Here is a 143173-nt window from a genome sequence, read left to right on the forward strand (position 1 = left end):
GACCATGTACCCCAAATATCTCCACATCTTAACTGATGCAGTTCAGTGCTGGATTTTTATTTCCTAACCTTTCTGGCAAACACTATGTCTTATTGAACCAATTTATCTTCTCTTATAGCTTCTCCTTTTATCTTCTCCCTCTTTTCCTCTCTTTATTCTATTCACTCCCTTTTATTTTTCTGGTTTATTTTACTTACAATCCCATCCCTCACTGTGGCTTTATATCAGTTTTTTGACTCAGTAAACAATAATTACTAAGTTAATTACATTATTACAGTCATATATATTTGGTCTCTGAATGAGAATTTTTCTGAATCTTTCCTGTTCTCTGTTCTCCTGATTAGTCTCTAACTCCCTAATCTTGTTCCTTTCATTTCCAGTTTCATCAACTTCTGGTTGAATCTCTAAACCTTTCACCTTGACAGACACTGTCACCGGCCCTGACATGGTTTTACTTCAAGGCAGAAAAGTTTAGGATTTGTATAGTTTTTAAATTATATGTTTAAAAATATGCAATTAAAAAATAAGATCCATGTAAACAAGGAGAGCACATCCACTCCTTTAGAAACAAATGAGGTGAGGACCTAGTAAGTAAGAGGAATTAGTTAAAATAGAACTAATCAGAGAATTGCTAGTAATGTTTGTGGACAACATCATGGATTACAAAATTGATTTATGGTTATATTCCATGCTATAGGCTAGCAAGCTATTCCTCTAGAATAGAGACACTTTAACAGAGTCAAGGAGATCCAGTATATAAGAGCTGAAGAACTACTAAAAATGATAATGAATTTTGTTCTATACCCTTAAATCCAATGTGCAATGAAGAGTCAATTATAATAATTAGTGAAACTTTTTTGACAGCAATTTTGTTAGACTTAATTTAGTATTAGACAATTATTCAGTCTTCAAAAGAGCTTTTTCATCCTGCAAGTAACACTCTATTAGAAAAGGCTCTCAAGAATACATGGTACCTCTGCTGAATCTAGATGAGAGTAAACAAATGTTTTGGCATTGCCTTTTTCTGAACAGGACTACTGGGAGCACCCATTTTTCATTGTAGGGACTGATTCTAGCTTGAGAAAGTGTGAAGTGTCTCTGCTCACTGTGAGAAATTAGTTATTTTTGCGCTCCGATTTCTTGAATTGAAAATTCATTATTATTCTATTAATATGTAAAGCGTATTTTAAGTGCCCTTTCCACCATTTCATCAAGCCCTTCTAGATTAGAAATTGTCACATTTTGGTCTTTTAAGTTATTGTTGATTTCAGCTTTATTTTATTATTGTTGTTGTTTTTAAGCTACTTGGGACAAAGAAAATGTAGATTATTGGATTGTCATGTTATATATAAACATACCAGAAATTAATTGAATGTAGAATAATTCTTGAAACAAATACAATTTTTTAGGGTATTATTATCATTTATGTTTTGTAATAGTAACTTTATTATAAGTTTACCATTCAATAATACCACATAAAGTCAGAAAGTTCAAGAAGACTTAAAGAAGAAGCTATTTCACAACTTACTTTTATGTTTTGAACAATACTTCATTGAGGACAGAGCGTTGTTTAATCCAAGCTAGTTTGTTGCTTGTGGTTTAAAATCCAGTCATATTAGATAATATACCGAAGGACAGTAAAGTTACAACCTTGACACATTTTATACACATATTTTTTTTCTGAATACTATGGACATATGTTGAGAATCAGTCTTTTTCTCAAAGGAATATTATTATTTCCCTGAATGATATACATTCTAGACTCAGAAGAAAAAAAACCTCAACAGTGATATTTCTAGGTGAATGAATGACTAACACCTGTTTTAAAAGAAAATAAAGTTAGCTCTATGTGTCTCAAACACATGGAGAATCTTAATTAGAAAAGTATTGTTATAACTTATGAGTTGTGTCAATTAAAAGATACATTTTATGAAAATTCATCATTAGGCTTTCAAGCAAATCATGATTTTATTTAATGACAAGTATGTATTTTAATTTATAAAATAGTCCTTTGGCTTTAAGTTTAGAAAACTTTCAAAGCTATACAATGATGAAAGGGCATTGACAGTTGGCACACTTTAAAATTATCTTTAAATATTTATAAATCAACACTTAAAAGCTTGATAAATTATAGATTTACAAATATGTAACTCTTCACTTATCAAACAGAGGTATAATTTTTTGTCAATTAAACAGGAGTTGTATTCTACCCTATATGCTTTATTAAAAGACTGATTTACTTTCTTTCTATTTCACTGCTAAGGGTTTTTTTTCTCCTTCTATAGACTTTTTAGTGCTATTGTCCAAAAAGGCAACAAGTAATGGAGGAAGACTTTTGTTGGGAGGCAACAGTGGGCAAGTCTGCCAGTTTCAACAAGAAATTCTGCCAATTTCAGCCATTGTTTGGCCATTTGGGGAAATGCTTCAACACTTTGTGTTAAAACACTGACCAGCCTTCTCATTTACCCCAGTTTGAAAGGTCATGCTTTGGAATTCAGTGAAACCTGAACACTAAATACATTACCGAAAGCATCTTTATTAATTTATTTTCCTTTACAAAGACAGTGAAGGGGTAAATATTAGGTTGACCTAAGAATAATGAAATGCTAATTAGCTTCTGAATATTTTCTCTTTGGCAATGTGTAGTGATTCTAACACCTTCAAAATTTCAGCTCTGACATCTACTGTGTACTGCATACAAAATCACAGTTACTAGTTTTCTGTGGAGACTGGTAGAAAGAAACATATTCATTCATTTAATCATTTATTAAGCAATCTTTAGCACCTACTAGTGCAGGCACTTATTTAGGTGCTTAGGATATATTAGTGAAAAAAAAAATAGAAATGCTTGTACTTGTAGAGCTTACATGTTAGTTGCATGGACAGAAAATAAATAAAAACAGAAAATATGTAAATTATAGTGGATGGTTTGTTGCAAGGTGATTGGTGTTAAGGAAAAAGCAAGAACATGCTAAAATAGCTAAAGATGAACAATAGGGTTGTGGTGGTATAGGTGTAGGTTTATCTTAAATAGTGATTAGTTTAGACCCCATAGAAAACTTTTTACTTGAGCAAAGACTACAGGGAGGAGAGGGACCTAGGCATATGGATATCTGGGAGAAAAACATTCTATGCTCATTAAAAGAGACTCAGATAAGTTTTAATCCCTTCTTAGATAATGTGTTGACCTTCCCTTAAATTTATGCCAATTGATATCAGAAGTACTAGCAAGAAGTAAACTTGTCTGGAGGTGAAGGACTCAACAAAAGAAAGAAGAGCTACTAAAATCTGGAATCCAGGAACTACACACCCACAAATAAGAACGATTAGCATTTTTTTTCATATTCAGATGCTATAATGATGCATATGTGATTAAGAGTAAAGAAGACATAATAAACTTAGAAAGTTACTCAATTCATTCAAGTAAGTATTCCTTCACTAATTTCTATTATAATTTTGTATTAGTAAAGTAATATGATACACAATGATCTTTGTTTTATTTATATATTTATCATTTATTGGCCACGCCATGCAGTTTGCAGGATCTTAGTTCCCTGACCAGGGATTGAATCTGGGCCCACGGCAGTGAAAGCGCGAGTCCTAACCACTGGACCGCCAGGGAATTCCCTGATCTTTGTTTACTACAAATTTAATTCCAAGGAGTTAGTCAAATTGGAATTGATATACTGTGATAGCTCTCCAGATAGAAAAGCTTACACATTGTATTTACAGACTGCTTCCCTTTCGTGATAATAAAATTATGCAGTTATGTGTGGAAGAAAAACATAGACCAAGATGTAGGACAATCCTTGAAGTCTAAATGATTTTGAGTAATTAGGAGCAGAGTGTTATCTCAGTGTAAAAATCTAACTTTTTTTTTAGAGCACACGCTATGTCAAGACCTACATCATAGTTACACGTAACGAAACCCTCTGAAGACACACTGAGCTGGAGTCTCCTATTTCTAAGTTAGGATCCCATTGACTAGATTTATTTAGCTTATTCTAGCTTCTAGCTTCAGAAACTACATGTAACATTAAAAGTTTTTAACATGTAGTCTTTTATGGTATGTATGGTACTATAACTGAGAAAGTTGAGAATATGTAGCCTTAAATATGTAGTGTCTTATGGTACTAGGGTTGTGACAGTTACGAACTCAGTGAACTGTGAGCTTTCAGAGTTAATCTGAAACACACAATTAGTGGATTTTTGAAGGATTTTTTCTTTTTTAAAGATTCCTTTTTTGTTTTTTAAATGGTACAGTTACTTTTGTATTTTATTTATTTACTTTTGGCTGTTTTGGGTCTTCATTTCTGTGCGAGGGCTTTCTCTAGTTGTGGCAAGCGGGGGCCACTCTTCATCGTGGTGCGCAGGCCTCTCACTATCGTGGCGTCTCTTGTTGCGGAGCACAGGCTCCAGACACGCAGGCTCAGTAGTTGTGGCTCACGGGCCTAGTTGCTCCGCGGCACGTGGGATCTTCCCAGACCAGGGCTCGAACCCGTGTCCCCTGCATTAGCAGGCAGATTCTCAACCACTGTGCCACCAGGGTAGCCCTGAAAATGTTTGAGTTATACAAAAACTCTAACATAAATTCTTTGATTTTGGTATATTTATTTTGAAGGAAGTAGGCTGGAATCTGGTTCATTAAATATGGACATATATTAATTTTATGATCAAAAGACTTGGTAAGTCTTCTAATAATTTTTGAACTGATAACATGGAGCACAGTACAGGAAATCCTTTTGGAAAGTGTATAATTAAGGAAGTTAATTCATGTGAAGAATTCAATTAATTAAAATATTAAACAATATTTAGGAAAATCATTTATGGATTACATCCCTCTCAGTTTGCTCTAGACCTTAAAACTTGCTCATATCTCATTTGAAGACCTTCCTGTTCAAATTAATGAAACCAAACATTCTTCAAACTTTATTCTTAATGATATCACTTTCTTTAACCACATTCTTTTTGTCTAAAAAATGAACAATTTCTGCTACATGACCATGACATTTGTGGTGGATTTAGATGCAAGGAAATCTTTCTGTTAAAATTTAAAATGTCAAAGTTATATCAGAAGCAGTTGAAAAGAAGATATTTCAGAATATCAAAGCACATACAATTGTGAGCTAAGTAGAATCCATTATATTATTCTTTATTTCAGTTTTTTTTCTACTTTTAATCTATAATCCAAGGTTTCTTAAATATAATAAATATATGCAGAAAGTATCTGATTTATCAGGTTTTGTCATTTTAGAAACACCCTAGTTAAGGCATTCAGTCCTGATCTTGCAACAAAATGAAAAATAGAGTGGCAGCCAGCAGTATAGCTTAAGAGTTAATCAGCACTGTCTTACACTGCACTGAGGTGGAGCTGATGTTGTCCAGACCCGGGGTCTTACCTTTAACATCTAACATAGAGGCTGGCACATTGTGAGTGCTTTCTAAACTGAAGATCAGGCTGTTTAACCGTAGCACCCCTAATATCAACGATGACATAGTCACTGGGTTAAACTACAACTGTTCTCTGACAAGATTAAATTCTGGTGTGAACAGAAATTTCCCCATATAAAATATATTGCAATGAGAACATATTTTAACTTGATAAGAGGAAGAGTGAATCTGGAAGATCCTGTGTGTATGTTATCTTTTTTAAAAAAAGTGGAAACCTTATATCATTTCTCTTTACCCTCCCCCATTCATAATGTATTTTTATGTTATAACATATATTATATTTCTTTTAAATATACCTTTAACATACATTTAAGCCCATATCAGACTGCCCTACCAATCCCCTAAAAAAAGTCCTGAGTAACTAGAGAATATGAACCATGCTCATGGTTGGATGACAACATTAAGGTCTCAGTTCTTGTCAATTTAACTAGTGAATTCACTACAGTTCCAGTTATCATTCCAGAAGGAATTTTTGAAGAATTTCCCAAATCTAAAAATCTAAATAATTTTGGAGAAAAAAGAGTAAATATGGATGAATTCCCCAAACTAGTATGATGGTTAATTTATGTTCTAACTTGGCTAGGCTATGGTGCCCAGTTGTTTGATCAAACAGTAGTCTAGATGCTGCTGTGAAGATATTTTGTAGATGTGACTGACATCTACCATCAGACACTTTAAATAAAGGAGATGACCCTTGATAATGTGTGTGGGCCTCTTCCAATCGGTGGAAAGCTTTAAGATTAAACACTGAGGTTTCCCAATAAAGAAAGAATTTTTCTTCAAGATTTTTTTCCATGCTACTCTTGACTATCTGAGGCCAGAACGAAGCTGCTGAGTATTTGGTTTGGAGGAGAGTCCAAAGGTGTAGGTGTAGGTATAGAAACATCGTGAATGGAGAAGGGTACAGAGAGGAGATAGAAAATTACCAATTGCGGATTCTACCTACTGTGTAGTTTTTTCCTAGAGCCCTGCAGTATTGCCCTCTAGTTGATGGAGATAATCTTAAAAACCATTTGTTTCTGATGTTCATGTCTATTTTTTGAGTTCATAGGTACTTATAAAAGTATCTGAAGTAACTGAAAAATATATACGTATAATTTACTTCATTCAGAAGAAAAATTGTCGTTTGAATTAATTAGCAAGTTTCATAAATGAGATCCAAAAACTCTTAATGGATCCATCAAAAAGGGAGATCCCATGAAACTCATGCAACTGTATGCAAAATGTGAGTCCCTATGAATATAGTTGGTTTTGTACTGGAGAAAGAATTTGTAGTTTTCATTATATTCTCAATATGGACCGTAATTCATAAAATATTCAAAAACAGATTTTTTAAATAAATTATCTTAAACCAAAACTTAAATGAATGTTCACTGTCCTATTGCACAAGTACTCTTTCATCCTATTTCTGAAATATAATACATAAGAAAATATAAGTGTCTACCATTAGGCAGTAGTAAGAAGGCCCTGTAATAAAGACATTTTTACAAAAAGAAAATAACCACCAAAAACTTGGAGCCCTACAAATGAAGTTTAATTTGATCATTCTAAATGTCCTTTAAATTTTCAGTTTCTACAGCTGCTATAAGTAGTAAAAACTAAAAATTTCTTGACAAACATCTAAATTTATCTCTAATGTACCATATTCCACAAAATCCACATAACATAAATAAACTTACTTTTATTATCTTATGTTAGAAGAAATTGAGTTTAAATCTGGTGGATCATTATGCTTATTCAACTTTGTGCAATGTTAGCAATAAGAGATCTAATAATAGATAATATATAATAGTGCAACAAAATAGTTAGGATTCAGAGTCATGGTAGATGTACGTTAAAATCAGAGCTTTATCAATGATATCATTTGACTTCGGGAACACCATGTACTTCATTGGGCATCATGTGTAAAAGAAAGAAAGAAACAATAATTTCTGTATAATATACCTTTACAATTCTTAGCTTGAAGATACTTTTTAGGTGCTCAAGCTCTGTAGAAATGGTGATTAACAATGTCAGTTTTATTAGGTCTGGCACATATTATATGATGATGGCAAAGTGTGATCAGTCTAAAAACTGATTACAAATCACACTTGTTCACTCTCCCTGTCCTGTGAAGAAGTTGTATTCTAATTGTCTGTGTGTTTATTGTTTGGAATGAGCTTTTGCATAGAGACAAGTTATGTCCTCAGTCTTGTTCACAAAAGATTTATGATGAGCACTAAAATGTGTTGAATACCTACTACGTGCCAAGTGCTGTGCTAAACATTTTCAATGTATTGTTTCTTGGATTCCTCACAAAACCTTATAAAGCAATGTGATTAATCACTTCCATTTTACAGAAGAGAAAGGGGAACTAAGAAGTGGTGAAGTTTGGGTTCATATGTGAATGACCTGAAGCCAAAGTCCATTAAGCTGCACTTCTCATATTTCATATGCACAGCTCATATTTCAGCTGTGGTATTGTAATTTTTTTCTTTTCATTTTATTTGCAATTGATAAGAAAGCAGTGGGAAATAAAAATCTACTTAAAAATTAAACTTATGGACTAACCAGGAAACCCAAGATTATTTATTCTATCACTGTTTCAAAAGAATTTCAGTTCATTCTAGACTTAACTTAAGGTTCCAGGAACAGCATCCCTTTGCAATAGGAATGATGAGATACCAGCCACCAATTGGAAAGGGAAGAAGAGTGGTTCAGAGCATGAGTCAGAATTTAAGTTCTGGTTTTGCCACTTGATAACCATATGAACTTTGGCACATTACTTAGGAGTTCTGTGCCTTGGTTTTGGAGTTTCTTACCTGCAAACAAAGATAATAATATTTGCTAGGGCTTTGGGGAAGATTAAATGGGTTTATACATGAGTAATTAATAATGTCCATAGCACATGGCAAACCGTTAAAGAAATTAGCTAAATCAGGAGCAGCAAGCCACCCTTTAAAAGGGGGTTCTCTTGTATGAGTGCAGTGTGGACAAATTCACCCATGCTGACTTCTGGTGGGAATGCTGCAGCAGGGAAGGCAGACTCTACTGTTTGAGGCAGAAAAAAAAAAAAAAAAGTTTCTGTCCCTCAGGGATATTAAGATAGATGCATCCAATAATGCATCCTTCATCCAATAATTCATCCTTATCTAATAATGTCAAGGACCAAAAAGCAAAGCTGACAATAAATATATTTACCCAAGTAAACCTGACAATTCCAATATATTTTAGTTAGTTAACTGGGAGTTTAACGAAATTGTGTTTAACACATTTAAAATGTAGCAATATCCTTACTAAATGTGATATGATTGATGTCTAAAATGTACTCCATTCCAGGGAATTGCTTCAAACAACAACTATATCTAAATTTCTAAAACACAAATCCATAAGTTATATTTTTTGCCTTAGCTAATAAAGTATAGGGGCATATCCTAAAAAAAAGGATTTAAAACCAAAAAAATTTCATTGAAAATAGATTTTTAAAGAAGACATATGTAAATTGATTAATAAAATATTTAAGCATGTTACCCTGATATTAGATCTGCATTATTTAAGGAAAAACAAGTCTCCTATTTTGCCTCACATTTGAAAATAACAGAATTACGAAAAAAACCCAACAGTTTTGTATTGATGACATTCTTTTCCCATAGTTTTAATCCTCCTTATTTTCTGCTATAACATTACTTATTCTTCTCTAGTACTTACTGAAGTTCCAATTTTCCCTTCACGTTATCCTTGGAAGGGAAGCAAAATTGAGGTTCATGCACAAATATCTGCATAATAATTGGTGTCAGGTTAACTAATGGTTATGGGTTCAAAATAATGCTCGTTTGTAAAATGTATGAAATCAGTGCTTGGATATAAGACAAATTTATCTTAGTTTTGATTGATAAAACCAAGCTTATGTGTTCATGAATATGCTAATGACCTCCCAGCTGACTAAGCTGGAAGGAGAGGGGCACCTTGTAAACCAGCTAGCCGCTATTTCACTATATCACTGCTATTTAATATACCAAATGACATGCTCACAAGTCACTATGGTTTTATGAGAAGCACAATTGAGTTCAGGTTAACCTAAACCTAAATAGAGAAATAATGACAGATTTATACAAAAGTTTATGCCATATTAACATTTTTTATCTAAAAAATATGTTCCATGTTAAAAGGAATAAGATTTCACTAAAAATTGGGCTCCATCCAACAACTTCAATAAAGTATAAAGCAATAGCCTCAATACCACAGGGTTGGTTTGGTTAATTGTTTATTTAGATTTATATTGGGTCGAGCTGAGTTTTTGATCTTTTAATTGGTAGTAAGGTAGGAAGCATATGATGCATTTAATTAAACCAGGAAGGAAGAAAAAGATTAAAACTTGTTTTATGTTTAAAAGTAAATAAACTCTTTTGACCATTTTTGCAAACGACAATATGTTGTGTTTGTTTTGTATGATACTGTTTCTTTTAAGTAAACTAATTTAAAGGAAAAAGAGGAAGAAACATGTTCTAGGAAAGTATTTGCAACTTATCATCTGATAATAATTCTGGTAACCTAATAAACATAGACTCTAACTCAGTTCACAGCCAGTGATTCCATTTTATTTTTTAACATTAAGAAGCCTTTTATTGGATCTTTAAAATCCATTTCTTCATTTTTTTGTAAATAACATTAAATTAAAAAACTAATTTGATTTTAAGTTTACTCAAATATGGAAAAATACAGATTATTTGATCTAATCTGATTTAATGAACAATATTATAATCCAAATTAGACATGAGAAAATAATAATCTGGATTTATTGAGGACAAAAAGTTTAAATTATTTAAATGGGAATGGCAATAGGCTGTATAAAATATATTTCCTATTATTTAAATGGGTTTTGGTGATTTAATTATCATATATCTAATCATATGCTCTTTTTTCTTAAATCACACTAGTTCAATATTTATATTCCAAAGTTTACAATTAAATGTATTCTATATTATTTTTTCAATTTTACACTAATTAAGGCTGTATACCTTCAAAATTATAAACCAACTTATAAGTAGGTAAACTAAAATTAAGGTGTGAAAACTATCCAGTTACTTTGAGTTGCATAACTACTATTGATGAAAGAATTTGGGCAGGTATGATTGTCCATGTGAATAAATGGGAAAATGATCGAGATATCTGGTTAGCATATAGACCTTGTGTTTCTGGTTAAGTATTTGTTTTCCACCTAATTGCATCAGAACATTTTCTGATATTAAATGAGAGAATTTCTTAAATTTAATAGTGCAGCATGGTAATAGTACTTTGGTAGAAAAAGAGAGATTTCCTAAGAAATTATAAACATTTATATAGTGCATCCATGAACTTCAAAACCAGACACAGACAAATCTTTTAAATAGGTGTGTACTGATTTTCCATCTTACGTATATTCTCTGATAGTCTAAGTCAAGAACTAAGAGACACTACAAGTCAAGAACTAAGAGATACTACACTCTTTGAGTGTCGTCTTTAACACTGTTGCAATGATGTATCTTATGTTTATGGTTTAAGAGCTTCTCTGAATCCTAAATAAAGATAAGGAATAAAACCAAAGACTCAAATAATGTCCTTTAAATATATTTGTTTTCTGAAATGTTGACACCATTATCATGGTATCCCTAAAAACAATTATTTTTTCAAGCTGTGTTCAAAGTCATACATAGAGTATGAAATAAGTTTTGTTTAGTGAATGCATATTTAGATCTTTAAAAAGTTTATTTTAATTGTTCTATAGCAGTCTCTAAGGCAATTCTTAAAAATTAAGTAACTATCAAATTTTAACCATGGAACTAAAGGTTGAAAACAAAATATTGTTATAATGGTTACAAACATCTAAATTAGAAATATGTAATAATACTATAAACTGAATTCTGATTAGTTTTTTTGTATTTATCAAAGAATTTTTCCACATTAACATAAAGCTTATAAGGTAAACTTTTGTCTTAATATTATTTTGAATTTTTTACTGAAGTAAATATCTGTTATGCATAAAATAATGATAAAATATGTACAGGTTAATGTGAAAGTTCTCACAGTATACTAGGGTGTTGACTCCATTTAAACTTCAGTATGTCCTAGGCATCACCAATGAGTAAAGTACATATACCTTGGCCATTCATTTAACATAGTTTTTAAAATTACAGACCCAGTTCTAATTTCTATTTAAGTTTTTGTTATTCATTTTTTTCAAAGTGAATGAATACTCTTATATATTCTAAAAATTTACATATTTTAACTAACAAAATAATATTTTGGCATATGCCAAGATATACTGGGGAAAAAAGAACTTGTAGCAATAACCAAAAGCATATTCTTAAAGGTATCTAAATATTGCAGGTAGAACATAGTTTTGCTCACATTACCCATGTGATTTCTCAATTCTGTATTTTTATCTTACATATTTAGAACTGTAATTAGATTCTGTGTATTGATTTTATGATCCTACAGGGTAATATCATCCAGAAAAGTAAATTAATTCTTAATGGCTGAAAGCATGCATTGATGCTCTGATATTCTCTTACCATTAAAGAAAGCAAACTGTAGAATTTAATAATATGAATTCTTATTTCCAACTTTCAATTATTTTCTCAAATAATAAACCTTTGCCAAATGACCCTCAATATTCGTTGCCTAGTGTTTTTCCACAGTATTTTTTGAAAATAAAGATTATAAACCATACTATAAGAATAGTTACAAAAAATAAATTAAATTATTTTAATAATTTAAAGAAAATTATGGGGTTTTGGCTAGCAATTAAATAAAGATTAGAGAATTTGAGGAGTTCCTTATTATAAAATATAATATTAATGTAATACCTCCTTGTAAGAAAATAATCTAAATTAAAAACAGTGTTATTTTAATTTTTGTTACTAACCCATGGCATTGGGTTAGGCATTTAGTGTGTTCTTTCCATTTCTTCCCCTAATTATCTAATGGCTATTTACAAAGTCACATTCTAAAAACACTATCCATTTCCACAAATGTGTCAGGGAACTCAGTACAATTAATGAATGACAGGAGATAGGAAACCAGCCATAATATTTTTAAAGAATCACAAAAATAAGACTTAATTGAACTTTCCATTATTTGGAGAAATTTGTGGGAAAACTGAGTAGAAAATTATGAAGGAATTACTCAGAATGTGTTGGTAGTCCACCGTTAATGTGCCAGATTATGGGTGATTAAGTACAGGATTTCTCCACTGAAGGATATTTTGCAGATTATAATTTCACTTAGGTAAGAAAATATATTAAAATTATGTCAATTAATATAATTTGAACCCAAATCTGACATCTAATTTTTCTTAGCAACAAATTTGTCATGTCTCTATACCAACAACTTATTAAGTAGATACTAGTTTCTTAAATTGTCCAGGACGGTCTGTACTGTTGAAAGAAGCATTAACAGATGATTCATCTCAACATTTCAGTAAGTTTTATCCTGGAAGTTCTTTTTTTAATACACACTTTAATTTCCCTGTTTAATTATCTGATATATCTATTTGGGAAATATTTTGTTACTTTTCTTTACCCACGGTTATCTCAGTATCACACCCTCCCCGAAAAAGTTTGCAGAGGGATACCAGACAAATGGAAGTAACACATTCTATTAGCTTAAGAGCTTTGAAATTAGAGTTAATATAGAAATATCAACATTTTCTCAACCCTAGTTGTTTTTTTCCTTTGTTGCCCACCCCATGATCCAATACAGCGGAAACAGTTCAGAGTTAGTAAAAGAGAGACTTAGACACATCTGGCAACAGCGAACAATGAAAATTCCATTAGTTCAATAGTTAGAGATGTATGTGTAAATAGGCGTGAGTGGCAAATAGAAGACAAATATAATAAATCCAAAGTGATTCCTTTTCTTTTAATTCTCCATCGTGTTCAACTACAGAGTGAGACTCCGAGACCCCCATAAGTAGTTATTCTTTCACCCCCTTTTTAGAATACTGATTATATGGAAAGTTTAAAGACTCTTCCTGGGGGAAAAATGTTTTCCAGCTGTCAAAATTTAAGCTTAGCTAATAGTAGAGCTAATTTTAAAAAGCATTGTTCCCTGATTAAGATATTTGTTCAAAAGTATGCCTTTTAATCCATTTAGATGTTTTATCACTTCCCAAATTTATTTTTCTAGAATATCACTGTACATAATATTATCTAGTAGTAATAGGTATTGTGTACATCTTGGGGAGATATACTCTCATTTTTCTAACATGTGAAATAAATGAGAATTGTTTCAACATAATTTCAATGTCACTAACTAAATTCTATAGTAGAAACATTGTCAAACTACATGAGAATACGACTCCGAATAAATATATTTATTTTGAATAATGCACTTACCCAGCACAGCTCCTAAGGAAATTCTTGGTGAAATATTCTTAGGATGGAATTTGATTTTCTGAGATTCCGCAGAAGAAATGTACCCCCAGACAAGGTGCGGAAGGGTGAAAGCTTTGCAGTGTAACCCTGCAGGCAGGGTGAGGTCCAGTTAGCAGAGCTTGATGATCTAAAGCAGGAGGTGACACTCTCTGCTGGAGAGAGAGGGTTGTTCTGAGTAGATTGGAAGGGTTGTCACATTGTATGTGCTCAGCAGCAGAAGGGAAACATCAGAGCTTCCTGTTACATCACTCTGACCCCGCCTGCAGTTAGTGTTAGGTTACTTTCTTTCTCAAATGGCATACCCCAGGAAAGCAGCACTCCTTTTTTATTCTGAGACAAGAGCAAGAAGCAGCCTGAACAGACAGAGATCATATGCTGTATGAATACATTGTTAGCAGCAAAAGCTGGCTGTATTTCACCTTGACTGAGTTCTGTTAGAACTTGTCAAACAGAGATGCCTATCATTTGAAGGAAATCTGAACATAGTATTCTGCTCAAAGAATTAAAGGAATTAGGAAGTGTGCGTGTGTGTGTGTGTGTGTGTGTGTGTGTGTGTGTGTGTGTTGAATTACACTTTACAAAGCATCAAGGGAATTTTTTAATCTAACATGTCTTTCTTCATAAAGGAACACAGAAAACTAATAACTATTTTTCCCTCATAATTAGTTCTGTGATCTAACTCTTGTTAATTTGGATCTCTGATAATCAGAGCTATTCCCTGATCAGTTTTCCACAATTAAATGATGAAACTCTATCCTGTAGGTTTTTGAACATTTTTTTTATTTTGTTCATGACATAGATATGTGTGTATGTGTCATAACCAAAACCATTGTGTGTGTATGTGTTGTGTGTGTATACATATACATACATAATTATTTTTCATTATATATAAATATATATCTTAGAGAAAATAACCTTTTGAGAACGTGTTTATACATTTAAAATAATTGCACATATTTAAAAATATTTGACTTGTTATCACCTATGAAATAAAAGAGTAATTAATACCACTACACTTATACCTCAAAATAGCCTTAACAAAAATGCCAATAATTTGTAGACTTAAATTATGAAACAAGGTAAAATATGTAACATACTTTAATGTTTTAGAAAAAGTTTTGCCTCAAAACATAAGTTTATTCTAAATGTGTTTAATAAATCATTGGAAGTTATCAGGGGAGAAAGTTTTAAATTTGAAATGAACTTTTTTTTGACAATATGGTATATGTGTGAGATACAACAACAATAATAATTTCCGAAATCTAAACAGCACTAAAAGTCACTTATCTGGGCATCAATTTTCTATCTGTAAACTAGAAGAGATGCATCAAAGAATATCTAAAATCCATATATTTTTAACACTTTCAGTCAACAAATTAGGTAACATTTAGAAATACATATGATATGATGATGATTACTCAATTCTTAGTAAATCTGAAATCAGAGGCAATGAGATATTGGTGTGTTACTGCAATTCCAGAACAAAATGAGATTCTCATATTCCTTGTAGAATAACAAAGGAGGACCAGGCAACATAAATTAAAGAGAATTCACGTATTTTAAACAGTATGTTCCTGCTGACACTTTTATTACTTGGAAGAAACTTATAACACAATTATTGATCTTAAGATCAAGAGGATCAAGGTTGATAAAAATAAATACATATAAAAATTGGATACATACTAATCTCTATCAAATTATAGTTATAAAGCTTGTAAGAAACTAACTTATACCTATTTGGTTATTGAGAAATAGAAAATAACCATAGGTTGCAAGTTTACAGAATATTGTCATTTCCAGTTAGGACTAGGTTTTGCTTTGCTTTGGGAGGCTGCTGAGATGTACTTCATTTGGAGTTATTTCTTTCAGCCCATGAGAAGAAAAGTCAATGTTGCAGATTATGACCAACTCCACAAACAGTGGCTCTTTAATCAGAATACTGACATGGATATTGCCAGGTGAAAACTTTACTGAATTCTGCTGCAGAGTGAATACACTAAGGGAACCACTAATACAAAGCACTGGGATTGGACCAAGAGACATGAGATTCCAGTCCTGGTTCTGATACTTTCTAGTGTGACCTTTGACAAAACATTTTACGTGTTGCTGTTCCCATCTTAAAATTCAGAGCAGAATCAAATACTAGACTTTAATATGTGCCTGAATGTTTACTGTCCATGTCTTCTGATCTCTCATGCTTGGTATATCATCTGACTCCTAGTAAGAGATCAAAATATAGCTTTTGAATTTAAGTTATAAAAAACTAAAACTTTTGCCAATAAGTTTGCAAAAGTACTAATATTTTTTCTTCAAGAGTCATTGATTTCATTTGCCCAACACTAGTAAAGTCTAGGGAATAAAAAAATCTATGCTTTGGACTTATGTCCTAAGAATCTGAAACCAACCCTGTTTCTCCTCTACTATACATCCTCTTTCTCCTTTACTAATACTACACTAAATGGGAAGGCTAATAGAGGCTATAGTATTTATATTTAAATTATTGTTCAGGCACATGTTTATACTCCATGAAGTCCCTTGGAGAATTTTTATTACTTATCATTTAAAAGCCTTATTTAGAAATAACAGGCAAACTGCATCCCACTAATCAGATTCTAAATTGCCATTTTATAAACTCCAGATGAAATAAATGGCATGAGGACTTTCAGGGAGCCACTCTGGTTATGAAGGGACAGGTGAAAAGATGGATCTCAACACTGAAACATGACAACAGATATTTGGAAAAAATGCAGTAGAACAAAGTGAAAGCATTTCAATAATCATTGAGGTGATTCTTAACCAGTGAGGCATTAATCAATATATTAATTTAGCCTTATGTATTTTATTTATAAAATAATTTTTTTCCAGAACAGATGATTAAAGACACTTGCAATCATTTAATAAGTGATCAAACCTATATTTTGAGCTAGACACTGTACTAGCTGTGTTGGGGAATTAAGAAAAAAATAGGATGTATTCTGTTATCTAGTTTATACAGCATAGATTGACGAGCACATGAGGAATCAAGTGCCAAATTCTCTGCAATTAACAACTAATGTTGCAAACGCAGAGTCTAGATGTAACCATGCAGGACGCTGTCAATAAGGTTTTCTATAGAACTCAGGAATGATGTACAATGCAGAATGAAATATATGATAATAATTAGTCATGCTTGCCCATTTCAGGATCCTAGACACAGATTTGTGCCTACATTTGTGGTCCCATGTAAGGCACATGAGAGCCGTAGTCTACCAGTAATGAGTACCAATTACCATGTGAAATGCACTTTGACTAACACTCAGGAGGAGATTATCTCAAAATATCTGGATTACTGTTTATATTATTTGACTAACTTAGTCAAATTAGACCAAAAATGTGGTTTGGGTTGAACTGACCACTTATTTTGAATTCGTGTGGCTACTGCCTTGGAGCATAGTTCTGCCACAAACAAAACAAAACAAAACAAAACAAAACAAAACACTTTTAAATGAAACATATTATGAACAGACTGTCCTTCGTGAGAGTGCAAGAAGGAACTTTAAAAATTATTTCTATGAAGTTTTTCAGGTATTATTGTGAATTAATAATTCCTCTGTGTTCTCAACTGTTGGAAAGTCATACTCAGAAAATGTAGGCGTCAACAAAATTATGTATACCATGCATTGTTTAAAATGAACCAATAATTTGGGGAGAAACACAATTTTTATAATCTTTAAATCAAAAAAATCCTAGTAAGGAAGTCGACCTGACCTTCTATTATTTTACTTAAATTGCTTAACATATTTAAAGTTATTTTATTACTAAATGAATTGCATTTAGTAGAAGGACCCAGATCTGATGGCTGAGCCATTGAAAGTGAATATGCTATTTTCCATTATTAAAACCAAAGGGCTGATTTCTCTCTAATTATACACATAATTTATCATTTCAAGGAGATCTTGATGTTGTTTTTAAAATATTTACTATAAATACAAATTTGAAAAGAACAGAAAACTTTAAATTTGAAGTGAGTACCATGACATCAGGTCCCTATATGGATAAATAAAACTATTTTACTAGTTTATATAGAGTATTTCTTTCAGTATTTTATAATGTGTTTCCCCAAGAAAGTCAAACAACATATCAGTAACAATTGGCTACAAACCTGCCTATTCTTTTCATTGATTCTTATGAAGTTCTGATGGATTTGGATCTTCTAAGGAACTCAATATTTTCTTATAGATATTAATGAGTGTTTGAGCCTCTCCTCCTCCAAAAGGGCTAACTGTTGCTAGAATTAAAAGCTAAGACTGGCAAATGAGATATGTCATGGACTAATTAAAGATTAATTTTAAAATACAATAAAATTATAAATGCTCACAAAATGAACTTTCTGAGGATGAAGTCCCCTAAGCAGGGTGATCATGTGCCCCAGTTTGCTAGGGCAGTTCCAGTTTATATATTTATATTCAAAAGTGTCCTGGTTTGGATGAAAAATTATATATGGTCACCCTAGCTATACTTATCCATATTGCACTGACCAGTGGTACATAATACTGAGAGTGAGTAATTCATCTGGGAAACTAGAATCGCTTTTCCCAGAAGAGTTTAAAATAGTTCTTATTTCTAGGATAGTATTAGTTGGCATTGAAAAAGATGCCCTTTTCATCGCTGGATATGTATTGTGAACTTATTCTGAAATGCTTCTTATTTGCTGAATATCCATCTTCATTGTGAAAATAAATGGTTTATTTAATTTTGTGTTTATGCATGCTGACCTAAGCAACATTTGATTAAGTGACCACATCTTACATTTTGCTTAAAAAATTAATTATTAAGTTCTAAGAATGCCAAATAGTATGAATGTTTTCCCAGTACAGACTATTTTATTCAGCTATTGTCATATTTATATAACTTGTAAAATTATTAGCAATTTATATTTTCTTTTCAATAATTTATTTGTGTTTAACATCACTCTATCATACACAGTGAAAGCTTTTAAATATAAAGTAGTGTGGAACTATATATAATGCATATATTAAAGAATAATGCAATGTATTTGCCTAAGAATTCTTAACACCTTTGAGAAAGTATCATTTTTTTTTAATACTTAGCTTTGAGGAGTTGCGTATCTACAGTCTCATCCTGCCATCTAGTGTTAAACATTCTCAAATTGCCAAAGTTGCTCTCTTAAGTGAAATAATAATGGAATTCTGTCCTTTTTTCTTTAAATAAAAATCCCAATAACTAGGGAAGATTTCTAAGAAAACAATCTGATGCACATGATGACTAGAGTTATAGTGGGCATGTACTTATGGTAGCTATACAATTAAAATATCCTTTTATATACAGCAAAAAGAATATGTACTTCATACAGTATTTAGATGCAAAGGCAAACAATCATTAAATAAATATTAAAACATGAGTGAAACATTACAAATTAAAATGACATACCACCTTTTTTCTTCCAATGAATGTACATATCACATATATGTAACATACATACATTTAAATATTTGAAATGATCTAAAGCAGGACAACTCTGAAGCCTATGGCTACGTTAAAGTGGATTAACTCCTACATATCTGATCAGGAATACAAATCAGATTTTCAAAAGCTCACAACAGAGTGAAAAGTGTCTTTTACATTTGATAAACAAGGACCTCACTGTATTCAAGCATGAAAGATATTTGTTTTACCACTCTGTGTTAGGGAAAAAAATCAATGATTAATTGGTTATAATCCTGCCAGTCTGGCTTAATACAGCTGATATTTGAGAGACAGTATTTGGGGGCATATTAATTCCCCCTGAAATCTACCTTTCTAAACAGTTGTATCATCAGAAAGCAAGGTTTCTGAACTAGAGCCATCCATTGGATGTTAACTGATCATCATATTAATTGATCATCTGCCATGTACCAAGCATTTGGATGGTTACTGGGAGTACAAAGTTGGATAATAGGGACATGGTCCCTGCTCTCAAGGAATTTAGTTTCTATCCTCAGGTAGACATTTAGGGAAATACACTTATTTTTACTCATATTGCTCAAATACTCCAATTGCTTAAAAGCAATATGTTCAATGACTGAAACACATCAGGACTGAGGGGATAGGAAGGTAGGATGGAGGGAGGACATACTTCTTGCAGAAGAGCATTTTCTCTGAAGGTAATAATTACTCTGGAACCTAAAAGTCAAGAAATATGAGGTATTCCATGGATTAGAAAGGAGTCTGTTCTCCGTAGGGCCCAGAAGCAGAGATTGAGAGAAGGATTTAGGTTCCCACAATTTACTGAAGGAGTGCTCTTTAGACTTTAGGAAAAAGCATTAAGGGAGGGAATGAAGCAGGACTGGAAGAAGAATGAGGTGAGCAAGCATGTGGTCTCAGGTAAATCTGGATTTGGCCTAATGCATAAGGCTAGGGCTCTGGAGTATAAATTGCCTGTCAGATTTGTCCTCCCCTGCTGCACAGGAGTCTGTCTTTTCATAGCTTCTTCTTAGTCAGTCCTTGTGTGAAGCGCTTTGGGAGAGGGAAACAACTTCTAGGGAAAGTAACTACTATCAGCTGAGGACAATTTGCAGAAGGACGCAGCTGGGAACTATTAGCAGCCAGTTCTCCCAGCAACAGGGAGGTGAGTGCACCAGCTCAGTACGGGTGGTAAACCAAAACAAAGCTGACTCGGAATACTACTGCAAGTAAGCAAAACCTGTCCAAGTGCTGCACCTCGATTGTTCCTAGAGTCTGGAGATCAGTGAGCAAGAAGAGAGTTTCAGGTGAGTATATCAGGACATAGTAAGTAGGGCCATGTAGGTTGTGATAAGGAATTTGTATTTTAATCTATTTGCAATGGTCATGCACTCCAAATCAAGTTTTATGCTTTATTCTGTGAGGCTGGGTGGGACTGGGGTGGTGGGGGTGGCGTGAGTAGGCAAGTACAAAACCTTTCCCTGAGAAATGTTTCTATGTCTTTCTGCAAAGTTATTAGGAAGTTAATGTCTGCAGTGTCAACCATGGTCCCTTATATATGGTATCCTTAAAATGCATTTTTCATGGTATTTGTGACTATTCAGAAAAAAAATACTATGGTTGGAGGACCCTCTTTTTTTGGATTAATTGTAAGGAAGCATAAAAAATAGATTCAACTTTGAGTTGTATTAATTAGTGTATCTTTAAGTACTTAATATCTAGCAGTGCTTCTGTGGTCTCTGCTCTGTTTTAGGGGAAGTTGAGGAAGAAGAGTAGCATTGTTGATGACTGGCGTTTTTCCAAAAATATGCTGTATGCTTTAGACATTTTCTTTAACTCTGAATAAGATTTTATTTTCACTTTTCAGGTGAGGAAATAGAATCTTAGTAAGTTTACACAACTGGATAAATTGGTAGAACTGGAACTTGAAACTTAAGTTGTTTAATTTTCAAACCAGTCCTCCTTCTTCGTGACATTATGAGTAAAGTATTTAATCTGGCAAACTACTTCAGATATTTCTGGGAGAAAACTGTATGGAATATAATTCAAATGATATTAGCTACTGGAGTTTCAGTTAGATGATTCTGCACTGAGAAAAAGAAAATAATGAGTAGTAGCAATATAGGAAAACACAGAACAGCGTTCAGAAAGTTTGCATTAAAGCATCACCAGACGCAGATGTAGAGAATGGAATTGAGGACACGGGGAGGGGGAAGGGTAAGCTGGGATGAAGTGAGAGAGTGGCATGGGCATATATACACTACCAAATATAAAATAGATAGCTAGTGGGAAGCAGCTGCATAGCACAGGGATATCAGCTCGGTGCTTTGTGACCACCTAGAGGGGTGGGATAAGGAGGGTGAGAGGAAAATGCAAGAGGGAGGAGATATGGGGATGTATGTATACGTATAGCTGATTCACTTTGTGATACAGCAGAAACTAACACACCATTGTAAAGCAATTATACTCCAATAAAGATGTTTAAAAAAAAAAAAGCATCACCACTAGCTTGGCTATTTTTCTATTCAAATATATTTATAATCTGGTTTCTATCCAAAGCACACATTTCCAATATTACTCATATATGAATAATAGCATAAGTTTCTGAATATTTGGAAGGATGACACAAGGAATAATGGTGATCATTTTTTAAACTTAAAATTTCTTAGAAACATAAGATATAGTTAAATACTTTAATATGAGTTTTACATAGGTTCATTATAAAAATAAAAACATTCACTGCTTTTTACCCCTTTTACCCATGTTCCATATTAAAAATTTTATAGCACCTCTTAGGCAATTATCTCAAAAACAAATTATTAAAAATTTCTAAAATTCTAAATATAAAATTTTTACATTTTTCTTCATTAATCTTGTTAACAGTAAAACTACTTAATCTCATTTCTCATTTTAAGAAATTGTTACTTTAGCAAACAAAATTTACCTAAAATTTCCTACTCTAACTTTTAATTGCCTAATTTATTTGAATAATTCTTACAGCTCAAACTATTTTTTAAAACTTTGGGAAATAATAAATATTCAACACATTTTAATATCAATAGCTATCATCTTATGGATACTTACGGTGCAGCAAACACTATGCTAAATACTTTCCATGTGTGCTCCCATTTACCCTCATAATCATTTCACAGGCAAAGAAGAGAGAGTCAGGCTTATTGAGTACAAATCCAAATTGGTTTGAATCCAGATCCTATGCTGTTTATTATTGCATTTGATTTGGTGTTTTATGTTTTTCTTCTACAATACTTAAAATATTCTTCATTTGTGTCTGACAGTTTACTGGCAGCCAGTAGATAAAGAGAAACTGTGGGATTTACTGGATTTTAAAGATTTTCTTCCCAATTAAATGATGGTATGTATGTGTGTGTAGCTTGTGAAGGAGAAAAATAAAGAGAATATGCAAAAGGTTGAATAAAATTTTTCCTAACGTATACTTAGCTTTATAATTCCACAAACTTTCTCATCGAACAGTGGCAGATATTTTGAGTTAAAAAAAAATGGTAATTGTTTATTTCTTCATCTCTGGAGTAGAAACTTCTTGGCAAGATGGATCATTTAGGTAGCTCACAGCTGTTTGCATTTTGAAACTCTCTGGAAATCTCCCTAGAGTGATTTACAAATTTTGTAGAACATTCTGTTGAGAATAGGGAATACGTTAAAAAAAAATTGACTTTTGAAGGTCAAAATTCTTGCTTTCTGATTCCAAAAATTGACTAAGAAGGAAGTATTGAAAGTTTCCTCTGACTTCTAACTTGAGAGCACCTGCAGCTTAAGAAAAGAGGTCAGTAAATTGGAATTACACTCTTTATGAAAATACAGATTAAATATGGATTAAAACCCCAAAGACACTCAGGTTCATAACTGACTTAGCTGATATTATCTCATGATAAATGAAGAAGAGCAAATTATCAGTAGTGTTGACAGAAATGGCTTAATTTTGGTTCAATTGAATTTGCTTAAAACTTATTAGTTAGAATAAATTGTAGATTGAAATAAAATATTTTGGTACTTGAAATAATTTACGCTTCACTAAATTTTGCTAGCTCTTTCAAGAATTATTACAAAAAGAGATTAAATACTTTATCATAAGCAAAAGCCAAATGTTAAGGCATTCAGAATCTTCCAAAGTGAGTGGGCCCCCTGTAAAGTAGTAACTTGGAAGCTTGTCATAAAAAACTTCTGTTGTTTATGGACTAATCAGGCACTGAAAAAGAAAATCTGTTGCAGGTGTAGTCAGTTTAGTTAAGGCAAGCTGCATCCACATAGGCTAGTTTTGGAGGAATATAGCAGACCACTGAAAATGACTTCCTTAATCTACATGGAATGCGGTTATTACCAACAGAAGAGCCTGGCCAGTGTTGACTTTTGTTTTTTAGTCACAGAACATCTTCACATTTGTTTTGGCTTACCATGTATCGGTGTTGGAGGCTTTAAAATAGAGAACATTTTTATAAAATTCTAAAATGCCAAACTGGAAGAATTTTTATAAGCAGTCAAGTCCAAAACACTATTTCTAAATATGAGTAAATGTGGGGTAAACAAATTAGATGACAAACAAATTCATCCACCAGGTAGTGTCAGTATTTGTATAATAAACAATATCTCTTAGTTCACAATTCAGAACTTTTCCCCACAGCCTCTGATGGAAAGTGAAAGCCTTAAACAACTTTACATTTATTTTAGTTAACATCTATTTTTCAGCTAAGCACTCCAGGCACATAATTGAAAGATCAATTAGTACTAAATGTGTATAACAAGTAAAGAGCTATTCCTCATCCCTCAGACTTCCACATCCAACTTTTTTCTGGCTTCCGTCAATTCTTGCCATTGAGAGGCACAATTCCTTTTTTTATTTCTGCTTCTCTGTATGTGACCTATTCCTCCATATTTTCCCCTGTTCTTTAGAATTTTCTCATCTGTAGTGTTTGAAATTTCGTGTGTGCATGTGTGTGTGTGTGTGTGTGTGTGTATGTGTAGGGAGTGTGCTGGGTAGGTTTCCCTTTGTTGAATACAATATCCCATTTCAATAAAGGAAACATGTTAGTTCTATAAAATTTCCCTCCCCTCAATTTTATCTCTTCTATTTTTGTAGAACTTCTATTACAACAAGTTTGGGCTCTTGAATTGAATTCCGAATTTTCTTACTCTTTTTTTCCTCTCCCATTTTCCTTTTCTATGGCTTTTTCCTTCTATAGCTTAGATATTTTCATCACTTTTCTCTCCAATTTCTTAATTTTAAAAATGTTTATTGTATTTTAGTGTTTTTTCTTCATAATCTAGTGTTCTTTCTCTGCAAATACTAATTATAAGGGTTACAATAAATAGAAAGGTATTTAGCTTTTTTTACATCCCTCAATAACATATTGAATTTTTCTGTGGGGTTTTTCTGTAAAGGTCATTTACACATCTTTTCTGGGATTTACTGTTAAGTAGATTAGGGTTTTTGTTCTATTGTCACTAGTATGTATTTTCTGTTTTTCTTTTTTTAAATTTATTTTTAATTTTATTGCTATTTTCCTATTTAGCCTACAGAAATACTATCGATTTCATATGTTAAAATTGCATAAAGTAATCTTGCTGAACGCCAGTGTTCTGTTGTTTTAGATTCTTTTGGATTTTCAATTATGACAAGCATATTATATGCAAATAACTAATATCATGGTAATATTTATACCTAATTTCTGTTTCTTGTCTTTTTGCTTTGACTGTAAAACTAAGCCTGGATATGTTAATAGCAATGGTAATAGAGAGCATCTTGCTCCTGTTCCTGAGTTTAATGAATATGTTTCTAAAAGTTTACTCCGAAGTATTATATAATTTTTGGTAGATATCCTTTACCAGATTAAGGACGGTCTCTTCTCCTAAATTTGCTAAATTTTTAAATCATAAAACAAGTATCAAATTTAATCAAATGATTTTTCTTTATATATTGAAAATGATAATTTGGCTTATACTTTTTATTAATATTTTTTCATTACATTAAACAACAATCGCATTTGAACCATCTTTATATTTCTTGTAAATCATCAGTATTATTGGTTTTTCCTTTTGCCTCAAATAACAATATGGCTCAGTTACGGACCCTGTCTTTAAAAAAATTTTATATTTTCATCATGGATATTTGCTTTATTTTTGATTTATGAAAATACTACATTACAGTATATTTATCTTACTGAGTTTGTTTATGTCCCTTCAAACTTTGTGCCTGAGGCAAGTGTCTCACTTGTCTCACTCTACTCCCAGCCCTGCCAGTCAGATCACATATTTCAGATAGTGCTGATACCAACCAGATATTTGGGACTAAATTTGTGAATCAAATCTGGTCAGTCAGAAAGTTACATTTCTCTAAACATGGCATTTGGCTCAAGGCTGGCCATAAGACATTTGGGTCAAAGAGAGGGAGGCCAGGATTTGTTTTTGTTTTTAAGTTAAGATTTTTATTATTATTATTACTGCTACTACTACTATTGTTATTATTAAAGCAGTTTTAGATTCACAGCAAAATTGAAGGAAAGGTAGAGTTTTCCCATGTCTCCTCTACCATAACACATGCATAGCCTCTCCCATTATCATTATCCCTGACCAGAATGTTACATTAGTTACAGTTGATGAACCTACATTGACACATGATCACCCAAGGTCCATAGTTTACAGTATGGTTCACTCTTGCTGTTGTACATTCTATGTTTGGACAATATATAATGACATGTATCCATCATTATGGTATCATACAGAGTATTTTCACTGCCCCCCAAATCCTCTGTGTTCTGTCTATTCATCTCTTCCTCCCCCATGCCCCCAACCCCTGGTAACCACTGATATTTTTACTGTCTCCATAGTTTTGCCTGTTCTAGGCAAATGCCATATATTTGGAATCATACAATATGTAGCTTTTTCAGATTGGCTGTTTTCACTTAGTAATATGCATTAAGGTTCCTCCATGTCTTTCCATGGCTTAGTAGTTCATTTCTTTTTCGTGCTGAATAATATCACATTGCCTAGATGTAACAGAGTTTATCCATTCATCTACTGAAGCACATCTTAGTTGCTGCCAAGTTTTGGCAATCATGAATAAAATTGCTATAAGTATCTGTGTGCAAGTTCTTACATGAACATACATTTTCAACTCCTTTGGGAACACCAAGGAGCATGATTACTGGATGGTATAGTAAGAGTATGTTTAGTTTTGTAAGAAATTGCCATGCTGTCTTTCAAAGTAGCTATACTGTTCTGCATTCCTACCAGCAATGAATGAGTTGCTCTTGCTTTACCACATCTTTTCCAGCTGTTGGTGGTGTAAGTGTACCTTATTCAACCATCCTATTACGTGTGTAGCTCACTGTTGTTTTAATTTGCATTTCCATGGTGACATATGATGTGGAGCATCTTTTCATAAGCTTGTTTGCTGTCTGTATATCTTCTTTGAGGTGTCCGTTAAGGTCTTTGACCCATTTTTAATAGGGTTATTTGTTTCCTTATTGGTGAGATTTAAGAGTTCTTTGTATATTTTGGATAACAGTCCTTTATCCAATGTATGTTTTGTAAATATTTTCTCCCAGTCTGTAGCTTGCCTTCTAAGCTCTTGATATTTTGCAGAGCAGAAGCTTTTAATTTTAATGAAATCTAGCTTATCAATTATTTCTTTCATGGATCATGCCTGAGGTCAGGACTTTATTTCAATTCTTTGAGGTAAGAGAGTACAAACTTTTCTAGAAAACTTTACTCTGAGAGGATGTGGGACTTAAATTCTGGAAGTCATCTTGAAATCCTGTGAGATTAGAAAATAAAGGCAAAAAATGTTGGGCAGCAGAATCAGAGGTGAAGATAGATTGAATTCTGATGACAATATGAGGCCCTGAATCCAACCATAATGCAGTCAGATACCTTTGGCTTTTTCAATTTTTGTGATAAAAAATATCCCTGTTTTGTTTCAGACTGTGTGCGCCAGAATTTTTCTCATTTGTAAGCAAATTGATGAGGAGATCATACCTGTTGTCCTAAAGCTCTGTTTTATTTATTGTTACGTTATATGATTAAATGCCTGTGCACCTCTCTCTCTTTGGTAAGATGAATTATCATGTATTATTACTCCCTTTAAAAGTGGTCTGAATAATCCTAGCCAAGACTTCAGCTATGTGGTTAGAATAGTTCAGAGGTTGGGCCTGAGCGGCTGACAAGATCAAGGTTTCCGGTTCTGCAAAGCAGAATGCAGGGAAGGCAACTAAGATGTGTCCATGTTCAAGTCCTTGAGAAAGAACTAAAAGTCAAAAATTGGAGAGAGTAAATACAAACGCTAACTTCATGAAAACGAGACAAGAGCAGGAAGAGCTGGTGAAAAAATCAGAAAGTCCCCTAAATAATTGGTTACTTTAATGTCATATTCTTCCTTCTTCTGGTATAAAAATTGGACAGGCCTCCTTCAATAGTCAGGATCGGAAGTCATTTATATAATATATTGTCATATGATATATATTTAAATATATTTGTACAAATATGAGATGATTGGTAGAAATATATATGGAATAAATTAAATGTAGAATATATGGATTATAAGGCATAGCACACTAATTTGCTGAGTAAGAAATCATAACACATGGATGCCCATTTATAACTGAAAGGATTATTAGCAAATTCCAATTAAAGGAGGTAAGTAGAGTGGAGCTTGTGGAATAATTTTTTTCTTTGTCTTAGAACTCTTTATCTTTGGAATAACTGAAGAGCATTAATTTTTATTTTTTGAAGTATAAAAAACTCATGAGTATAACAGTCATACTTTACTATTCAGGATAATATATTTTATTTCTTATACTGTAAAAAATAAAATCATTTGAGCAATTTTCAGCATACATGGTTAATTTTGAACAGAGAATAAACAAAGTCGGTAAATAAGCATTTATGCTGTATAATGTAATTCTATATAAAATTCACAGTTAGATGCATTTGATTATGCAAAATAAGGGAAAACAATACCACCAGCGACAATCTTACTTAAAAACACAGTAAACATAATATTCACATGCATTAAACATTGCAAACCATCTCTCAGTGTGTGTCTTTCTTGACTAAGTAATGAAGCCATGAATAGTTGTTGGCGAAAATAGTCAACTCACCAATGTGCTGTTTATATGTCCTTGGTAGCAACTTGCAACTTGACCTAGGGAGACTTTACCCTTTATTTAAAGCTATCGCTATCCATGTATAAAAGATAACAGGAATATTTCACAAGAGATTTTGATTTCCAAAAGTTCCAAATTCCACAGCAGAGACTCAATTTAAGGCAGTTACTTATGTATGAATATTTGAAATCAAGATATAGAAATTTTCTTAAGTGAACAAATTGACACTATTTTTCAATGATATAATTTTTACGCCATAGGGTGTATATTAGAACTTTTCATATTATGCCTCAAAATACAGTGATTTTATAGTTCACATCAGCTGTACCCTGACTTCACATGAATGGTCTGGAGGGGATCATATTTTTAAATAAAAAATCAGCATGAATAAACTAAGTAATTAAACATATATTCAGTGATCAGTGAATACCACTTTAAATTGAAATAGTCATGAAAGAGTAGTGTAGGTAAGTGCAAAAATATATATAAATATATCAAAATTGAGGGATGGGGTGGGGTTAAGTACCAATTACTGAGTCATCGAAGGTTTGAGTGGTGGAGAAATATATGAATTAATTCTTAAGTGGTTTCCAAGGTTTGGGGAAGGAAAAGGAGTGAATAGGTAGAGCAAAGAGGATTTTGAGGACAGTGAAAATACTTCGTTTGATACTGTAAATGGTGGAATCATGTCATTACACATTTGTCCAAACCCATAGAATGTACACCAAGAGTGAACTATAATGTAAACTGTGGACTTAGAATGATTATGTTTTGTCAATGTAGTTTCATCAGTTGTAATAAATGTCCCACTCTGTTGCAGGATGTTGATAACGGTGGAGGCCATGCATGTGTAGGGTCAAGAGTTATTTGGGAAATCTTGAAATGTCCTCTCAATTTTGCTGTGAACCTAAAAGTGCTCTAAAAAAATAAAGCTTAAGGAAAAATTTAAAAAAGAAAAGAATTAATAATGATATGAAGAATGAAGTAGATGTAAAAAGCCTGGGAGTTAGATGAACTTTATGAAAAAGGAAGCGTTAGTGTTTAGAAACTGATTGGAAGTAGTATATGAGGGAAAATAAGAAATCAAAATGGGTTCAAACTTTCAAGCCTGAGGAGCAGGCAGAATTATGATACTATTGCTAGAGAGAAGTAATTAAGCTAAACTAAATGGATAAAGTGGTTAGTTGTTTCTAGATGACAAGTTCAAATTTTAATGTGAAATTTGAAGTGAACATCACAGAATCTGAAATATCTAGAAGGCTGTTGAGATGTCAGGCTGTACATGACTCAGCAGCGAAGGAAAGGTATAGATCTGGATAAAGTGAATTAACTCCAGAGAAATGTTAGTTAAAAGCCTGAGAGTGAATAACACATATGTTTTCTAGTAGAATCTTCCTTGCTGATAATTTTCTCTTCCTTTTCTACAGAAATAACATGATTTTGTTTTAAAAGCATGAATTACTGGTTGCTTTGTGTGCAAAGCCTAATTATAAATGAATAGGTTTCAGGAGTTTTAAATATACTTGCTATTTTTGGTAAGAGAAAAGTTTGTCAAGCAATAAAATTAGGAAGTACATAAACAATTTCCTTTTGATTGCCACTAAGAAATTCCCTTTCCCACCAAGTCTTTTCTTATCATGATCTGTATTTAACACACAGCTATTCAGCCGTCTTTACTGATATGATGAGCCATAAGCAAATAAAAGTTACATCAATCAAAATCAGGCAGGCACATGACGTAGAGTTGACTTTCTTTGTTCAGATACGGTTTGGCTCAAGATTGTTCGAGGTACTGGTTAATGCAAAAGGAGAAAAAGTATGTCTAGGGAGGGAATCACATGACAGAATTCTGTTATTACCAGCTCTTTCCAAATGAGTGATCTTTCCAAATTGAGTGATCTTTATCAGAAGAAGATGCTTGCCACTATTTTAGATGTGAAACCCCAAAACCACTTGATCTTTAATAGTTGTATTTCTTAATCTGGACATAGGCTGTAAAAAATATAATTGTATACATGATCAAAACAAATAAGTGACAACACATTCTCAAATAGGATGATCACCAAATGGTAAAATGGACTGATTTGATGTCAGTTGTATGATAAATTGTAGTTATGGCAGATAGTTAGAAAGGGATTGAGAGAATAATAAGTTCAGAGTAGACAGTTAATAAGTTATAGCCATAGAATAAGCAATTTGACCAGATAAGTAAAGGAACTCTGATGCAAATGCATTAATAGCAGGTAATATATGCATAGAAAATTCATGAAAAATTCATTAAAAAGATTTCAGGTGAGAAAAAATAGGAATCATAATGAAAAGTTTTATCCAAAATATTTAGTAGAAATAATGTTGTAATGTAACAAATTTATATCTTTTTAACAAAAATTTCTTCATATGCTATTTTCACTGGCTGCTTCTTTCTTTTTCTTTTGGTTTTAATTAATCCCCCTTTTGATATTCTTTGTATAAAACCTAAAAAGGAAGATAAATAAATTTATGCATGATAAAGTAACAACATAATAAAACATTTAATCTAAAATTTCTTCAAATTATCTTTTAATGTTTAAAACCAAAAAACATGTAATTGGTTTAAAAGTCTTTAATTTGTCTATATCTTTGTGTAAACAACCTCTTTCTAAGGATGTCACTTTGCATAAATGGGTAAACGTTATTGATTTTTATTATTCACCTTGAGCTACAAAATAATACTCATTTTATTAAAGTGGACATGTGGCTATGTAGAGTTATAGATGATTTTTATTTACATATTAATACTCTATAAATATGCAACATTTTTATTGTCAGAAGAAAATAAATACATTAAAGTTTTGTGCATTAGAAAGCTTAAAGATATTTTGGTATAATCCTTTAAAATGAAAGCTTAGTATTTAAATATTAAAAGAATAAAATATTTTGTTTAAAATTGATTTTTTTCTATGAAGACACATTAAAAGGAATTACAGTTAACATATCTGGCAATATTATCAAAATGTAGTTGAAAAGGGGACACTTAGTTAAATAATAATACTGTTTCTTATCATAAATAGAACTCATTTCATACTTTCATAGATTAAAATTCATTCATAATTTCAATATAATTATTATCTTAAACACTAGTGAATTAATAGGAAGAATGTCCTCTATACCTTTTTTACAAGTCTTAAGACATGCTTTTTTAGAGGTAAAATTGTTTTCATTCCCTCCACATCCACTGTACTTAAATGGGCGGCATTTCCCAATGATTGAATTGTAGTAGAATCTACTCTCATTGGCTTGACATAATCCTCTGTCTGCTGGGCTCAGACACCAGGAGGGGCCATAAAATTCTAGAAACATCAAGAAAACATGGTAAGCCATATATGATAGTTAATCTGAAACTTTCATATTTATTGTTTATAGATTAGTCTTGTGGCATGTTTATGTAAAACAGTAATCTGAATGAATTAAAGTAACAAAATTCATGTATTTCAATTCTAGGAAAATGTTAAACCAATCTCCAAGTGTCCACTATACTGACACCTTTCTCCAATAAATGTAAAAGTAGGTACATTTGTTAAAGGAAAGTGCCGAGATTACTCTTTATGTGACAAAACTAGTTGTACATAATACAAACAACCACTATTCAACAATTTAATTTGTGAAAATTTATTAACCATATCAATTTTAAAAAAAATTATCATTGTTTACATATCATTTGTTCATGAGTATTCAACTTTGCAAAACAAGTCCTGATGAGCAAAATCCTTACTCATTGTATGATACAAACTGAAGCTGAGAAAGAGTTCTTTCCCTGACTAAAGTTCTGAATGATATAACATATCACAATTTAAAGCGCAGGGAATCAGGTATAGCAAATTCTAACCTTAAGCTTTGGAAAAGGAGCTCAGAAGAGATGATCTGGCTTAGTAATAAAGTTTTCTTGTGAATTGAACCATCAGTTCTAGATGAGTTAGATATTTTTGCAAAGGAAGGAATATTGCTAAAGGCAGGAAAGATCAGACATTTACAGGTTTAAACCAGACAGACAGGCTGGTCTGTCAATGGGACCAACCACTTTCAAAAACAGAAGGAAAAAAACCATGCAATTAGGGTAATGAAAGGATAACTCATTTCCTTAAGGCGAAGCAGAAAAATGGTTTCAGCCCAATGATAATTTTTAGCTCCTTCTGGAATTCCTGTCAGTGAGGGGAAGCTGGTACTCTTCAGTAGCAGAGCTAAACTGCTTGATATTATTATTGGTAAATCAGTACCGCAGGTAAATTGGTGGATGGTCAGGAATCAGTAAAAGAGAGCTTTAGTGGCTTTGCCAAATAGTGAGATGTGGTACAGCAAATGCAGATGAAGAGGATTTGCTAAATGTACATCACTGGCAGAAAACAGAACTTTGAGGAATCCAGTAGCAATGAAGGCAAATAGGTTGTGCAAAAAAGCAAGAAGTGGTTTGATGGCAAGTGAACCCCAGGTGAATAGACTAAAAGAGAAATAAAACAATTTGAGAAAAAAATGAAAAAGATCTTAAATTGATAAACACAATTTTATAACCTTCTGCCTTCTATGTATTTAAATATTAGAGTGTCTTGATATAACGTCTCATGTAAAGAGAAATTCTGGAACATATAAGAGAAGCAGTGGGAATACTATGGGAATAATTTATGATAAAACATTTTAGAAAGGTGACATTTTCTGTCAATTCAAGAACTGAAATCACATTTAAAATTTTTGTATTATTTAGTCTTTGACTAGGTGTGTAGACACTGATTTTTTTTTTTTTTGCGGTACGCGGGCCTCTCACTGTTGTGGCCTCTCCCGTTGCGGAGCACAGGCTCCGGACGCGCAGGCTCAGCGGCCATGGCTTACGGGCCCAGCCGCTCCGCGGCATGTGGGATCTTCCCGGACCGGGGCACGAATCCATGTCCCCTGCATCGGCAGGCGGACTCTTAACCACTGTGCCACCAGGGAAGCCCTAGACACTGATTTTAAAAGAAACTCGTAGGATCTATAAAACATCATTCAAAATCACGTAGTCTAATTTGTTTGGCCTCACCCCATTTGGGGGTTACAGTGCATGATTATTGCCATCATAAATCAAATTTAAACTGTACTTGGTGAGAATGTGTGCTTAATTTTTTAGAAAATGTCAAGGTCTTTTTGCCCCAACAATGGCTCAACTAAGAGGAAATTTCTAAGAACCTAGGAGAGATATGTTCTAATTGAGTCCAATATTGTGCAAGCTTATCCAATAGGTATGTTGTGGATTCTCATTAATCCACAGCCAAGAATATGAGATGATGAGACGGTTATCAGTTGCCACCACTTCTAATTCCATGAGTCATCAAAAGTCATCACCTATGTTCAGAAACAAATGAAATACCCCACAAGCAATTAGCCTGATTTGAGAAACAGAGAAAACAGAGGAAATTGCTATTCTTTGAAAAATTATCCTCAGAAAGTACCCACAGATGCTTCATAGTATATGTGTAAGTATGATGATATGATTTATACATCAATTTCACTTTAGCATTTTGTACACAAGATGTCATTAGCCCACAGTAAGTTGAAAATAATAATATGGATGTACTTGTAAGTTGTACACTTCTTTTCAAATGTTAGTTATTATGTCTTAATAGCAATGCCCTACCTAAAGTTCCTTATTCCGGGACAGAGAGAGTTTTCTGATGACAGGGAGCAAAATCATCCTTCTTTTTGCTTACAATCTAGAGTAAAACTGGCCCCATAACAAAATCAATGCCATTTCAACTTGAGCAAAAGTTGGCTTGGATATCTGGGGCTACAGTCCCTAGATTAAAGGTAACAAGGGATGTGTCTCTGTTATCACAGGCCAGGAGCCTCAAACATCTTGTGAAAGCTAGAACCAAAATGATCTCTCCAGTGGGATCTGAAACCATGGAGCATACACCACACAGTTTTGGTGGAGAGAGGTACTGCAGCGTCTGTATTCCTTTGGTGACCCAGTCTTCCAACAGTTTGCCACTGAAAAGAGCATGTTTTGCCAAACTGTTTTGCCAACGGTTTGCCAAAGAAAGAGCATGAAGAAGGCAGGGGATTAGTTTGAAAGCAAACAGACAGTTGACAGCACAGATCCATCAAAAAGAGTTTTTCTACCTGTTAAATTGTCCCAGGCATCAGATTGCCTCTACCCGAAGCTCTTTGTGACTTCTGAATCAGAGGATGTGTGGAATGCTGCTTTCTGACAGCCTGGCATCTGGTGTGCAGACTTGAATTGTCCCTCTTAACAGATAGCAGCTCCTACTCAGAAAGTGTCTGTCCATGACTGACCCGATGACAGCTGTTTGTCTATCTCATTTATTTGTCCTGTTTTAATCACTACCCAGACAGATCATCAAACACAACTCACATTTGACCCAGGTCAATATAGAGAAGTAAGAATATTTTGATTAGGGTGTTAAAGCTTGAAATTAATCACTAAGAATGTATTTTAAATTTTAAAAATTATGTATTTAATAATGCAATAAATTATCATCAGTTGGGGAGTCTTCATAATGTCATTACTCTTCAGAAACATGAGTTATACCCACTACATAAACTAATCTATTTCTCCTAAAATCATTTAAACTCTAAGCAGTTAAGACTCTCATTGGATTATTTTAGCATAAACAACAGAATTAAAATAATGAAGCAGATGGTTTCTCAAGGACATTTTAGCTCCAAGGATGTTTTGGGTCCTTGATTATCATTTGATTCAATCTCCAAAGGTGAGGAAATAGAAATATTTTTGCCCGCTGTGAGGAGATAAGCTTGACTGTTTTAAATTAACATATTTATTCTAGATAAACACAGGCACTCACCTATTCAAAATCCAGACTTTGATATCTACAGTGAAAGAAAATATAAAGATTTTGAAGTAGTTGCACAATGTGATATTTTGGTCTAGATTATAATTATTCACAGAAATTTAAGATCGAATAAAAAGACGCTAACCTGACTTCTGTTCTTTTCCAAAGTAATTTAATAACCAAATGCATTCTGTCTTGATCTTGCCATTAATAACAATTTGGATAGCTTCCATTTAGAGGGTCTATGATAGATTTCAGAATTCAGGATCCACTTATATTCTGCCAGGAGCTGCCATGATGTAGTATGACTGGTAAACTATAAGGTGATGCTCCAGAGCCAGTTTTATATGTAAAGTGCCTTATGCAATTGCTTTGAAACTTATACACTAAACTTTGAATTTTGTACTCACTTGAATCTTTACTATGGTGTCTCTCTTACTGTCTCATTTTACATGCCTATATTTAGGCTTTTATTTTACCAACGAACTTAGGTTTTAGGAACTACCTCATCACTTGTTGAATAAATTATTTTTTGTCTTCTGAGATTGTTTTAGGGAATTGAATAACAAATCTTTCCTTTGAACAACAAATTCTTTTTTCCCATAATTTTATTGTGAAGAAAAACATAAAGATTTTTATTTTCTAATTATATTTTATCATTGTAAAATGTTGAAATAATATAAAAGTATGACAAATATAAAACAAAAGTTCTCCATAATTTGACCCTTGCCCTTTAAACCACCACCAGTGGTTTGGGAATATCTTCCCCCAAATCGTTTGCATATGCAAACATATTAGTATACTGTTCTGTCTCATTATTATATTTGATAATATTTTCTGGCTTGTTTCCACATTTCTTCATCTGTATACCTCATTCTTTTTTTTTTTTTTTTTTTTTGCGGTACGCGGGCCTCTCACTGTTGTGGCCTCTCCCGTTGCGGAGCACAGGCTCCGGACGCGCAGGCTCAGTGGTCATGGCTCACGGGCCTAGCTGCTCTGCGGCATGTGGGATCTTCCCGGACCGGGGCACGAACCCGTGTCCCCTGCATCGGCAGGCGGACTCTCAACCACTGGGCCACCAGGGAAGCCCTACTACCTCATTCTTTTTAATGTATGCACAGTATTTAATTTTTTGAATTGACTACAGTATACTTAATCCATTATTGTGTATACATAGGTAATCTATTTTTTTCAGTTCCAGACAGTGGCTCATGAACATCCTTATATACTGGTTCAGATATTTCTAGGAGATATTTCTAAAATTAGAATAGTGCAAAAGCTATATTCAATTTATAATTTGGTAGATGCTGTTGCCTTTTCCACTAAAAGTTTATATAAATTTATACATTTACAACAGTGTTTAAAAGTGCCTAAACAATTTAACAAAAAGAAAAGTGCTTAAAAATTTTAACAAACTTGGACCTTACTGCATTGTATTTATTTATCATTTGTTGCTTTTATTTTCTCTTCATATCCACAAAAGTGGAAGTAATTGCTCATTACTCAAATGTTCTGCAAATTTACAGAACCTAAGGTGCCATTGATTTTAAGATGCACCATTATTTTATGCACTGCTTATAAAGAAAAAAATACAATTACACTGTTACATACCATAAGTTACAAGTTTCATCATGATCTGAACCATGTTAAAACATGGAAAAATATGTACCTCACAATCAATAAAATATGATAGTTTATCTTTTTGTGTCAACACCCCAAAATTAAGCACATACATATACATATATAAACACACACAAAAAGCTGAGAGGGTATGTAATCAGTGGGAAAGGTGATCACTGTAGAGATGTTTTTATGACGTAGGGAGCTTAGACTTTACAACTCTGCAAAATAGATTCTTTTGTGCTAAGCCTATTCTATATTGCTGGGGATCCTCCAGAAGCTACTTTTACGGTATTTTATTTACTTCATGATGAGCTGGAAACAAAAATAGCAAAGAAATAGTTAAAGGAAATATGTTAGAATATTAATGGTGAGTGTCTCCGCGTAATGCAAATATGGCTAATTTTTTCTTCTACTTTTGTATTTTTTGCAAGTTGTCTTCAATTATAATGCTCAAATTATGTAATAAAATATATTATATAATAAATATTAGAGATATTATATAATAAAAATATTTTTAGGGGGATCCCAGTGTTATGGGGTCATAAAGAAAGGCTAGAGATTAGAATCTATTTCAGATTAGGAATGAAGAATAAACCTGTCACTTGTAAATTTACTATTTACAGATAGTAAATTTGTACTACAGGGAAAGCATGTATCTCCATTCACTAGGTAGAACTGGTGTTAAATGGGTAGAAACTGACATGCCATATAGAAAAGAGGGCAGGGAATGGGAAAACAAGCACTATGGAACTTTCTTTTTTCTGTGTGTACTGGGCCACTTAGCTGAGGTTGAAATGTAAAAGGTAAACTGCCGGGGCACTTGAAACTGAAAGGTCATGGGGAAATTGACTGTCAGAAACCTTGCCCAGACAATGAAGCCCCACAGATTAAACAGGAGGAAGGGAAATTAGGTAGATATTTATTCAGTTGGATTTCCTTGCCTAGATATTGCCTAATCCATGGACAAAGTTCACAAAACTATTTTCATCAAGGGATTTTTCTAAATAAAGCCACAAAGGAAGAAAGCCATAGTAAAATCACAAATTATGAGACTCTTATGAGTAAACTTACACTAAGATAATTATACCTTATAATACATTAGAAAAACTTTTCTTCATATCTGCAACACTGAAAACCCTATAAGATTTTAGTAAAAGGTGAAAAGTAATGCTTATTTAGTCCCTTGATCAGCTTTCAAGAAATTTTAATAAGCAAAGGAGGTAGAGGGAATATAGGTGAAGGAAAGCACAGGTCTGAATATTCCTGGTTTGTTGAGGTACTTCACAAACTCCAAGCTATCTGAAGAGCAGAGTGCATGGAGCATATAGTGGGACACAAGGCTGGAAAAGCAGATTTAGACAAAATTAAGAAGGTCCTTGAATATTAATATATTTGGTTTTTATGATGTAGACATTAATAAATGACTGAACATATAAAAGGATGAAAGAGACAAATTCTGATCTATATGCGTGAAACAAACACAACCAGGCATGTGTCAGCTGAATCCAGTAGGGGACTTGCAATAGAGGAGAATATAAGATAACCCTAACTAAAGCAGTTACAGTGGGAATGGCTAAAATTAAGCACCAGAGTGAATGTGGGTAGTGAGACAGCTAGAGAGTAGGTAATTCTAATATGTCTAGACTGGTTGACTTAGAAGATGGAATATTTCTAATGTATTATGAAATATAATTAGAGTATAAAATACAGTCAGTAGTTTCAAAATTTGTCATTTTATCATGGCTTTCTTTCAATGTGGCTTTACTTAGAAAATTCCCTGAATGAAGATGGAATTGTGAACTATGCCTATGGATTAGCCAGCACCTAGGCAAACAAGTCCAAGACGTTAGATAGAAGATGGAACTCAGGTTTTGAGAAGACAGAAAATTTTAATTTTGACAATCCTTCAGTGCAAGTACAACATCATGACTATGTCCTCCCTTCATCTATGTATGCCCCTATTTCTCAGGCATGCCTGTAAAAGACAAAACCACCCTCTTATTTATTATTATTAAACTCCCAGTCTGCATGACAAATCCTGTCATATAGAAGGCACTCAATTATTATTGAACTGAATCGAAATTTAGAAACATAACAGATCTGTACCTAAAGTCATAAGATAAAGTTGGAAACACAGGTTTGCAAGTCCTCTGATTAGAAATAAGACCCAAAGACACGAAACAGGTATTGGTATTTTATAATTATGTTTGAATTTTACAAGTGCTTTATGTTATTTCAGGTAATCATAGTATTAAGTATATTAAATACAGACACTTCAAATCAAGGTTACATACTTTAGTTGTATTAAAAATTATTACTGATAAAGTGCATACAAATGATACCCCTGATTATTTTATTTTTTCCTGCTTTAAACCTCTGTTGATACTGGATAATCATTGATACCACCATCGTGAAAAATTCAAATATTAATAACTTTGAGCTCTTATTTGTGCTAAACACTGGGTTAAGATAAGTCATTACAATCTTCCCCAAAAGTTTATGAGCTATCACTCTTCACATATAACAAATGAGGCACCTGAGGCTGAAAGTTGTGTAATTTTTTTCAAGGCCACAGAGAGAGTCTGCAATAGCAGAACTGGAATTTAAACCACATCTTTCTGCCCATAAAGCCAATGTTCTTAACCACTATGATATGTCTTCTGAAAACAAACTAGAAAATAAAAATAACTGAGCAAATATATTTTAGTAATTATCAGGTAAAATGAAAGTTGTCACAACTTATCCTTTATGTTTCATTCTCAAAGGCTCTCTTCTTTGAAGCTCAGATTCAGTATGTCTTAGAAGCTTCTTACCCTCAGTTATGTGAGTGGAGTTGGAATTTATCAAGTTTGTACAGGAGAAATATACCTAATCAAAACAGGTCATCAAACAAGGAGGCTGAAGACAAGTTTTGGGAGTAACAGTGCTGAGCCAAACGGTATTCAGAGAGCTCAAACATTTGAAGGCGAGAATTATTGAGTTGGCATGTTCAGCCTGGGCAGATTCTAGAAATAGACCAAAGTTCCAGGATTTTATGCCCTCTCTGATCATATTTGCACTGGCCAGTTGGATCCATTTAATAGCATTAAGATGTGATAGAAGACTAGAACCCTCATTCTGCTGTGTCCCTAGGAAAGATAAAGTTGGAATTTTCCTAAAATATACATTTTATATCAATGCATCTCAAATTCATTCCTGCAAAGATTGTCCAGCATTCAAATAGAAAAAGGGCAAAGGCTTACACGCAACACAGAGTAGCACAGGGTTTTCTAACCTATTCCTATCTCATTCCTAACATGTCCTATAGCAGTCCATACCAAAATCATAATATAGGGATTTTTCCTTTTTAGCCGAAAACATGTGCCATCAAATGAATCAATGAATTAGTATTATTAATTTGTTAGTTTGTATTGTATTCATTTGTGAATAAGTTTTGATTTATAGTTGTGTAATGGTCACATGCCAAAGAAGTTTATTCCTACCATTTTACTTGTTCATATAAAATTAATGTCATTCAAAGTAATTTGGTTTTCAAAATGGAGGTCTGTGAATTTTCTCTTTTAAAGCTATCCATATATTTAGAAACACTTCTCTGGAGGAATCTTATGACTGGGGCAAAAAATTTATCCTTGTTAAAACCAGAGATGGTCCAGGAAGAAAAGGATTAGCAAAAGTAGTCAGTGGTCACCTAGAGTGACTATAGTCAGACGGCAGCACTCTTGGCAGAGATGAAGTGCTACATTTTTGTTTCTCACCAGATCTCCTGCCAAGAAATAGTAGGTCTGATGAATCCTTACCACAAGTTGTTATCAAGTTTTGTAAAGCCAGCTTGAAGGCACCTGATTCACCACGCAGGAATATTTAGATTATGAGGGAAGTTTCTGTGCTTCTTGGTTTGAGAACACAGTATGAAAAACAGGATACTTCTTTGGGACTATGGAAGCGGGTTGTTGATGAGTGGGGTTTTCCAGAATTGTTGACACTGCTTAGTGATTAACTGTGGTATATAGCTAAGTGTGTAACTCTTCAGTTGATGGAGGTTATTTTCTTTCCAAAAAATTTCCATGGTTGTAATAGTCTCCTTTATGTAACCACATCTTCAACAAGAGGCCAAATAGGTGACAACATTCTCTTGCAAATCTGTAAATTGACCATCTCAGTAATGGTGTTTGTTTGGTGTCAATCAGGCAATTTCTGAGCATAACACCTCTTCCAGATGAGCATAACACCTCTTCCAGAAGGCTGATAACCAAAATTTTTAAAAAGATGTGTGTGTGTGTGTGTGTGTGTGTGTGTGTGTGTGTGTGTGTGTGTGTGTGTCTTTTCTACCCATTTTTTTCACATATATATGGAATCTGGCCACTAGGTCATACAATGAATACAGTCAGGAGAGACACAGAGTTCCAAGTACCCAAATGGCCTTCAGAATACCATCCAATCATTCTCCCTTGACCTGGAGGCTGCCAGGAAGCAACATGGGACTAGGTCAGGTATATAGATGTTCATTTTCTTAAATAGTAAGTACCAGACTGGGTTGGCAATAGACTTTTGAAGTCTACTCAAAGTTTTTCTTTCCGAAATATCATATAGCTGGTGTAGTTCCAAGACAGCTATTAAGAGTTGATATACAGGGGCTTCCCTGGTGGCGCAGTGGTTGAGAGTCCGCCTGCCGATACAGGGGACATGTGTTCATGCTCCGGTCCGGGAGGATCCCACATGCCACAGAGCAGCTGGGCCCGTGAGCTATGGCCGCTGAGCCTGCGCGTCCGGAGCCCGTGCTCCGCAACGGGAGAGGCCGCAGCAGTGAGAGGCCCACGTAGAAAAAAAACCAAAAAAACAGTTGATATACAGAAGCAAAGGAAGCTATGAGCAGCAGAAGGATAATCCACTTTTTTCATGAATGAGTCAAGTCCACTCAAAAGGCCCAGTACCAATATGAACACTTGAAAACATTAGTTTTTCTTTGCTAGTTAGATGTTTATCAAAGAGATATATTGAGAGGAATATATTAACTCTATGCATATAAATATTAAAACTTTATTAATAGTATCCTATGAAAGGCAGCACATATACCATATAAATATTAAAGAAATACCAAAAAACAATTATTAACATATGCATAAAATGCTATGTAATCTTAAAATGAATATGGATGCATGAATGCAGATGTTCAGAAAGACTTGGTAAGTGTGATCAGCATTCTTCCAACCGTCATTTGTTCTTTCTGTTGTAACTGTGGATTACAAAATTAATAAATAAAAAAATATTAATCTTCTATCCTGTGCCTAACAATGGGATAAACACTAGGGGAGGGAGGTCTACAAAATATATAATCCATGGTCTCTTCCTTCAAAAAACTTGTAATCTAGTCAGTGAGGCAGAGCTGACACATCAAGCAATATAAATATTAAATGAATCAAAATAAAAAGCCAGGGGAAAGAGAGAGGAAGAAGTCTTCCTTATGGTGGTAAAAAAGCAGCTTAGATACGATGAGGAAGGCCAGTGAGTTTTAGGTGGGAGAAAGCAGTGGATAACTTGTGTTTAATAATAATGAAGATAGTGGATAATTTGTGTTTAATGACAATATCTATTCTGAATGGACAAAAAACTTTTTTATTTACAGGATAGTGAGACAAAATCTGGAATAGGTAGACAGCTAACAGATAACAGACAAATTTAAGCCAAGTGGATGAGGCTAAATTAACATGGGGAAAAAATGTATCCATTAAGTTAAAAATCTTTTCTATAAAGCAAGAGAAATATGTAAATTTGCTTGACTCTAATATAATGAATGTATCTAAGTAGGCCAGTCATGTCAAAAAAGGTCATATCTTATACATGTTATATGTAGCTCTGATTCTCCATCTCCGTCTTTTATGTCTATACATATACACACATATACATAAAATGTTTTACTTGACTTATGCCTGGTATATGACCATATTAATAATATATGTAGTATATCTGAGTTATAGCTGAACTCTGCGATATCTATTTATTTATCCTCCTTATCTACCTATCTAATGTCTATAACATCTGGTCTGCCAGAGCTAGTATTAGTTCATGCTTATTTTTTGGTATATCATGTTCCAACATATTGTGCTTTTTAAAAATTGAAATGTTTTAAAATAAAACTATAATATTTATCCACCAAAATGACAAACCCAATTTTCTGTCTATATGTATATATTTTAAATAAATAAAAATTTTTTTAGCATTCTCCTTTCATTTCTTTTAGCATCCCAGTTTGGTTGACATATGATTGTTGTAATCTAAACATGAAGGATTGATAGTCTGAAGGAAACAGGCTAGACGGAAAATGGAGACGATGAGAATGGACATTTCATCAGAAAAAGCAATAGAATTTAATGACTGACTAGAACAGAAGTGATCAAAAGAGATTACCAAATGCTCAAGCTGAAATAAATGGAAAAATGGTGGCAGAATTCTGAAAATTTGGAAAGCTGGAAATACTGAAAACTATAAAGAAAAATTTTACAAATAAAATTCTTTTGGTTTCAAAGCCCCATGATACTTCTGCATGCCTATATTCTCAATTTGTTTCTAGGAAACACATTTGAACTGTTTAAGTTCCCACATATGTATTTAGTTCTATTGTGAATTCTCTTTTAAAGGTTAATTGTAATTTTTTTTACTGAAGCACTTATTTGAATAATTAGAGATTTTATAAGTGGCTGAAATACCACCTTTTCCTGCAAATGGGAATTTACAAAGAGTTGTTTTACAGATGAGAAACTAAGACCTGGGAACTAAGGCTTGTATTGCTCTGAATTACATGGGTAATAATGACAAATCATACTTATGTAGCACTCAATAGGTTATCAGGTACTGTCCTAAGCAAGTTATGTATATTGACTGATTTCACCTCACAATAAAACCTATGAGGTAAGTACTATATTATTAACATCCTCATTTTGCGGTGGGAAAAAATAAGGTTCTGAGAGGTTAAGAATTATCTTAAGGTTGCACAGCTAGTAAGTGAAAGAAATGGGATCTGAGACCAAGTCTTCAGGCTCAGAGTCATTTCTCTTATCCACTATATTTTAGTGCCAATCCCAGCAGGAAAGTCAAGAAGAACCAGTTGTGACAGTCTTTCATTCTGAAGATCTTACACAGAACTGCATACATTTAGAGATACTGTGTTAGAATTACTTCTCTCCCACATGTACTGAGCACATATTTATTGTAACTATGCAGAGATCCTCACAATTCAGGACAAAGAATTAAAATCAAATAATTTGCTCTCACTTTTGCACAGGGCCATGCTTACAAAACATTTATAAAAAATCTCTTTAGGGCTTCCCTGGTGGCGCAGTGGTTGAGAGTCCGCCTGCCAATGCAGGGGACACGGGTTCGTGCCCCGGTCTGGGAGGATCCCACGTGCCGCGGAGCGGCTGGGCCCATGAGCCATGGCTGCTGGGCCTGCGTGTCCGGAGCCTGTGCTCCACAACGGGAGAGGCCACAACAGTGAGAGGCCCGCGTACCGCAAAAACAAAACAAAACAAAACAAAACAAAAACCTCTTTAAGGAAGAGCAAGTTTCAATATTTGAGGTCACCTATGTAGCCTATTAATATTGAAATATGGAAATGAAAGAAAATTAAACCTCAGTTGTTCTTAATAAGCATTCAAATATCTTGAGTCAAGAGGGTTCACTGGAAAATATATATTCTCATGCTAATTTGCAATATTATGGTTGAGAATAAATAGCAATTAAAAAAAATTACTAAACCATTTTCCAGTAACATTGAACAAAATTTCTAAAATGTTTTTCTATTATCATCAGAAAGAGAAACATTAAAATTATATTTATAAATATTTCACTTAATAACAATAACACAATCTAGCTATATTTTTGGAATATTCAAATACCTAAGGATTGTTTTTAATGAAAAGAATTTTAAATGAATGCTATTCTATTTGTATTGTGGGGCACATTCTTATTCCTGTACACTGAATCAAAACCTTAAAGGATTTACATCTTTTCAAAAGAACCTAATACCCACGGAGAACCTTACACATTTGCTAAAACGTTGAACAAGTTTTTACATAAACATAGAACTGTATTTTCTTAAGTTATTATAAAATGTATTTATATAATTGCAAGCAGTGACAGATGTAATACTTCACTGCTCTAATTATAAAATCTAAAGACCTGAAGGCATTTTGAATATACTAACTCCCTCTGAAATTTTGCATGCCCTTTATGACACTGCAAGTACTATTGGAACACTATTTGAATGCCTGCAATTTGGGGAATTTAGTCACTGAAGCACTCATTCATTTTTGAAGACCTCACATTAAAAATAAACACTTTACAGAAAGAAATTTGTACTTTAGATTTCATTCATTAATTCTGATTCTTAGGCTGGGTTGAGGGAGATAAGGAACCGGGGGGATATGGACAGGGAAGACTGAAATGGAGAAGATTGAGTGAGGCATGTACAGAATTTAATTTTCCTTTCACATGACAGTGTTTCAAGTACTGAGAGTATATATAATGTTCTCTCTTAGATCTCACATCTCCTTACACTTTCCAGTCCTAAGTCTCAGTCCAGTGACTTCTAAGGTATGGCATTCAGGGCTGAAGCAAGTCCACAGACATCATCAGGTCAATGTAGGACTATATTCCTCATTCTAGATAAATCACAGACAACATTTGCAGTCCTTTAAATCCATCTGGGCAGAAGTTTTGCTTGTTTGTTTGTTTTTTGTAAAGAAAGATGCTCAAAGACATTCTGAACCCCATCCAATTCTGACACATGGCTGGGGTAGAGAACCTGTGCCCCAGACACTATGTCTCTTTTTACCCTAAGGCTGAAATTTTAATAGCCACAGAACTCTCAACACATGCCACCTTTACGTTTAACACTTATACGGACTGCTTCTAAGCAAAATCTCCAATTTCTGAATAAGCACTTGTGATTTTTTAAATTTAGAAAGAATTACATTCATCCCATTAACTTTCAACTTTTTAGGTTGTTTGTCTAGATATTTGTAGTGTCTGGTTATGTTTTCCAGTATTTCCATTATTTTCCCAGCTCTGCATTTTTGTGAGCATATTTCCTGTATGTTTGTTTAAATTTGACAAATATGTTGACAGGACAGAGCCCAGAAAAGTGTTCTGCATACATCCAAAAGAAAATTCTCTCAGAGTGACATAGCCTCACGGATGGTTAGTCACCGAATTCCTAATCTGTCCTGTGACTAACACCAGAGAACTTCTCCAATGCTATGCTCAATTTAAGAACACTTTAGGATGCTTTTGACACACTGCTGCCATTACAATGATGAAGTTGATAATTCCTAGCATTATTTTATAAGATAAATTTGGTGCAGAGTTAAATATCATGTAAAAGTTTTCATGGGATATGTAATCAAAAGCCTACTACAAAGCATACTTTAAAATAGACTAGGAAAATTATCACTTTTCTGGGACAAAAGGTCTTAAGCAATTTTGAATCTCAGTATTTCAACACACGTATTATTAAGTAACAAAAGAAGTATAATTTTCTAAAAAGCATAGTTCTCATATACATTCTATTTCTATTGTTACCATGATAATATTTTTCTGGCAGCAATTAAAAGAGAGTCTTACCGAAGAAGCTGGGTACCTTGGTAGGCTGGGGAGTCAAGGAGGCATTATTCACAGCATCAAGCTGGGTTCTATAATCATCCACCTGGAAATCATTCACTGGAAAAAAATACAGCCAATTAAAATAGAAGACATTTTCACAAGCTCATAATTGTACACATAAAGCACAGAAGTTGTGTTAAGAAAAGTAGATGTCTAGAAATTTTATTCACATTGGTATGTTAAATTAGTGAATCTTTATATATCTTTATATCCCATATATATAAGATATATATATCTTTATATATGTATCTTATACTATAATATTTCCATGAGTAACTTTGTGGTTCTTTGTCAAAACAAAAAAGGTAACAATTAATGTTTAAGTCACTCCTTTAATTAATTTTAGGCTCAGATAAAACTGACTGATTTTAGGTGGTAGTTTCTAAAGAACCACGTGCTCTCAAATTTTTATAAGCCTAAGGGATTTCAGCAGTCCTACTCTTGTGCCTAAATTGCACTACAGTATTCTCAGAAAGGAAGATTAAATAACGTAACCTAAAAGCAATTTCTATGGAAATAATTTCCACTATAAATTTCTTAATTCTCTGTTTCTTAAATAAACTAACATGGTGACTAATTTCTATCAGATTAAGAGTGACTACAGTGGATCTTCATTTGCATGGCTGCAACAAAATCTGGGTAAGCCTGAACATCCTCTAGGATGCCTTATTTTAAAAAGAATGCTATAAAATGAAGTAAAAGGAGATGAGAAATGAACGTACATGAGTCCTCACAGGTGTCCTTGCATTCTTCCAGTGATTCAAAGTTGTTGAGATTGCCAAGGCACCCACCATACTTGAAGCGTTCACACTGCTTTGATTGATTGTTATAAAAATACCTAGTAATATAACCTCGACAGATTCCAGCATCTTCTTCCAAAAAGCAGAAATCTGGCTTTTCTAGAAATTATAAAAATGTCAGAAAGCAATATTCCTTTTTGTTAATAATTTAATTACGTTAATTAAAAATATAAATGGTTAAGTTGAAATTATTTAAGGAGTAAATATGAAAAGATAAAGATAAAAGGTAAAATATAACTTTATCCACAACTATACTATACCTACTGTGACATTTAGAATAAGGGAGTTACAACTGTTGTCATACATTGTGTCTATTGGAATTTCAAATTCTAAATTTCTCATAGTAAATTAATAGGGCATTAACTATCAGCTCTTTCATGAACTGAGAGAATAAAAGATATTTGGTTTTTTTACCCTTGGTTTGGAAGTCCAAAATATTATGGCAAAAATTTGGTTTAATTATTTTTACCAAGCTTATGTGCATCAACATTTAGGAAAGATCTACAAATATTTCTTATTTTTCAGGTGTGCAGTCTCATTTAAGTATACTTTGTTGCTTCATTAGAATGGTTTCAATTTTTTAAAAAGGGAGAAGCTTTGAGGGGTATGGAAGCTTTCATGGCTATACTTAGAATTTCCTGAATTCTTATGCTGAAATTAATATCTGTATTAGGTATGACATCCTCCTCCACTGTGTCTCTTATTTTTCTTCCAGGCATTGGAATGACTCCAATAGTGCAGAGGCAGACAGGAAATACATGTTCAAGGATTGGAGAGGCTTTTGAAAAAGTCTGATACCCATTCTTTGATAGTGCTCCAAACCAGGCTAAACATAGCTGTCACAAAGGTTGTACCACTGTGATCTACATTACAAGCCTTGTTTACATGCATACTCTGTAAAGAAAAGCAATAAATTATTTTCAAAATTATGATGATTGCAAGATATATTGGGCTTGAATTTTTTAGGGCAAAGTTCCAATTTCCCCATTTCTTTCCCCCTGCAACTATATATTACCATAGCTGCAAAAATGAAGAGTAGCATCTTTTCACATCTTAAAGCATCTTGCATTTATCTCAGGGAAGCAATATTCATGAGTGCTTTATTGTAAAAACAGTATGTATTTAATAATGTTAATGATTTCTGCAACAGTAGAAAAACCAATCCCCTATGAAAAAATTGTTTTATTAATTAAAACATCCTATTTTAATATAGAGTAAAATATCTATTTTCTATGACTTCTCAAAGTACCAATTTGAAAGTTATTTTGTTCATTGTTTACTGCCTCTTGTTTCTTAAGGTGAATGTAACTATTATTCCCATGGTTAAGTTTAATATATGGGACAAGGAAAAATCCTACTTCTTTAAATTTTTATAATACACCTTATCTTTGATAAAAGAGGCAAGAATATACAATGGAGAAAAGACAGCCTCTTCAATAAGTGGTGCAGGGAAAACTGGACAGCTACATGTAAAAGAATGAAATTAGAACACTCCCTAACACCATACACAAACTCAAAATGGACTAAAGACCTAAATGTAAGGCCAGACACTATAAGACTCTTAGAGGAAAACATAGGCAGAACACTCTATGACATAAATCACAGCAAGATCCTTTTTGACCCACCTCCTAGAGAAGTGGAAATAAAACCAAAAATAAACAAATGGGATCTAATGAAACTTAAAAGCTTTTGCACAGCAAAGGAAACCATCAACAAGACCAAAAGACAACCCTCAGAATGGGAGAAAATATTTGCAAATGAAGCAACTGACAAAGGATTAATCTCCAAAATATACCAGCAGCTTATGCAGCTCAATATCAAACAACCCAATCCAAACAAACAACCCAATCCAAAAATGGGCAGAAGACCTAAACAGACATTTCTCCAAAAAAGATATACAGATTGCCAACAAACACATGAAAGGAAGCTCAACATCACTAATCATTAGAGAAATGCAAATCAAAACTACAATGAGGTATCACCTCACACTGGTCAGAATGGCCATCATCAAAAAATCTACAAACAATAAATGCTGGAGAGGGTGTGGAGAGAAGGGAACCCTCCTGCACTGTTGGTGAGAATGTAAATTGATACAGCCACTATGGAGAACAGTATGGAGCTTCCTTAAAAAACTAAGAATAGAATTACCATATGACCCAGCAATCCCACTACTGGACATATACCCTGAGAAACCATAATTCAAAAAGAGTCATGTACAGCAATGTTCACTGCAGCACTATTTACAATAGGCAGGACATGGAAGCAACCTAAGTGTCCATCAACAGATGAATGGATAAAGAAGATATGGCACATATATACGATGGAATATTACTCAGCCATAAAAAGGAAAGAGATTGAGTTATTTGTAGTGAGGTGGATGGACCTATAGTCTGTCATACAGAGTGAAGTAAGTCAGAAAGCAAATACTGTATGCTAACACATATATATGGAATCTATTTAAAAAAATGGTTCTGAAGAACCTAGGGGCAGGACAAGAATAAAGACACAATCATAGAGAATGGACTTGAGGACACAGGGAGGGGGAAGGGTAAGCTGGGATGAAGTGAGAGAGTGGCATGGACTTATATACACTACCAAATGTAAAATAGATAGCTAGTGGGAAGCAGCCGCATAGCACAGGGAGATCAGCTTGGTGCTTTATGTCCACCTAGACGGGTGGGATAGGGAGGGTGAGAGGAAAATGCAAGAGGGAGGAGATATGGGGATGTATGTATACGTATAGCTGATTCACTTTGTGATACAGCAGAAACTAACACAACATTGTAAAGCAATTATACTCCAATAAAGATGTTAAAAAAGTTCAGGTGCACCCCGCCCCCCCCGCCCCCCGGGCTTCTGACCAACAAGGCTGTAAATCTGAGGTTCCACACCCCCCTCTTTGGGTTTGATTAATTTGGCTCACGGAACTCCAGAAAAGTTTTCTTACTAGATCACCAGTTTATTACAAAAGGATATAATTCAGGAACAGCAAGGTGGAGGAGATGCACAGGGCAAGGTATGTGGGAAGGGGCAGAGCTTCCCTCTCCAGGTATCCACTCTTCCCGAATCTCCCCAAGTTCAACAACCCGGAAGTTCCCTGACCTCCGTCCTTTTGTGTTTTTATGGAGGCTTCATTACACAGGCATGAATAATTAAATCATTGGCCATTGGTGATTGAACTCAACCTCCAGCCCCTCTCCCCTCTCCGGAGGTGGTGGAGGGGGGATGGGATTGAAAGTTTCAACCCTCTAATCAAGGGGTTGGCTCCCCCAGCAACCAGCAGTCCCCCCAACTGAGGAGCTGTCCCGGAAGTCACATCATTAACATAACAAAAGATACCTTTAAGACTCAAGTCAGGAAATTCCAAGGGTTTTTTGAGCTCTGTGCCAGGGACAACAGGAGGAAGACCAACTATATCTTTATTATAAATCACAATATCACAAATAAGAAACATTCAAACAACCCAACAGTAAAATAAGCAATGGATTTAAACAGGTAATTCATGAAGATGTTCAACTTCACTCAGAATTCTAAAAGGAATGCCTATTAGAACCACACCGAGGCCTAGGTGTCTAGGCCAAGAGAAATGAAATCACATGTGCACACAAAAACTTGAACCCTAATGTACCTAGCAACATTATTCCCAAATTCCAAAAGGTGGAAACAACCCAGATGTCTATCATCTGATAAATGGATAAACAAAATGTGGTCTATCCATATAATGGAATATTATCCTGTCATAATAAGGAATGAAGTACTGAGATCTGCTACGACATGGAGGACCTTGACAACATTATGCTGAGTGAAATGAGTCAGACACAGAAATCCATATATTATCCATATATATCTATATATCCATATATTATATGATTTCATTTTTATGGAACATCCAGAATAGGCCAATCTATAGATGTAGAAAGTGGATTAATGGTTGCCTGGGGCTGGGGGAGCCGGAAGAAATGGGGCAGTGTCTGTTAGTGATTACAGAGGTTTTTTTGGGGGTGTGTGTGATAAAAATGTTCTAAAATTGATTATGCTGATGGTTGCGCTATACTAAATATACTAAAATTATTAAATTGTGCACTTTAAATGGCTGAATTGTTTAGCATGTGAATTATATCTCAATAAAGCTGTTTAAAAAAGTTTTATAATATACTGTATTACAAGAGAAAGAAAAATACATTTGATCACTAATTTGATTTGTTTAGGTCTTAGTATGTATTTATGAAATTTTAAATCATATTAACAAATAATATAAGAATTCTATGTTTAACAAAAGGGAGTAGGTAAAAAATATTGCATACAAAGAAGAGAAAACAGTAACAAATTATTCTGAAAATATGATTAAGGAATTATACAACTGAAAGTTGCCATATTTATATGAGGCCCCATTCTAGGACATACATTTATTTTAGGAGTTGAAATTGCATACTTGTAAAATAATTCTGCTTAGACCTAGAATTTAATATATCTACGGTCACAAATTAAGAAATTCATTCCCAATATTCCTCAGATAAATAAAGTTCTAACGTTTGTATTGAATCTGCATACACAATCCTCGCTCTAAATTGATGCTCAGTTAAAACCCAGAAGGCAGGCTTTAAGATATATGCCAACTTCCACAAACCACATGATTTTCACTACTAACTTTTGTTTGAGGCTGCATACTTGGCAATTGTCTTAAACAAAACTTTCTCCCAAAAGGGTTGTAAAGAATCCCCATTGTCTTTATAACTGTTCTGATGTGATGTTAGGAAGCATATCACAAAGTTGACTTCAAATCAATATGCTTAAAGGTCTTCATCATGGATTGGTTTTAGCATCTGAACATTTTTTACACATGTGAATAATATCCATAGCTTTACTCTCTAACTTTCATATATAATATCAAATAAGAATGCTTCAATTCTAAATCATTAAATATAAATTAAGTAGCATAATTTTCCAGTAAATTTCCCCTGCATATAATTTTTTCCTAAATCTACATTTTTTTTTTTTTTTTTTTTTTGCGGTACGCGGGCCTCTCACTGTTGTGGCCTCTCTCGTTGCAGAGCACAGGCTCCGGACGCACAGGCTCAGCGGCCATGGCTCACGGGCCTAGCCGCTCCGTGGCATGTGCGATCTTCCCAGACCGGGTCACGAACCCGTGTCCCCTGCATCGGCAGGCGGACACTCAACCACTGCGCCACCAGGGAAGCCCCTAAATCTACATTTCTGAAAAAAAATATACTAATGTTTAAATGTTGAAGATATCATCTTTTACTTGATGGACAAAAAAACCCTATTTATAAATATGCTGTATTCTTTGATATTACAGATAAGAATTTCATTTAATTGAAGTATTGAACACTTTTGTAAAAATTAATTCAATATTTATAGAAAGTTATTTTAAAACTTATAAATAAATACATTTACTTATGTTGTTTGTACAAACTTTGCTGAATTTATTTTATAACTTTTGATTGAAATTCTGGACAGTAGTTTGTCTTAAGCTTATCAGTGAGTTATAGAATTTTTCAGCTCTTTCCCACATAATTAAATCAAAGTTAGTAAAACTAAAATTCACTTTGAATTATGTAGCTTTTTAATGTACTGAATTAAATAATTTGATCTTTTTGTTCAATATTTTCTCATTTAAATGTAAATGCTGTGAATGGTAATTGAGCAAAGTCAGCTTCTAGACCTTTATTAAAAGGAGCATGTCTTTCTTCATCTCTTGTAACATTTTTCTTGTACTGATATAATATATTCACCAAAAAGTAATTCTTTTTAGTTAAAAACTATAAATAATTTAAATCAAAAATATGCAAATGCTAAATAATGTTGACAAAAGCAATTATTTATTGTTAAATATCTCCACTTATTTTTGCATACAGGCTGTTGACAACTCAAAGGCATATATATATTCAGAGTAATACTGGATGAAACTTACTAAAGCCACACAATGCTGAGATTATGAAAGGATTAGAGATCTGAGAAATAAAGTAAGAACAGCAACATCTAAATCACTATTTTGGGGATGTTAAAATAGCATGTGCAAAAAAAAAAAAAAAATAGCATGTGCATGGCTCTGGATTGTTACTCATCTAATACCAGATATCACACTGAATTAGAATGAGTAAACACAGTGTTTGAAGTCTTCCCTTACCAAATATCATGTATGTTATTTCTACATTTTCATTATATGCACTGAAACAAAACACCATGTCAAAGATCACATGGATTTATGATGAATCTCATAGCAGAGAAAGCTAAGAATTGAATTGCCAAGTGCCTTATGTAAATGCTACTAATGAGCATACAAATGAATATTCACCTTTTTGCAATGTTGTCTTTGTCCTTCTAGTTTTCTTTGGATAATCTGCAAGTAAAACAGTATATATGTATCAATTACCACAATTTATAATATAATGTTATGACTTTCAATTTAACAAACTAGGGTGATATGTTTATTACTATTAAAATTATTCTTATACAGAATGTCAATAAATTTCTTATTTGCTCTAAAGATTAAATTAAATTATTACAGTATAACCATAAAGTCACCTACATTTTAATATAATAATGTCTCAAAAACTATTTTAAAACTTTCTAACACATTTACAAAAATAATAATTCATGGTGAACTAAGTTTGCTATTCAAAATATCTATGATTAAAATAGTTACTTATTAAAATAATGTGAAATGTGAAAGTAATTCAAACAGATCATTTCTATAGAGGAATGGAAGTAGGGGTGAAAGGAACCAGAATTACCTCCTTCCCCGATTCCTTCTTCTGCTTCATTATCTTAATCCAATTACAAGCTTCATTATTATTTCCAATTACAGAGGAGAAATGAAGCAAATGGTATTTGTGATGTATTTTTTAGTTTAATCTCATAGAATTATTGGAATTACTCCACTTGAGAACTAGAATGCTACTTGTCTTTGACCCATTGTATTTCAAGTATGGATTCTAAATTCTAATTTAAAGGATAATGAAATTCAAATTGATATATTATGTAAAATTTTGATTTGTTCACATAAACATTAGGAAAACTAAGTGATATTTGATTTGTTGTATAATCAATTGTTTTACAGAGAAAAGCTTTGTTCAAGGCAGCTTATTATTAGTTGTATGGCCAGAGAGACATAAAAGGGAGGGAGAGAGAGGCAAGAGAGAGAGAATATGAGTATGAGTTGGCTTAAATGCCCCTTTCAGCCAGTGATCAATCAGGTTATTCTTTGGAGAGTAAAATGTCTACAAATGATAAGGTGATGTGGTTCATCTCCCTTTTGAGCTTTACTATGTTTTATTCAACAGTCTTAAAAAAGATGTGCGTGTGTGTGTGTGTGTGTGTAATTCTAATTGTATTTTAAATGTTAAGAAAACCTGATTTTTTTTTATTGTAAATAACCAACCCCCAGTTAATGTTTTTAGATGGTGGATTGTCATAATAAGCTTACATTAAAATATTTTAATGTACAATTATTATGTTACATTTTTAATTTATGAAGGCAGGGAAAGAATATATACATATAAACAGTATATAAGACTAGAGAGCTGAGTAATCATTTTTGCTCTGTTTTACCTACTGACAATAGCCACGGAACAGGAACATAGAGATGCTTGATTTCAATATTCATGCAATATTAAAAGAGAGAACTTGTTCCTTTCTGGTAACAACCATGGATACCCTATTTAATTTATTTTTATGCCAATTACAGTCTGAAAAGATAGATAAGGTTTACAGCAAATTATCCAAGTTATCATATTTTCCTAGATTTATGCAGAACATAACATTTATTAATGATGTCTTAAGGAATAATGAGAGTATGTTTTACTAATTCTTATTTTAGTAATTCCTTGAACTCCAATGTACATGAATTCACATTTTAATATTTCATCATGAATATTAAAATTAATTAATATCAAAATTAATTCATAATTACCTGATACATTTAAACAATTGTAAAAAAATTTTTTTTTGCCCTATTCTTTCTTCATCTTTTTGTTTTCTGTTGGGAAAGGGGAGGGTAAAATCTGAATGCTAACTTTTATATTTCATATTTGTTGAAGTCAGCCTAGAAAATTTTCCAAGTAGATGGGAAAAGACTCTATGGACAGAATATTCTTGTTACTGGGTAAGTCTTCACTATTCCAAACAAATAAAACACAAAATAAACTTAAAAATAAAGAGAATGGAAAAAGTATTTACATGCTCTTTAATTCCCAGTGGAGAAAATTCCCATGTAAATCCCCATGAAAACCTGCAAGTCACAGTTAGTTCAACTAATAAAATAGTAATTAATATAAACAGAATACCTATTGGAACCTTTAAAAGTTGCTGTAGAGGCTGACTAGCTAAAAAGTTAAGTGGGAATTTGATCTCTTTCATCTAATTCTTTAATTCCCACACTACATACACCTATTTTTCAAAAAATAATAATCAAATACAATGTTGTTCTTGTATAGGCTATGGGAAAAAAGCAACTAAACCAAAAGACAAACATTTTGAAAGCCATGTGTTTAGAAACCATTTTACAAACTATATTTTATTTTTTTCTACCTTATTAACTTTGTTACCATGTCTCTATTATTACATAGGTAAATACATCATGCAAGATTATATATATTTGGAAACAACTGATAAAACAGCTTTACATGCAAAAGGACAGCTGAGCATACATATCAAACTAAACACATGCCTAGTTCCTATTCTCTGAAATATTTGGCTTGACTTTATTCTCAGGCATGGTAATTTACAAGCCATAGTTCTCGAAGGTCTCCAAAATAAAACAAAAATTCAGCTTCCAAGTCTTAATATATAAGATATACATCATATTTCTCCTTTCACTTCTGTCAGTTTTTTCTCTGAAAATTTTCCAGTTCTGTAATGGAGGCATACACATAGACATTGAGGATTTTTATGGTTTTTTGATTAATTGGCCCTCATTCTTATAATGTGTCTTCCCTTTCTCCTGCCAATATTGCTTGTCCTATAGTCTACTTTTACTAATCATTCTTCTGATCTGTGCTTGCATGGTATATCTTTTTTCATCTTTTCACTTTTAACCTCTCTGTGTCTGTATTTTTAAAACGTCTTTCCTGCAGACAACACGTACTTAGTTCGTGATTTTTTTATATTGTCTACTATATACCTTTTAACTGGAGTGATTATACCATTAAAATTTAATGTAATTTTAATATGCATCTTTAATTCATGACAATTTGGCTTCAAGTAATTAATACCACTTTCATCTGTAGTATCAGAACCTTACAACAGTAATCTCGTATGTTCCCCCTCCTTTCCTGTGTGCTTTAGTTTTAAATCTTTTACTATTACTCACAGTACAAGTCTGCTAGCAATAAAATTTCTCAGACATTGTTAATCTGAAAAAGTGTTTATCTCCATTATGAGGGTATTTTTAATAGATCTAGATTACTAATTGGCAGTTTATTTTTTCCTTTAGCTCTTCAAATAAGATGTTCCATTTTCTTCTCTTGTGAATTGTTTCTTGATGGGAACTTGGGGATTCTTTCGATCTTCATTCCCTCATGTATCATTTTCCTCATTTTTTTATGATTTACTTTTTATCCACAATTTTCAGCAATTTGATTATTATATTCATTTGTGTAGACTTCTTTTTCTTTTTTTTTTTTTTTTGATTTTGTCAGTGTTCTTGGTTCTACATGTTACAGTTTTCATCAAATGTGGATAATTCTTTGCCATTTTTTTGTTTACATATCTCCTGCCCCAACTGCCAGGACTCCAATTACCCATTTTGATAGACTTCTTGATTTCCTGTCATGGGTTATTGGGCTATATTCTTTTTTGTTTGCTTGTTTAGCCTTTTTTTAATCCCCACTGTCCTTCATCTTGAACAGTTACTATTGCTCTGTCTTTAAGTTTACTGACCTTTTCTTCTGTAATGTCTAATCTGCTTTAAGTACATCTGGAAAATTTCTTATTTTATATACTGAATTTTTCAGGTTTAGAATTTCCATTTAGTTCTCTTTTATATATTCCATTTTCTCCTTATTATGTTCATGTTTTCTTTAAATCCTTTACCATATTTATAATAGCTATTTTAAAGTCCTTGTCTACTAATTTTGTCACCTCTGTCATTTCTCTGTCTGTTTGAATTGAGCACTTTTTTCCTAATTATGGATCACAGTTTGCTTCTTCTTCAAATGTTTAGTATTCTGGGCAGGGGGGATTATAGATATTTTTGAATATTATGCTGTTTGCTGCTGGATTTTATTGTCTTCTGTTAAAGAATGTTTTACCATCTTCCATTAAAGAAGTGCCTTCTGGCAAGTAGTTAAGTTACTTGTGGATCATCTGGAACTTTTAAGGCTTGGTTTAAGCTTCACTATGGCAAGGTTAAAGTAGCTTTTACTCTAGGTCTAATTTAGTCCTAGTACTAAATTAAATGTAAAATTCTCCTAGTCATGTGGGAGCTCTGGGAATTGTTCCACTTACAAATCCCTGTAATTACTTTCTCAAATTCATGGAATTTCACCAAGTGCATGCAGTTTTATTATTCAGTAACAAACTCAAAGGGACCCTTATCCAGATTTTTTAGCTTTTTCTCTACATATGTCCATTCTCTCTCACATATTGTCCCTCAAAACCCAGCCACATCAGTCTACCAGTCTCCAATCTCCACATCCTCCACCATGGAGACCACCATGCTGTGCTGGTATTTCCCTCCTTTAACTGTGGTCTGAAGTGCCTTCATGCAGATTGCTGGGGAGACCGGAGCGTTCACCTCATGTGTTTCCCGTCTCTCAGAGATCACAATCCTGCACTGCCTTTTGATCAATGTCTGTAAACAGCTGATTCATATATTTTGCCCAGTTTTCTAGTTATTTACATTAGGAGAGAAAGTTCAGCTCCAGTTACTCCATCACAGCTGAAGATGGAATTTTCTCCTTAGGTGATTTTTTAAAAGTTTAGTAATTCTTCTATGTCAGCTATATCCTTAACAGTAGCTTACTATATAAAACACTCAGATATTCAAACAGTAATATCAATGACTTTTGAAGAGATAATGAGGAGATGGGGGCAAAAGACATATAGTTATGGTAGGCAATAATGATGTTTGAGAAAACATTATAGCAGGACATTCACTGAAGAACAAAATCATATTTGATTAATTTCTAAAGAAAAGGGTAACTTTTCACAATGGTGAAATAAAAGATTTGTAAATTATAAAAACTAAATAGGTATGTATTTCAGGAAAGAGGCCAGTTGATGAAATTAAGTAGGCTGCTACATGAAAAAGTGAGGATTACAAAGAATGAGGCAACCAGGCCTCTAGCCAAGGTGCTGAACCTGAGTGATACTCAGTATGAAAGGATACTTGGCCCAGTATGGAAAAGAACAGGGTATAGAAATCTGTGATGAATGGAAAATGACCAGGCAATCACAAAAACCAAAGGTACTACAGAGAACCACTGAATTGCCTAATCTGTGTTAGTAACATTTCTAGCACATCTATGGAGAGGAAAGAGGGAAATAAGTGCTCTGAGATAAAGAAATTCATTCACATCAATTCTTTTCTGCCAGGTCTGGAGCATACAACAGTCACAGAGGAGAAAAGCTCTCTGTTTTTACCACACTGAGATTTTCCCATAGGCCGAGAGCATCATGATGCCAGGGCTGTTTTGTAAAAGCTGTTTAGGAAAGCATTATCAGAGTGAAAATGCAGACCTGCCTGCTTTGCAAAAAACAAGACACCAGTGTTAACTAAAGATACCATTGCTATGGCCCTACAGTTTAATTCAACTGTCTCTAAGAACATGCAGTGGGGAAATTTGGGACTAGAAACTGCAGAAATAAAGACAACTCAGGATTTTCTATCTCTCAAGTAGCTCTCAATTCAGAAGAATAAAACTGAGATAAAAACATTCAAAATTTTGACCAGTAATTGTTTGGAATTTATCTCAGTCTAAAGAGAGAAAACCACATGAAACATTGTAATTTGTAGAATTTGAAAAAAAAAGTTGTTTTAACATGATTAAAAGAATAAAAGTGTTCAATAAAGTTTAATAGTAGAATGTGATATGCTTTTAAACCTTATAACTCAGTAAAACTATGAAAAGTTGGGTTCAGTAAGGTCTTCATAGGTCATCAGGGATGATATTTTCTACATTATTCCAAGGCTCCAAAGAGAAGGATTTTACTTTCATATATATATTTCTATAATTTTCTAATTAGTAGCTGTTGAGAACCTCAAATTGGATTAATTCATTATCTTGACAGGGAAACAACTATGAGATCATTGTATTGGTAAAGGAAAGTCTAAGTCACTGTGAATAACAATTTATTTCCTGTGAACTCATAGCTACCCAAGGAGGCTGAATTACACTTAATTTGTTGCAGATATAAAATCTGTTCTGCAAACTTAAGGGTTTTCTTCCCTCTTTATTATGGGGAAGAGTATAGGACAATAAGCTTACTGTATTTTATAATGACTGATACAAAAAAATGAAAAACAGTAGTTGAACATTAAAGCTAAAAAAGTGAAAAAGATTCCTTGGAATGTTAAAATAGTTTTAACATTTTTTCTAAAATGATCAAATCTATGATTAGATCTAATAACTCTAAAGGTTTCTGGGTAATAAGTATCTCCAGAAACCTACCTCTTGTACATTTTTCTTTGCACTCTTCCAGACTTTCAAATCGATTCTGATTTCCTTCACATCCCCCATATATAAATTCTTCACATTGCTGAGTGTGAATATTGAAAAAAAATCTCTTTATCATTGCTTTGCATGGGCCATCATCTGCTTTAAATGCACAGAATGAATGTACAAGTTTCAACGGTGGCAACTCAGCATCTACAAGGTAAAAATAAAAGAATAACATTCATTTTTAATACATCTTAATTTTAAGGAGAAGTGCAACAATAATAAAATAGGCTGATATAAGAAACTATGAAAAGTTATCAAAAAGTTAGATAAAATATATAAACTCATCAAATGAGACAGGTCTTACCAACTTTATTAAACTTTAATAGTTGATTATTAACCAACTTTTAAGGAAAAATATCAAATATTTTTTCTAGACTCTTGTTATAGATGTTGCTTAAACTTGTACCAGTTGACCAATATGGAATTGAGTAGTAGTTATAAGGTAACTGATGTGTTGACATTACAGATAAGTAGAGATGTCTCCCTAATCCACAGCTGTATCATTTTTTACATACAAAACAACTCTTTAAAAGCAACAATATCAGGGCTGGTACATGACTCCAATCCTCATGAAAGAAAAAGCAACAGAATATTTATATTCATACATGTATGTATATATCATACTACATTAAACCATTCTCTATTTATGAAAATTTAGGTGTTAAATACTATAAATTACAAATAATTAATTTTCTTAAATTATACACACAAGTACTTCTTTTCTCTAGAAATTAATAATATATAATAACATTTTAGAGTATTGTATATATCTGTATATAAACAAAAAATGACATGAAAAATATATATTTTCCCTGCATCACTGAAGTTACAACTGTCAATTTGAATTCAAAAATAAGCGAAAGCATTTTCTGAGTAGTACATTTATGCATGATTGTGAATGCTATTTATATTCCTTTCTTTACTTAAAGATTGATAATTCTACACATGACATTCTGAGTTGTTAAAAAATTGTGAGAAGTTAGAAAGCTTCAAGGACCCTAAGTGGTGCATCTGACTGAGAGATGACGCACAATGTGTCACTGAATTAGCACTTTATGTTTTATCTGCTCTATATACATTTTTGTAGGGCTGACAAAAATTTGACCTATCAGTTCTATAAATATCCTTAGGAGCAGATCTTAGAATCTCAGAAGTCACATAAATAATTTTGAGAAATGAGCTAGAATAAAAACTCTGACATTTTCATAACTTATGGCTATATACCATTATTTCAGAAATTCCTATAGCACTTCTCATACAATATGATGGTCTTGATTCCCAAGTTAATGTTACTTTAGAACTCTACAGACACCAAATCATTGAAGCAGTGCTTCAGACAGGCACCTTTAATATAGGCCACTTGTAGAACACAGCTTTACCTGAGTTGCCAAATACTGTATACTTAGGGAAACTATGTCTTATAAATCAATAACTTATATCAAATTATTTCTCATTGATTATTCCCGCATTTTTGACTTTTCATATATTTGATATTCTTTATTATCATGCCAAATCTTTTATTTTACATTTTCTGTATTAAGGATATACCATCTTATTTTCAACCTGCTATTTAGTAATGGTGCCACCAGGTGGTGGCAGCGTACCACAAACAAAGGATATTACACCATAGTTGTAGCAGTTGTCCTGGTAGTAAGAGCTAACGTTTACTGAGTAATTACTGTGCTCCAGACATTTTGCAATTATATTATTTAACGATCACAACAAACTTCTGAATTAGGCATTATTATCTCCACTTTACAGATTATAAAAGAGCACTGCAAAAATTAATTGTTCAGTTCACACCATAAGTGACGGCTTCAGAATTGACCCTCAGATAGTTTTATACCAGATACTGCTCACCTTCTTAATAACTGAGTGATACTGTCACAGATCTGTGTGACTGAGATTCCTTAATTGGCATTTAAGTCAAGCACATAGATTTAATTGTACAATTTCCACTCAATAAATTTTTCTAAACTTCACTTTATAAAAATTAAAAATGGTTTCAGTGATGAAAGCAGGTAATGATTTTATAGCAATTTCCTAAAGAAAACACTAAGAATTAACTTTGAGTAATGTATTTTACTAATTATTATCTAGTTACTCATTTTTACCATTCATATTTTATTGTATTTCTTACACGAATCCTATATTAGAATATTCTTTTGTGCAGTGACCTTGCAACCTCGCACTTGGGCACAGCATTCTTGATTTGGGGGAGTGATCAGGTGGCCCCTCTGGACACACAGCCATGCTGTGCCACTAAAAAGGGATGAAAGTTTGTCTTGTTTTGATTTTTTAATTTAGATAAACCTTTTCAAAAGTTAACAATCGTGTGTTGGTCATTTGTCAGGCACTGTGCTGTCATGGCAGATATGATAGTAAATTAGGTGGCAGTGACCACACCCCCCTTCATGAAGCATGCGGACACTAAAGACTTAGTTATATAAATATTCAAGAAGTTCAGGATGCTGTGTAAGTGTATAATAAGATACTTAAGCTTTTCTGAGGGGATCAAGGGTAACTTTCCCAAGACTTGAAGAAAGCGTTGACTGTGACAAGGATCTACCTAAGGCCGTAAAACTGGAAAAAACATACAAGACAATGTAACAGGACTTTAATCTGATGTAGTAAGATAAACAGAATTATGGTTTATATGTAATTATTTTCATAATTAATTTCTTATATTGGGTTGGCCAAAAAGTTAGGGGTTTTCCATCACATCTTACGGAACTTTCTGGCCAACCCAATATTTTATGTCTCACAGTCTGAGAATTAAAATTTCAGTCTTCCCTCCCCCTGTCCTGGGATGTTGAATGGAAGGCTCGTGATATATTTGGGGATGTGTCATATCCTTGACTATTAGAATCCTCATTCTCCTGGAATTTGTTTGGGAACCTAGAGCTTTATGGTTAACCTACTATCTATATATATGCTACTTGACTCTCTAACTAAAATATTTGATTTCTCTGGAAAGGAAGAACACAGACGTGTACTCTGCCTCCTCTGTGCTAGGAAATATGCCAGATGCTTTTATGCAGTTTATATAACAACCATTTAAATGTAGTTATTTAGATCACTTACTTATAGATTAGGATACTGGGAGTCAGAGAGTTTACATAAACTCATCTAATTTTGCAAAGCTGCTATGTGGCAAACTACACATGCATACTTAGGTCTGTCTGATTCTAAATGTTATGAAACATACTTGCCTTTCTCTAAATGCTCCCTGCTAATCTTGTCTCTACCAGTCTAAAGGAATTTAAAAAAAAAAAAAAAAGTTTATCACCACTATTTTTTAATCATTTTTATCTTATCAAAAATTTCTCTATTTCATCCTCCCTGCTGGTTGAACTAATTTTAAAAGGTCTACTATTGACTTGTGAGAGAAGCCGTAAAATCTTGTAATGTTTTTCAATAAAATGCTAGTACAGTATTTCAATGAACTGCAATACATCTATAAAATGATGGCATGACCTTGGCATAATGTGATAGATGGTATCTCCAAAATTGAATCGATACAGACACAGGATCATGCTATCACAAGATTAATTAAAAACAAAACAAAAGAAAACCAAAACTGCATAAGACTGTGCAGCCAGTCAGCTAAGTGGTCTTCAAATCTAGCTTTAAGATCAAAATTTTTCCTTATCCAGGTGGGTTTGGTCTGGATTTATCCAGAGATTTTAAACTTGGGTTTAATTATTGATGGGTTAATTCTGGTTTCTTGGCTGACTGTGGCAGTAGCAACAGTTTCAGGAACATCCTGGTTAACTGGCATGCATTTTCTCAGCCTAATTGAGGGAGCTTGGAGGAGGTGAATATTAGGAACACTTGGATTCTTTCTCCTCCCACTTTCTAAGACGGGATTGCCTGCTTTGCCCTGTTGGGACTTACTGTAACCTCCACATTCCTTCTCTACCCAACCTCCAGAATATTAGAACTTTAGCCATCCCTTTTGAAAAATGAGTGGAAGGAAGAATTAGAGTCCATTTTATAGTGCCCACATTCCTACTCTCATAAGGCACATAATGGTTTTTACTTTATCAAATAATGTTCCATCTTTAGGAAATTTTCCCAATAATATATATGTATTTTTTGGTGGCATATAATAATAAGCCTTTATTTTTCATTCATGGGTAGGATGTGAATGGCCCTTCTGATCCCAGCTGGGTTTGCTTCTTATCGACCGGTCAGCTGGGGGCTGATGTAGGCTGGGCCTGCCTGGGCAGATGGACTTCAAGCTGTGGGTCCAGTTGGTCTAGACCTTCAGATCTGCTCCCAGTGTCTCATTTTTGGGTGCAGGCTGAAGTGATGTAGCATGTACCATTTGGCCACTTCCCTGTGCCAAGCTCTCAGATAGCCAAGCTTAGATGAGTCCCCCTTTTCTTTGTATCAACAGCAGCACCCTTATGCATGCCTCTTACCATTTCACTTACCACATTACACTGAAATAATCTGTCTACATTAAAGTCTCCCTTGTGAAACCATGAAATTTTGGAGAACCTGGTCTCAGTCATCACTTCTTCCCTAGCACCTACCAGAGTCTCAGGCACATAAGATATATTTATTCAATCTTTATCAAAGGTTAGTACAAGGAACAAAATCACATTAAAGAGCTGTTGGAGATATGAAATCAAAATGTAGTTATGGATATGTTTTGTACATCATAAACATATATACAAATGAATAGAAGCTATCACTTTGTTCAGTCTCTCATTATTAACAATGATGAGATTTTTATCACTAATTTACTAATTTGCCACAAAATATTACTTTTAAGAAAGAAATAAATCTATAATAACGATCACTACACAGTCTCCTCCTTGTTCTATTGTTTTATTGTTAAAACAGTTGATGCTTGAACAACACAGGTTTGAGATGCATGGGTTCACTTATACAAAATGTTTTTTTCAGTAATAAATACTATAGTACTACATGATCTGTGGTTGGCTGAATCTGTATGCAGAACGCAGGACCTAGAGGAATCATGGATACAGAGGGCTGACTATAAGTTATATGCGGATTTTTGACTTCACTGATGGTTGGTACCCCGACTCCTGCATTGCTCAAGGGTCAACTGTATTTTATTTTTAGACACAGAACTTCATGGGATTAGAACTATCTTCTATTACCCAGATCTTCTGGTATCCTGCTTGACTAGATTCTTACTTTGGACTCATCTGAGAAGTTTTTATTTGAGGAATAAAGGCAAGAAGGAGAGAATGACTGAAACTTCAGATGTTTGTACTTTCCTTTTCCTTCTCATACTTTTCCCAGACAAAGGGTGACATCAAGGTTCATAGAGAGTTGTATCTATACCATTTTGCTCCTTGCAATTTTTCAGAGGTACTTCAGTATTTAATATATAGTCTGAGAAAAAAGAGATCTTCCTTGCTAAAGTGACTTTATTTTTTGGACTAAGATTTTGGAAAAATGTCACTTCAATAAAAACTGATTTTTCTACAAGATGGAGAAAAATGTATTAAATTTTTGTATTAAAATTGAGAGCATTGACTAGCTTAAAAGATGAATGCTTTTAACATTTTACCTGTAATGTTTGTATGTTCTTCACCTTCCTCAGGAACAGCATTAAGAGGGGCAGAAGCACAACTAAGCAGCAGACATACAGAAACCCAAAAAATCTGTTCTTTCTTCATTGCGTCAATCATCTCTGAAATACAGAACACAGATATATCTAATAAATAAAATGTTAATGTGGATTTATATACAGACTAGTAGGAACTTTATGCATACCTCCACATGTAAATTTCTATGACATTTAATGTGTATTCTCATACATTTCTGTCCACAAATTCCATGAGTCATATTTAAAACATGTGTATTAGCATTCAATATTGTAGATACACATACTTTCAGTGCATATAGCTAATAATGTTCAAGTACAGAGGTCATATTTCAATCTTGAAAATATACATTAAAATGGCAATAACTGAGAGACATGGGTAATCCTGATCAACATGACTAAGTATGTATTAAGAACCATTTACATTCGCAATTCTATTTGCCACATCTTTCTCATAACTATTCTTTTTTGAGTCAGAACTAATTTTACTTTAATTTTTCTTGCATTTTTCTATTATTTCTTTTTTTGTTGTTTTTTTTTGTTTGTTTGTTTGTTTTTTGCGGTATGCGGGCCTCTCACTGCTGTGGCCTCTCCCGTTGTGGAGCACAGGCTCTGGACACGCAGGCCCAGCGGCCAGGGCTCACGGGCCCAGCCGCTCTGCAGCACGTGGGTTCTTCCTGGACCGGGGCACGAACCCGTGTCCCCTGCATCGGCAGGCGGACTCCCAACCACTGCACCACTAGGGAAGCCCTCTATTATTTCTTTAACGCAGCTTTCAATTTCTGATTCCTCTTTCCCTTTACTCCCATTTCAAAAAAGAAACACATTTCCAAATTTTCATCTTTGTTTCCTTTAAAGTATGTTTCTGTTTTTATAACCAATTTCCTAACCAGGTTTTCTATGAGATTGCAAACAGAACTGTTGAAAAAGAAATTGTCTAACATTCTAGCAGTCCTTTGTCCCAGTTCTTCTCCCTCAACTTAGGGAGTTATCTGATTCAAAAGAGTTTCATAGAAAAGTGACTTTAAGTGATAAATCAACACATTTACTCTCTATAGGAAACAGATTTCAGCAGGAGAGTGAGACTTCCTGTTTCAAAATTATTTAAAGATCAATAGCAAAAAATAATGGAAAAGCACATACAAATTTTTTTCTTTAAGGCTATTTTTCCTTTGGATTCAAAAGTGGAAGGAAATGTGTAATGTTTACACAGCACGGGAAGAGAAAAAGAAGAGAATACATGCACGTGTTCAGCCACTGATGCAATTGGAATCAGGAAGGAAAGAGCAATGTTATCAGTAAACATTCAGAAATGCAGGAACAGATATTCCATCAAAAACAATTTAGAGAATATTCTGTTTATGTCTATAGTGGATCACAGCTGCAATATACATCATTAAAGTGTAGTCATAATAAATAATAAAGTAATAAATGGCATTTGCTTTAAACTTCATTAAAATCACTAGTGAAATGTATAACCCATTTTCTCACACTTTGGAAATGATAACACATTTTTGAATTTTAGTCAGTAGCAGTGTTACAAAACTCCTAAATCATATCATAAAGTATTTGAATTCACAAATATATATGTATTTAAATGTATGTACAAATATACATATACACTGTTGACCTTTGACCAGCATGGATTTGAACTGCATGGGTTCACTTATACATGGGTTTTTTTCAATAGTAAATGCTATAGTACTACACGATCCACGGTTGCTTGAATCCTTGGATGTGGAACTGCTGATATAGAGGAATTGTGGATATGAAGGAATTGTGCATATGGAAGGCCTAATCAGAATAGTGTGACTACTTTTCTTCATGGACTAGATTCACATAGCTTCAGTATGGCATTGATAGTTTTAGTTTGGAAGTGTCCCACCACTGGACCAATATGTTTGAGGTGGAGAGCTACAGGAGACTAGCACAGATTTGGTGGACCCTAAAAAAAGTCAGGGGTCAGGGAATAGGAAAATGTCAAAACACTGCAAATCTTAATGTAAGTATATGAGTTTAAGGGTGGAGTGGACAGGTGTAGCTCCCAGGAGGAGTAGATTATTGCTTCCAGAAGAAATCAAGGCTGTTGGACAGAAAACACTATGAGTATGCTCTATAGAAAGCCATAGCTAATTAATGACTGACACAGAACTTGAATTCAAGTGAGCAGATTGCTAGTTCAGTACTTTTTCTTCTCCACAGTGTTGCCTCTGAAAAGTGACCGAAACCACTAAATATTTCAATTTCTAAGAGCAGTGTGGAAGACTGATTTGGGTGTGCGTGCCACTGAAAAAATAGTACTTGTTATAACATTCATAAAACTGTAATTTGTGGAGATCAACTAGAGTGAACTGATGTAATTATATATTATTGTAATGAACTTATTTTTAAATTTCAAAACGCATAATTACATTGTAAAATGACAAACAAGATAACAAACCTGACCTGAAGCTATCCAGTGATTAACACACTTCTTACACATCCTTGTATCTTTCTGTACTCGATTGTCTTAAATAGCTGGCCCCATTAAAAATATGTATTACCCAACCTGGTATCATACACAAAAATTGATTCAAGAGAATTCAACCATCTAAATGTGAAAGATAAAACATTAAATTTTAGGAGAAAAAACATATGAGAATATATTCATGATGAGGTTGGCAAGCATTTTTGAATCAAGATATAGACAGCACCAATTAAAAATAAAATACTGATAATTGGATTTCATTAAAATCAAGAACTGTTCAACAAAGGAAGCACCCTTAAGATACTGAAAAGGCAAGTTGTGAGGAAGTATTTGAAATTCATATATCTTAAGATTATATATTGAAAATGTATAAAGAACTACAAATAAATATGCAATTAAAAATGAATCAGGGCTTCCCTGGTGGCGCAGTGGTTGGGAGTCCGCCTGCCGATGCCGGGGACACGGGTTTGTGCCCCGTTCAGGGAAGATCCCAAATGCCGCCGAGCGGCTGGGCCCGTGAGCCATGGCCGCTGAGCCTGCGCATCTGGAGCCTGTGGTCCGCAAAGGGAGAGGCCACAACAGTGAGAGGCCCGCGTACCGCAAAAAAAAAAAAAAAAAAAGGATTAAAGATTGTACAGGCACTTTTCAATAGATTATATATATACAGCCAATAAGCATATTAAAAGATGCTCAACATCATTACTCATCAAAAAATACAAATCAGCACTGTTATGAGACACCACAACTAAAATTAGTAAAAACTGACAATACGAAATGTTGGTGAGGATGTGGACCTTTAACACTGTTGGTGGGATTATGCTATGATCTGAATGTTTGTGTTCCCCCAAGTCCTTATATAGAATTCTAACTCCCAAAGGTGATGGTATTAGGAAGCAGGACCTTTCAGAAGGGATTAGATCATGAGGGATGGGATGTGTTCTTATAAAAGAGATCCCACAGAGGTCCCTTGTACCTTCCATCATGTAACACAGCGAGAAGGCACCAGCTATGAACCAGGAAGAGGGCTTCACTCTTGCTAAATCCTCTTTAATTTATGATCTGTCATCAGAAGTTATTTAAGCAAGAATATATTACATGAATGTGTTGAGTCAGTGACTAGTTGTGCATAATAATATGTTAGTCACAAAGGGAGATTTAAAAATCTAGAGAAAGCCTTGACCCTTAAGGAATTTATGCTCAACCAATTGAATTAAATACAAATGCAATGTTAAGTGCCAAGATGAATTGTGAGAATATCTTTGCATATACCAGGCACATAGTAGTGGACAATAAATACATGTTAAATTATTTACCTTGAATAAAAATAGTATTTATACATTAGGGCAATAAACTAGAAATTCTAATCTCAGCTCTGCCAGCAACCTAAGTAACCTTCGGAAATTTACGTTTCTGAACCTGATTCATAAAATGCTTGACTTGGGCTAGATTGTCCTTAAATTACATTTCAGTTCTAAAAATTTATGCATTTGAACTAACACATTTTCCTCACTTTGCGGAATAACATAGTTATGTCATATAACTTACATTTTATAGTCACTTTAATGGTAATTTGCAGCATCAATTTTAACCTTTTTAGTCAAGGTATGTTCCTCGAATACTAGTTCAGCAAGATGTTATTAGTTATTATATTTAAAAAGTGTTCATAGATTAATATATATTTATATCTAAGTTTAAAAATTTATATAGGTTTCTTAACTCTAGGACTTTTAAAGAATGCTTAATGTGGTAATGTGTAATAGTATCTTCTATGGGAGATATAGTAACTGCATTTTGAAATTTATATGTCAAGGGCTATTTTCCCATAAAATATTTTTGGAAAATATCTTGAGAGATAATATTACAGATAAGAAAAAGTCAAGAAAAAGTCAGTAGGTTTTCTGAGCTAGAAAAATATTAAAAAGTATGATATGCTTTGTGCATTAATAAAATCCAGCATGTATGGAAAGATGTTGAGAGGGAAAAATTATAAGTGGAATTAACAGCTAGAATGTTGCAGATCAGATTGAAATTATGAAAAGGGAGTTATCAGTGGAACTACAGAGAAAGGGGCAGGTATTTTGAGTTAGTATTGATAAAACTGAGTCATTGAATAGATACAGAATATGAAGGTTAGAGGATTCAAGTATATCCTGAGTGAACTGTTGTGTGCTAGTCACACAACTTGGTAAATTAATGTAAATATTGATTGGTGTACATATTAGGGACAAATTCGGTCAGGACAGATTACATTTGAGGTTATGTTTTCTAAGTGGAACAGTATAAGGGCAGTTAAAGACACAAGGCAGGAGATAGGAAATATCTTGCTGTAGCCCCATCATCATCATCATCATTAGGGAGGATCATTTTGACAAGGGAAAAGGTGTCCAATATGTCATTCCCAGCTCCCCTTTCAACTTTATTTTCTGTCAGTCTTTTCTGTAATTACTCAGCTTTATGGATACTGCCTACTAATCCCTTGGCTCCACTGAAGCTGTTGATTCTTGAACATAGCATATTCATTCTAGGTTTAGTACTTTAAATTTGTTATTTCCTGTCATGGGGGCACTCTTCTACAAGATCCTGGAATGACAGACTCCCTTCTTTTAGTTAGGACACTTGTCAGGTATCCTCTCTCCAAAAGACCTTCTTTGAGCACCATATTTAAAAAGTAACAACCACCAGTTCCTCTATTACTCTCTATCTCAATAACTTGAGGGTTTTTTTTAAAGATTTTTTTGTCTTTTCATTATTGAATTGTAGGAGCTCTTCATATATTATGGATATAAGTTCTTTGCCAAATACATATAAATATTCTATCTTGGTCTATCTTATCTCTTCAATTTTATATGTATCTTTTGATAAGCACAAACTTTTAATTTTGATAATTTCAATTTAAAAAAATGTTTTAATAGCTATAACTATATCCACAGAGTTGTATAAACATCACCACAATCAATTTTAGAATATTTTCATTACCCTATAAGGAAATTCCCCACCCTTTAGCCATCACCCCCAGCAATTTTCCCATCCTCACGTTCCTAGGAAACCATTAATATAATTTGTTTCTATATATCACCTAATTCTAGACATTTCATATAAATGGCTTTGAGTCTGGCTTCTTTCATGTTTACAAGGTTAACCCATACCGTAGCTTATATCAGTACTTAATTTCTTTTTTTAAAACTTTATTTACTTTATTTATTTTCGGCTGTGTTGGGTCTTCGTTGCTGCGTGCAGGCTTTCTCTAGTTGCAGTGAGTGGGGGTTACTCTTTGTTGTGATGCACGGGCTTATTGTGGTGGCTTCTCTTGTTGCTGAGCATGGGCTCTAGGCGTGTGGGCTTCAGTAATTGCAGCACACGGGCTCATTAGTTGTGGCTTGTGGGCTCTAGAGCGCAGGCTCAGTAGTTGTGGCACATGGGCTTAGTTGCTCAGCGGCATGTGGAATCTTCCCAAACCAGGGCTCGAACCCGTGTCCCCTGCATTGGCAGGCAGATTCTTAATCACTGTGCCACCAGGGAAGTCCCAGTACTTAATTTCTTTTTATTGCTAAAAGTATTCTATAAATATACCACAATTTATTTATCCATTCATCATTTAATGAACATTTGTGCTGTTACTACTTTTTGGATATTATGAATAATGCTGCTATTAACATCTGTGCACGAGTTTTTGTGAGGATATATGTTTTTATTCCTTTTAGGTATATACCTAGGAATGAAATTATTGGATCATATGATAGTTCTGTTTAGTCATTTGAGGAACTGCCAAACTGTTTTCCAAAGCAGCTGCACCATTTTACATTCCTAAAAGTAATGACTTGCTTTGTTTTTGGAATAGCACTTATCACCACTTACATATTTATTTGCATACATAGTCACTGTCTCTCCATCACTAAAGCATTTTCCATTCTTAGCATAACATTCACAATTCTATGTTCAATACCCAAAATAATGACTGACATAAGGATAAATAAATGAATTAATATGGATAAACTTTGTAAATTAAAATTAGGTTACAATATGGATCATTAGATATATCCATACAGTTTTATTTATTTCTACCAATCCCACCAAAAAATAAAGACATTAGAATCAATGTGATGGAATGTCCATTTATCCACATTTATTTTTCTAATTGTGTCTTTTGTATTGCTTATTCCACTTTTCTGGAAGTATAAAATATTTTAATTGAAAAATTTGTTTAAAAAGAAAATTTTCAAAGAAAATGTAAAATGAATAGAGTAGATTTCTATTTGTAAAATTTTGCTTAAGTGATAGGTAATTTGCAACTCAAAGAAAGAAGACAGGGTGATTACTTAAATCCAATCAAAAGAGATGGTGAGTGTGTAGGAGAGATGACTAAAGAAAGGTGTGCTTAGAAAAGAGGTAATTAGGTGAAAGAAATGTATTATTTATTACTTCACTATTTATTTATGATATTAATATTCTTGAGAGGGTATGTGAAAGAAAGGCAAGTGGTCTGTGTGAATCTAGTAAGTGAGGAGCAAAAATGGAAAGGAAAAATGAAGAACTTTGAGGTTTTCACTTGTTGAGGATATGAGCTCATCTATGAACTTCACATCAACTATAATACTCTTAAAAATCCTATCCTATATGAAATATTACACCCATGTTAAGAAAACTGAAGCTCAGAAAGGGAATATAATTTTTCCAAGTAGAATGAAACTGAGCTAATATTTGCACCTATATCTGTGTAACTTCAGAGCTCAAGGTCACATCACCATACCAAGCTGCTGTCCCAAGAATTGGTCAATCTGTCTCAGCATTGTCTAGAAAGCACCCTACCTCCAGCTGCCTTCAAGGTTATTCTGGTTTGCTTGACAAGTATATTACTGTGGTAGAGGTGGCTATATCCCATATGGAAACCAAGAGCCATCAAATCAATCCAAGTAATGCCCTAAGTAACATCTCTCTCCCTCCCTCCCTCCCTCGCCCCTTCCTCCCTTCCTTTTCTCCTCCATCCCTCCCTTCCTTTTCTCCTCCATCCCTCCCTTCCTTTTGCATGTTTAGTGGTTAAGAGGAGGGATCTGGATTAACACTGTGATATGAGCTGAACTGTGTCCTCTCCAAATTCATATGTTAACGTCTTAACCCCCAGTACGTGGGAATGTGACTGTATTTGGAGACAAGGCCTTTGAATAGATAATTAAGGATAAATGAAGTCATTGGGGTGGGTCTATATGACTGGTGTCTTTATTAAAAAAAAGAGAAAGCAGACACAGAGAAAGACTGACTACCTATAAACCCAGGAGAGAGGCCTTAGAAGAAATAAATCCTGTTGACACCTTGATCTCAAACTCTAGCCTCCAGAACTGAAAGGAAATACATTTCTGTTGTTTAAGCTACCCAGTCTGTCATACTTTGTTTATGGCAGTTCTAGTAACCTAGTACAGACTGTAAAACTTCAAATACCAGTTCTGTACCTTACTACTTACATGAATTTGACAATATATTTATCCTCTCTTTGCCTCTATTTACTCATTTATAGACTGGGTATTTTACTAAAACCTATTTCAGAGGGTGTGAGGATTAAATGGAAAGGTCATTAGATTGATGACTAATACAATAAATTTTAGCTATTATAATCATTTTAAGTAATCCTTGACATCATTTTGGGTGTACTGTACAAACGGAAGCAAAATATTTTGCTTATTCTTTGTTGAGCTATATTGAGCTTATTCTTTGTTGAGAATGTCATCTCAGACCCTGAAAATCTAAACAATTGAAAATATAGCACTGATTTGTAAAGACCTTAGGCCCAAACTGAGAGACATTTTTGTGATAATTTGGTTAGGTTTGGGAGGTTTCTTGGGCTACAAGTTGTAAGATGAGGCAGTACAGATCTTAATGTAAAATGAATGTTTTTCTAAGAATCCAAGTCCATTGGAACTAGAAATATGTTGGCAATTTGGCTTTGGTGAGAACAACTCAAAGGAAATGGCAATGGATGTTGATGTGGATGAGAACTTGTGGCAGGATTCAGAGCAAAAAGCTCATAGGTAATGGAAGAGACCAATAGTAGGCTGGAAGGATAGCATTAAATTTCTTTTTTTTTTTTTAATTTTGGCTGTGTTGGGTCTTCATTGCTGCGTGCGGGCTTTCTCTAGTTGCTGCAAGCGGGGGCTACTCTTCGTTGCAGTGCGCAGGCTTTCTCATTGAGGCAGCTTCTCTTGTTGCGGAGCACGGGCTCTAGGCGTGCAGGCTTCAGTAATCGCAGCACATGGGCTCAGTAGTTGTGGCACGCGGGCCCTAGAGCGCATGAGCTTTAGTAGTTGTGGCTCATGGGCTCTAGAGTGCAGGCTCAGTAGTTGTGGAGCATGGGCTTAGTTGCTCCGCTGCACTTGGGATCTTCCTGGACCAGGGATCAAACCCGTGTCCCCTGCATTGGCAGGCAGATTCTTAACCACTGCACCACCAGGGAAGTCCCCAGCATTAAATTTCTAATACATCATTTTGGGAAAGGCATATAACAACATGTAGGCAGTTATTACTCTATTTTATCATTAGTTTTGGGGTACATGCTTGTTATTTTATCATCTTATAAATTTATCTGGAAAAATCACATGTTGTGTTTACGTGTATATTATCATCATGGTGCTTATATAATTTAAACTTCCTAGTTCAGATTTTCCTTATCACATATCACTAAACTTTTTCTTTTTTAAAATTTTACTATTAATCTCTAAGTTCAATGAGTACTTTGCCACGTCTAAAAGAAATTTCATGTTGGCTGCTTATTTATTTGCAGTGTAGCAATGAAAGACAGGAGAGACAAAACCTGACAACTTGAAAAATAATTCCAATTTTCTGCTCAGCAGTGGCAATGTTGTTATCCTCTTGGTGTTTAATACTTCCCTTCACTCAGTTTGGCTGAACCCCAGGGGGGCTGCCCACTAAAACCTAGTGCCTGTCTTTATCTCTAACCTTTGTGCTTTCTTGGCTGTTTCTCATTTTGGGTGAGTTTGCAGTGCCCTAACAACAAGGATAATGAATGAAGAAAGGTAACATGAGAATAAATCTACAGTAAGGGGAGGAAGACAAAAAGCCCTATCGGTATTCTTACAGTTTTCTATTTTTTTTTTTAAATGTTTTGAAGTTCATTTTTTATAAGTAGTATTTTCAACTGAAAATTCCCAAATATTCACAACAATTAGAGTCTGGAAATGGATTTTTGTTAAATATATTTCTCACTAGACTTCCAACACTTGTTCCTGAATAGAGTTACTGAAATTGCATAATCTCAGTGAGAGATTTGAGAGCCAGATTTTTCTCAGGAAAAGAGTATTTTTCTAAATAAATACATTGTGGAAATACAAATGTTTGGGCAGTTTCCCAAGAGAGATCTAAGGCTGTGTAACTGCACGTTTGCCACATAGCAAATTCTAACAAGTCAGTACAGAGCCTTATCTCTTTATTAACTCCCCCCGGGATCTCACATTACTGAGGCATTGAGTCATCACTATAAGCATTATTTTGGTATCAGGATTATTTATCTATGACCTACAATTAAAATTAAGATCAAATTTCCTGAGGCTCTGGCTGTATGGTATATTCACCACATTTATTTTAAGAATGATAATAGAAGTACAAAGATATATCATTATAAAACATTTGTATTTTGTAATGATTCATTATTTTTTGAAGTGGTTTCTTACCTATTAGGTTACTGTATCTTTTTTTTTTAATTTATTTAAATTTTTGGCTGTGTTGGGTCTTTGTTGCTGGGTGCGGGCTTTCTCAAGTTGCGGCGAGAGGGGGCTGCTCTTCGTTGCGGTGCACAGGCTTCTCATTGTGGTGGGTTCTCTTGTTGCAGAGCACGGGCTCTAGGTACGTGGGCTTCAGTAGTTGTGGCACATGGGCTCAGTAATTGTGGCTCACGGGCTCTAGAGCTCAGTAGTTGTGGTGCATGGTCTTATTTGCTCCGCAGCATGTGGGATCTTCCCGGTCCAGGGCTCGAACACGTGACCCCTGCATTGGCAGGCCGATTCTTAACCACTGCGCCACCAGAGAAGCCCCAGGTTACTGAATCTTGATAATAATGCTGTGTAGCCAGTGGGGCAGGTATACTGAATTTATATTAGAGATGCATGGTTTGTTTTCCAACCTCATATGCCCAGGTGGCTAGTAAGTGACAGAGGCAGGATAGGATCTCAAAGCACCGTTAAAATAAACAAGATTTGTGGAATAGAGACCAAATCCAATGCAGGAAACTATAATTAAATGTATTAATCACTTATCTCTTAGTCTCTCTTATCACTTAGTCTCTCTCTGTTTCTTTCTTTTTGCGATATACCTTTATTGTGACTTGAAGACGATGATTAGGCAATATCACCGTGGGAACTACGGGATAAAAATTGATTTCTCAAAATAATTGATTTCTCTGGTTTGCTAATCCTACAAGTACAATTAACTGACCAATATAAGTTTTTACTGTGATCATTACTGTAATTTTTGATTCAGTAAGTTGCCGAAATGTTTTCTATTCCTAGCTTTAGCTCTACACTTCATTAGTAATTATATTTATTACTGTGTAAATATTTCCACATCACTCTATCCATATATATGGGTAGCTGGTTTTTGGCCCAAGCCTTAGAGAACCATATTAGAGAAGGTAATAGGTCATAAACCTTAGAAAACTTAGGTGTTTGCCTCTCATACCTGGGAAGAGGATACAGAAGTTCACCCATCAGTCAAAGCCTGAATGAACAGATTAGAAGAAGTCTACACAAGGGAACATCTAAAAGAGGTACTTGAAAAATCTGTTAAGTAACATATTTTCTCTTTTTTTCCCAAACTTTAGAAGAAATAGAAACCACATATACACGCATTTAAAAAAATCTTGGCTAAAGACTAGAGTTGAAAAGAGCAAATTCCTATTTTATTTAAGCCCCATTTCAAACATGTAATTATAGTCAGCTCTTGAAATATCTGGGATTAATTTTCATATTGTAGATTAAGTCTTTGTTTAGATTTTCTCTCTAGATGCCTGCTTTTAAGCCACCTTATTTTTTGTTTTTCCCGTGGGGTGGTGAAATTACAGTTTGTCACTTTAATGATAATAAATCATAATGTGAAAAGCAGTTTCCAATAATGAGCCTTAATTATTATTTCTTTCTCATTTATATTTCACACTCTGTCTAAGATAATGTTGTTAACTTATCCTCATTTGATAGAGAAAACAAATAGTGGTTCAAAATGATAAAATAACTTTTCTAAGAAAACAGCTTGCAAGTGGTTGTGCAGATGTACTAATTCTAAAGCAAATGCCTTAGTTATTGCTTTATACTGTCAAATTAAAAAGAAGTTTTGGTAAAAGAAAATTTAAATATTATTTAAAATTATATTTACACATTCCTCTGTGGACTGATTAGTGTGATTTGTTGTAATAAAAATGGTTAAGTCAAAATTTGAAAAAGACACTACAGATTTGATTAAGGCAGTCATCATAGAATGGAACCATGCTCCAAATCATGTTGGCAGCATAAGTTTTTTGGAACTCTGAGCGTGCAATATTATAAAGGCAGTTTATGTTGATAGGCCAGCTAGTAAAAAATGAGTGAAAGAGCCTCAATGCTTAAGGTAGGCAATCATCAATGACCTAGTCCAGGTTTGAGGTCTGGCAAGAATGCTGAATTAGACCTCGTTCAAGGTAGTTTTTCTTTCCTATCACTTCCAACCAGCCAACACGGCTTGAAATGGATCTTTGTCAGGTAAGGATACAAGTGATTTTGTGGATAAAGCTCACAGGAGCTATCTTAGTCTACTATGGCTGCCATAAGATGATACCATGAACTAGATGGCTTAAACAACAGAAACAAATTTCTCACAGTTCTGGAGGGAAGTCCAAGACCAAGGCATTGGCAGAATCAGGCTCCTGGAGAGAGCTTTCTTCTTGGCTTGCAGAAACCACCTTCTCTCTATGTCCTCAAGTGGCCCTTCTTCTGTGTGTGCATACATAGAGAGAAGGATCTCTCTCCCTTCCTCTTCTATAAGGTCACCAATCCTGTCAGATTAGGACACCACTCTTATGACCTCATTTTAACATTAATTATCTCCTAAAAGTCTTATGTCCAAATACAATCATATGGGGGATTATGGTTTCAACATATGAATTTGGGGTGGGAGGGACACAATTCAGTTCATAGCAGGAGCCCTCCTAGTTTCTTAAGAAAGTATCTCTAAACTTGGTGAGTAGATTTGTTTCAGAAGCAAGGGTCACTTCCCTTTTGTCATTAGGCTGTGGGAAGAGATACATCAGCCCTAGAGTTTGCTTTTTAATGTGTAAGCCGATTCTTTTCTTTCTGCACAATTACAGACTACCATGTTCTATTTCTTGTTGCTTAAAAATTAAGCCTGAGGCAGGACTGGCCATGGCCTGCCACATTCCTATAGGAAATGTAGAATCACCTATACTACAAGGATGCTTAGTATCCAGTTCTCTCAATTTATGTGCTTTTGTTGGGTTTTTGTTGTTATTTACTAAGAGGGGATGTGTTCTGAGAAAATTGTTCTGTATAATCTCTTCTAGGAAGGTGTCTTTTAAAGTTCACAACAAGAAGGAAAGACTTGGCAGGTAAAACAGACCCTCACTGCCTAATCCCTTCTCTGCTTCATTCCTTAACTGTAATCACAAATCATATGTTCCAGAGCAGAAAGCACTGCACTGTATGTCAGTCCTTATAACTTGAAATTAGAGAATAATTTTTACTCAGCCAGTTAGTTTTCTGGGCTATGAAAAGTTTTATTTTAAGATTGGATTTTTTTCATAATTTTGCATAATAAAGTTTATTAAATTATCCTAAGGGCCTGAAAACTAAGTATGTACCATTTGCCGCAAGATATTAGGAAAATGAGAAGTTATGATTACTCTTATGGAAAAGGATGTAGAGACACTCCCAGCTGCAGCAGAGAGGAAATTCTGTGGTAAATTCCTACTCACAGGGTCTTCCTTACCTCTCCACCTCTGGAATCATGCTCTGATTCAATCTCATAAATGCTATGGATATATTGGTTCTGTATCAAATCTCTGCACAAATGGAGTCTTTTCAGAATCCTGCCTTGAACACTGAGACAAAATAGCTCCATGATTATGTTCCATTCCCTTTCATGTTTTTTTTAAATCACTGCACTTATCCCTATATAACACATTTGCTTACTATCTGTTTTCTCTGTCCTTAAAAGCGGCAATTATATCTGTTCTTTCTGGTATCTAATAGGAGCTCAATAAATGTTTATAGAACAAATCAATGAATTAAGAGTTCTGCAAAAAAGAAAGTAAAAAGTCACTGGAGAAATTTAAAACAAATGTATAAACTAAAATTATTTAAAACTAAAAAAAAATTATTTAAAACTGTATGAATGAGAGGGAACATAATGGACTTCAATTATAACTTAATCCTCTACTAGAGATGACAATAAGTATTCAACTAATTATTTCTTCCTTTTCTCCACCCTTACTTCTGAGAAAACCTGCCCATATTCTCTACTCATAAAGTCAGCTCTCCAAACTCCTACTGAATGGATAATAATGAAGTCACATTAGCATCTGGCCACTGCTGACTTGCCAAGGGGTAGACATATACACAGAGTCAGATGATTTGCTGGTCTATAGAGAGAGGTATGGTGTAGACTTCCAGAGAGGGCCAAATAACAAGAGCTCACTAGAGAGGCTGCGATGGTGATCTTAGTTGTTCTTTTTTTAAAAAAATTTATTTATTTATTTTTTATACAGCAGGTTCTTATTAGTTATCTATTTTATACATATTAGTGTATACATGTCAATCCCAATCTCCCAATTCATCCCACCACCAACAGCCCCCCGCAACCCGGTGATCTTAGTTGTTTACATTCTAGTCTCTGCCTTAGCTCATGACTGTATGTTCTCTATAATACTCCATAGTCTATCAAGGAATTCCAATTGTGCCCTTGAGGTCTTATTATATGTGTTGTTTATTTCATCTAAATGAATCTTGTTTTATGACACATAATTAAAATGTGATATATTTTATTATCACCATATTTGACATAATGGTCAATATCTTTTTATTTAAAAAAGTCAATAACAGAAAAGTAAATGTATTTAAGGAATTTTTTCTATGTGTATTTTGCAACAATTTAGTTATAATTTTATGATACAAATTTAATTTTTCATTCAAAAATATCTATAGTATATTCTTTTAATATAACTTTAAGACTATAATAAGCTTATAAGTTCTAGGTACCTAGAAATTTTATTTTTCCCATCTTTACAATGAGAAAAATACAAAAAATGTTAACAATAAAACCATCCAGAAATTGTCTATTTAATTTGTGTTTGATGCCATTTAGAAAAAAATGTAGTTTGGTTTTCATCTAAGTGATATATCTGTATAAATCTAAAGTAAGCATTCTATGGTGGTTACTAGAGCCTGAGGGATGGGGAAATTGGGGAGATGTTGTTTAAGGGCACAAACTTATAGCCAGTAGATAAATAAGTCGTGGAGATCTAATGCACAGCATAGTGATTATAGACAACAGTACTGTATTATAAACATCAAAGTTGCTAGGAGACTAGATCTTAATTGTTCCTACCACAAAAAAGAAATGATAATTATGTGATGTGATAAAGGTATTAGCCAATGCTATGGTGATAATCATATTGTTATGTATAAATATATCAAATCTACACATCATGCACTTTAAATTCACACAATGTTATATGTCAAATATATCTCAATAAAAAAGTAAGCATTCTATTTGGTATTATTGAGATAGTATGAATCATAGGTAAAATTTTACTATGATTATGTATTACTAACTGTAATAGATTTAAATAAATATTTTCATCCAAAGCAGGAGAGTTTTAAGTATTTGTAAGATACTCATTGGAGCCACGAAATAAGAAGCTCAATATGTAGACATGGAGCTCAGGGTAGACATCTCTGTAGAGACAGAAATGTGAGAATCAAGATAAAAATGAAAATTACTCTGTGGAGTGCTGAGGTTGATTTGATTAACAAGTACTTAGATAGCATGTGATATGAAGCAGGTGTTTTTCTGAATGATTGTGCAAATATTAATTCACATAATCCTGACAGTGACTCTATAAGGTGAGTGTGAAGATGGGGAAGGAACACCCTATAAGTGAACTGTGGAGAACAAGGATGAGGGAAATAGGTCTAAGAAGAAGATTAAGAAATAGACAGGGAAACAAAAGGAAACCTGGGAGGCTGTAGTGACATAGATGCTAAGGAAGTGAATACTTCATAACATTGGCACAAGTTGACAATATCTAGAGCACAGAGGGTTCAAGTACAAGAGTTAAAAAACATGCATGGGGTTTAGTGACAGTGGCATTGTCAGTACCCTTGCACACTGCAAAATAAAATTTGGTACAGTGGTGGAGGGCAGCAACTGGTGACCTGAGGAAGGAATTGGAACAAAGGCTGTGAAAACAGCAATTGAGGATATCATTTTATAAATCTATGCTGGAAAGTAAGAGAGGGTGTTTGAGGGATACTTTTGTGGAGGGCTTAGTTTAATATAATTCTGCCACTAGAGAGGAAGAGACAAAAGCTAAAAATAAAATAAATAGAGACTGAGATCCTGGACACAAGTAAAGAGGGTCTAACCTTGGCCTGAAGAAAAGAGTAACTTCCATTGAAATGAGGTTTTCTCTGTGGGGAGAGAAATAGGACACATTTTTCAGGTGTGTGTGTGTGTGTGTGTGTGTGTGTGTGTGTGTGTGTGTGTGTGTGTGTGTGTGTGTGTGTGTGTGTGTGTGTGTGTCTTATGATGGAGCTGTTGAAGAGTAGACAGAAGGTTGAAGATTTTTGGACTTCCCTGGTGTGCAGTGGTGAAGAATCTGCCTGCCAATGCAGAGGACACGGGTTCAAGCCCTGGTCCAGGAAGATCCCACATACCATGGAGCAACTAAGCCCGTGTGCTGCAACTACTGAGTCCATGTGCTGCAACTACGGAAGCCCACACACCTAGAGCCCATGCTCTGTGACAAGAGAAGCCACCGTAATGAGAAGCCCATGCCCCGCAATGAAGAGTAGCCCCTGCTTGCCACAACTAGAGAAAGCCCATGCGCAGCGATGAAGATCCAATGCAGCCATAAATAAATAAATAAATAAATAAAAGAAAATTGAAGATTTTCTTGCTGTGATTCAATTTTCTATGTGAAGAAGAGGCTGAGATTTTCTGTTCAAAATGTCAAGAAATAATGGATTTTTTAAAATGTGAGAGTTTGCCATTTTCTCCAGGTAAAATAAAATGGCGTATCGAAAATCTTAAAGGATTATGGGCTGCTGGAATCCCAAACTATAAATTCATAGTAATTTGTGCCTTCAAAATTCATTGCTTTTTCCCTCCAGATTCAAGAATTAAACTTTTGAAGGATTTAGAGTTGGATTTTATCAATTGGACAGAGATAAAAGACAAAAAAGGCAGGACTTTGAGTAGTGTTGGCAAGGGGAAGTATATAAGTGGCTTATTATTTAATCGTCGACTAAAAAATTTTCCTAAATGTGTACTTTCTTTGTTAAAAAACGTAGATGATACTTTAAGGTACTGATATGACACTTGGGAATTTAAAAATATGAAAATGACTAAATGCACAATCTTTTTAAGAATAGAAATATTACATATTTAAACAATGTAGGTAAGCAACATTGACAATTATTAGACATGGCAGCACATCCATCCACCAGGTGTAATATTATACAAAGTTAAATTGGTAATGATAACGACTAGAAGATTAAGAGGGGATTAATCATGGTAATATGAATTTTAAAAGCTGTATACAAAAATATATGTATACTTTAAGATAAACTAAGCAAAAATTGGTGTTTATACAGAAAAATATGCTTTAATAAGGGAAATTAGGTCAGTGAGATTATGGATATATTATTGTCTTTTTTTTTTTAAACTTTGTAAGGTGTTGTTTCAGTCATCTCATTTGCTTATGCAACAACAATTCTGTCACTTTTCATTGATAGATGAACTGAATATGTTCATATGTCCAGTTCTCAGGGAAGGATAGCCTATGCCCACCTAAGGAATAAATTCATAAATAATAAACTCTTCATTAATCTACATTAATCATGGTGATTCCATTTCCCTTACAGACATTGGTTTAGATATTTCTATTTCATAAATCTCTGACCAATGAGATGAGAAAGGAAGTATGCTATCTTCCAGGGCTGGGGAACTTTTGAAAAAGGTCCTTATTCTAAATGGAGCCACATGGGAGGGCACATAATATTTCCTTCCACTTGTTTTGTCTGTATGTGATGCCTATGACTGAAGCAATCATCTTGTAATGTTGAGAACTATCCCTAGATAAGGATGACCTGCTGTTAGTGATGGAAATAAAAAGATGGAAAGCACTTAGATCTGTGTTGAATTAACAAATCTTGAAGCATCCTCTGTACTTTGTATGTGAACTAGTAAATGGCCTCATATTTAAGCTACTCATGCTATGGATTTTGCCTTCTAGCAGCCAAATGTAACCTGACAGTTATTCTGCTGTTTTTATTTCACAAACTGGCTATTAACCAACTTTTTCAGCATTTTTGATTGGAGAATGCTTGGAGGATGGGAAAATAATATCATTACTATAAAGCTCAGGTCAGAATCCCCTTTTCTTATCATTAAAATTATTTTGGGGGCTTCCCTGGTGGTGCAGTGGTTGAGAGTCCGCCTGCTGATGCAGGGGGCACAGGTTCGTGCCCCGGTCCGGGAAGATCCCACATGCCGCGGAGCGGCTGGGCCCGTGAGCCATGGCCGCTGAGCCTGCGCGTCCGGAGCCTGTGCTCCGCAACAGGAGAGGCCACAACAGTGAGAGGCCCGCGTACCGCAAAAAAAAAAAAAAAAAAAAAATTATTTTGGGACTTCCCTGGTACCACAGTGGATAAGTCTCCACGCTCCCAGTGCAGGGGGCCTGGATTCGAACGCTGGTCAGGGAACTAAATCCCACATGCATGCTGCAATTAAGAGTTCACATGCCACAACTAAGGAGCCTGGGAGCTACAACTAAGGAGCCTGCCTGCCGCAACTAAGAAGCCCAGCTGCCGCAACTAAGACCCGGTGCAACCAAATAAATAAACAAATAAATAAATATCAAAAAAATTATTTTGCCCTTAAAATAATGCCTGATGTTTTGCTTTATAAAAGTCAGATTATCAGATTATATTCTAAAACTACACCCAGACTAATGATAAAATATGGGAAACAATGAAGCAAAACACTCTGAACCTGGTAAGTAAATTAATATTGGAACACAGTAAAATACAACCAAAACAACAACAAAAACAAGCCTCCCCAAATAGTTGCAGACTATTCACTCTAATCATGTTTACTAAAAGATTGGCCAATCCTTCAGGAAACATCTATTGGATTTGGCTCTTGTTACAGGAAGTCATATTTCTGGAGAACTGCTTAATGTGGAATTCTTTAATGTTAGCAAATATGTCAAATCACAACATTTATCTGTATTTTAGATTGTGACAATTGCACTGATAAAAAAGTTTGTTACTCTCTCTCTCTTTTGGATATGAAGTGGTTGTTAGGTATGATTTTATAAAGCAGGGAAGTTTCCTCTAGTAATGAAATGTTAAAAGCTGTTTACTGTGTAGGTCTAATTTCTTGTCATTTGTAATACTATGAGAAAGAAAACTTAAAAAAAAAAAAAATCCCAGAGAAAAGAAATAGCTATGCCAGGAGAAAAAAGCGAATATCTTCATGTTACACCAAATAGCACACAACATATGTAAACTAAGTTTATTTAAAAAATTTTAAAAAGCTGAAGTGAAGGGCAATGTCATAGAATTATATACTGCTAGAGATATAAAAGACTACAGGGAGGGCTTCCCTGGTGGCGCAGTGGTTGAGAGTCCGCCTGCCGATGCAGGGGATACAGGTTCGTGCCCCGGTCCGGGAAGATCCCACATGCTGCGGAGCGGCTGGGCCCGTGAGCCATGGCCGCTGAGCCTGCGCGTCTGGAGCCTGTGCTCCGCAACAGGAGAGGCCACAACAGTGAGAGGCCCGCGTACCACAAAAAAACAAAAAACAAAAAACCCTAAAAACTACAGGGATAAGTATCTAGAATATCCTGCGTTTTTTAATGAGGACACTGAAGCCCTGAAACTAATTTTTTCTCTCCGAAGTCTTACATTTGCACATTGACAGAGCTTCAACTCAAACACAGGAATTGTGCCCAAAAAAGGGCAACTGCAAGCTTAAGAAAGACCCACTATTTTCATAAATATCTTCTTCTTTCTTTTTTCCCCTAAAGTGAATTTCAGATTATTTACATTCTCTAGAAATTAGCAATTCATCAAAACATAAGTAGGGGATTTTTATTCTCTGTTTTGGACTAAAGTTCTATAAGTAAAGTAAGTCAAGAAACTCACCAATTATTTTTTTAAACTTTTGTGTTTATATTTTTAAGAGGAAAAATAATCTCCCTCTAAATAATAATAGGGAATATTAATTCTTATTACTAGCCAAGAGAGAAGAGTGAGAGAACTGGATGTGGAGAAGGAAAATCGAGAAGCAATAAGAGAGAGCGAGAGAGTAAAAAGATAATTATAAAGTTTAGTGGAAATGTAGGGAGTTCCCTGGTGGTACAGTGGTTAAGAATCTGCCTGCCAATGCAGGGGACACAGGTTCAAGTCCTTGTCCAGGAAGATCTCCCATGCCATGGAGCAACTAAGCCTGTGCACCACAACTACTGAGCCTGCACTCTAGAGCCCGTGTGCCACAACTGCTGAAGCCCACATGCCCTAGAGCCCACGCGCCACAACTACTGAGCCCATGTGCTGCAACTGCTGAAGCCCACGCTAGGGCCCATATGCCACAACTACTGAGCCCACGTGCTGCAACTACTGAAGCTCACATGCCTAGAGCCCGTGCTCCGCAACAAGAGAAGCCACTGCAGTGAGAAGCCCGTGCACCACAATGAAGAGTAGCCCCTGCTTGCTGCAACTAGAGAAAGCCCACATGCAGCAATGAAGACCCAAAGCAGCCAAAATAAATAAATTAATTAATTAATTTTAAAAAGAATAGTGAAAATGTAAATATGTAAAGATATTTCTGAAATTTGTAAGAAAGGTCCAAAGAGAGTGTATATATTTTACTAAGAAAAATACAATGAACAAAGGAAAACAAGATAGAAATACATAATAAAAGAAATAATACCAAAGATTCTTCCTTACATCGTTGCCCATAGCTAACAAAACTCTTAGAAAAAAGGTAGGGAATTATTTTGTCTAGATATTACAGTTAAATTTGTAAGACATTTTGTCAAAAGAAGGTGGCATTCATTTCTTTGAATGAATTCACCTTTCCTCATCACAGGGACTCTTCTTAATCTAATACAGTTTAACAGCAAAGATCTTCATAGTATGCTGTTTTCATTTCTTTCCTTTAAGCAGGAAAATAAATAAATAGATAAATAAATAAATAAAACTTGGTATTATATATCTAAACCAAAATGGAGATTTCTGAGGATATAATTCTGGTCAACTACTAATGCCAGTAGCCCCAAATGGAAGGAAATAAAAAAGAAAAACAAAGGAATACAATGAATTTTGGTGTGAGAAAAGAATTGAATATATTAACTATGTCTTTATTATCATTACTGTCCATATTAGAAAGAAAATTACATAGAAAGACCTATGGCTGCTTCTGTTTTTTCTCCTGTTTGTATCTGCTCTTCTAGGCATCCATTATTTAGTAAGATAAGAAAATGGTATTTCAGGACCATTGCTTCTCTGATTATATGTCTATCAATCAATCTCCTGATTACATAATTAATTTATTAATTCTAATTAATCTATTAATTAATATTGAGTATGACATCTTAGGCAGGAGGTATATGTATTTTGGAAAGACAGTTGAGACCTTCCTAACGGGTTTCTAATTAGAACCTTGATTCATAGCTTATGTAATTCAGGTTATTTTACCTTTTTTAATTTTAAAGATCAATAGATAAAGTCAAGTCTGCTTCCTCATTTCCCCTCAAAGTCTGTTGCCATCTTAGATTTTGTCTCTGCTTAGACAAATATATTGGAAACTTCTCAACTTCCTGCTTTTGATAGTATCTGTTGTAGTATGAGAAAAGGAGAGCAAAATGTTAGTCCATGTATGGGAAGTTCCCACAAATATTCCTATACTGTCATTTCCTTGAGGGAAAGAGAAGCAAAATTTATACTCAATATACCTGAGGCTAGATATTTATAACATTCTGGTGTCAGATAAATAATCAGGTAACTTTGTTTCTATGAAAGTGTTATGATTCCAAATATTAGCTAAAGTTTTTATACTTAAGTACAATAAACATGTTGAACCAGTAATGATCAATTTTCTCCCTCCTCAGTGAGGGTAATTCTGTGGGTAAAGTAAGTCCGAAAGTAAAAAACCCAGGAATTTCTGATTGTGCTCTAATGAAAAGCAACTGAGCTTAGTTCAAGATTGGAACCGCAGCTGTTGGTGACTACACCCATGACATCCTGAGTTCAACTTTCTGAGTCATCATTGTAAAGGAACAGGGGCCCCAGGCAGCTAAGTCATGGTCCTCCAGGAACCATTAACATGTTAATCTTCAGCCACTTCCATTCAGACTGTAAAATGTCAGACCCATGAAACAATGAACTATGGACTCAGAGAATGAAAGGAAACTAGTGCTACTTCCTTTTTTACTCATAGCATCCAATAAATAGTTCTTTTTTCTCTTGGTTCCTCACATTGAATGCTCATTATTTTACATTTTTATAAATATCTGCTAGTTTCTCTAAATTGTCATTCCTTTTTCTCCTATCCATATTCTACCTAACACATAATCTCAGGAATCAGATAGCATGTTCTTGTTAAAGGCCCTACTTAATTCCCCTGATTGTAATTTTTTGAGAATGAAGACCAGAGATTTTATTTGTGTTAAGTTACTTCAAATCCTAATAGGTTAATTTATAAATGATTAAAATTTATCATATTGGGCTTGCCTGGTGGTGCAGAGGTTGGGAATCTGCCTGCCAACGCGGGGAACACGGGTTCGAGCCCTGGTCTGGGAAGATCTCACATGCCATGGAGCAACTAAGCCCGTGTGCCACAACTACTGAGCCTGCACTCTAGAGCCCGTGAGCCACAACTACTGAGCCTGCGCACCACAACTACTGAAGGCCACACGCCTAGAGCCTGTGCTCCACAACAGGAGAAGCCACCTCAATGAGAAGCCCGTGCACCGCAACAAAGAGTAGCCCCCACTCGCCTCAACTAGAGAAAGCCCACGTGCAGCAATGAAGACCCAACATAGCCAAAAATAAATAAAAAAATAAATTTATAAAAAAATTATCACATTGTATACTTTTTGTACCCTGAATAAGTTCTAATATATAAAAAGCACATAGTTAATGCTCAGCTTCAAAGATATTAAAAATTGAATCTGCTTATTCAAGTGTAATGATTGAACTGAAGATCTTAAAATAATTTAATCTCTTCCAAGCCTTCTCAGAAAAGATCTTTTCTCCAAGATTTCTTATACATAGGATAACTTATCCATCTCTACCCCACCCTTATCCCTCCTATGTCGAGTTTATCTGCCTTTGAAATCTTTATCTTGCCTTCTTCAAGATATATTATTACTTGACACTCTTTTTTGATCCCAGTGCTATATATTGTTTTCCTTGGATATTTATTCATGTCTCAGATATATTTTCATGGTGATATGTAAGCTCCTGAGAGATCTGAGGAAAACTATACCTTCCCTTCTAAAGAGCAAATGCATGGCTCAGATATTTTTTCACACGTTTTTGAGGACCATCCATGAATGCCCATTTACTCATATCCTTTCAGAAGAGGCTTCCAGTACCTGTTAGGAAGGATAGATGGTCACTTGTATCTCTTTGGCCTCTGAATAAGGAGATGGTAACGTGGAATGCAGGTGGTGGCTGGGAGAGCAATGTTGACATAGTAATGATAGGGCAAACACTGGTACCTAAGAAACCTTTTCCTTTCTTTTGGGATATAACTAATAAATGCAAATGGCTTTAAAGGAGTTTCATCCAGAGTTTACCACAAATAGAAAAACAAAAAAAAACAACAACTCTCTTTTGCCATGTTAATTGAGGCTAATCTAAATTCTCCCTAGTTAAACACTCTTCTTCCCCTGGAACATTCTCCAGCAATTCCTTAAGAAAAAAACATACAAAAAGAGGTTAATCCTGGGAAATCTGAAACTTGAAAAAAATTATTGGCACTGAAAGGAGGGCCTGAGTGTTTTTAAGGTAAATTGCTTATCTCATAATTATTTTATAAACCTGCATTAGTGCCAAGATGTAGATGCCATAATGATTTCTTTACTGTGTACCTGTTTTCCTTTCCTCATAGACTGAATAACTATGCTAAAGGAGACTAAAACCACAGAACTCAAATAAGATGCATAGAAACTTCAATAATGTACACACTCTTACATAATTATAAAAACAAATTCTAATGCTAAATATAATTTTTGTTTACAATATTTGTCATTTGGGATTATCTGTTTATATCAATTGGTATATATAATTAAGCAGGAAACACCTGAAACATCTTTCATAAAAAGAGAAAGTTTTAATTTGTGCTGTCAATGAACTTTCACAGCTTCCAATATGTAGAAGTATCCAGGAATCAGGGGAGGAAAGATAATTATGAGAAATTGTGATAGGAAACTATCAGTAAAGGCAATCTTTAATTCATTGCAAAACTCTGGAGGCTTTAGGTAAATAACAGTCAGCACTCAGAGTTTTGGAAATGCCTGTTGAACAAGTGACAACTTGATTGGTTTTAAGCTTGTAGAATGAATTTGTCATCTAAAATAGAAGAGAGTAAAATATTAGCCACCCAAACAACTACCGTTATCAGAAAATCATAATGAAACAAACTGCTTATCTGAAATGAAATAATTATTTTTTAGAAATAGTGAATTTAAGTTTTTCATTGTACAATCATGTAAATATATTTACTCATGAAACATAGTTTCTGAGATATAGCAGGCAAAAAATATATTTATCTTACCCAGGCCAATGAACGAATTACAGTTTATATGCCCTTAAAATTTCTCATTCTATTTATGTTTATTATTTTTTAGGATATCATTAAAATATGATTTAAAAAAGTAGCCCTTCCACTGCACAGCAAAGGAAACCATAAACAAAACAAAAAGATAACCCACAGAATGGGAGAAAATATTTGCAAACGATATGACTGAGAAGGGATTAATCTCCAAAATATACAAACAGCTCATACAGCTCAATATCAAAAAAACACAAATAACCCAATCAAAAAATGGGCGGAAAATCTAAATAGGCATTTCTCCAAAGAAGACATGCAGATGGCCAAAAAGCACATGAAAAAATGCTCAACATTGCTAATTATTACAGAAATAAAAATCAAAGCTACAATGAGGTATCACGTCATACCAGTCAGAATGGCCATCAAAAAATCTACAAACAATAAATGCTGGAGGGGGTGTGGAGAAAAGGAAACCTACACTGTTGGTGAGAATGTAAATTGGTACAGCCACTATGGAGAACAGTATGGAGGTTCCTTAGCAAAGTAAAAATAGAGCTACCATATGATCCAGCAGTCCCACTCCTGGGCATATATTCAGAGAAAACCATAATTCGAAAAGTTGCATGCACCCTAATGATCATTGCAGTACTATTTACAATAGCCAAGACATGGAAGCAACCTAAATGTCCATTGACAGATGAATGGATAAAGAAGATGTGTTACACATATATAATGGAATATTACTCAGCATTAAAAAAGAATGAAATAATGCCATTTGCAGCAACATGGATGGGCCTAGAGATTAACATACAAAGTGAAATAAGTCAGACAAAGAAAGACAAATATCATATGATATCACTTATATGTGGAATCTAAAAAAGAGATACAAATGAACTTATTTACAAAACAGAAACAGACTTACAGACTTAGAAAACAAATTTATGGTTACCAAAGGGGAAAGGTTGTAGGGAGGGATAAATTAGGAGTTTGGGATTACATATACACACTACTGTATATAAAATAGATAATTAACAAGGACCTACTGTATAGCACAAGGAACTCTACTCAGTCTTCTGTAATAACCTATATGAGAAAAGAAACTGAAAAAGAATAGATATATGTATATGTGTAACTGATTCACTTTGCTGTACACCTGATATTAACACAACACTGTGAATCAACTATACGCCAATACAAAATAAAAATTTAAAGAAAAATAGCCCTTCTACTTCCAGCCACAATGGATTAACATTGGATTTATCCTCCCACCTGAAACAACTTAAAAAAATAAAATAGTCAAAATGTATTAAATGATGGTTTTCCGCTAACTAAATACTGGTCAGTGAAGAGCAGTGATCCCATAAGGATGGGAAACAAGAGTTCAGCCCTACATTCTGATTTGCTCCAGCACACTGACTGAAGGGAATTTCCACATTCAAATTCAGGAAGAGGACGTTCTGGAATTGCCCAGTGGTCTCCCTGAGTTTAGGAGAAAGCACATTGTCTGCAGAGGCCAGGGTAGCTAGAGTATGCACGGTTAAGTAACAGAGTAGAGAGCTATAGAGAAAGAGAGATCCAGAAATCTTCAGATGGCCCTCAAGTCTTCAACCTAATACTGATCAGTACATATACAAGAGAAAAGTACCCAAGTTTGGGTAAAGAACCACCTTAAAGGGCTAGAGGGGAATAACACTTAGAACGCATGTAAAGCTGTGAATATTTTCTTGTCCCTAAATTGCAAAAACCTCCATGCATGGTGCATTAAGCAGAGTAGTCAGAAAGTTTTTTTCTCAGTACTGGGAAAAAAATTAACCATAGAATAAACATTTCTCTGATTCTGTCTAACAAAGCTTGACAGTGAGATAACAAAATACAAAATTGTTTCCAAGTAATTAAACTGCAACTCAGAACAGAGCTCAATATTATTTACAGGAATACAACATATTCAGCACTTAAGAAGGTAAGATTCATAATATCAGGCATTCAGATAAAAATTATAAGGTCTGCAAAAAACAGTAAAATATAACATAATGAGAAGAATCCAAATGACACAGAAATGACACAGAAAATAGAATTAACAAACTAAACTAAAATTTTAACTGCATTCATAAACTAAACTAAAATTTAACTAAATTTTAAACTAAATTTTAAACTAAAGTTTAAACTGCACTCATATGTTCAAGAATCTAGAGAAAATATTGAGTGTGTTAAATAGAGAAAGAAGATAGAGACTCAAACTGAGTTTCTAGAGATGAAAACATTATTTGAGATGAAAAATACACTAGATGGGATTATAAACACATTGGACATAGAAGAAAAGATACGTAAATTTGAAGATATAATGATAGAAACTACGTAAATTGAAACAGAAAAAAACTAAAAATATTAATATTTTTCTTTTACTATTTTTGTGGTAAAATAGATATACCATGAAATTTGCAATTTTAACTATTTTTAAGTGTACAGCTCAGTGGCATTAATTACATTTATATTTTTGTGCAATCATCACCACCATCTATTTCCAAAATTTTTCATTAACCCAAACAGAAACTTTGTATCCATTAAGCAATAACTCACCATTCATCCCTTCCTCCAGACTCTGGTAACCTCTATTCTACTTTCTTTTTCTATGAATTTGCCTATTGTAGATATCCCATGTAAGTGAAATTATATACTATTTGTTTTTTTGTGTGTATCTGGCTTATTTCACTTAGAATAATGTTTTCAAAATCATTCATGTAGCATGAATCAGAAGTTCATTCATTTTATTGTCACATATATTTGAAATTGGTTGCACATAGAAGAGTGAGGAGGCGTTTGATATTTTGATATAATCATTTTGATTCATTTCCTGGGATACTTTGAAGTTTATTCCTAAAAGAACTTTAAGAATATTACCAATATTTTGCAACAAACACTACTATTCTGGAGACTCACCCAATTTATGAGATTTACTCCATTTCTAAGCCTTGTGAAGTAAGGAATGAGGTGATGTTTAGATTACAGGATTATTACAGGATTCAAGGATGGGATAGATGTTGGTAAGAAACATGAATTGGAGAGACAGAATGAGGTTGGCAGCAGGGTGGTGGTGGCATTGAGGGTGTGGTACAGTTGAAGGGGGTCAATGGCACTCTATGCTTGGTAATAAAAACACCACAGTATATCAGTGCTGTATTGATGGATACTTTTACATTCCTGATGTTGAAATAGCCTAATCAACAACATGTAATATTTATTCAGTCTAGAGAGAATGCTACCATCACATTTTGATTGAGGAATTTCTTGCAGTAAGTCTGTGTCTCCCCAGGCACCTGTGGTCTATCAGGTGGAGCAGGTGAGACAGAAATATTGCAGCACTGGGACTCCTAGTATGGATCATGGACCTCTTGTTTTTAAAATAATTAAAAAATATGGTTGTTCCAACTAAGAAAGAGCATAGAATCACAAAGGAAGGCCTGAAGAGAGATGAACATAGCAGATTTGACATGCATCCAGTGCTTTTGTTATTGCTTTTGAAAAGAAGTGGAAATGACTAGGGTGCCCTCATCCTATTGGTAGCTGAATCCTAGGCTCTGGTTCTACACAGCACCTGCCACTTGAAGTGAAGACAGGGAGAGAAGGGTAATGGGAAGACTGGGCTCCTAGAGATAATACATCACACCAAGAAAGCAGTCACTGAGGATCTCAGAGACCCAAGAGAGGAGGTCTAGCATAATGAGAACTCTCTGGAATAAGAGAGTTGCATCCTTTCTTCATTTTGGTGAGATTTAATATCCAGAAACAAGGACTTCAATAGTCACTCCATGTCTTGAATTCAGATTTCTCCAAATGCAGATGGTAACAATCAAATAATTATAGTATTGGCATATTTCTATAAAAAAATAATGCATTTAAAAGTATTTTTGTTTTGGGACTTCCCTGGTGGTAAGACTCTGTGCTCCCAATGCAGGGGGCCTGGGTTCGATCCCTGGTCAGAGAACTAGATCTTGCATGCTGCAACTAAGGATCCTGCATGGCACAACAAAGATCCTGCGTGCCACAACTAAGACCTGGTGCAGGCAAATAAATAAATACTTTTTTTTAAAAGTATTTTTGTTTTAAAAAAGACAGCTCTGCAAATTAAGTTTCCTGAGTTACACGTTTTAGATGGTAAACAAGAAAAGTGTGGCTAAAGACAGCCTTTATTGAGAATAGATGAGTTGGACTGTAATACAATTTTTAGATCATGTCTACATATCAAAAATAAATTTATATAATTAACTAATTTTAATCAATATTATTCTACTTATTTAATTTATACCAATAAACAAGATTTTTTTGAAAACCCTATTCTGAGTACTTCCCTTTCCTTTTCATATTGTCTCTCCTATCCCACCCCCCCTTTTTTTTGGCAAGGATGTTTTACTTTTTTCTCTATTAAGTAGAGATGTTTGATTCAGTTGAAATCTGTATTAAAAGTTTGTGACAGTGAATTTAGTAAGCCAACAATTCCTAAAGAATCTATAGCATATCTACTATTTGGTTAGATTGCTAGGTGTTCTGGGAATAAACAAAACCTTTTCAGTTTGGCTTTTTTCCTCTAGTAGTTTGTCATCTGTCCAATTATCATTATCATTGAATGGTTTTTTTTTTTCTTATAACTTTATTTATCTATTCTTGGCTCCGTTGGGTTTTTGTTGCTGTGCGCGGGCCCTCTCCAGTTGCAGTGAGCGTGGGGCTACTCTTCGTTGTGGTACGCAGGCTTCTCATTGTGGTGGCTTCTCTTGTTGTGGAGTACCAGCTCTAGGCAGTGGGCTCAGTAGTTGTGGCACTCAGACTCAGTAGTTGTGGCTCGCAGGCTCTAGAGCGCAGGCTCAGTAGTTGTGGTGCACAGGCTTAGTTGCACCACGGCATGTGGGATTTTCCCAGACCAGGGCTGGAACCCATGTCCTTTGCATTGGCAGGCAGATTCTTAACCACTGCACCAACTGGGAAGTCCCTCAATTATGTTTTGAATTTGAATGATGTAGATAACTAAGATCAGGAAATTAACTCTTAGGAAGGAATGTTAGTGTTATGAAAACTATAGTTTAATACAAAAACAATTTTCTATTTCATAGATTATTATTTTTAAATTTAGCAATACTGTTTATAGTAGAAGATTCTAGGCAAAATAGTTGTACAATCAATAAGCAAATGAAGCCTAGAGTTATGGACAACCAATCAGACCAGCAAGCACTACCTGATGGCATAACCCATTTGAACAGGACCACATTTCCCAAAGAGGTTTTGATCTAGTCATTGGAGATAAAAGAAATGCTTAAAGATATCAGACTGTACCTTTAAAAACAGAAAACAAAACTTGTACAAGTCAGCATACCTAATAGAGAACGGAACCAAATAGTAGTATATATGCCATTAAAGCTCTCTAATAAGATTGTATAGTTACCTGAAGAAGACAAATTTGGCTTCCCAATATAACCATTCAAATTGTTAAAAGTAAATATTTTAAAGTTTTACAACTGTAATGTTAATTATCTGTATTTACATAAATAGTTTTCCAACTCTGTTGATCCCTAAGGATATTTTATACCATTTTATTAACCCATAGGCCCCAAATTAAAATTTCATACTCCAATACATTTTCAGAGATTATTCACCCTTCAGTTTAAGTATTAGATAAAATATAGATTATATGTCTTGAAATAATCATGCACTAGAATGATGAGTATAAAATAATCCTAAAAATGTTTTATGAAAGGTTAAAAAACTTTGCAATATCTCAAAATTGACACAATTTTTCACCTCTGACGTAAATACTATGCTTTTACACATAATAAAATATGACTCTCTGGGCTGTATGTTTCCTGCTTGGGTTCTGCCCTTTGTATTTAATGTTATCACAATTATACAAAGTCATTTTGTGACTAATTTCCAGAGCACTGAGTCACAGTGTGGCTGTTACTTATCTTTTCTTTTTTTTTTTGCACAGCACTGCTCTTGACCCTCATTTTTCCATTAATACTCATACAAACGAGTGCTTTCCATAATTAATTTTTTTGTTTCATTATTGTTCTGTGGTTGTGTACTTCTATACTATGTGCTTTCTTTACTACCAGAAGCTAAATTTAATATCGTTTTATAAGCAACAAGAATATGACAGTACATCATATAGGTATGTAATCTATTGCTTTAATTTATGTAATTGTACTATATATAGTGCAATCCTATCTATTCTTATTTTAATATATTTAGAATATGAGCTTTTGTTTTTGGAGACTTGTAAAATATTTTCTTAGAGAGATTAGTTAATGCTGGCAAGAAATATTTAGACTACAAGGATTCTAATGTTTATATCTTATTTTAAATATCACCAATTAATGGCAATGAAAGAAGTTTCTTTAAACATAAGGCTGCCAGACAGTCTCTTTATTATATTTCTTTATATGTTACTAAATAATGTTTAAAGGTTAAAAAAAATCTTCAGAAAACTCCAATTAAAGACACAATTAGTAAAGAACTGCCACTACAAGCTGAAAATTACAAACAAGGCTACATCTCACCAACTTTTTATGTTCATGGTCTTAAAAGCATAATCCTATACTGCATATATATTTGCTTAAAACTAAATGGAAAATGCTGAGAATTTAGTTTAGCATTGCAATGAGTTTGTTTACAGAGAAGGGTCGATTTTCATTGTAGGGTTACAGACAATGGTCCGCCCCTACAAGTCTTTGCCTCTCAACACCCTGGTTCCCCCCGCCCCCCGCCCCCCGCCAAGGAAAAGAAATAAAAGTTACTTCTCATGGGCTAAAAAGTATATTGCCAAGTACTCACGAGTAAAATCTCTGAAGAAAGTTCTTGGAAAGATTTTTTCAAAGCGGAGTTGAGGTCATTTTGTTTTCCTTTCCAGGCATTGAAGAGAGGATTTATCTTTTCTACTTCTTCTTTTAAACAGATCAGGAAACTGGGGAGTGAAGAATAATAAAAGAAATGCAATCTGATCCTGCCAGCAGTGAAAGGGCGAGGTAAGAATTTGACTTTTATCCAGCTCAATGTCGCTCCCGTCTGTTGGAGCAAAGAGGAGCCTCAGAGCCGGTCTCAGAGATCACCCACAGCTGGGAATAGCCAGGCTTCCTGTTTAGGTCACTCCAACTCTTTTTAGGCTATTTCGCCAAATTATTCAAAAGCCTTTTCAATTATGAAGGAAACAGACAAAGGAATCAGCTTACACTAAGATTTCAGAATTACTATTTTTGTATAACGATTTCTTTTACTTTCCAGGATTCTTTGTAATCAGTTAAAAAAAAAAACACTTTTTTCCCCCAGATCCATATATTTTTAAAATATATTTGTCATCATGTAGTTACTTAATAAAGTGAACCTTTTTTTTTTTGCAGTTTATTTCTTCAAATTATTTCATCCATGTTGTCAATATATTTGTGAAAAACACCTGAGGGCTATTGAAATTCCTTTGATTAGAGAGGCAATGCAATGTATTGCCTGTTGCAGAATGTCAGGCTGTAAACCCTGCCTCAGCTACTTACTAGCTTTGCAATTTTGGTCAACTATTTAAACTCTCTGTGCCCCAGTTTCTTTTTCCCTAAAATAATGATAAAAGTTCCTAAGTTTGATATAAGTAGTAAATGGATTAATACGTACAATATATATACATATAAATAGACATATAAAGCACTTAGTCCTCCACACATAACAAACCTTCAATAAATGTTAACTATCATGTATATTGCTGTTGTTTATATCATAATTATTATTTTACATGATATGTAAATATTTAAAGGCATCACTCACTTTGCTCTGCTCTAGGTCACTATCGCTGAAGTTAACCCTTAGTATTTCAGTAATGGAATTATGGCCACATAAGGCTAAGATCACTAGAGATTTCGTAAGATGGCGGAATCTTCTTTGCCATGACGGCTGAAGTCATTTGATCAGAAAATCCATCAGTTTCTTGTTTTTTCCATCTCTGATTGTCTTCATGTCTTCAACTTTTCTTGCGTCCTTCCTTTGACCTCTGGGTAAGGGGTTGTTACCGAGTCCAGGCTCATACTGCTCGCCTCAGGACAGGCCAATAAATCAAGAGATGAGCTGCTGGGGCAAGGAACAGCGACTTTATTCAGAAAGCCGGCAGGCCGAGAAGATGGTGGACTCCTGTACCAATGAACCATCTGGCCTGAATTAGAATTCAGGCTTCTTTTATACTAAAGGGGAGGGAGAAAAGTCAAACCTTTCCTGGTTCCCATCAGCCTCTGGAGAGGCTGTGTTAATTTCTTCCTCTCTGCAGTCATTCACAGGTGGGCCTAGTCAGGATGTTTTCTTGTGAGCTAAACAAAAGTATTTTAGTTTAATGATCATTACCTGGGAGGCAGGGTTCCCAGAGATGGGCCATTATGTATAATTTAAGCTTATAGGCAACATCCCTTTAGTGATTACCTTGTAACAGAATACAAAGGTCCTTCCCTATTACAGGGTAACTTTCCCTCTTGTGTGTTTTTACTATTTATTGAATAATTCCTAGGTGTCTGGCACATAAATTACCTCATTTAATTCTCACAGCCAGCTTGTGAAGAAAGCCCTCTCTGCATGACCATTTCACCATTTCATGGGTTTAAGAAGGTTAGGTATAGTTTGTGGAGCTCTGATTCAAATCATGTAGTCTGACTTCAGAGCACAGATACTTAAATACTCTTCCATGTTTCTTTCTCACCCATGTTCTGGATTTCATACCAAAACAAAACTTTGCTGTGTGTTGAAACTTTATTTTTAACAAAGTTAAAAGCAGTCCTTCCCCAGGCCTAGTTCAAGAACTTTGCTGCATAATTATACCCCCTATTACCTGTTGCAACTCAAGCACATTCAATGTTCCCTTCTTGCTTAGATTGTTGAGGAAAGTTGCCTGTTTTTGGACTGGAGTGGACATTGATTCGTTTTTTGGCCAATCTGCAGGCCCTACTAAGGTAGCGGTAAGCTCAGCAAATCAGATTTCCTTTTTGGAAACTTGTACTAAGAGCTATAGATAAAAGTATACAGTGCCAAGCTCTTAACTAAAAAGCCAAGATAGAGGAAGTGCTGACATCCAAAATGGTGTGCACCAGATGATTATGTGGAGAAAGCTAGTTGAGAGTGAATGGTGAAAGGGATGAATGAAAGAGGACGTGTAACCTCTGAGAGAGAAACAGGGAAAGAATGAAAGCAAGAGCAAGACTGAGAGATGAGATGAGTGATGAGAAAGTGATGCCTGAGCTCTACAGTAACAGTCCTTCCCAGGCCTAGTTCAAGTTTTTCTAAGTACTCAAGAACATATACCCTTGTAATAAACCCTTTTTTTCCCCTAAGGTCATTTAAGAAATCTCTTTTTCTTACTATGTAAAGAACCCTATTTGAAAGAGCCACAACTGAGCTGAAATTATTTTCTCAAATATCATTGATTTCATATTTAAGTTGCACTTGACATCAGTGAAGACTTTTTACCATTTTATTTCCAGGTAATTTACACAGACTTGGGTATTCTTGTGCTGAAGAGAATGTGGGAAATTGACGTAAACTATTGTTAAGGTAAGACAACCTGATGCTGTCACTTAAGGGCTCTGTGGACTCAGGTTTTCTCTCCCTGAGGCTTGCGTGAGCTCCTTTTTGAGGTTTTATTACTAGTTTGCCTATCTATTTTGTATAAGTCTAAATTATTTGGATAAAAAGATTTTCTCACCAACAACTTGACTATGTGCCATCCTATCTTAAAGTTCTTTGCATCTAATCATTATCTGGATGTTCCAAGTACCCACCTAATACTAAACACTGTTAATTTTGTCTTTCCAACTCTCACACAATTCAAATAACATTTCAGACTTTTATGAGCTTTATGAGAAGTTCATGAGTTTTATGATTCTATATTTTTCATTTTCCTGACAGATGATGTGCATGTCCCACATAAAGGTTACTCTTTAAAACTGGATCACACTAAAGATGACCCACAAAGGGGACTGAAAATAAATCCTTTCTTCATAAAAACCCTGTAGATTTTGGGATAGTTTGTTATCAAGCATAATTTAGGAAGAGATAAATAATATACTTCCTACCCCCTTACCTTCTTCCCTTAAAGATGTGTTATATTGACCACATATATATATTATTATGTTATGTAACCCTGGACCCCATACCCTCAGTCCCCCTGGTGTCCTGTGTTCCTTTTCACCCTTGGTTTGGTGAACACAAACAAAGAGAGACGAGGCCATGGAAAGGAGAAGCAAAAATGCTGAGAATAAATTCACAGTCCTGTTCTTGAGGGAGATTAACCACCGCTGAGCTCACCTGAGTTTCAGTAAATACTCTTTCTCTAGGAAATCTGCCTGGAGACTCCCTTCAAAGAAAGTCCAATCTCAGATAACAATGGAAGGGAGTAATCTTAATTTCTATAGTTTCTACCTGCTTGCTTCTGCATTTGAATGTCAAGACTTGAAGTTTATACTTTCAACAACTTTGCGTTTTATCCTTTAATCTAGACTTTAATTGCTTTGCTTTATTTATTTTCTAGATTTAAAACCGGTTTTAGGCTTTTAGTTTTCCGGTCCTTTTAATTATTTTGTAATACTATTATTCTTAATCATTCTTCTGATTTATATTACTAGTACTATTAATCCCATCTACAATATTTTAACTAGTTTTATTACTTTTAGTGTTATTTTAATTCTCATTTTTATGGAAGTGTCTATCTTAAGTATTATTATTGGTACGATATTGATGAAGATATAATGTATTATGCCCATGTGTATCAATATAGCATGGTGTAAACCAGGAAAGTTGGGTCTTTATTTCCTTCAACTTGATATAGCAGCAAGCCCTCAATTCCCTAGGATAGACTATCCTTCCTTAACCAAAGTAGGACTCAGTGACTCTAAGATTACCGCATTGAATAATTTGATAGGCCCACAGAAGAAAATTATTTCCAACCACTGGCTTACCTATACTGCCAGGACAGACACTGGCAATTGCATGAAAAGTCTACCTTCTCACAGCACATACTTTCATTCTGAACCTCCCAGAAAGATGGCTTGTATCGATAGGTAAGTTTTATTCCAGTCTCTACTACCAACATACACATTAATTTACTACTTTTTATTCACTGTGTTTGAGGGGTAGTTACTTATACCGTAAATCACCTCTTATTGATTAGGAATGCTAAGGAAAGTTTGCCTCAGAGAGGATTATCCTTATATCCCCATTTCTATTGTTTTAGATTTAGGGAGTTAATCCCTTGATAGATTCTGCCCTCAGAAATCCTTGCTGATTAGATAATGTGATCCTGCCCAGAATCTCAAAGTATAGGACACCAGCTACCATCTCATTTTCTCCTTTATTGTAATATCAGCTGGGTTTTTGGATAATAATTTTCCATTCAAAATATTTTATTTTTATATCTCTTTGTTAAATATACATTTGTATTTTCACTATTCTTTTCTAAGAGGACTCAGAAAAACAATATTATACAGTGCCATTTGGAATTCTGAAAAAAAAGGAAAAAAGGCACACTATGATGGTGATTTTATGATTATCTGTCTCCCTTTGTCTAATGATAATAAGACACAACTACAAAAGCAAGAATGGTTGGTAGGCAGAGTTGAGTAGAGTTTTGGTAAGAAGCATAAAAATACTGTTAACGGATAAATTTTGTTTTAGAAATTTAAAACTTGTTTCTCATAAGTTTATACATTTTTATTAAATATTTTTACTTTACAAATTTCTTAGGGAAAACTTCAAAGTATAAAATAAGATAGCATATAAATATACCACACAGATGTATTTATTAAGCACCAGCTGTATGACAAACACTGTTCTAGGATTTAAGGAGACCGCAAAGAACATGACAGATACAACTCTGTCTTCTTGGAACTTTAATTTTAGTGCCATAAACTGAATGCTACTAATGATAACAATTCTTACTTAGTGAATTAGGATTACAGCAAACAAAAGAATGTCTCACCTTTTAAAATGTCTCCTTTTAAAGCTGCTTAGAAAGAAGTTATTCCAGGAGCTGCATGTGAGAGTTTATTTCTTCTTTCTAGTTTATAAAAAAATGTGTTAGTTTATCTTGTGGAGGTTTTCATCGATTATTCATTATCTGAAATTTAAAGACAAACTATTTATTACCATCTTGATTAATTTCTTAAAATTTTTAGAATAAAATTTCACGGTTAAAAATTATACTTTTAGGGGCTTCTCTGGTGGCGCAGTGGTTGAGAGTCCGCCTGCCGATGCAGGGAACGCGGGTTCGTGCCCCGGTCCGGGAAGATCCCACATGCCACGGAGCGGCAGGGCCCGTGAGCCATGGCCGCGGAGCATGCGCGTGCGGAGCCTGTTCTCCGCAACGGGAGAGGCCACAACAGTGAGAAGCCCCCCACACACACAAAAATTATACTTTTATATCAGTTTCTAGCCACTTGAACTTCACAGTCTGATAGTACGCATATACCAACGCCCTCAACAACACTTTTCTAAAAATTAACTTATTTATTTATTTTTGACTGCGTTGGGTCTTTGTTGCTGCGTGTGGGCTTTCTCTAGTTGGCGGCGAGCAGGGGCTACTCTTCGTTGTGGTGCGCGCGCTTCTCACTGCAGTGGCTTCTCTTGTTGTGGACCACGGGCTCTAGAAATTGGAATGTAATCCAAATTTTCAGGAACAGCGAGGAAAACGGTGGTACTCTGGTTACTATTTTCCTTTAAATTGTATGAAAAGGATTCATTTCTTGCTCAGAAAAACTCTTCGGAACTATTTGTGATAAATTACTGCCCTCTGTTGGCAGAATGTTATATAAATCTTAATTTATATTTTAAGAGTATTTAAAGTTAGAGTTATAACAAATCTCATCAACAAGATGAATAATTAAATCCCAGAGAATGGAAGTGCCTTGCCCAAGCAGCCATAGCTTTTACATGACAAGGGCAGGATGAGACCCTGGGTGTCATGACCTACCATGTCTTTTTTTTTTTTTTGTCTGCTTGGGTCTAAGTAGTGGCATGCGGGATCTTCGTTGAGGCATGTGGGATCCTTTTCGTTGCGGTGCGTGGGCTCTTCATTGTGGTATGCAGGCTTCTCTCTAGTTGTGGCGCGTGGGTTCCAGAGCACGGGGGCTTTGTATTTTGCGGCACGTGGGCTCTCTAGAGGCACGCAGCTCAGTAGTTGTGGCACGCGGGCTTAGTTGCCCAGCAGCATGTGGGATCTTAGTTCCGCGATCAGGGATTGAACCCACATCCCCTGCATTAGAAGGCGGATTCTTTACCACTGGCCCACCAGGGAAGTCTCCTACCATCAGTCTTGTGTTGACTAAGTTAAAAACAGTAAATATTTTTGCCTGAGAATATTTCCCATTTTCTGAGTCAAAAAAGAAGTTTACAACAGTCAAAGGAATTAAAGAAATTATTTTATTTTAAAAATTGAAATAAGATGTTTGTTCAGGTTAAAAATAAACCATGTAAAAAATAAAAGTGAGAAGAGAAAAATAAACATCTTTCTCTCACTCTCCATCTAGATTCCACTCCAAGAGGTTGCCACTATTAACTGTTTCTTTGTCATTCTGGAAATTATATATGTGTGTGTGTGTGTGTGTGTGTGTGTGTGTGTGTGTGTGTGTGTGTGTTTCAAAATTGAAGTACTGTTCTCCGACTTTTTACAAATGTAAAACATATTTTAGAGTTTATTCCATATTACTTTGCAGAGATATAACTCATTTTTAAATATGACTTCCTTTTATTGACACTTTCGAGGATTACAGACAAATTTAGAATGTCCTTATTTAGGATTACCTGACATTTCTTGTAATTAATTTAGATTGTGCATCTCTTCTTGGACTTTTACACTAGTGAAGCTGTTTTGTTCTCATTTCATCAGGGGACACTTGATTTGGGTTTGTCTCATTACTGATGACAGATGTTAACTTTGATCACTTCATCAAGGTGTTGTCTACAGGCTTCTCCATTGTAAGCTACCTAGTTTTTCTGCTTCTGTGCACAGATAGGATTGAGTGGCAGAAATGCTCAACAAAAATACAAAATCAAAATAATTACCTTGTCACATCCTTTCTCTCAGGTAGCAAGAAGAGTAGATCTTAGATGCTAAGTGTTATTTTCCCAAGAGTGCTGAGTGTCCATTTCCTGGCTTCTTGTTTAATTTTAATTCCTCTTTCTGGAAGAATACACAAATTAAGGAGGTATCTGTAGTAGTTACTCTTGGAATGTGGAATGGTTTGGTATATTAAACAATTCATGTAACTCTGAACTTTTTCATGTGTAAGTGTATACATAACATGTAGAGTAAAATAATAATTCTTTTCATTGGCAGTTAAATGAACACTGAACACCAGAACTGCTGACAGTTTTTTCTTAAAACATGTAATAATACAATCATATTTTCAAACATTACATTAAAATTTCAGTCATGTGAATTTTTACTTTAAATTTTGATATTAGATAAAACTTTTCATGTTGCATTTGTATTTTAATAAATAATTTTGATTGCTTTAGAAGAAAAAACTTTTAAAATAAAAGAAAATTTTTAATACTTAAATTTAATTTACATTTTGGACAAATTATTTCAAATTGCAGTAGAAGAAAATTATGTGATAATCTTGATTATCACATAATTATTAATTGTGCTGAAATGAAAGCAAGAAAGATCAATGGTATGGAATAAATATACAAATACTCATAAATTATGTATGTATTTAGTTTATTATTCATCCAAGCAGCACTCACCAATTAACCTAATATCCAAATATGCACAATAATAACTCAATTGGGATGTCTTACAATTTTGTCAGCTTTCAGCCATATAAAAATTATAGCTTTACATATCTTACATATCTTACAATTTCATCTTATGAAGTATATTTGTCTAAGTAAGATAGAAAATATTTTTTGTAGTACTTTTCTAACTTGATTAATAACTTTTAATATTTAACACATGTTCGTCATTATGCCTTGCTGCCTTTCACCTTAATGCAAACAGAGCATTTTCTGAATCATTCATTTACTAACTATTTATTGACCACCTACTACATGCCACTATTGGGACTATTGCAGTAAACAAACCAGATAAACATTCCCGTTTTCTTGGAACTTACATTTTAGTACATTTTTCATCAAAAGAGTCAGGGGACATATTTAACATATTCAGGCATGTGATATTACTTTTGCCCTCTTAGTGGCACACACTAACTTTCTCAATTTTCCTCATTGGCATGACAAATTTTGCTGAATTAACATGTGATTTTGGTAGGAGAAAGCCATAACTGCAGAAGGATTCATCAAAAGACTTGGAGGAAAGGTCTGGCCTTGGGGAAAATGTTTAGGGGGCAAAAGAAAGCAGAAGAATAATAGAAAAATGTCAATATAGCCAACAGTATCCTCAAAATTTAACGAGTAGAATTTAAACAAGAAAGAAAGAAAATATAAAATTAAACTGAGTTTTGTTTCAGGTTGGAAAGGTATTCCAGAAAGTAAGCAGAATAAGCTTGATTAATTGGTACTGTAACATGTAAAATAAGCAATCACAAAACCATAGCCTTTATATCTCCGTGGAGACATAGTGATAAACAGCTGCTGCCCATTTTGCACACACAGAAAATTAAGGTTAATTAGAAATACTGTAGTTGCAAATTCAGTTCCAGTAACAGCAAAATCAATTCAGCAAAAGGTATTTTCAAGGCATGATTTTTTGTGAGTTCTATTAGGATTGTGTCAGATCCATATATTAGTGATTCATTAGACAGCTTAGAAAGTGGGGTGCCTGCCAAAAACCCACCTGGACTGAGAAGAATATCTATTTCTACTTTTTTGGCAACAGTAATTTTTCTCTCTTTTGAAGTGGAAGTCATTCAAAACCCAGGTGACAATCATTATAACCAAAGTCAGACTAAATAATGAAGTCATAAAGACAATACGTGGTTTTCATTCTCTCACAACAATTTGAGATGAAACGCATAAATGACAAGGTTGATCTAGATTTTTCACGTTTATCTTAAAGTCAGGGAGTGTACCTTTGCTTCCACAAAAATGGATGACAACTGAGTAATGCGTTTACTTCAGCATGGTAGTTCAGGCTAAAATACCTATATGTCACTAAACGTGGAAATAATCGTTGGTGAGTATTAACATTCCTTTATGGCACATGAGTTATGGGGCTGTTTCTCATCTTGGGACATTTCTGCTGATATTTGTTCTATTCATGCTTTGTGGATAGTTTTACTACTCCTAAACAATAAGGACCCAGACTTACCTTACTCTGAAACAGCCTCAACTCCAGTCCACTTTACAGCCTCTCTGCCTCTTTAGAAGTAGTCAATATCCTGAAGTTGGGTGAATTTTTCCCATTTATGATGTTGTACATTGCTATATATGATATTTACACAATTTACACAGTTGCTCCCTTTTTAATGTGAGTAAATAGTATTATACTCAACTTATTCTTCTGGACCTCTCTTTTTCACACATCATTACATTTCTGAAATGTATACATGGTCATATGTGTGGATCTACTGCTTTTGCTTTACCTATGGTATAGTATTCCATTTATTAAAACATACAATTAATTTTTTCCATTCCTCTGCTGAGGAGTAGTAGATTGATTAGCTTGCTTGCACTTGTTTTTGCTTCAGTGAACATTCTTAAACATGATACCTTGTATAAATGTAAGCATATCTTCAGGGTAGGTATGGAAGACTGGAATTGCTGGCTTGTAGAATAAGCAGTTTTTTAATTACACAAGGTATTGTTAAACTGCTCTACAAAGTAGTCTCACCAGAGCACTATATAAGAGTACTTATTTCTCCAAATACTTGCCAAAAGTGTTGTCAGAATTTAAAATTTTGCCTAACTGATATGTAAGAAAAGATGTCTTATTGTAGATTTGATTTTATTTATTAGATTTTTTGTGAGAAAGTGTTCATGTTTATTGGTTTACTCTTCTGAGAAATGCCTGATCATATCCTTTGACCATTTAAAATATTTGATTTTCTGTTCTGCCTTTTTCTTGTTTAAATAAGAGCTGTTTCTTATAGATTCTGAAAAAAAATCCTCTTGGTTCTATGGAATGGAGATTCCTTCCCCAAATATGTGTCTTGTCTTTTTAGTTTGTTTAGAGAATTTTTTGTCATATAAGAGTTAATATTGAAGTAGGTAAATATATCAATCTTTTCCTTCATGGCTTATGCTTTTAAATTTTTATTTTAAAAATCCTACTACCATAATATGACGAATATATTATTCTATGTTTTCTCTAAATTTTTACTTTTAAATCTTTATCTTTGAAATCGTCATCTTTGTCTTCTGTTTCAAACATTTCAAAGTTCTTCAGCTATTTTTCCCTTTATATCTTCCATATAAAGTTTAATATCTGGTGTGCCCATTTCTTTGAAAAACTTAATATTAACTGGTATTGCACTAAGTTAATAAATTAATTTGGAAAGATTAAGCTTGAACAGTTAAGGGAGCTGGACTTCAGTGATCTGGTGGATGTACTGACCTTAGCTAGGAGACAGGCAGCTCATCCACAGAAATAGAAGTGAAGGCTGGTTAAAGGCTGGCTTCATGGATGTGCTACTGCTGAGATCACACAGGGCATTGCACTGAGAAGGGTCCTGTGCTTGGTTTGATACCCTGCTGTCATCACCTTGAAATTGATAAATTTTATCATGTGTCCCCCAAATATGTAGCTGGTCCTGGAGAGGATATGGGTTCAGTTGCAAAGCATGGGTAGATAGGGTGGTGGGTGTATATGGAAGAAGCTTTTATTTTCTCATGGAATAGGACGTAAAGGTCATTTATCTCCCTGTGCTGCATTCTGGGTTATGTCTCAAGGTCTCATATTCAATTCACCAAAACTCCCTGTGCCTAATCTGCTTTCAGTTGATTCAATTAATTTATTTTATTTATATATATTTTTGAATTTTATTTATTTATTTTTATACAGTATGTTCTTATTAGTTATCTATGATTCAGTTAATTTTTAATTGCAGTGACTGTACTTTAATTTTATAAGTTCTACTTGATTTTCTTTCAGTTCTGCCTTTTTTCATAATTTGGTGTTTTTTTGATTTATGCTTTTAGTTTCTTGTTTGTCTTTAATAACTTTATACATACTTATTTTCTGGTCTTATTATTCTTTTGTATTTTTTTTCTATTTTTTTTTTTGAAGTTTTTAGGTCTTTAATCATCCTGGTGGCTATGGCTGCTAGTGATCATTTATGATGCTAACAATTTTGGAAATGTCCTCACCTTCACAGTGAGGATGTTTGTGAGAATCTTGTCTTGGATTGTGTATCTTTTCAGAGAAATTGTGCATGTGCATATGCCAGATATCCCAAATGACTACTATTATCCCACCTGGGAACTTTTTGTCACCTTTTCTTGTATTTTATTCCATAAAGTTGTCATAATGCATTAAGTTTATTAGAACAATACAACTTACTGTCATTACTGGAAAATTGTTATAGAAAAATACAATCTATGATGTCAAAGATATGACTCACTCTCCTTGAAAGCGGCACCATCGTGTAGTGCAAAACCTGCCCAAAAATCCATGATGGTGCTGGTTCCACCTATTTTTAAGCTTCTTTTTTTCACTCCTACGGGCATTTTAAAACCATTAGAGTTGTGCAAATTTGATCTCAAACTCACTTAAGGAGCATGCTCATTGATTTAAGTAATTGAGGGAAACTCGTTTTCCTGCTTTAATCCCAGGAAAATGTTCCTATGATCTACTTGTGCAGGTGCATAGATATCGCCATAGTCTTCCTTTTCAGTAATTGTGTAACTCTTTGCCTATGTCAATTATTTGTAGGTGCCTCAGTTCTAACTTCCTGTTCATATAGATTCAAAACTTATTTCTTGTCGCCATGGGTATGTAAAACTAAACTCAGTGCCCAGCCACAGCCACAAGATCAGCCTACTATCTCCATTTCCTTTCTTGCTTTTTCCCCACCAGCCCTGGGGTATTCTCATTCTATACTGTAAACACAACAATATATTGTATCAGAAAAGTTATATTTTTATTCAGCGCTCGAGAAATTTCTAGCCAAAATTTTTTGTGTCATTCTACGCATTGCCTCAATCAGAATATTTCAATTGAATTCCACTAGTTCAGGAATTTACATTTTCCCTTCAAAACAAGAGGACAACTATGAGGACAACTAAAAAGACAAAGGCAAGTTTTTGAACACCAATGCAAAATAAAATATTTATATTCCGCAAGTCCCTACTCGCAACACTTTACTCTTTACTCTCAGTAGAAAATTTTATTTTGTTTGGGGAGAAAAAGGAGACTGCCAGATAGCATGTCATCAAATTTCCTGTTCCCCACTAGCAATCTTTTCTTTATTCATGTTATACCTTTTTTCTAAGTAGTATGGATCATGGTTGAGTTAAAGCAAACAGAACCTACGATCTATTGTACAGCATAGTGTCTATAGTTAACAATACTGCATAGTATACTTAAAATTTTGTTGAGGATAGATCTTATGTTAAGTGTTCTTATCACAAAAAGAGAAATAATATAATAATAATAATGAGGGTAACAGAAACTTATGGAAGTGATGGATATGTTTGTGGCATAGATTGTAGTGATTATTTCAGATGTGAAATTAAATATGCACAGCTTTTTGTGTGTCAATCATGTCACAATAAAGTGGTTTAAAAAGAATAAGTATATTTTTACAGTGTTCTTAATGGGTTATAAATCATTGAGAGAGCTGTCAAAAGAGACTCTAATGTAAATTATCAATAGTAGAACTGTTGCCAAAGCACCAGCAGCTCCTTCCATAATGAGAACTTGTCTATTGCATTGGTAAGTTGTTTCTATAGTTGCTGTTTCCAGACAAATGCCAACAGATACACATGAGCACATGTGTGCATGCACAAAGCACACACACATACAGACATGGTGCCATTACAATTGCTCACTTCAGAACCATGCTGCCTCTTCCACAATAAGTGCAAATAATTAGAGAAACACGCACTCTGCTTCCCTCATCAATAACCTCGGTTCTGTTTTTATTATTAATTTTTATTGGAGTATAGTTGCTTTAAAATGTTGTGTTAATTTTTGCTGTATAGCAAAGTGAATCAGCTATACGTATACATATATCCCCTCTTTTTTGGATTTCCTTCCCATTTAGGTCACTACAGTGCACTGAGTAGAGTTCCCTGCACTATACAGTGGGTTCTCATTTGTTATCTATTTTATACATAGTAGTATATATATGTGTGTCAATCCCAATCTCCCAATTCATCCCATTCCCCTCTTCTCCCTTTGGTATCCATATGTTTGTTCTCTACATCTGTGTCTCTATTTCTGCTTTGCAAATAAGTTCATCTGTATCATCCTTCTAGATTCCACATATAAGTGATATTATATCATATTTGTTTTTCTCTTTCTGACTTACTCCACTCTGTATGACAGTCTCTAGGTCCATCCATGTCTCCGCCAATGGCATGATTTCGTTCCTTTTTATGGCCGAGTAATATTCCACTGTGGTGTGTGTGTGTGTGTGTGTGTGTGTGTGTGTGTGTGTGTGTGTGTGTATACCACATCTTCTTTATCCATTCCTCTGTTGATGGACATTTAGGTTGCTTCCATGTGCTGGCTATTGTAAATAGTGCTGTAATGAACACTGGGGTGCATGTATCTTTTTCAGTTATGGTTTTCTCGCAGGAGTGGGATTGCTGGGTCATATGGTAATTCTATTTTTAGTTTTTTATGGAACCTCCATACTGTTCTCCATAGTGGCTGTATCAATTTACATTCCCACCAAGAGTGTAAAAGTGTTCCCTTTTCTCCACACCCTCTCCAGCATTTATTGTTTGTAGATTTGGCCATTCTGACCAGTGTGAGCCGATACCTCATCGTAGTTTTGATTTGCATTTCTCTAATAATTAGTGATGTCGGGCATCTTTTCATGTGTTAGTTACCCATCTCAATAACCTCAGTTCTGATTCAAGTCTCATGTAAGTGCACTTGATTATGGAGTCTAAAACACATTTGGAATTCTAGCTATGAGGTAATCTGGGATTTGTTTTAAGCTTTCCTGTCTCTGCAGTATAGAAGGAAATACTAAAAGGAATCTGGAATAAATATTGAAAGAGTAAATCTTTAATATCTTCCCCAGAATATTTCATTTGGAGTTTATTTCATTTCACATCCTCAAGTATCTCCATTAATTACTCCTATCACTTTTTTTCCATATTAGCTCTTTCTGTACATCAGTAACATAATCAAGTTTCATCCCTCTTAAAAAGGAAAGCAACCTCTTCCTTAAACTTGCTTTCTGTTTAGTATTTTACAGCCTCTTTTGGCTTTTAGAATAAAGACTCTTGAAATACTCAATACTTGTTATCTGTACTTCTGCATCTCCCAGTCTCTACTTCAGTCATAGCAAAAGTCTTTTTCCCAACACTATTCCAGTGAAGCCCTCCTTTCTAATGATTGCAATGACTCCCTATTTGCTAAGTCAAATGGACACTTTTCAATGACTATCTTGACCTCTCTACACACCTTGACAGGGGTCACTGTGTCTTTTTAGAAATTTCCAAATGGTTTTATAAGTTTTTTTCACAGTTTTATTCTATAGATCCTCTTTCTCTGCTTATCCACTAATTGCTGATATTTTCCCAAATTTCATACATTTCTTTCTTCTAACCTAAAGGCTGAACCTCAGTTATCACCCTCATATCCTTGGTATCAAGTATACCATATATGTATCGAATCTCCAATATTTTTCTCTAATACTTCTTTTCTAAACACAAATGTTATATTTTTAATTACCTACTGTATATATCCTTTTGGATAGTCAAAAGATGTCTCCAGAACATCATGTATAAAGCTGAACTATATCATTGATTTCCTAAACCCATCTTTTTTTTTTTTTTTTCTACGGTACACGGGCCTCTCACTGTTGTGGCCTCTCCCGTTGCGGAGCACAGGCTCCGGACGCACAGGCTCAGCGGCCATGGGTCACGGGCCCAGCCGCTCCACGGCATGTGGGACCTTCCCGGACTGGGGCACGAACCCGTGTGCCCTGCATCGACAGGCGGACTCTCAACCACTGCGCCACCAGGGAAGCCCTAAACCTATCTTTCTTGAAGATTCTCTTAACTCCTCCTTCTCCCTTATGTCCTATGGATTATACTTCATAAACAGTATTTTTATCTTTTCCATCTCCTCCAAACCCACAGCTATCACCTTGGTTCTTCATTTCTTATTCAATAATTGCCATATTGGTCTTCCTGTCTGCAGTCTTAGCCTCCTATAATTTAGTGTCCAAATTGATATCAGTGTGATCCTTTACAACTAAAACACTGATTATGTCACTCCCTATGTAAATATTTGACGCATCAACTTTACAAATACCTATTAAATACTATGTTTTAAGTATAATACAAAATAGGCATAGTTTCAGTAGTCTCAGAATATATAATATAAAATAATCATTGCAGTGGTATACCTATCCTATGACACGAGAGTGAATTATTTTTCTTAACATCTACCCATCTCTTATATGACAAAATTATTATTTTTTAATGACCATGAAGTTAATTTATACATAACATTGGAGACACTGGATATTCCATAATAGATGCAGACATTGCTGCAATTGCTTCCTAGTATATTTTTGTTGTTGCTGTTTGTTTGTTTTTGCTTTGTTGTTTTTTCCTTGTTGAGTTCCACTGGATTGACAGAAGGAGAGGAGTTTGTTGGGGAGTGATAGCATTAACTGTGAGAAGAATAGCAAAGTGCTGAAAAAGGAGACGCTGGACTGGCTTCACACCTTCCCACATGGATGAGAGGACTGAAAAAGGAGTGAGTCACTTAAGACTTAACCTATGGAAAATAAAGAAAGGAACTTGCAACTCACTGACTTTCTGATGTTTATTTTGGCTACTGAAAGGGTTTTCCACTTATATCTGTTGTTATGACATAGTGGTTAGCAGTGTAACATTTCAAGTGAAAACTCATTTTAATTGTTTCATGTTGATGTATTCAATTTTCTTTCTGAAATTTACAATAATTATGAACAAGTTGCTGGTTATACAAAAATATTGCAAATGATTACAAGTTCCTCCAAGTTTTTATAGGAGAAAAAAGTACAATATTTATACAGTAGTTTTTATATCTACTTAACAATTGTGTCTATCATCCTTAGGTACAGTCTTATAAAATAAGTTTTTATGTAAATAAGTGTCCAATAATTAGTAAGTGAATTTTAATACAATTGGAACATCTGCAAAACAATTTAAGTACAACTACCTCATAATTCTGATGTGATATTTTATTTTATTGATTTGTTCTTTAGTTTCCCAATAACGAATTAACAGTAAAAAAAAAAAGAGGAGTGAATTTTAGTTTTAAAAATATTATTTAAATTTAGCAAAACTTTTCATGTGTGGGATAAAATTTTGCACTTGCCAAAAATTATTATTCCTTCCAGTTCGTACTCTATTTCAATGTTTTAAATTTTAAACACACATGCACAAAACCCAGGTGGTTACATAAAATGACAGAATTGAAATAACATAAGTTTTGTTTCTCCTTTTTTATAATCATTGTGTTATCATAGTTTATTTTGAATCCATTCATTAAATGCAGGAATATGTGGTTCCCCAGGATCGGAGAATCAAATGGCACAAGAAGTGAGCTGGTAATTAGAACAGTTTTATAGTCTTTGAAACTATTCATCTTAAAACTCCTAAGTCAAGCCTGATTCAGTACTCTTCTTCCCCCAACACCTCTGGCTCCAACACTTGGAGAGTCTCACTCTGCATATCTCTGCCCCTGCCCCCTCTCTTTTTTTTTCTTTTTTAATTGGGGTACAGTTAGTTTCTACTGTACAGCAAAGAGAAGTAGAGTTCCCTGTGCTATACAGCAGGTTCTCATTATCTATTTATATATATTAGTTAGTGTGTATATGTCAATCCTAATCTCCCAATTCATCCCACCCCCGTTTTCCCCCCTTGGTGACCTTACGTTTGTTCTCTATGTCTGTGTCTCTATTTCTGCCTTGAGTATGATTTTCCAATAAAACTGTCACATAAATCCAAAAGAATAAAAAATAATAAAAAAAAAGTGAGTTGGAATGATTCTGCACAGTTGTGAATTGAGTGTTATGTACTATTGGAGTTAACAGAATTAACATCCACATAAAAAAACAATGTTTATAAGAGGGTTATTAGCAAAACTGTGTTAATTTGAAGCTTACTATTCCAGTTATCTATTGACGAATAACAAACCATCCTAAATCTTAGTGGCTTAAAACAATGACGATCATTTATTTAGTTTGCACAGCTGTAAGTATGGGTAGGCTCAGTAAAGACAGTTTGTATCTTTTCCAAGTGGCACCATCTGGGGTAGCTAGGAGGACTGTCGGGTGCTGGAATCTTAATATTCACTTACTCAAATGTTTAACAGTTGATGCTGTCATCTGGGGCCTCACCAGAGAGTGCATCAAAGAAAAAAATGCATTGGATTGAGTTAAACAGAGAGGAAGACTATTCAAGTATATTGCAGTAGAGTTAAAGACTACTGCAATAGGGAGAGAGATTGAAGAGTTTTTAAGTGCTGGGGTGAGTCAGTAGAAAAGTACTAGAGGACATTAGGGGAGAATTTGGTCAATGGAATTAGGTCATTTGTGTTGGCTAATTTATCAAAGTTAGGCTCCTACCCTCCCTCAGACACTGGGAAATAAGGGTGATATCTTTCTGAATGATTGCATGTTAAAGGAATGGCTCCCAGGTCCTCAAGAAAGACTTTCCTAGGTTATAAAACTGGCAGGAGGCTGAGAGATTTACATTTCAAAAAGGCAGAGACAGACGAGATGACTGCAAATCTTCTAAAGTTAGTGCTCTAAAAAGAGGAATGTCAGAAAGACAGGAAGAAAGCTGTGTACAGTTTAATCAGCTGAGGGGACGTTAAGGCCATCTTGGTCAAATGTCATCAAGAACATCTCCATGTAACCTCTGCAAGTTACTCCCTGGCTTCCTCATAGTAAGGGTGACTGGGTTCCAAAAGCAAGCATTACAAGAAAGAGACACTTAATACCTATCTACACTTCTGCTGCATTCTACTCAACAAAGCAGTTACAAAAGTCCACACAAAGGCAAACAGAGGGGAGAAGGTTTCCACCTCTTGATGGGAGAGTGACAACATTTTGGAAGAGCATATGGTACTGGAAATACCATTGCAGCTGTTTTTGAAAAATACAATCTGCCGCACTGGCATATATAGTATTAAAATTCATCAATAACTGCAGAAGAAATTGTTTAGAATTAGACCAATAAAATATTTTTCTGGGAGGACTATTTTATCACTGACTGTTTAGAATTGCTGGTGCATTAAAAAGAAAGACTAAATAAGTTGATTTTATTATTGTTTTTAGGTTTTTCTAGAGAAAATACACTCAATTACTGCCTATACTCATGCAGTTCCTTTGCACTGTTCTGAACTTGCTAAGATATCACCCAAATCCTTCTGAATAAAATATGAATTCCCAATATTGCCTTAAAAAGGGCTTCATAAACTAAGAATTGCCTTTCCTTTAGAACTGTTGTCTCAGAGTCCCCAGTTGAGCCTTATATTCTAGATATACTGAGAATCTTGCAGTTCTTGGAAAAAAAAAGAACTGACTTATTGCCTTTTTTTTTTTTTTTTTTTTTGTATGTACTTTCCTTCTGCCTAAAGTGAAAACTGCCTCAGCTCTATCTATCAATTCAGGTTTCACTCTTCAGGAAGCCTTCTTAGACCACCAGCTGAGACCTTGGACCGTTCAGCCTCAGACATAGATATCTGCCATCTATTAGGGAGTTGAGTTATGACTCAGCTTTTCCTGTCTGATGTCTAAGCCCAAGCTCCTACTCACAATGCAACCTTGTCACTTTTCTAGGACTCAGATCACCCCAAGATAAAAATTTGGAATTAGATTCATGCCCTCTAAGATCCACATTAGGGCCAAGAGTTCTTGGCTTGTATATTAGCTAACTTGTGTATTTGCTCCATAGCATCAAATAGAGACTGTAGCGGCGTAATTCACACCACTTTATCACTAAGCCAAATGTATTAAGCTACTTTAGATATACAGACACCTATCCTTTGCAGAATGACTGTGAGTAAGAGGAAATCTGCAGTTTCTCTCACCAATGCTTTCTTATGTTTATCATTTTTGCCAGGAAAGTACTCCTTAAATAAGATATAAATCCTTTGTTCTCTTGCTTCTTTAGAAATAAAACAGTCATCATTCTATTTGGAAAAAGCTTTCATGTACTTCAATCCATTATCCAATCTCATTCAGAGTCTTTAACAGAGAGAATAAATCCAGATCTCTTAATGTCCCATCACACGTCTAATATTCTAGTGTTTTAGATGCTATTTAATCTATTTGCATCATGGAACTTTCCATTGAGTATCTTCTTTTTCATCTTTTTTGCAGAACATGTATATATAGAACATGTATTTCATATAATAGAATGATAATTTCATGGTTCTTACATGCAATAATCCTGGTTATACACTTGAATAATTTGCTTACTTGTGAAATTCCTGTGATGCATCACAGAATGAAGCTTTGCTTTTTATTTGCTCTTGCCTGGATTGTTTCTTCCTGTCCTTGCACATAACTAGAAATTTGCCATCTGTGACTTACACAGTTTGTTTTTCAAGTTATTACTAAATTTCCTTTTCTGTTTCTTGTTTCTGATTCAGTGAACCAAAGTGACTGTACTGTAAACACTGACAGTTTTTTTTTTCTTTTTTGTAATGCAAGTCCCTGACTTAAGCTTTGATTGCTGAGATGCCACTTCAAAGGGGCATCTGCTTCAAAAATGGCTATCTCGAATATACACATTGCCAGCCATATAACCAGATAAAAAACCAGGTGGCCTTCCCCCACTAAGGCTCCTTTGTCTAAAGATCTTGGTTGATTTCAATAACTGAACATTTCAGCCACTTGCTTTTTTCCTTCCTTGCTGTGAATTTCCACTCTCATATTTTAAATTCACTAATAAAGAGTGAGCCCATGAAACCCTAGGCTCCCACCCTCAACCTCAGTAAAAGCAGAATCCCAGGACCGTTCTCAATCTCTCTGTCTGAGACCTTGCTGTGTAGCTCCAGGTGTGCCATGTAATATCCAGGTCTTGTAAGTAATAAACCTTTCTTTTTTTTCAAAGTTTCCTGATAGTTATTGCTGCAGGGCATCTTGCAGTCATAATAAGGACCGTAAGGGCCTATCCAGCCATAACATTGGTTTTGGGTAGGCTGAGACCAGCACAAAACAATCGGCATAGTCAGCAGGACTCCAAGATTACCTTTGCAATTGAATGCCTTTTACCTGAAACTTGCTTACTAACCACCTAATTCAGGTGGGTAACACTATCTGGGGAAGGGACACTGCTTGCTGAGGTTCTGTACCACTGTTATGTGCTTTTGGGTACTGCCTCTGTCATGTGTTACCTGTGGTATTCAACCCAAAATGTCAGGGCTGCCATAATATTCCAATGATCTTCCCAGAGCAGTGTGATCAAGGCCATATGGTCTAATGAGGTGATCAGACCACTATTTATATAGACTTTAATTAACTACTAATGTGCATGAGGGTCTTCCTCGCCTCAAGACCAATTAGAGCTAAGGAGGGTGGATTGAATTGAAAAGCTTTTGGCACTGACCAAAGAGAGGTTCTGAGGTAAAGGCACAGGGAAAGGATTCTCATAGGTGAGGAGGATGGGAGACGTCCATCTGCGAACCCTGAGTTGGTGGGTCATGGCTGGACTACATGTCCTAACTCAGAAGAATGAAAGAGCCTTGAAAGGAGGCCAGTGGCATCATCAGAGAAAAAATACAAAGAGGCCTATGGTCACTTCACTCACTACTGTTGGTCTTCATTCCCTGACCCAGTGGGATATTGTGGGTCCAATCACTGGTATATTGCTAAAAAAAGAGAAATAATAATGGACAAATATAAATGTCTTGAATATCTGGTGCCAGCACCTCCGAAGAACCCTGAAGAGGTACAGCCGTTCCTTGATAAATGCAAAACCCCATGGAAGCTTCCTAGGTGTTGTTCAGTGGCATGCATACCAACATGCCAAGACTCTGGAATTATACTCCAGAAACCTAGGGGCTTCCCCCAGAGACCATGTGTGTATCGTACAAGTGGAGGCAGGTTCCAATCCCAGAGAGATCAGCTGGGACAATTCTGGAAAGGAAAGTGACCACCCACGAAGAGGGCTCCCAGTGGCATCATCCAAACCTTTGCAGTGACAACACATAAGATTAAGGTAATGGAAGAAAATCAATAAGTACAACTGACATCAAAAAGTATTACCTTAACTGAAATTCAAACCTTTCTTAAAGATTTTATGTAGCAAGTAGGAAAGAGGGGAGCTAATCAGCCATTGTCGGGTGTTTGTTTGGAAGGGGCTCTGAATTATTACTCATGGTTCCCCAAATGCCGCAACTGGTCAGTATCTCTAATGACCTTAAAATGTATAACTTTCTTAAAGATCCATAAAGGATATACGCTTGCTTCCTCTGAGATACCACAGATCTTGAGCCCCCTTGGCCTTCCCCTGAATGTGTCAGAATTAAGAAACATTCCTCAAGAGGTATCCCTACCACCAAGGGAAAGGCTGACAGGGTTCTTGAGGCCTCTAGAGAGGAGGAAGAGGGAAACTGGGAGGCAAAGGCCCCCAGAGCCATCGATATTCATACCAGGGCCCTCCCTCTCCTCATCTGGGTATTTATTGCCTGGTACCCTGCCCATTCTTCCATCACGGTGATCACTGCTAAGGCTCACAGTGAATGGAAAACGTCAGATGAGGTTTGTCTCCTGCCATGAAAAGTGGGCGTGGTCCAATGGGCTTATCATTTCCATGACCGTAGTGACCAAAATGATGCCCCTCTTTATGTCCAACCCTGAACATGTCCCATTTGACCCTGAGTCCAGAGAAATTATCTTTACAAGGTGCTTCCCCTAATTATAGGGCTGTGCTACTACATTTTATTGGGATTACTGAAACCATCCAAAAGGCACTGAAACTCCTAGGAGAAAATTTACATTCTTTCTCTATCACTTGAAGATGTAAACCTTACCATGTGTTGGAAATGTAAACACCCCAGGTGGCAACTAAAACACTGCCCACAATCACTTGAGACTGAAGGGTTTAAATAGCCGGGTGTGGCGGGGGCGGGGGGGGGGGGGGGCTTTTAAAATACAAACTGCTGTAAAAGCTCTCTTGCCCAAAATCTAGTCCGCAGCCTCCTTAAGATTACTTGTCAAGGACAAACACAAATCTTAAAAAGTCTCCTCCACAAATGTTAGTATAAAGTTTTAGCCATTGAAGCAGGTAACTTCTACTTGTTCTGTCAATTTGGATTCAGCTGTTATTTGTAAACTAGTGAGTTTTATATTGCTGTACCTGATTCATGGCTAAAATTTTGGAACAGAAGCTATAGGGTCTCTGTTTGTGTCTGTCCGCATGTTTAAAAAAGTCTATGTATGTATGTTAGGTATATGTGATTATTTTTTCTTCTCTACCTCCGGATGGTATTGCCAAAATTAATTCATAAAAGAACTCTATTTAATTGTCTTAAAAATAAACTCTTATGAATTAACTATTACTTAAACTCAGAAATATAAAAACTAACTCCAAAGTTTTTCAAGTTTACATGATCTAGGATAATTTTTGGTAAGTAAAAGCTAGTTTATATTTGGTTTAATTAAAATAAGTATGTCTTCAGAGCTATCAGCATTAAATATAGTGCAGATAAACTATTTATATTCTACCTGAGTTTTCTAGTCAAATAAATTCATGTTATCTCTATTATAAAATCTGTCAGCAAGAAAAGTAGCTTGGGATGATGGCTGACTTTTTCTACTGCCTAATGAAGTTTTCACAGGTAATCTAAACATAATTGTTGGGAGCAAATGATTTAAATAGATGTAAGTAGGAAAAGAGTTTTTAGGTGAACTTTTCAGCAAGAATTATGTGTTATAGTATGTCTATTTAAAAATAGTTTCCCAAATCTTTGGTAACTTCCAGGCTTAGACTTTTGCTAAGTTAAAATAAATGATGGGAATTCATTGACTGTCTAGATCATTTCCAAATAAGATAAACTAGTAAAACATTAATTATCAAACAAGTCTAAGTTTACCGACTTTTGACCTCTTATTATAGAGATTTGAGTCTGTTAGTAAACATGATTTTTGCAACATTGAAAAATTATTCTATGAGGAAATGTATGTTTCTACAAATTATAAAATATATTCACAGATTTGCCAAACTTAAAAAATGCTGGTGTAAGAGACAGTTCACAATTGCTTACTTCTTAGTTTTCACTAGAAATTAAGGTTTTTAAGGGTTAAGGACCCTAGTTAATATATGTAATTAAAACTCCTAGAAATAATAATGAAAAAAATCTCAATATGCAAGAAAAGTAAGATGTGTTTTGGGTAAGAAAGCTATGATGTATGGAGATGCATTTTTAAGGGAAATGCAAGTAATTATTTTGGGTTTTTTTGGTTTTTTTTTTTTTTTTTTTGGTCTTTTGTCCTAAAGTAAAGCTGGTTATTTCAGAATGAGAAAGAGGTGAATAAAGGAAAAAATGGTATAGAAAGTTGAGAAGAGAGAGAAAAAGAGAATTTTACCTTGTGTGGTCAGGTTGGCTAAAATTGACTTGTTATTATAAGAGTTTTTTTTAATAACATTTAGTATCAAAGTACACTTATGCAATTTTCTTTCATCTGCCAAAAGGACAAAGGTTTTTTGGAATATTGGTCTGCTCCTCATAAGAGATTGTGAAAGGTATTTCTTTACCTTTTAAGTGATCTGGCTACAAGGCAAAGATTATGAGTTTTATCAGAATAATTTTGTGCTTCATGTTGTCTTAATCAGGTCTTTGATTACTTAAGAAAACTGAGTTTCCTCAACATTAAAAGAGCTGTTTTGCTTACAACTATGTAACCTCCTGTATTTGCCTTTAAAATCTTTTGTCACTTTGGTTAAGTAGATAATTAAGTACTGTTTCATAATAATTGGTGATCCTATTTCATCAAATGTCCAAAACCTTTTGATATTTTTGACAGACTTCCCCAAATCAAATTCTAAATGAAGTCTTTTGACCTGGAAGTAACTTTGGGATTTCCAGAGGGCCTCTCCTCATAAAGGAGAAACATTAAACTAATTAGGCTTATTTGACATGTTAAGTTATATGGGAAGCATTGTCAAATAAGAAATAATGCTAAACCTTCTTTATGGATATATGTTATGAATATGTGTTTCAGAAATTATATGAAACTGAAAATCTGATATGTAATATTATCAGTCACAATTCTAGTTATCATCTTGAAATATCCTGTGTTAGAGAAAGAACCAAATTTCCTTATCAATTGCATTATAATGAACATTTATCAGATCTTTAACCATGGGCATTTTTAAGTCTTTCGTCACTTACAGATAGCTTTTGTTTTACTCTGATGCTTTTGCAAAAGTGCTTCATCTTCAAGGAGATTTGTGGAAGGGACTCTGACAAATACAGGTTTCTGCTGTCAGATCATACCACTGAACTAGGTAAGAATTTACAGAACTCTAAGAAAAACTGGATTCATAAAATAGCTAACAAAAGATCAAGATCAAAAATTAATTACATAGGACTGAATGAATTGATGAATGTGATTATAATTTTTTATGACGTTTTGTTTGAACATTGCTGGCCCTTTCTTCTTTTGCTTTCCAGATTTAAGAAAACTTTTTCTCTTAAGCTATGACTTACAGCAATTTGTTAAAGTATACCTTTGTGAACAAAAGTGAAATAATTACTTTTTCTCCTTACTTGATCCCTCCAGAATTCTGAAATTCTCAAACTAAAACTGTCCGTTCCTCCAAACTATGCAAGCTAAAGTAGGACAACTTAATATAAACTTAGAGGAATCATCACAATAGCTTGTGTATGGACAATCTTTGTGTCTGTTGCTATGTGGCCGCTCAGAAGGATTACCAGAGACATTCAAACTGCTAACCAAGAACCTGCATTAGATTTCCACTGCCTTCCCTCACTCCATCTGAAGATGCTTTAAACTCAACATCTAGAAATCTTGATTGGTCACCCTTGGGACTCAGACTGGGTTTATAGTCTGCTCCAACCATTAACCATTTTTTTCTTTTGTTTCTATAGAAATGCCTTTTATTAAGTAACCTGATGCAAATAAGCACCATATATACCTAACTTTGGGAGCCCACCTGCAATACCACCTCCTGAAATGAGACACGACCCTTTAATTAAACTGACCATTCTCAGAACTAAGAAACTGATTTGATGAGATATGGAACAATCTACCAGCTCAGGTCAGATTCAAACCAACTTACACCAGATGACCCAAGATGTTAAAATACTTCACAATATTACCCAAATCTTTGAGCATATTCCCAGTCTGGTCCCCAAGATCACTGACATATTTTGATGGCTGGATCCTTTCAAGTTTGAGGCAGCGGCTACAGACTGGATTTCAAACCATTGCCTGTACAATTGTTATAAATTTGCTACTATAACCCTATTTAGATATGTAATTTCTGGGTTACAACAATGCCCTGTCCTTGAATTTTAGCATATTAGATATCATATCAGTTTTTTCACCATTGACTCTGAGGCCTTCAAGTATTAATTCTGCTTACCTCTAATTCCTTATCTGCCTTGTTCTGCAGCAGGCCACGCATAAAATACAGGATCAGTCAGGACCACTTCACATTAACATTAAATAATTCAGGCTGAGGGCAGGAGGGAGCAGGAAGTAGCCATTCTTGTGTATTTCTAGAATGAAATGCCATGACTTCGCTTACTGGAAGTGTTAAGCCATCCCATGGAGTAACATTAGGATCCCCAGATGATTACCCTTTTTAAAGATTATTCTGTTTTTCCTAGTTTAAAACTAAAAATCTAATTTTTATCTTAGAAAAAATAAAAGCTCTTTAACGTAAATATTTCCCCCAAAGAAAACGACCATAATTTACTTGGGTAGAGGGGAGGAGAGGGATAGAAAAGGAAAAAAGAGTAAATTGAGATTTGTGTGGGGCATAAGTAATTTGAACTCTGGACATGGACATGGATCTTTACCATTAGTAAGTGTTCTGCTATTCTGCAGGAGAGGAAGGATGAAGCTAGGGTTAGAAACAATTCAGGATTGACCAGAGATGAAAGCACTAACTCCAATTAGGGTGGAGGACAGGATTCAGAAATACTGGAAAGCTTTATTTTCCTCACCCTGTGTCTTAGAGCTGCCAGATCAGAAGTTGGCAACTCTGTATTAAATATCATAACAGCTGGGATGAGGAAACTTCACAGAAGGGCCACCCTAAAAGTCAGAAATGGAAAAATGCTAGAGGAATAAACACAACGAAATCTCTCAGGAAAACATATCTGGCCATTGGGTGGGTATCAGCCTTGTGTCATACTTTGTATTTTTTCTTCCTGTGAAATATTTTTTTTCCTTTCAAAAATAAAATAAAATAAAATAAAAGTGTTGGGATCAAAGAGAAAAACCATAAATGGGACGTTAACTAAATTTTTTTAATAAGAAAAGTTTATTATAAGACTGACATAATATAGCCAATGCAGACTGAAGAAAAATAAGAAAGACTGATGAAGTGTCCAAATTAAAACATTAGGAAAAAAAAAAGAAAGAAAGTGAAGCCAAAGAAACAGAGAATGTAGATCAATGAATGTTGAAATAATTAAATAGAAAACAGTACAAAGTAGTCTAAACCAACTGGCCAAAAGCTTCTTTAAAAATGTCAGTTAGATAAACTTTTAACAAATCTGACAAAAGAACTATAAGAGATAGCAAAATTATGCAATATTTATATTGATAAAATAGATATAACTTTAGAAAAAGAAGAGGATAAAAGAACAAAGGAATTATAAAATATTATGAACAATACTATGGCAATAACTTAGAAAACCTAGAAGAAATAGATGATTTCCTATAAAAATATAATATAAACTATCAAGAATGACTTCAAAAACATAGAAAGGAATCACCAAATAATAATCAATAATTACAGAAAACAATTGGAAAGATATTTGTAAATCTCCCATTGAGAGCCATAAGACCCTTATTGTTTTATAATTGAGCTCTATCTAAACATTAAAGCTCTATGTAATATGAAGTATTCTAGATCATAGAAAAATGGAATTTTTCTCATGTCATTTTATGCATTTATCATAATCTTAATATTATAACATGTTAAGAAACTCTAGAACAATTCACTTGGCACTATTAACTTTCTAAATACATTGTTCAGAAAATTAAATTCCCATAATGTGAAAAGAATAACAGAAACAAAAAGGATTTAGACAAAAATATAAGTTTTGTTCAAAATTAGGGCATCAATCTTAAGTAATTACATATACACATTAAAAAAGAGAAACCGTATGCCAAAAAGTATTTGCTAAAACTCTGTTTCCAATCTGAATTAAATTTCTAAACTTTATTAAGGAAATAGGAATGGAATAAGACTCCTTAAAAACAATGAAGAATATTCACCCACACTCACAGATAAACCAGCAAACAACATATAAAATAGTAAAATACTGAGATAATTAAAAATAAGAAGACAGGGATATCATTATCATTATCATTATCATTATCATTATCATGATATTTTTCAAAATTATTTTTGTATTTTCGATACACACTGTCCAGTACAGTAGGTGCTGTTCATATGTGACATTTTAAATGAAAATTAATTAAGTTAAATGAAATTAAAAAGCCAGTTCCACAGTTGCATTAGCCATGTGTGCCTAGTAGCTACCTATTGGCAGTGAAGTTTTAAAATATTTACATTACTGCAGAAAGTTCTGTTGGACATTATTTTTCTAGGTAATGTGACAAGACAATACAAAATAAAACAAGTTGTATAAAAAGAGAGAGAAACTTACTCTTAGATCTAGATAACATGAGTGTATATCTAGAAAACTAAAGAAACTGTGAGTATATCAATAAGAAAATTTGTTGATTGTTTAGGTTAATACACAGAAGTCAGTATAGCTTTTTATCTCTACTAACAATTGCCATTGAGAAATGGAAATAAAAATACCATCTTATGATAATAAATACATAAATAGTAAATGATAAAATGCCTATAAATAAATTTTATGGCAAAAATGAAAAACCTATATAATTTTTTTCAAGACCTGCACAAAATGGAGAAACCACGTAGCTGAAAAAAAGTGATTGTAAAATTAATGAATAATTTCAAACAAGTCCACAGTAATTTGATTTTACCTTAGATTTTAAATAGATTTTTATAGGTCAGAAGAATTATACCTAGTAAAATTTTAAAGAATTGGAAAAGGAGGTTCTGTTCTTGTTTTACTAGATATTAAATTTGAGTATGAAAACATTGTATGCAAAAGAAAGTGTATTGTCATATTAAGGCACACAGTATCTAGTGAAATATATAAAAAGCAGTTTTGGAAGAGATATAAACCCTATAAAGGAACCTCATATAGTATTATTAAGGAAATATTTTAGTTCAGTGGGAAGTTATTTAATAAATGTTGTTGATGGGGTCGATTAATCATCTAACAGAACAGCCAGATTCTTACTTCATTATTTAAAAATCAATGTCAATGAAGTAAGTATTTAAATGTAAAGAAAATGAATAAATATTGTACAAGAGTAATAGTATTTAGAAAAATGGAGGGGTTTTTTTGTACGGCAAAGGATACCACAAAATAGCTAAAGACTAAGACAAATAAATAATAGACTAAACAAGTATATCTTAACATAATCTATGAAAAGTTAATACCTCCTACAAATAGTCCTGATAAACTGGTTTAAGAAAAGACAGATATCAAGTTATAAAAATGGCAGTTGTTGTAGAAATGGTTAGTAGCTATCAAATATTCACCAAACCCAGCTTGCTTGTACTTCCCAGCCCTACTGAAAGTTAGATTGGTGCTATGGGACTAGTTAGTGTAAGAAGACGTGATGGGTATTATTTGGCAGCTAAGGCTGCTATGAGCTGATAGGCCTCCTTTAAAATTCTTTGCTTCTTTGGAAGCTCCCTTGGAACAAATATTGCAGGTGGTTCAAATACAACATCGAAGAACATTTTTTAGTCTGTGGGTTTGGGATTGCTGCTAATTCACTTTGGGCATGTAACATGATTGAGAAGTAAAATTCTCCTGTGTCATACCAGCAAAGTTTCTGGGTTAACATATTATCAGCATATCCTAGATTATCCTAACTAATACAGCAGGAAATTTACAGAAGAAGAAATATAACAACAAACAACATCATAAAAAATATTTTCAACCTCACTCGAGGGAATGCAAATTAAAGCAACAATTAAATAATATTTTTGTCTTCAGATTTACCAAACTTTTAAAATTTGGTAATATCCAGTGCTATAACACGATGGGGGAAATGAAATTCTCTTTCCTTTTCTTGCAAGCCTTGCTACAATTTTTTTAAAAAGTAATTTGTAATATCTATTAAACAAAAGAAACTCATAATCCTTAAACTAGCATTCCCACTTTTAAAAATGTTCCTACAGAATAATATATAAAAATAAAAGCAATAGTAACTAAATACACACATATACAAAGATGTTTGTGGCAAGCAGCATGACTGCAATATAAAACTAAAAAGTAAAAAACTGTGAATATCCATCAATAGAAGGAAGATTAACACACCTTCTGATCTGAGGAATAGTTAATATGCTTATCAAGAGATTTTATTTTACATTACAATGTACTATTTGTGATCCATATATTTGGAAAAGAAATGAATAACTTCTACATGTGCATGTATTTAATATATTCCTATGAATATAGAGGGAGTATGGAAGAATATACAAAAGACATTTGAAATTTATTAATTCAAGGTTGTGGGAAAGGAGATGTATGACTGGAGATCATTAAAGTTATCTTCACATATTTTTGCATCTTTCACTTGAGACAATATGCCCATACTAATTTGGTGATGAAAGAAGAAAACTAGTCAATTTAAATATTACAAGGACAGTCTTTCATATGGACAGACATTGAGATAATTTGTTTATAATTTCATAATTGGTAATTAGCTGCAAAAAACTGTATGTTTCTCTCTCAAAATTTCCATCATTTGATTTTACATATGTTGCATAAAAATAGAGATGGGGGGCTTCCCTGGTGGCGCAGTGGTTGAGAGTCCGCTTGCCAATGCAGGGGACATGGGTTCGTGCCCCGGTCCGGGAAGATCCCACATGCCGCGGAGCGGCTAGGCCCGTGACGCATGGCCGCTGAGCCTGGGCGTCCGGAGCCTGTGCTCCGCAACACATGAGGCCACAACAGTGAGAGGCCCACATACCGCAAAAGAAAAAAAAAAATAGAGATGGGTTCTAATTATGTTTCAAATAAAAAACACCAGGTAAAGTATCTTAATGTTTTGTTAATATAATCAAATTCAGCATGAACAACTTATGTTATCTTAAGTGAAAATTGTTAAAAGTTGTTTCCCTGTAATTTTCACTTATTGCTTACAGTTTCCCTGTAAGACTGAAGGAAATGTTATCTCCCAGAGGGAGACTTCAAATATCTAAAGGTAACTGTAACTGATTATCTATGCTTTTCTTGAGAATTTAAAAATTCTCAAGTTTCTTCACCCCTCATATTACATACTTCAACATCTTACCTGTTCTCAAGATGCTTTCAATTGTCAATGGCCCTCTTAAAATGAGGCAACAAGGACTGAGCACAGGACTCTAGATGCAGTCTAACCAGCTGGAGTTCACAGTTGGCTTATTTCCTCCCTTTGTTTTCAAATAAAACAGAATAAAAATGAAATTAAGGCAGACTAAATATTGGCTTGGCCAAAAATTTCGTTTGGGATTTTCCGTAAGATGGCGTGGAAAAACCCAAACGAAGTTTTTGGCCAACCCAATAAAAACCTCGTCACAAACAGGTTATATTGAATCTGTGTTCAACTAAGAATCTCTCTAAAATTTACTTTCCAGTGTGAACTATTATCAAATTACATCTCCCTTATAGTATAATTCTGTGATTGATGTGACATTTTGTATGCACCCTTGTTAGTTTCATAGTGGACAGTCCATTTTTTTCAGCCTATCATGATTGCATTACATTGTGATTTTTTTTGGTATCTATTGTATTAATTTTTCCACTGTGCTTTTAGAAATGGTGAATTATGAGGTCAAGTTTTCAATATCAATGATATTAATGAAAATAATGAATAATGCAATGATGAGGACATAGCAAAGTAACATGACTGTGAAGTCCTCATCGTTCCAAACACATACAACACACAATTTAATTTTTGCAATTAAAAGTCATATAGTTACACAGTCACCGTGTTACTCAATATTCACTACTTCACGTATTCAATAAAAATTATGAATAATGCCATTCGGTATCTTGGCGACAATCCACCATTCAGTAAAATACCTTAATTCAGTGGGAAAGATTAATCTTGAAATGATAATTTTATTGATTGACTTTTTTAAATTAATAGACTTTACTTTTTAGGAGAGTTCAGAGTTACAGCAAAAATGAGAAGATAGTACAGAAAGTTTCCATATCACCCCACACAAATAATTTCCATTATTATTAACATCATGCATTAGTGTGGTACATGTTGCAATTGATGAATCAATATAGGTACATTATTATTAACCAAGTCTGTGGTTTACATTAAGGTTCACAATTGTATTATACACTTCTACACGTTTTGAAAATGCATAATGCCATGTATCCACCATTACAGTATCATACAGAATAGTTTCACTGCGCTAAAAATCCTCAGTGCTTCAACTAGTCATCCCTCCCATCTGTCACCACCCTCTGATAACCACTGAGCTTTTTAATCTCTCTATAGTTTTGTTTATTCCAGAATGTCATTATAATTAGAATAATACAACACATAGTCTTTTTAGACTGGTTTCCTTTTCTTGGAAATATGCTTTTAACTTTCCTCTGTGCCTTTCTGTGGCATGATAACTCGTCTTTTTATGGCTAGATAGCACCCAGCTGTATGGATGTACCACAATTGTTCATCCATTCACCTAGTGAAAGGCATTTTAATTGCTTCCAGTTTTGAGCGATTATGAATAAAGCTGCTATAAATATTGGTGTGCACGTTTTTGTGTGGACGTAAGTTTTCAACTATATGAGTAAATACCAAGGAGCACAATTGCTGGATCATAAAGACAGTGTTTAGCTTTGTAAGAAACTGCCAAACTTTGGCAGCAAAATGGCTGTAACATTTTGTATTCCCAACAGCAATGAATGACAATTCCTTTTGCTCTCTATCCTTGCCAGCATTTGGTATAATCACTTTAAAAACTTTTTTAGCCATTTTAACAAGTGCGTAGTAGTATATCACTGTTGTTTTAATTTGCAATCCTCTTTTGACATATGATACTGAGTTCTTTGTGTATTTTGGATATGTCCTTTTTCAGACATATGTTTTACAGGTATTTTCTCTCAGTCTGTGGCTTATCTTTTAATTCTCTAAATAATTGACTGGTTTTTATTTTCATCCAATAACTTTTTTTACAGACACATTCTTAGAACAGGTAAAAGTGTGCAGGTTAATATTTAATAACTTTTTCTTTTGCTTGTATGGCAAATCTATAAAATATTCTTTGAATAAATCTGAACTGTCACTGGATGTCACTGTTGCTTTACCAAATATGACTGTTTTGTTCATAAAGACAACGATTTATAATATTTTCTAAATAAGCACTTTATTAAAAGAAGCAAATCCAGATCTTAAGTACTTGTCAACTAGATTTAGGTCCAAGCCACATAAGATATAAAAAATTAGGAAAACATTTTTTTTTTAATTTAGAAGATATAATTTTTTTTCTAGACACGCTTCAAATAGCACAAAGAATTCATTAGGAAGAAGTACAGAATCAAAAGACATTATTTGAACAATAATTTTATTTTTAAGATAGAGGATTAAGATTTAGGCTACATATGGTGCATGGCTAATATATAATACATGAAACATTTTCAAAGTATTCCATTACTTATAAAACTTTTAAAATATATATGCATATAAAATATATATTTACATATACTCAAGTACTAAAAACTTATATGTTTAATATAAAATTGGAATAAATTCATCCTGTATACATTTTCCACCACATTCTGGTATATATACCGAAAACTTTTTTGAATTTTTTTTTTTCCTTAAGAAAGAAATGTCTGAAAGAAAGTAGTTTATCACAATCTCGGTATAACTACCAGATACCATAACCACAGCTAAAACTGTCTAGACAGACCGGCTTCTCTTGCAAAGTGCCTTACGATAAAACAGCTTCTGGCCATGTTCTTCCGTGCTTTGAACATGTCCCACCCACACCCCATTGTCTGGCTAAACTATTCCACCTTAAGCATCCTTTCCTCAAGGGCTCCTATACTGGGTTAGAGTCTCTTAATTTACATTATCTTAGAACATGACTTCTCTCTCTTTCTTGTTTTTTTTTTTTTTTTTTTTTTTTTTTTTTGCGGTATGCGGGCCTCTCACTGTCGTGGCCCATCCCGTTGCGGAGCACAGGCTCCGGACGCGCAGGCTCAGCGGCCATGGCTCACGGGCCCAGCCGCTCCGCGGCATGTGGGATCTTCCCGGACGGGGGCACAAAGCCGTGTCCCCTGCATCGGCAGGCGGACTCTCAACCACTGCGCCACCAGGGAAGCCCTCTCTTTCTTGTTTTTAACATTCACCATCCACGTTGGTACTTGACCGCCTACCTGCCTTACTTTGCTGTGAACTTCCTAAAAGCGACACCGTATCTGCTTTACCGATTATTAATGTCTAGCGGCACATAGAAGATTATTCATAAAGATGTGTTAAGTTGTGAAACTTTGGTTAAGCAATAACAATTTTAGCATTGTAGGATATTACACTAAAAATACCGTCCCCAAAGAATAAAATAGATTTACTCACATTTCTCTTCAGTGAAGGAAACAATAGAGAATGGAAGAAGGTAAATTATAGACTGGGAGAAGATGACAGAAACCAAGGGATTAGAACCTAAAATCTAGGGAAACTCTTACCCGTTAATAAGAAAGAGATAGGAAACTATGAGAGAAACATTCAAATGATATAGTATTTATTAGCAGAATTAATTTGCTGGCTAATCTGTTTATGAGGAGATGTTCAATTTCACTAATAATCAAATAATTAAATGCAAATAATTAAAACATCAGTGTTACAGGGTGAATGTTTGTCCTGGTTTGCATAGCATAATTTATGATTGATATCTTTTACAGTTATCATGATCTCTCCTCTTAACTATTAAAAAAGTCCTGGTTTGAATAATACTCAGCCATAAAAAAGAATGAAATAATGCCATTTGCAGCAACATGGATGGACCTAGAGATTATCATTCTAATCAAAGTAAGTCAGATAGAGAAAGACAAATATTGTATGATATCACTCATATGTGGACTCTAAAAACAAAATAATGGTACAAAACAGAAACAGACTCACAGATTTTGTAAACAAATATATGGTTACCAAAGGGGAAATGTAGGGGGAGGGATAAATTAGGAGTTTGGGATTACATATACACACTACTGTATATAAAATAGATAATCAACAAGGACCTATTGTATAGCACAAGGAACTCTACTCAGTACTCTGTAATAACCTATATGGGAAAAGAGTCTGAAAAAGAATAGATATATGTATGTGTATAACTGATTCACTTTGCTGTACACCTGAAACTAACACAACATTGTAAATCAACTATACACCAATACAAAATAAAAATTTAAAGAAAAATAGCCCTTCTACTTCCAGCCACAATCGATTAACATTGGATTTATCCTCTCACCTGAAACAACTTAAAAAAATAAAATAGTCAAAATATATTAAATGATGGTTTTCCGCTAACTAAATATCGGTCAGTGAAGAGCAGTGATACCATAAGGACAGGAAACAAGAGTTCAGCCCTACATTCTGATTTGCTCCAGCACACTGACTGAAGGGAGTTTCCACATTCAAATTCAGGAAGAGGAGGCAAGTGAGATAATACCAAGTGTTAGTGAGAATGTAGAGACTTGAGAGCAGGTTTATCTTGCTGATGGGAGTGAAAACTAGATGAGCTGTTATGGAGGGCAAGCTACCAATCCTTATTGGAATTGTGACTGTGTGTTTCCTAGGACACTGCAATCCTGCTACTGAGTGTGTAACCAATGGACAGTGTCACTATTTATTATTGCATGACAGTTTGTGGAAGCAGAAGATTGGGGGCACCTATGTGTCCATAAAGGAAAATTAAAAATTAATTCTAGTGGAATGCTGTGCAGAATTTTAGGACAAAAAAACTATATAAACATACAACAAAGATCCTCGAATATGATGTTGAATGAAAAAATTGGAGAAATTATATTTGTAGGTGAATATCATTTATACAAACTAATTTAAACACATGTTCCTATTAACAGTAATTTTCACAAAGAATATTTTCAATTGGAGAAAACATGAGCACAAACCACCATTCTCTTTTCTAAAAAGGGGAGAAGTTACAAGATAGTAAAAAGTATAAAAACTGACAAATAATTCTGTTCTTCATATGTAGATGATTAATGTGAAGTTGATAATGACTATAACCTCCTACTTTCTAAACTAGGCAGCATCTGAGACATCCCAGGTTCTTAAAATAGCAGTATTTATGCATAAAATATGTGATTGCTTAGATTTAAAATATTTATAAGATGAGATTTTAGAAAATAATTTTGAGTATTGGCTACATGACTCTTTTCTAGTAGTCAAAACTCAGCAAGATAAATACTTTACTTCCCTTTCTCCTCCGACTCTTCCTCAGAGAAGAGAGCCCTGTGAGGTTTGTTGCCTCTAACCCAGTTGTCTTCTCTGTTCCTTTTCTCTACTATTCTCTCTCCAAGTAATTTCAGTTAGAATATCAAACTACAATATAATTTTGAAACTTGACTCATTTTTTTACTTAATAACAATAATTTATTAATGCATCTGTAATAATCATTGACTAAAAAGTAAGATATTTCTTTCATTAACTCTGTTAAAATTGATATTGTCTACTTTAGTTTCACCTTTGAAGAAGTCAATGTTATTTATTTAGTTCTAGAAACTTAAAATAAAAAATAGCAGAAAGTTGCAGTTTAATTTTACACAATCAATCCAGTATATCAAATAATAGCTGATATTAAAATTCTATTTCTATACTATAAAACATCACCCTGATAAATGAAATTGTATAATATAACTTGTTTTATCTTATTGTTTTATGTATCCAGAAAGGCAAAAAATGAAGTGCAATAGGAAATGAATATGGCCAGGAACTCTTAGAGGAATGTAATATTTCAATAGTAGAGGCAAATTCTTATCATTTAATAGAGTAAAGGGAGCTTGTTTATTTTTCCATAAATAATGTTTTGCCATTTATGAGTAGCTTGCAGTATACCTACACACTGGTAAAATGTCTTAAGAAAATATATTCTTCATAATAATCCTATCAGTTCCCTTTCCAACTCCGTTCTAGAATACAACATCTTAAAACACAATGTGGTCAGGAACAAAATTCAGATGATAAATCTATTAACCCGAACACTATTTACTTATCTATTTACCCTCACAATATCTAAATTTTTAAAAATTTGGAACCTTATGAAAACAAAGTTAAAAGCAAAAAGAGGTGTTAATAAGCACAATACAATAGTCAATAATGTTTAATTCAAAATTAATACTATACCAGAGAATATAATAATATATATTCTTTTACAGTTTTGTCCACATTAAGAAACTAAAGTACTCTTAGTCCAGTACTGTCCTGATAGGATGTCCCTTGTTTCAGATATTGATCAATTGTTGCTGATTCTTTTTTGTTAATTATGTGTTATTTTGATTTGAGTTGTAATGTCTCTTTCTTTTATATGAATCATTTTCAGCAGAAAATGTCTATCTTCTTATGTGTTATCTCACTGTTTTTTTTTTCATTTGTTCATCTATTGCTCCAACACGTTGTACAAAGTTGCTGCTACAAATTATAAATTATACAATTAATAGTTTTTCTATTTGTGAAGTATTATACTTGCAGGTTTATCTCTCTGCCCTGCTTTCTCTATTCCTGCTTTCTGTTTTTCTATGTATGTGTCTGTGTTTGTGTGTATGACCTGAATCTCCTCTATCTTCAGTGTTTTCTGCTCTTAGGGTGAAATGAAAATAGATCCTCAGAGTTCCTACAGAAAACAGATGACTCACATACATTTAGATACTTCAAAAAGAGTTTATTTCCAAAGTACTAATTATAAAGGTTTGGGGGGGTCAGGGGAAACACTAGTATAGTGCTGGGATCCAGTCCTAACAGCAGCTTAGTTATCAGTACCCCTAGGCCTAAAGTATCAAAGGGATGGAGGAAACTAAAATCCAGAAGTGAGTCATGATAGAGCAGACCACCTTGAGGGGAGCCACCTTGATGATAAGTGACCTTTATGTAAAGGACATAACTAGTACAAGGCAGCCTCACAAAAGACACCATGGGGATCCATACCTTGATAACTCTCTCCTCTCCTCTCTCTCCCTACCACTCTCTTCTTAACCTGTCTCTGTCTCTTTCTCACCTCCTGCTGGATTCCCCAAAGTGCCACTGCCTATCAAGCATATTTCTTCTAGATGTGACATATGGTAGGCTCAGTAAATTTCATGGGCATGAGCTCATTGCTACACTTCCTTTGTTAGAAAATATGTCCCTGGCCTGTGATGATTCTGTGCAGTTTAACATAATAGTGAACAAGGAATTCTATAAATCCACCAATGATGGTGCTTGCAGAAGCACTGCAGTTCATGAAGGCAAATCCATATCCACGTAATTGTCTATCCATATGAAGATACTGGAAAGAAAACTAACAGAAGTTATCTGACACTAGTTACTTTTTTGAGAAGGGTTATTTCACTAAGGGTTTTAAGGTACACACATATTACTTTAACCAAAAATATATGGCATACTACTTTCTATGTAATATTGGTTTCCTGTATTTTTAGATTTTATAGTCAAGTAACATTTTATTTAAAAATTAGGTGCTCTGCAGAGAATGTTAACATTAAAATTTTCTAAGTAAAAGCAACTAAAAAATAACTTTTCCATTCACTTTAGTCACATAAAGGAAAGAATATTTTAGCAACTAAAAAGAAGGAAAAACATAATCTCAGAATAAAGTGATTATTTCAAAAGTAAAATTTTAACTTAATAAAAAACTTTCTATAGTGTCTTTAGTTTTCTTATTTTTCTGTGAAATGTTTAAAAAAAATCACAGACCGACATCTGACTGAAATGTTTAGGTAAGATTATATTGTTTTATTCCATCACAATTCCAATATGGTGTAAAGTAAGAACAGTGAATTCCATGGGCATGAGATCATTGCTACACCACCTTTATCGTAAGAGTTCCTTCCTGGAACTAATAGTTCAGGGATGTTACTGATTATCATTATACCTATAAATATAGTGTATATTTGTGTTGAGTGATATGACAGGAAAACATAGAATGATTTAAAGGGTTACCAAGACCTATTAAAGAACCTGAAGTGTTATGGCTACTGTTTCATATCAATCTAATTGTTGGATAATTGATGAATTCTAAAGATTTTTTTTTGATGTGGACCATTTTTTAAAGTCTTTACTGAATTTGTTACAATATTGCTTCTGTTTTTATGTTTTGTTTTTTTGGCTGCGAGTCATGTGGGATCTTAGCTCCCAGACCAGGGATCGAACCTGCATCCCCTGCATTGGAAGGTGAAGTCTTAACCACGGACCGCCAGGGAAGTCCCTAATTGATGAATTCTAAAATCTCCTCTGTATCTGATGTATACCCTTCTGGCGCATGAATATAAAGGAATACCAGACTCCTATCACACCTTCCTCTAGCTTGTCAAATTATATAAGAATTTTAAATGCCTATACACACTATGGGAAATAAGGTTATGGAAATATTCACATTCCCCACCAACTTTATTCTGGCCTCAAAATATTATATTAAGATACATTTGGTGGGGCTTTCCTGGTGGCGCAGTGGTTGAGAGTCCGCTTGCCGATGCAGGGGACACGGGTTCGTGCCCCGGTCCGGGAGGATCCCACATGCCGCGGAGCGTCTGGGCCCGTGAGCCATGGCCACTGAGCCTGCGCGTCCGGAGCCTGTGCTCCGCAACGGGAAGGCCACAACAGTGAGAGGCCCGCGTACCGCAAAAAAAAAAAAAAAAAAAAAAAAGATACATTTTGCATTCATTCACTTTTTCATTTCTGTTCTTAAGGGGAGAACCATCAACTTCACTTATTTACATACACAATACTATGCAGGGGAGAAGGATGTTTATGGAGGGTTCTAGTAATGAAACCAAATAAAAAGAACAATTTCTTGAACTCTAAAGTTGGAACAAAGCTTCTCTATATCCCCAAAGAATAGATTATTTATATTATGGTGGGTTTTTTGTTTAAAGCTCAGTCTTAGGATAAAAATTAATATGGGACTTTTAGTTTAGAAATCTCAAATGCTCTATGACATAACAGATGACTGGTGGATATAAAATTATGTTGCAAATAAGAGCTATAAAGATACCTGTTAAAACATATCAAAAATAACCTCTGCTAAAGTGCCCTCAGAAAATAGCAACTTCACCTTTGAAATTAGCCTTATTTCCTTCAGGGTCCAGGGTAAGTCTCATTCGTTTGATTCTTTGATCAAAAGCAATGAAAATCTGAAAAAAATATTCAGTATCCTGTGGTAGAATTATTCACCAGTTGGCATCAAAAGCTTAGTGTAGAGAGTATGGACTTCAGAGTCTGCCAGATCTGGGTTTTAATCTTGCCCACATCACTCAATAATTCTGCAATCTCTGGCAGGTTACATAAACTCACTGAGACTGAGATTTCTCATCTGCAAAATGAAAACACAATATCAGGCTTGGGGCTTTCCTGGTGGCACAGTGGTTAAGAGTCCGCCTGCTGATGCAGGGGACACGGGTTCGTGCACCGGTCCGGGAAGATCCCACATGCCACGGAGCATCTGGGCCCGTGAGCCATGGCCGCTGAGACTGCGCGTCCGGAGCCTGTGCTCCACAACGGGAGAGGCCACAACAGTGAGAAGCCCACATACCACAAAACAAAACAAAATCAGGCTTGATGCCTAGCTCTAACATTCACCAGCTGTGTGACTTTGATCAAGCTGTCTCAACACTGGGCGTCTTATGTTTCTTATCTGTAAAGTTATGATAATGATAGTACTCCCTTTCAGAGGCAGAATAACCAAGTGGCTAATAGAGAATCCTTCTAAGACCCTGTACCTAATTATATATTCATACTTTTATATTATTTTTTAGCTTCCCATACTAAAATCTTCAGGCCCCAGGAAAATTTGGATCCTCTTTTGCTCACTACCTTGGGCAGTTCTGGTATTATTATTGTTTTCTATATTACTATTATCTTTCAGGATTAGATAGTATTATGCATTATGTCTGGATCAAAATAGGTGCTTATTTAAAGGTAGCTTTAATAATAATGTTAGCAGTTGTTATTATTGTTGTTATTCTGTAAAGACAAGGTCATCTCATCCACCTTGATTGTACAATTTTTGCATGTGCAACTTATGATACTTAAATTCTTATTTAACCGAAGGAAGTTCCTCTTCCAGTTAGTTCTTATTTGCAAAAATACCCTTTTGATGTACCAGTATATATTTTGTTGGTTAATAAAAATAATAATGGTTACTTTAACTGTCACTATTGCTAGCACTGATTGGGTGCTTATTTGGTGTAAAGTACTTCATAAGTGTTACCTCTAATAATAGTAGGTAATACTAGTAATAGTAATTAGCTCATGCTATGTTTGGAATTATATAGTTTTTTAATCTTCATGATTTCTATGAAATTAACAGTGGGATGCAATGAGGCATAGATAAAATATAAAACATGCTCAAAGTTCTATAACTTGAAGAGGTAGAACTAGGATATTAGGCAGGTATATCTGACTATAGGGCCTATATTGTTAGAACACTAATTATAATGGCTTTTCCTATTTATAGAGAACCTAAAAGTATGTCAGACAGAAGCACTTATTTACTGTAGTTTTGAAACGTCCATTATTTTTTGCTATTTTGCCTGTTCAGTATTCATTTCCCCCTTCTTCAGCAGCCCTGATTTCCTTTACAGGTGTTACTTCATTCTCACTTTGGATGGTCTTAGTGGAACTGTTGATCAAGTTGTTCTACCTTCCTCTAGGGTCCATGTTAGAACTTTACAAGGCAGAAAGTGGGAACTTTCTCATTGGAAAGACTCTCTATCCAGTTGAGTCTAAACCTTGGCCTTAAACTTAGCAATGAACAGTTTTGCCATGGAGATTAGATTTGCAAACCCAGGACTGATTGGATATTTGACAATCACAAAGCAAGTCTTTTAACAGCTTTCAGTGTGCATGAATGATAACAACTATAAAAGACTGTAAACATAATTTATCTGTGGTGTTAAAAGTAGTGGAAAGTGAGACTCATATGACAACACTTTCTATTAAAATATTACTACTTTAAAAGGTTAATAATCTCTTCTGGATGAATGAAAAATGTCATGGTTTTCCCCTACAATCAAAAAACTCTAGAATAAGTTCCAATTAGAAAGTAAAAGCCATCTTATACTGAAGTGAAGGTTGTCTTCTATGATGTCACACAGTTTATTAAATCAGTGCCATGTTTAGGGATATACAAGTCCCTGAGAGTCGTCACATTGTTAATATAGTACACAGCACCAAAACTATACAATAATCTCTGACAGATAGTATAAACTACTGGAAACATGTAGAATAAAAAAGAAAATTCCGCTAAGTAATCATAGAGAATTCTTATGTAATGTCTGTCTAATGCTAATGAGCAATGAAAGGATCTTTAATGAAACTGTGTAATGTGTCAGCCTGGTAATTGCCGTGGTCAAATTCTTTAAATCATTGCAAGGCTTCTAAAGGAAGATCCAAATGCCGTTGATTAAAGGAGGCATACTTCAGCAGATCTGCAAGGAGCATCCAGCTGTGCGGCTTTCCATAACCACTGATGAGTTAGCTTCCAGCACATTATGTAAAAGATTTAGATAGAATTTCTGTTAATAAAGGGAATTTTATTTGGTGACATACAGTGCTGATTTATGGAAAGATATTAGCACTTTTCACCCTCTTTTTTTTAACCATCCACAATATGGATTTCTGTAATAATTATTTGCAGAGTATGTACAGCAGAGCAATTTTTAAAAAAAATTTCATGTTCAACAACCAGGTTGCTCTGCAACATCATGTTCTGATGGCTTTTAATGACCTGAAGAATGCTCAGAAGTGACTGATAAGCGAACTGCTTTTGGTAGCCACACCAGTGGCCAATATGCCTGATGGAACAGACCTAGCATGCAAGTGGTAATCTCCTAATGAAGGCTTTTAAGGGGAAGAAGAGAATCTACTTCATGTGTGGCCTCAAATTTCCTGGAACTCTAGAGATTACTCTCTGCTTCTGGTAAATGGCATTTTAGAAATGGTATTGGAGATATGAGACACAATAGACAGAATGGAAATCAAGTGCAAAATCAGAGAATTAAAAATATCTTTAAATTTGCCTAAAAATATGCTGTAATGTATATTTATTCATCTTATTTGTGCCTTTTCTCTATCATATATGAGTATATGAGCCATATACCTAATGGGAATATAATTAATTTTGGTTTGTATAATAAACTAATGGATCAAATTTGTAGATTATCCATATTTTTGAGCATGATAATAAATGGTATGAAAATATTAATTCCCTAAGGTAACACTATATATTTCTGTATCAATATGTGTATTAATACCACTATCTATGTTAATATTAAACTGTATTATTTCTCTGAATATATTACAAAAAAGAATAGGTGTTTACAATTTGAAAATCATATTTTGTTTTTATTAATTTCTTGGATAAGGATTTATTTTGTGAGTAAATATTACACAGAAAATTATTCAAGACACATTTTTATATTATATTATCCATTAATAATTAATAATATAGTAATTATGTTCTTAGCATCTCCAGTTGCTCTGGTGTCCATGTACATATAAGACAGCACTTAGGTTTGTGGATGAACTTTAAATTTTTGTTTGTCACAGGTCCTTGAAGAACTCTCCCTTTTATAAATACTGTTTCAGTGTTAAGGTTTCTCAGTATGTAAACGGTTTAAAGAGAAAAATAAAGAATGTCTTGTAACTCCTGGGAGAGGATAAACATAGCCTGAATGAATGATTATGAAAAGAAGAGATTAAGTTGTTTTCTGGAAATCACAGGTATGAGCTAAGAGGACTAAGTTATAATATTGTGTTAGAGATTTTTTATTTAGTCAGTAAATTCTGGCCAAATAGTCCCTGGAAGTTACATGATTCAGAATTTAATTCTTTATATTATAGACACCTCCAGGGTTACAAAAAAGATTAAGTAACACAAAGGTTATTTACACAATTAGACAGAAAACAAATCTATTTCTCTAAAGTTAAGTGGTCTAAAAGAAACTTGGTATATTTATATCTTACCAGCTAGCAACCTATCGATATCTCAAAAAATAAGATTAAAAAAAGACTAGCTATATTTTATGAGTTATTGTTATACCAAAGTGAGAACTGAAATTTCTGAATATTGTGAGACAGCAGTCAGAAGCTGAAAGGTTTCAGCAATATTTATTCATACACAACAACCATAATACTTAATCTAAGAGTAATAACTCTTTTATTACTAAGATCCTTGTAGCTTCCTGATGCAACTTATCAGAGTAGATGAATTATCCTCCAGTTTTCAATTGTGGTAAACACAAATGCAGTACCGCATCAGTAAGAATAATGACTGTTAGGGGAGTAATATAATAAGCCAATGGAATACTTGTAGGAATGAAAAAGTCAAGAGTAGACCTCATGTTAATAATGAATGATTACTACTTCCATTTTTCTTCTCCCTTGTCAGGTATTCTTAATTTAGGACAATTATTCTTCTTTTCTAAACACAAAATAGAACTTAAAAAATTGTCCATTTGTGTATTTGGCAATATCCTTAAATTAAAATGTCAAAAATACTGGTTTTCAAACTTTTAGCAGACATTTTGGGAACAGCCAACAACAAATTTTACTTTGGGGAACAAGTGAACTCTTAAAACTATGTAGGTAAGTTGGGAAACTATTTGATTGCTTTGTGAATTTTTATATCTGAGATAATCGAATGAAAGTACCTTGGACTTTTTAAGGCTGTGATGTCACAGAGCCTGTCTGGTTTCTCTCATAATTTACTCCTCAGCATCTTACATAGTCCCTAGCACATACAATGGCACTCAGTGAGCACTTAATGTCTGTTGTTGTCATCACTGTCATTGTTACTCTCCACAAATATAAAAGAAAAAATTTCAATAACTGAAGAGATACTTTTCTGTTGTAATATTTCCTTTTTCCCACTCCAACTACTAGAACTTTCTAATATTCTTAGAAACATCATTTGGAGAAGAAGAAAAGCTAGTTTATTTTTCCAGTTAATTTGCTTTTTCGTTTGAACTGCTGGGCAAACACAAGAGAAAATTTGAGTTGTTATTCTCCACAGAGAATCTCTAAATGACTAGAGCAATCCTTAATTTATAATGTAGGTGCAGGTTCTCAGGATACTAGAAAATATGGCCTCATAACTCTGAGTGTATGCAGCAGAATAAGAAGAAAAATGTATTGTTTGAGGGAAAAAGTCTTTTTTTTTTTTTTTAGATGTTGGGGTAGGAGTTTATTAATTTATTTTATTTATTTTTGCTGTGTTGGGTCTTCGTTTCTGTGCGAGGGCTTTCTCTATTTGTGGCAAGCAGGGGCCACTCTTCATCGCAGTGTGCAGGCCTCTCACTGTGGCGGCTTCTCTTGTTGCGGAGCACAGGCTCCAGACGTGCAGGCTCAGTAGTTGTGGCTCACGGGCCCAGTTGCTCCGCGGCATGTGGTATCCTCCCAGACCAGGGCTCGAACCCATGTCTCCTGCATTAGCAGGCAGATTCTCAACCACTGCACCACCAGGGAAGCCCTCTTTTTTTTTTTTTTTTGTCGAACAGTGCAATTGTTTTCGAAGCTCAGTCAAAAACACACAATATTGAGTAATGTACATCTATGGTGACAACCTCTGAGAATACAACATTTTACTAAAATTGCTGAGATAAAATGAAAATTTCTATATTATAATATTTGTGATTTGGGAAACCTGCCAGAGATTTATGATTTGGTCATGGGAATATAGCAAATGGAAATTTAATAAAAGCAAAACTTTTACAAGTTGAAGAACTAATCAGCTACAAAGAGGTTTTTTTCTTCTTTTTTTAGCTTAGCTATTTATTGACTAATCACTGACTAATATTCTGTCAGATATTAATATATTCTGTTATCTAATGAAGATACTTTGCCATTAAAAGTGGTTGAATAAGGCCTAAATTGTTATGTGTTTAAGATCATAGGCATTAATTATAAGGACTAATTGTTAGTATATGGATTCTTTTCTTTCTAGTTCCCCATGTTACTCTTTGTTGGAATATTAAGTGAAATAGACTATATTGATTAAATCAGGAAGGATAGCTGTTTGAAGCAAAGACTGCCTTGCCAAAGTATATAGTTATTAACCAAGCATAACAAAGATAACTGAACAGTCCAAGTGATCAGAACAGCAAAAATAAAGGCAATAAAGTGTGAAATTAAAAGTTAAGCTGAGTAGCTAAGATGGGCAGAAATGGACTTTTTAAATCAGAAGTGAAACCAATTAAGACCATCTCTTTGCTGACAATAAACACTTTTTGCATGCTGCTGGACTCTCCCCCTAAAACCTGAGGGTACAACTGTGATATCTTTGCGTCTGTTCCGGGAGAAAACAATCCAAAGCAAAGGGTTTTACAGTATAACGTAAATCATAGTTTCCTCCATTTTAAGGCAGAGTAAACTCGCACAAAGTTGCCACCAAATCCTGAAGGGGGGGCAAGAGTGGACACCCACG

General features: G+C 34.3%; 2 protein-coding genes across 8 annotated transcripts in view; both read right to left on the reverse strand.

Moving 5' to 3' along the window:
* CALCRL (calcitonin receptor like receptor) overlaps window positions 1-14009 on the reverse strand; it is a 105005-nt gene extending 90996 nt beyond the window's left edge. For all 6 annotated transcript variants that reach the window (XM_079925201.1, XM_079925197.1, XM_079925194.1 and 3 more), the window contains exon 1: window positions 13806-14009. The gene's annotated coding sequence lies outside the window, so the exon portion shown is untranslated. The remainder of the gene's footprint in view (window positions 1-13805) is intronic.
* Window positions 14010-29981: 15972 nt separating this feature from the next.
* On the reverse strand, window positions 29982-97151 carry TFPI (tissue factor pathway inhibitor; the record flags this gene model as incomplete). 2 transcript variants are annotated; one of them, XM_079924610.1, is made up of 8 exons in its annotated part: window positions 96931-97151; window positions 65556-65678; window positions 59954-60151; window positions 53638-53682; window positions 47244-47420; window positions 46483-46578; window positions 31573-31752; window positions 29982-30898 (listed from the first exon to the last, which is right to left on the reverse strand). In XM_079924610.1, exons 2-8 carry the CDS (start codon window positions 65674-65676, stop codon window positions 30792-30794), a joined length of 924 nt encoding a protein of 307 aa, XP_079780736.1. In that variant the 5' UTR covers window positions 65677-65678; window positions 96931-97151. The 2 variants fall into 2 exon arrangements, with proteins under 2 accessions (XP_079780736.1, XP_079780737.1); XM_079924611.1 differs by lacking the exons at window positions 29982-30898; window positions 31573-31752 and adding an exon at window positions 41973-42097.
* Window positions 97152-143173: the final 46022 nt, after the last annotated feature.

The sequence above is a fragment of the Stenella coeruleoalba genome (genome assembly GCF_951394435.1).
Source record: "Stenella coeruleoalba genome assembly, chromosome: 6".
Classification (NCBI taxonomy): Eukaryota; Metazoa; Chordata; class Mammalia; order Artiodactyla; family Delphinidae; genus Stenella; species Stenella coeruleoalba.